This window comes from Elgaria multicarinata, chromosome 7 (genome assembly GCF_023053635.1).
Source record: "Elgaria multicarinata webbii isolate HBS135686 ecotype San Diego chromosome 7, rElgMul1.1.pri, whole genome shotgun sequence".
NCBI lineage: Eukaryota > Metazoa > Chordata > Lepidosauria > Squamata > Anguidae > Elgaria > Elgaria multicarinata.
Window position 1 is genome coordinate 48,782,541 of NC_086177.1, and position 144,179 is coordinate 48,926,719.

Here is a 144,179-nt window from a genome sequence, read left to right on the forward strand (position 1 = left end):
GCACATGGCAGCCACTGCTTGGGTGGGTGGGTTTAAGTGCAGAAGTTACACTTTAACTCAGTAGGCATGCTCACACAAGTTCTCTGAATTTCATTTTGAAGGTTGTTCTAACTTGAGACCATATCAGATTGTGGGCTTTGTGGTTGTTTGTTTTGCATGAAAATCCATGCGTATTTCTGTGCATATTTTCGAAATGTATGCATAAATTGTGCACATTTTTATTTTATTTATTTATTTATTTATTTATTTACAATATTTATGTACCGCTCTGCATTCAAGAATTTCAGAGCGGTGGACAAATCGAATAAAAGAATAAAAACAGAATAAAATCACATTAAAATACGTTTTTAAAAGAAATAAAAGTGAAATAAAACCATGGCTGGTTTTCAAGGGAAGGCTTCCTGGAACAATGATGTTTTCTGAAGGTGCCAGAAGGAATACAAAGTTGGTGCCTGCCTGGCCTCCAGAGGCAGGGAATTCCATAGAATTCTTCCCCTATGCTGAAAGCATATTTGTGCACATTTTTAAAAGGTTTTTATTTAGAAATGTATGCATTTCTAAATGAGAACTACATGCCCTCCCTGCAAAAAAAAAAGGGGGGCCGGCAGGTAAGCAGGGAGCTTTGCTTATGGCTAAGTATGATCACGGATTACTTGCAGGGTTGTAGCTCTATTCAGGCCTTCAAAGAAATGCATGAATAGGGATGTGGGTTCATGTGTACAAACCCTGCTCCGAGCCCTGAGGATGGCATCCAAAGACCTTCATGTATGGGCAGGTTAGTGCAGGAGAAGTGTTCCCTCAGGTTCCAACTCATGTTGGGCTAATACGTTCCCTCAGGTTCCAAGACATGTCAGGTTTTAATGGTAAACACAAGCACTGTAATTTTTTATTGGAAATACACCAGAAGCAGGGGAGTTCTTTCTCAATGCTCAGTCCCAGTTAGTAGCCTAGCAGCTGTGTTTTGAACTAACTGCATTTTCCTGGCAAGTCTTCAAATGCAATCCCATGTACAACAAGTTGCAGTAGTCTAAATTGTATATTGTATTCCTTTATAGGGAAAATATTAGGGGTGTGATCCGCTCCGATTAGGAGCGTAGAAGCAGTAGCGGATTGGCCTGCTCCGCCTTACCCAGAGGCGGAGTAGGAGCGGACCGCGGACCCCCTAGAAGCAAGGTGAAGAGAAGCGGCCATTTTTCGGAGCTCCTAGTTCAGGTGGAGCGCTCCGGTCGCCATCTTGAAAACATTTCGCCATAGGATTGCATTGCGGCAAATAATCGCGCATAACTAGGTTGTTTTTGAAGCTATCGTTCTAGAAATTCTTGTGCTCAGAGAGTCGTGGATGGGGGTCATTTTGAGACCACTCTCACCTCTCTGCATCGTACGGGTCACGTGCTATATTTTTGTGAAAATCGGGTCAACCGCGCGGCTCAAACGGCGTTTTCGGCTTTTCGCCCATAGGATTGCATTGAGGGAAAGAATCGGGGATAACTGGGGGGGGGGGTTTAAGCTATCGTTCTGAAAATTCTTGTGCACAGAGAGTCGTGGATGGGGGTCATTTTGAGACCACTCTCACCTCTCTGCGTTGTCTGGGTCGCGTGCTATATTTTTGTGAAAATCGGGTCAACCGCGCGGCTCAAACGGCGTTTTCGGCTTTTCGCCCATAGGATTGCATTGAGGGAAAGAATCAGGGATAACTGGGGGGGGGTTAAGCTATCATTCTGAAAATTCTTGTGCACAGAGAGTCGTGGATGGGGGTCATTTTGAGACTACTCTCAACTTTCTGCATCGTACGGGTTGCGCGCTAGAAGTTTTTAAAAAATCGGCGGGAAAAATACCTTTTTCAAAGGGCTGAGGGGCAGAGTCAGCTCCCGGTCATGATGATCCCAAAGTTGGAGGAGGGCATAGGCAAAACGGGTAACTTGGGATTCTGGGAAACTTCTCTTTCTTCATCTGAACGGGGTTTTCCCCGTGTTTTTTAACACAGTAGCCCCACCAAATGCACAAACACAACCTGAAATCATATACTAAGCCAAGAATAAGAGATAGAAACACAGCACTGCTCCCCACCCTAACCTTGGTGAACAACTGAATAGATGTGGTGCAAGGGGATGAGCTCCCCTAGGGCATCTCATCGTGGACGTGCCCCCACTCTCTCCTGCACTGGAAGGCCATTAGAGCCTTCCAAAGAGAGTAAAACGGTGGAGCAATGCCTATCATGAGTTGAAGTGAATGGTCACTTTTCAGTGGTGGAGCAATGCCTGTTATGAGTTGAAGTGAGCGTTTTACTTCTTCTCAGAGCTGTTGGTGGCTGTCTTGAACTGGCAGCTACTTCCCCCTCCCCCGGGCACGTCCCCCTATTGCTGGTAAAAGACAGATATAGCCTTTTTAAAAAAATTCTTCTTGCTGTTTATTGAGCAACACTGCTGCTTTTAATTCCACCCCTCCTTTGTTTATTTATTGATTTATTCCATTTTATATGCATTACTGGCTTATCCTTGGCTCACTTCCTTATGCCCCCAGAAATGCCAGCTGCATGCCTGCCTGCCTTCCCTCCCTCCTCCCCTGCCCACCTTGCAGGGATGTTGTGTATGGGGTGCCCGATTTTCAAAAATTCGCCAAAAATCAGGGGATGATGGGATTGCTTTGAAACTTGGCGTGCATGTGTATATCCCCATGAGGTGTCATGGTGCCAAACATGAGGTTTCTAACTTGAACAGAAAAAAAGTTGTATAATTTTTTAGCTTTCAATGCAAGCCTATGGGGGGGGGAAACGGAGCTCCGGGCAGAGCGGAGCGGAAGTGGGCGGAGCGGGGGCGGGGCGGAGCGGCCCGATCTGGAAAATGGCGGATCTGCAAGTGAAGCGGAGCGGGGGGTCCGTGCACACCCCTAGAAAATATGGAAAATTTGTACCTAACCATGATGGGCTCTTGAAGGCTCCACCCTTTCCACACTTCTCCTAGAATCAATCAGGCTGTCCTTGCTGTCCCTACTTGCTCCAAAGTTCCCTGTGGGGGGGGGAATATGTACAGAGCTGGATCTATGCCAGGAAGGATATGGCATGATCCAAACTTCATACACTCCCAGACATGTGATTCGGAGCACAACTTGAAGTGTTTAAGTGTTTGCAAGAAACTGAAATATGGGGGGAAGGACATGCACTCCTCCGAATTCTCAACCCCATCACTGAAAGCTGCTGCACACTTTACATGGGCATTGTGGTTTAACATGTGGATCAGGAAATAATTTCCATAGCACAGAAGATGATAGATAGATAGATAGATAGATAGATAGATAGATAACCACCCCTTCCATTTTTCCAGAAGGGTAGCTGTCTTAGGGCCTTGCTAGTCCTACCGGGTGTTCCGTGGTTGAGGAGCAGTGAAACCTGTTTTTCCCGTTCAGGTGTGACGCCTCATGATCCACACCTTCTTTGGATTAGCAAGGTATTGGAGAGGGCTGGTTGCAGAAGTTTGCTCCGGTTGTGCTGCTGGCGCCTCGAGCACAGGTTGCGCAGCCACACCGGGCTGATTTCCGTGGGGGGGGGGGGGGTTTCGCTCGCCGAACGGTTTGTGCAAGTGCGAAAGACCGCAATCGGCGTAGATCGCTAGCACAGCCGACAGCACTTCAGCGCTGCAGCTGAAGTGCTGCTGCTACTGCTGCATGCCACCCCCCTCAGGCTGGGCAGAGGGGAGCCAGTTGGCATTGGGGGATGGCTCACAGGGGGCGCAGCCAGCGAGTGGCATTGTTGAGCGGCAACATTGATGCTGTCACTTCCTGATGGGGGTCGTGGCAGGTGTACTGTGACCCGAGGTCAGTCGTATGCATGGGCACTCTGCGCCTACATATCCCATCATGCCTCTGAGTGTCACTGGCGATGACTGGCTCTGTGTCCTCCCCCCATCCCACGGAGCCAACCCACATCTGGGCGTAGGCATGGCAGCAGGCCAGAAACAGCTGCGCCAGCGGAAGCGCAGTGTCTGCAAGCAGCATATCAGGGAAGGAGAGGTGGCTGTGTGTGTGTGCGTCTGTGTGGGAAGCGATAGCCAAGGGAGGGGAACTATGGAGATTCGCCCTGAGTTAGCCCTTGGCGCCCTTCTCGCGGGCATAGCCATGCTGAGTACGGCTGTGGCGGAGTATCAGCGGTTCTGTGCGGCAGCGGCTGCCAGGCGGCGGCAGTGGCATGAAGAAATAGAGAGGTGGGTATGCCGCCGCGCCGAGCTACAGGTCGCCCTCTGCCGAACGAGGCTAGCCATGCTGGCCGCAAATGGCGATTACGTGCGCCAGACAAGTCACCGCTGCCGCTTCTGGGCCTGGCCGACGAGCAACGACTGGTGGGAGAACTTTGTCCTGAAGGAGTGGGACGATGAGCAATGGCTGAGCACTTCCGCATGAGCAGGGGCACCTTTTTTGAAATCATAGAGGAGTTGCGGCCGCATCTGGAGAGGAGGCTCACTGTCATGCGGAGACCTATCCCAGTGGACAAACGCCTAGGCATCACCATATGGAGGCTGGCTACCCCCTGCGTCTACAGGACCACAGCAGAGCAGTTCAGGGTAGGCTGCTCTACGGCGGCACAAATAGTCCTGGAGGTGTGCTTTGCCATGGAAATGACCCTCCTAGGACGTACAGTCAAGATTGGGAATGTGGCAGAGGTGAGTGGGGGTTGGGGGTTGGGGGAATGCGCTTGGAACAGGCGCTAACTTTTGCGGACTTCCGCAACTCCAGAAACAATGGAGCTGGCAGTAATATCCCTTCTGTGTTTTCTGCCCAACAGGTCATGAATGGTTTTGGGGCGCTGGGGTTCCCTCATTGTGTGGGGGCGGTAGATGGAACCCACATTCCTATCCAATGCCCGATACGCCAAGCCTCAGAATACATAAACAGGAAGGACGACTACTCCATGATTCTGCAGGGGACCTGCGACCACACGGGCCGGTTCATCAATGCGGAAATAAGATGGAGTGGCAAGAACCATGATGCCTACATCTTTGCCAACTCAGCCCTCTGTGAGACGATGGATGCAGGTGTCTTCGTGCCTACCCATCCAACCATCAGATTGCAGGGGCAGCAGATCCCACCCCTCATTGTTGCGGATGGCGCGTACCCTTTGCGCGAGTGGCTGATGAAACCCTATGGTGGGGCAGTCACTCCACAGGAAGCCCACTTCAACTGCTGTCTTAGGCGAGCACACCTTGTGGTGGAGCAGGCATTCGGCCACCTCAAGGGGAGGTGGCGGAGCATAGGCGTGCGCTTGGAGCTGGCGGAAGAAAACATCCCCTCGGTCATCAGTGCTTACGTCATCCTGCACAACATCTGCGAAACCAAGGGGCCCGCCATGCTCGTGGAGGCGGCAGAGCACAATGCTGTTGAGCTGGCTACTCTGGGTGAGCCCTACGTCAATGAGGCCAATCTGCACACCCAGGAAGGGCACAGGGTGCGGGATGCCGCCAGAGACTTCCTGTGGGCTAACCGCCGCTGACAGCCTGTCTCCTCAAACTGGACTGTGCTTTTTCTCCTGTGCAGTCCTTCCAGTCCTTTACCCCAGTGTAATGGCCTCAGGCCCACATGTATTTAATAAAAAACATTCAAAGTGCACCACGTCTAATCTTCCTCAGTCTGCCCCGAAGGGCAAACCCTCCTCATTGGCATCGGCCGCTTATTTGCGCATGTACGCAATTCCAAAAAACATCAACAGGGGGCGCATACATCAGGCCTACCCCGGTCAAGATGGAGCCTAGGAGGGTCACCTACTGGCAGGAGCCCGAGTTGGAGATGCTCCTTGAGCTCCTCCTGCAGTCTGGGAGGTCGGAGCGCCTCATGAGGAGCCCCAGCCTCCAGACTATCAATATTTTCAGGAGGACTGCAAGGAGCCTCTCCATCGCGGGCTACTCCTGCACTGCTGAGCAATGCAGGAGCAAGTTTAAGGGCCTAAAGGCGGCCTTCTTTGAGGCTCTAGAGTGTTACCGGGGTAGCCCTAATAGGAGAGCCCAGCCCCGCTTCTACGTGCACCTGCATGAGTTGTGGGATCAGGCTGGGCGACCCTCATGGGAGGAGCGCCGCCCAACAAGTAAGTGCACTTTGTTTCACTCTGCCCCATCCCCCAGCAGTGCAGCCATGGTGAAGCTGCCCTGCACCACCTGCTATAAGCATTGCCCCTCTGTGTGCTGGTAGCACTCAGGTTCAGCTCAGTGCCTTGGGCACCTTGTCATTTCACCATCCCAGCCCATGTATTATGCATGTTGGCAGCCAGGTGCAAAGGCCACCCCCCATCCCGGTTCCATGTAGGCAGTGGTCCCTAGAGGTGCTTACCATGCCCATCCAATGTGGCTCCCAATGTGGCATCACATTGCACAATGAATGTCCTGCCCAGTGTTGCCCACTAACTGATGCATACCTGCCTATTACCTTCACAGGGCTTCAGCGTGCCCAGCTCTGGGCAGTGGTGGCGGAGCAGCCCGTGGCAGCCGAGGAGGAGGAGCACCCAGCAGAGGAAGGCAACGGGGAGGGAGCCCCCCCTTCTGAGGTGGCCCCCCCAGAGCAACCTCCCTACAGCCCACCCACCACACCACCTGGTAAGTCCACACCCCTTCCACAAGCAGGGGTTGGTGCAGGTGCCAGGCACCTTCTGGTTGGGGGGTTGGGGTAGAGGCCACATGCATTGGAGAGGGAGTGGTGGACATCAGAATGGTGGCATCCAAATGAGCAGGTATGTGGCCTCCTCCCCACCAGGTTGTGCACCATTCCACCTGCCCATCTACTCCCACACTACTATTCTGCTTGTGCAGTCCCCACTCACATTCCTCCCCTCCTCAACACCCCTTCTTTTTTGTGACAGGTGATGGAGCTGCTGTGCCCCCCCCACCCGTCACTCCAGACCTTGTGCGGGAGTTCACCCGCTTAGAGGGGTCAGTGCGCAGAACGAGTAAGTAGTGATTCCAGTGTTTGATGTGCTCATGCGCTGGTGCTGCAGCAGACATCACTAATACCATCTTTCCTTTTGCAGTGCGCTCCTTGGAACAGAGGGTCACCCGCTTGGAGCGGGATGTCCGGGACATAAAGAGATCCTGCAGACAGGATACTCACGAGCGGCAGGACCCGTGACTGTGCCAGTTTTTTGGTTTTATTGTTAAAATGTTTCAAAAAATAATGTTTGGTAAAAAAAAAAGTCTATTCTATTTTGCTTAAAGTTGTGTGTGCGCTTCTATGCAGTGCTTGGCCAGGGGCCCTGGCAGGAGTAGGAGGAATGGTGAGCCACCCCACCCCACCCCACACTCAATACTACCATCCCCCCTTCATGGGGAGTAGGGCTGGCGCTCCTTGGGGTTACGCTTAGCCAACTCCCTGTGCTGCTGTTTGGTGGGGGGCTGTGTGGTTTCCCAGGCACTGCAGGGGGAGCTGCTGCAGGCTCCAGGCACCTGCCCTTGGCCTTTCCCTTCCCCCCACAGCCGCTGCGGCTGCTCTGCCCCTGCCCTGTGCCCCCACAGCCGCTGTGACTGCTCTGCCCCTGGCCTCTGGCCTCACAGCCGCTGTGGCTGCCCTGCCCCTGCCCTGTGCCCCCACAGCCGCTGTGGCTGCCTTGCCCCTGCCCTGTGCCCCCAAAGCCGCTGTGGCTGCCTTGCCCCTGCCCTGTGCCCCCACAGCCGCTGTGGCTGCCTTGCCCCTGACCTGTGCCCCCACAGCCGCTGTGGCTGCCTTGCCCCTGCCCTGTGCCCCCACAGCCACTGTGGCTGCCTTGCCCTTTGCCCTGCCTTCCCCCCTCCTGGGATGGGGCACAAAGAGGTTGCTCCTGGGGTGGGGTGTCCTCCCTCTGGGGTGAGGATGGGGTGTCCTCCCTCTGGGGTGGGGGTTCGGGAGCCTCCTCCCAGAGTGGCCCAGGGAATGGCTCCTCCACTGGGTGCCTGCCTCTCACTCCGCCAGCTTCTGGCCCAGTAAAATGCAGTGCTCTCACAGGGCGATCCCTATGCATAGGGGGGCCAGTCCTCATACCTGAGAACACTGGGAGGATGGCACTGACCAGCCCCTCCAGAGAGGTGGCTACCCTGTCCACAAAGCACACCATTGCTGCCCCCTGCTCAGCATCTACTTGGGCTTGCTGCTTTGCAGTGGCCACATGTTCGCTGAAGGTGTCAGAGTCACGCTCAAGGACTTGGAGGATGCGGGAGTAGTCTTCTGCTGCCTGGCACATGATTTCCAATAGGCATGTGCTCCGCTCCGATTAGAAGCGTAGAAGCAGGAGCGAATTGGCCTACTCCGCCTTGCCCAGAGGCAGAGTAGAAGCAGACCGCAGACCCCTAGAAGCAAGGTGAAGAGAAGCAGCCATTTTCGGAGCGCTCCGGTTTCCGCGGTCCGCTCCGATCACCATCTTGAAACATTTCACCCATAGGATTGCATTGCGGAAAAGAAAGGGGGATAACTGTGTTGTTTTTGATGCTATCTTTCTGAAAATTCTTGTGCTTAGAGAGCCGTGGATGGGGGTCATTTTGAGCCTACTCTCAGCTCTCTGCGTGGTGCGGTTCGCGTGCTATATTTTTTTAAAAATCGGGTAAACAAATAGGGACAGCAAGCAAAACGGCTGTTTTTTGGTTTTTTTGAAGCGATGACAGGCACATTCAACTCCCAATCCTGATGAGAATTGATCACCTCATGAAGCATCCTCCAATCCCAGCGTTCGAGGGGGGGGGGACTACGGCAGAGTCACCCTCAGAGCTTTGAGCTCGTAGTGTCTTGTGGGTTTTGGCGTTCGTGGAGAGGAGCTACTTTAGTTAGTTGCTGCTGCTGTGTTTGGAGATAGATTAGGATTTAGCTTGGCGTGTGTGTGTGTGTTTGTTTGCTTCTTTCTGGCTGTTAGCTTAGTTTGCTCTGTGTTTTTCCCTTACTTTGATTTAATATAAACTTTATTTTTAAATTTTGGAGTGTGTGTTTGTTTGTTTGTTTGTCCCCCCCCTCTCTTAAAGCCTGGCTCTGTTTCATCTTCCTTCTTCCTTCTATATACAAAAAAATACCAAAAAAAAATATTCTCGATTTCTTCTCTCTGTTACTTGGACTGTGTGTGTGACTGTGTTATTGTGTGAGTGTGCTGTGTGCACTGTTTGTGAAGTGCAACAGCCACAGATTGAGCATTTCAAATCCTGTTTGGGCAAAGCATACACACACTTCTTGTCCCATTTCCCTACATATAGTAATATTCTTATACATATTATTATATTCTTATACATATTAGTATTAGTATTATTATATTCTTATACATATTATTATTAGTATAATATTATATTCTTATACATATTATTATTAGTATTAGTATATTCTTATACATATTATTATAAGTATTAGTTATAGATGCTGAAGAAGCAGAAGTAGATCAGTTCTATGAGGATCTGCAGCACCTACTGGATAATACACCAAAAAGAGATGTTATTTTCGTTACAGGAGACTGGAACGCTAAGGTGGGCAATCAAATGACACCTGGAATTACAGGTAAGCACGGTCTAGGAGAACAAAATGAAGCGGGACATAGGCTGATAGAATTTTGCCAGGACAACTCACTGTGCATAACAAACACTCTCTTCCAACAACCGAAAAGACGGCTTTATACATGGACTTCACCAGATGGCCGACACCGAAATCAGATTGACTACATCCTTTGCAGCCAAAGGTGGCGAACATCTATACAGACAGTAAAAACAAGACCTGGAGCTGACTGTAGTTCAGATCACGAACTTCTTATTGCACAATTTAGAATCAAACTAAAGAGAATAGGGAAGACCCACAGATCAGTTAGATATGAGCTCACTAATATTCCTAATGAATATGCACTGGAAGTGAAGAACAGATTTAAGGGACTAGATTTAGTAGATAGGGTCCCGGAAGAACTATGGACAGAAGTTCGCAACATTGTCCAAGAGGTGGCAACAAAAAACGTCCCAAAGAAAAAGAAAACCAAGAAGGCAAGATGGCTGTCTGCTGAGACACTGGAAGTAGCCCAAGAAAGAAGGAAAGCAAAAGGCAACAGTGATAGGGGGAGATATGCGCAATTAAATGCAAAATTCCAGAGGTTAGCCAGAAGAGATAAGGAATTATTTTTAAACAAGCAATGTGCGGAAGTGGAAGAAGACAATAGAATAGGAAGGACAAGAGACCTCTTCCAGAAAATTAGAAACATCGGTGGCAAATTCCAGGCAAAAATGGGTATGATCAAAAACAAAGATGGCAAGGACCTAACAGAAACAGAAGAGATCAAGAAAAGGTGGCAAGAATATACGGAAGATCTGTATAGGAAGGATAATAATATCGGGGATAGCTCAGATGGTGAGGTCAGTGAGTTAGAGCCAGACATCCTGAAGAGCGAGGTTGAATGGGCCTTAAGAAGCATTGCCAATAACAAGGCAGCAGGAGACGATGGTATCCCAGCTGAACTGTTTAAAATATTGCAAGATGATGCTGTCAAGGTGATGCATGCCATATGCCAGCAAATTTGGAGAACACAAGAATGGCCATCGGACTGGAAAAAATCAACTTATATCCCCATACCAAAAAAGGGAAACACTAAAGAATGTTCAAACTATCGGACAGTGGCACTTATTTCACATGCCAGCAAGGTAATGCTCAAGATCCTGCAAGGTAGACTCCAGCAATTCATGGAGCGAGAATTGCCAGATGTACAAGCTGGGTTTAGAAAAGGCAGAGGAACTAGAGACCAAATTGCCAATATCCGCTGGATAATGGAGAAAGCCAGGGAGTTCCAGAAAAACATCTATTTCTGTTTTATTGACTATTCTAAAGCCTTTGACTGTGTGGATCATAACAAACTGTGGCAAGTTCTTGGTGGTATGGGGATACCAAGTCATCTGGTCTGCCTCCTGAGGAATCTGTATAACGAACAAGTAGCAACGGTAAGAACAGACCACGGAAAAACGGACTGGTTTAAGATTAGGAAAGGAGTACGGCAGGGTTGCATACTCTCACCTTATCTATTCAACTTGTGTGCAGAACACATCATGCGACGTGCTGGGCTTGACGAATCCAAGGCTGGAGTTAAAATTGCAGGAAGAAACATTAACAATCTCAGATATGCAGATGACACCACTTTGATGGCTGAAAGCGAGGAGGAGCTGAGGATCCTTATGACAAAGGTGAAAGAAGAAAGTGCAAAAGCCGGGTTGCAGTTAAACCTCAAAAAAACCAAGATTATGGCAACTAGCTTGATTGATAACTGGCAAATAGAGGGAGAAAACGTGGAGGCAGTGACAGACTTTGCATTTCTGGGCGCAAAGATTACTGCAGACGCTGACTGCAGCCAGGAAATCAGAAGACGTTTACTTCTTGGGAGGAGAGCAATGACAAATCTTGATAAAATAGTTAAGAGCAGAGACACCACACTGACAACAAAGGTCCGCATAGTTAAAGCAATGGTATTCCCCGTAGTAACCTATGGCTGCGAGAGCTGGACCATAAGGAAAGCTGAGCGAAGGAAGATAGACGCTTTTGAACTGTGGTGCTGGAGGAAAATTCTGAGAGTGCCTTGGACTGCAAGAAGATCAAACCAGTCCATACTCCAGGAAATAAAGCCAGACTGCTCACTTGAGGGAATGGTATTAAAGGCAAAACTGAAGTACTTTGGCCACATAATGAGAAGACAGGATACCCTGGAGAAGAGGCTGATGCTAGGGAAAGTGGAAGGCAAAAGGAAGAGGGGCCGACCAAGGGCAAGATGGATGGATGATATTCTGGAGGTGACAGACTTGACCTTGGGGGAGCTAGGGGTGGCGACAGCCGACAGAAAGCTCTGGCGTGGGCTGGTCCATGAAGTCACGAAGAGTCGGAAACGACTGAACGAATAAACAACAATTAGTATAATATCATTATGAGAAAAGGTGGTTGCGAATCTCTGCAAGGTGAGAGGCAGGTGACAGGGTGGCCCTGGTGTTTGCCACCCGTGGATCTGTGTGGATAAGGTGGGGAATTAAGCCACATGCTGCAGCACTGAACAGGGGAGGTGAGGATCAGGTGGAGTGTGCAGTGCCATACAGATACACCACCACATTGGGCAGCACAGTGCTGCACATCCAGCCGCCCAATTTCAGAAGAGGGCACAGCAGCTGAAGTGCCACTTCCTGCCTGGCAGCGAAAGGGTGGGGTTGTGGGGCTACAACTGCCCTTACAACTAAGCAGCTGGCAGTGTTGCTGGTGGGTGCCTAACTCTCAACATTGCATTCCACCGCTAGTCTCTTCTGTCCTGTTATCTGTGAGAGCCGTTCCCATGGCTGAGGAATGCTGACTCCCACAGCATCGACCTTGGTGTGTCTGCCTCCCTGGGAAATGCAGACTCCTTCCCAAGCAGTTCCACCCCCGCCCCCTCCTGTTGGTGTGATTGACTGAAGGTAGTTCAATCACACCCACCCACCACGGTAACTGCACCTTTCCCCATTCAGGGCATCCAGCACAGGGTACCTGCCAGGGTGCAGTGTAGATGCTTGCCTATCTACATGTGCCCACACACCTGTGTGTTAGTGCTGGCACATCCCCAGCATGTCTGAGTGGTTGTAGGAGCACACATGTGCACCTCAGGAGTGCGGAGTACTCACCAGGATCACTTGCTGCATCTGTGCTGTCCCTGGAGCCACCTTCAGTGGATTCTGGGGGGTCTGTCAAGGCAAAGTCAGGGCTATGTCACCAAGCACACTCACACAGCTGGTGCAGAGCTGTTTGCCAGCCCACCCTCCGCAAAGGAACAATGGCCATGGTGTGGGGATGCTGTATGCAGCACCCAGTCAGTTGTGGTGGACACATACTCACAGTTCAGTGCAGTCTGCCTGCTGGTGCCCTCGCCTGCTTCGCTGGTGGTGTCTGCAGCTGCGTTGCTCGATTGTTCATCATTTGGTGGCATGTAGGATAAAGCATTGGAGGTAGGGGGAAGGGCAGCTTCCCCTCTCCAGAGGTGCATGGGCCACAAATGCAGCCCTTCCAGCCCCCCTTCACCCAGGCATTTTGCGTGGAGAAGGCAGGATTCCCACTGGCATGGGATGCTGTGCTTCTGCCCCCACCTCCTGCCCCCTGCCAGCAATCCTGTGGGGTGCCTCTGCAGTCCCATTGCCATAGTTGGTTGGGAGGTGTAGGGGTGGGGTGGAGGAGGCAGACGGGCACACTCACCAGCTGATGTGTCTTCTTCCACATCCCTGGTCAGCGAGCTGGTTTCGCTGGCGTCCTCAAACATGTCCTGGGAGCCCACAGGAAGAGAGGGTGGTGGCTGAGTGGCTCGGGGAGTTACGCGTTTGGACTGTGTTCGAGTTATTGTCGGACTGCCTGCCACACGTTTGGGGCGCATCGTGGTATCCCCACGGAGAATGGCATGTAATTTGTCATAGTAGGGGCACGTGGTGGCATTGCTGCCTGACCTCTCATTATGGTTCCTCACACGCCGGTAGTCTGTCCGCATGCCCTTGGTTTTAGTGCGACACTCTGGGGCAGTTCAGTCATGGCCTCTCTTGGCCATCTCCCGTGCCACTTCTTCGAAGACATTAAAGTTGGGTGGCTACCCCTCAGCTGCTCTTGAATCCTCTGTTCTCCCCAAATGTCCAGCAGATCTAGGATCTCCTGGTGTCGCCAAGTCATTCTCCTACCTTTCGGCCCCATGCCTGATACCTATACAGGGGCCAAGCAGAGAGAATGGGGCTCGTCAGTTTCCACACCACCGGAGGTGCGAAACCTGCGCCAACAGCCTGCCCCCGTCACTGCCCCCCCCCAGCAAATGCAGTCGGAAGGACAGGGGAGTGTATTGAGGCAGTTTAAAGGGCCTCCAGGGCAGGTGCCCACCCCCCCCTGGGCTGATGCTACCTTGACCTTCCGGCTGCTGCCGCATGGCTGCTGGAAGATGGGCGCCCACCCTCGCTTGTTGCCCCCTTCCAGCCAGCTGCCGCATACCCACACCAACAGACACACAGCCCTTCATGCCTGTACCGTCCCCCTCAGTCCCCGCTGGCCTTTACATCTTCCATGCAGCATAAAGCACCGGCATTATTCAGTCCCTGTGGCTGCCCACCGCGAGGAGTCACCAACTTCCCTTTACTGTTGGATGCCCAGCTTCCCGAAAAGTGACCCACACAGAGGTTGGAATAAAAAAAACAGGTGCACATACCCCCCCCATCCCCCCCCCACACCCAGCAGCTCACCAGCCACTTTTCCGGTCCTCCGTTCGTGCGCAAACCGTAAACGTTGGAATAAAAAAAAAGCCGCTGCTCCGCTCCGCTGCCACAGCTGCGGACTGGGCGGAGGCAGCTTGACCGAAGGCGCTGGCCACTCCCCTTAGCACACCTTTTCCTGACTAGTGCTGACCACACCGGAAAGCGCACTGACCTCATGTCCTCCCACACCTCCACCTCCCGAAACCAAATTAGCGCACGCTGGCAGGAAAAGGCACGCTTAAACTCACTTTAAAAAACATGGTAAAACAGAGGCTTCACCACAGGATGACCACGAATCCTCGTGAACATCATCTGGATCTGTCGACACGACTACGGTATGTAATGCGCGCTACAGCCCAGTCTAGCAACGCCCTTAGTAAGTTGCAACAAAACACAAAAAGTCTTCTGGCACCCTAAAGCAGCGATGAAGAAGCTCTGGTCCACAGATCAGTCCACTCTTCTAGGTTTCCCCAATCTAGCCCATGGAGCCTCCTAGTATTCTCAAGGCAGGACATCTTGGCCTGCAGGGAATTTTCATTTTATCTCCAATCTCAGACAGTTCTTAACTGTGGGGATTCTGGCAGTGAGGGACTTGGCTGGAACTGGGAAGAGCAGTCACTATTTCCAGCACAAATCCAGTCACTTCATGTGGTTCGCTGCGGCCATGTCCTGTGCAAAGACAGGGACTTGGCCAACACTGGGAGGAGCAGTTGCTCCTCTTCAATGCCAGTCAAGTTCCTCTCTCTGTGCTGGGAAAGGCACAGAACTCTCCCAGCATGGAGAAAGGCTAAAATGCCCTAGGGATGGGGTGATGACTTCAGTGAATGTAATCATGTCCACTGATGACAGGTGAAGAGGCCAGATCCACAAATGTCATCTGAACCATTCAGGGCCTGGTGGGGAGCAATCTGCCCCTCAAAGTATTGTTCTGCACCTGTCTTAAAGAAAAACACATTTATTTTATGGGCTCTTTAAGGAGCCACAAGACTCTTCCCTGTTCCATTTTCTGATTATTTATTTATTTATTTATTTATTTATTTTTGCCTGTTCAGTTATTACTCTAGCTCTATCCAAACAATGCATTTTTGTCAATTGTTTAAACTGCCAAGAGAACATTGGCTATGGGATGGTATAAAATGAAATTATCCACATGTAATTTGTATGCATGGATTAGGGGGACCAGGATGTCACTGGGCCCACTCCTGGTATCATGTGCTCCACTGGCCTTGCCCCATAACACTGGGCAGATGTCTGCAAAAGGGTGCTCCTAAATTATGCTAAAATTAACTAGTATCTCTATATAGTACCACTACATATATAGAATGCTGTTAAAAAAATAAATGGTTTCCTGTTTTGAAACATGGCAAAAATGAAGAAAATGACAGTAACACTCCTATTTTGTTAGACGTTTAATAGAACAGTGGGGAAAAAATCTGTCTTTTAAAAATCAATCATTTTATTTTCTGATTTATTGTTCTTTGGAGAGAGAAAAAGATGAGGGCCTCCCCATTATTTTCTATGAATATTGCAGTTCGGATTTGTTGTTGGAATACAAAAACTAATCAATGCGCTGTTTATAACAGATTTGAAAGTTCCTTAAAGAAAGTATTTCTTTGCCACTAATTTCTATGATGCTAAAAGCATTTTCATCAATATAATTTCTTGAGGGTAAAACCCTTTTCTCCTATTGACTCCAATTTTAAAAAGGAACTTAGGAACGTTAACCTAGTATTAAATATTTGGACTAAGAAGAATTTAAATTCTTCCTTGGGGCTTTCAGACAAGTTTTCTGCCGCCACCAAGCCTGATAATTTTGAACAAAGCACTGCCTAACTGTTTATCAGGTTCTTTAGAGAGGAAAAGAAATGACAAGAAGATTGTAAACTGCTTCATAGGCCATGGCTAGACCAGGCCTATATCCTGATCGTCCCGGGGTCGTCCCTGACTGATCCCTGGATACCATGTGTGTCATTTACATGAACAGGGATGACCCCAGGACAATCCCAGGATATAGGCCTGGTCTAGCCATGGTCATAGTCTGGAAACTGGCATGGAAATAACCAACAGTACTAAAAGATTTGCACTCTGATCCAAAATACATTTCTTGAAATGTAAAGTGTACATCTTCAAGGTGGAATTTGGGAACCCCAACAAATTCAGATTTTGTTGATTCCTGCACACCCAGGACTCATCTACACCTGCAGCCCTTTGGGGAGTGGGGAGGGATGATCATGGAGTTTCCCACTTCTGGGTTTGTTGCTCAGGGGCCACACATCAGCGAGTTGTCACGGAAGTAAAGAGGGACGGTCAAGGATGACATTATTATTATTTTTAAAAAAGAGGAGACATTGGCACAATTGTGTGGGCGTGATTCTGCGCAAAGGCGTGTTTGTTTGTTTTCTTAAACCCAACAAACTTGGTGCTGGAAGATGCTGAGCACCATCCGAAAGATGTCAAAAATGCTCTCCCTCTCACTCCTGATACTGACAGACTCCTCCCCCACAGCTCTGTGCCCATTTCCTGAGCCCTGCTACTCGTGGGGAAGAGGGAGGACCCCAGGAGGGAGAGCCACACTGCCCACGGAGCTTGTGATGGTCCTAGATAGTGGTAAAAAACAGGGAAAAAAGCAGTCCTAGCTATTCTGGGAGAACTGAGTGCTCATCCCTGGTTCACCCCGGGATCAGCTGTGCAGGGACGTGACCATCCAGGGATAAATGGCAGGTGTAGATTAGGCCCTAGATTAGAGTTCCTGATCTCTTTTTCTCCTGGGATAAGAGCAGTTGTGGGTTGGGGGCAGAGTTTTGGAATGGGGCTACAGCACTGAAGATCACGGGAGCCGAAACATTTGCTGTGCAATTTCCCCAGTTTAAAACTCCCCAATCATCTTTTGGCTTCTATGCCAAAAGAGGAGAGTTTGATTAATTTATGGAAGTAAGATCAAATAAATATGTTAAGAATGAGATGCAAGTCAACTTGGTTTGCAAAGGGAGGTTCCAATAAGCACAAGCCATTCATAGACATGGGGCCTTACTAGACGAGGCCTTAGCGCACCTTCTGACCCGGTTTCCCTGCTGTGCATCCAGATGACGCACAGGGGAATCCGGAGGCAGGCTGCGCTGAGGCCTCCTTCAACGCGCCATAAGCTAAGTCACTTATGGCGCGCTTTTTCCCCAGCTCCGGCCTCAGGCCGGAGCTGGGGAACGTCTAGCGACTTCCACGGCTTTTCATGGCTCCTCGCTTACTTGCGAGGAGCCACGAAAAGCCGCGGACCTGGCACAGTACTCATAGGAGCGCTGTGCCCATCGGCGGGGGGGAAGAAAGGGGAGGGCGAAGGATGGGAGGTGGGTGGCACGGGGGGAGGGCGGGTGCGATCGCGTCGCTCGCCACCCGAGCAAGCAGCCGAGCGGCGCTTGCCCGGGCAATGCCGCCCCATCCCGGGCATTGCCCGGGCAAGCGCTGCTCGGCTGCTTGCTCGGGCGGCGGCGGCGCAATCGCACCCACCCTCCCCCCGTGCCACCCACCCTCCCATCCTTTGCCCCCCCATTTAAAAAAACAAACAAAAAACCCCCACTTACCTTCCCGGAGTCTTCGGGCCACCCGCGTCCCCTTTAAACAAACAAACAAACAAAAAATGGCAGATGCCGCAGTGCTTGCGTCCTCCCTGCGGCTCCGCCGTCTGGAAGCGTGGGGGAGACGCGCTAACGTTAGCGCGCTTCGGCCCCACCTCCCTGCCTGCGTAAGCCGGCAGGTCTAGGAAGGCCCTAGGAACAGGTATGATCATTTCACAGGCACGAATTATCGGGTACAACCATCACTTCAAGAGAAAAAAAGGGGGGATAATCTAAGCAAAGAGGAGTGAACCTGCAGAACCATCCCCTTGTTTCATGAAACCTTTGTAAAGTGTTCTAAATTAATCATTTGTATTCCCGAGTTATCTCTAAATGGAGGATATGTGCCTTTCACTTCCAAAATGCCTGCACTGAAGATAGATCCTGCCCTTACCACCTGGTACTTTCCAATAGGTCCCTCTTTTTTCCCCTTAAAGGGGAAATAATAGGAATGGGGGGTGGGGAGTCAGTTTGTATTTTGCTCACTGGAGCCATCTTGCTGCATTTTAATTCTGGGTTCAGCCTGCATATCAGAAGAGCATTATGATGTTTTGCACAAAAGATCCTGTGTTTTACTAGGAACACCCAAAATAGCAAGCAGTAAGCAGTGACATACTGTGAGTTTTCAGACCCAAAAGCATAAGTGCCTTTTACTGGCAGGAAATTGTTGCTTTCAAAAGCTTTCAGAAGTCTCTGAAGTCAAAAGAACTTCTCTTTCCTTTTTATCAGATGTTTAATCCATTTTTTTATTATTATTTTATTCATTTTTCTAAAGGTAGGAGGGCCTGGGGCCACACAGGTAAGTTTTCAATACCTTCTTTAAAAAAATAAATACGTATGTGCTAGTTTTAATAAAAGAATCAAATCTAAACCAGCTTTAGATGGAACTTCTTGAAAGACCCATACCCTGGTTCTAAACACATTTGCTTGGAAGTGGTATTTATTGATTTAAATAGAGACTTTACATTTCAAGAAATGTGTTTTGGATCAGAGTGCAAATCTTTTGGTATTGTTGGCTATTTCCATGCTACTTTCCAGAATATGAAGTGGTTTACAATCCTGTTGTCATTTCTTTTCCCTCCAAAGAACGTGATAAACTGTTAGGCAGTGCTTTGTTCAAAACTGTCAGGCCTGGTGTTAGGCCAGATTTATTTATTTTTAAAAAAAGTTAGAGGTAATATGGTAGAGCCATGGTTGTCCAATTATTTCTTTGCTCCACCGGCATCTTTGACCCTAAAGGCTTTGCATGTTTTGGAAGCACTAGAAAAATCTGCAAAACCTCTTTGGCCAGAGACGGTAATGTGACAGAAAGCAACAATGACAAAAATTGATAATATCATCTTCATATCAATATAAAAAAGGGGAGAAAACCTTCTGTTCAGTGCACGTTGTGGTTGAGTAGGGATTGTTAGTGGGTCTTGTCCATGGTTACTCTAGTATAAATAGGTTATTGCAGGGATAGGCAACCTGGTACCCTGTGTATGTTTTGGACTACAAATCTCATCAGACCCAGCTAGTCTGATTAGTGGACAGGGATGATGGGTGTTGTAGTCCAAAATATCTGGAAGGCACCAGGTTGCCTACTTGTGGATTATGGTGTGCAAGCTTGTTCAAAATTTCTTTAAAGTTTTTTTGTGAATGTTATGGAAATTTGGTAACTACCTCAGAAGTGAGATTCAATGAAACCATAACTTAACACAGAATTATACACTTAAGGATTGGAAACCAAGCTTTCTTCCAAGGTACTAATTTCCACTTGGATTTGTGTCAAAGGTGTACTATGGTAGTCAATCTCTGCTAATGGAAGGGACCATTATTTGAAAGAAAATGCATGGAAGCATTTGGCTTTTTGTTTGGATTGTTCAGAACATATTCATTTAATTTTGTGACTGTTGCAGATAGGACTGAACCCTGTTGTCTTTCGCAAAAAAAAAACCACCTTTCGATACCACATTTATTCTCTTATTTACCATCTTACTACAACAGTAGTCAACTCCACTAACTCATAGTTTAGAATTTCATATCAGGTTATCAAATAGTCAAATCCTCAAAAACTGATTGCTATGTTTTTAATGCATTGCAGATATGAAATTAGCTCAAAAACAAGGCAAGCCATTAATGCATCAGTGCAGTATATTATGAAAATATTTTTCTTTAAGAAAGTGCTATTAAGAAATATACCATAATTAAAGCTGCATGAATATTTCTAACTTAATTGTTATGGAAAAGCATTATATTTTTGCCTGGGGAAATACTGAACAAAAAAAGCAGGAAAAGTTTGATGGTGTATACATAGTGATTAGAACTATATAAATTAATGTAATCTGGACTGGACTGGAATATACTACTATTTTCTACTTGACATATATTAGTGAACAGAAATCAACTTTTGATCATATTCAGCAGTTCAATTGAGCATACTTCTAATTAGATATGCATAGTATTTTGTAGAGTATTCCTATCTACTGTAACATACTCCTAGCTTCTATAGTCTGTAAAACCATGGAAACTTGAAAATATTGAATTAGCTTCAGAAGGATTTCCAATATACAGGGGAAAAAATATAACCAAGAAAATGTGCATGTTGTCTTCTTCATTTTACTTCAGGCATGACAAAATGGCAATTTTGAAGTTAATCTTACTGTCAGGAATTTGCAACAAATATAGAAAGCAATATACACAAGAGTCAATCTTAAAGAACAGAAAAGTTAGTCTGATTCATCATACTTTTCAAGCACACACTTCAATACTGTGATAAACAGCCATGCATTCATTGTGTCATAGGGCATTGGTTTGTGCAAAGAAAAATCTGATCATTCAATTTTTGCTATTAAAAATTTGCAGTGAGGAAACTACATGGTCTATGTCCCTTGCTTTATTGCAATTATAGTTGCTCAGAAATCCTTTGAAGTGTATCATATTTCTCCCCAAATTATTTAACCAGAGAAGATGATGATGATGAAGATTAAAAACAGTGTCTCTTGTTTATATTGCTATTTCCTTCTTTTTTTAAAAAAAAAAAAGAAGTATGAATCTATCCAGCAGATATATAATTAAATTTATACTGAAAACAAGTATAATATTGAATCTTAAAAACAAGGGCACAATTCATCCAAAGTTAAACACCTTTTTAGAGTTCTGTTGATTTCATTGAGGGAGACAGTTAAGCAGGTGCCTGTTTTGAGTGGTTTGTGCCTGTTATAGTTAACAAAAATATCAAATTACTCAGACACCACGCAAAAGAGAAAGAGAAAGAAAACCCACAATCAAATTGTAAACGGAGTCTTAGGCCTAAAATCATCTCAGCCCTGTCCACAGAAAGCTAACATAAAACAGAATGCTTCAGCTTAAAACACTAGGTTTTTTTGTTCTCCACCCACAAGCAATGGAAGGTTTTTATTTTATCTCTTTGACACTGTGAGATTATTTCAGCTACAATATGTGTGTGTGTTTTAGGTAGGTTGAAAATGGAATTCTGTTTCCCAAGGTGTCTAAAGCAGAAGAAATGGCCATAGCTCCATTAAATAAAATGACTTTTACTTTGAGGAAGATCAAAACAACAGCAGTTAAAGAAGCAACATGTTTTCCTGTCTTTAAATTTCTTTTCTGTTTGAAAACTCTTATACAATTCAAGGCAAAGTGAATTCCTTGCTTTATTTTTTAAAGGGGATTGACAATTTATTCATCTAAACGGCTCAAGCCATTATACCATACTTGATGTTCAGTTTGAGAGAACTGACTTAGAGCTAAACTGTATCTTTGTTTTAACAATAATTCTGAAAGAGAGTACAAGAATAGAACTGGCCACATCTGTTGTGCATCGTTGTGCTCTTCGCCCTCCACCCCGGGAATGAAGGCAGGAGACAATAGCTGGGTTCAAATAGAGCATAACTTTATTCAACTTAACAAAATGTGCAGGAACACGTTAGCCTCAGGCTAACAACATTCAGTGTGCACCCCTGATCTTCAAGAGAGAGATGGGAAGTCATTCCAGCTGTCAACCTATAAAGGATTACAACACCTTGGCTCTGTGCATCAGGTGAGCCTGCTGCCTGCTCACTGCTTGTCCTGGCCAGCACAATTCAGGTGTGTTAAGGAGGCAAGATGATACCACATCTGTAGAGTTCTTAGGTGGTATTATTATTATTATTATTATTATTATTATTATTATTATTATTATTATTATTATTATCCTTACAACAATAAGTATAAAATACATAAAACTGAATTAAAAACAAAGTATATATTATAAAAACATCCTAAAATTCCACTGGATAGGCCTGCTGGAATAGATCATGACCCTGCCTTGGCCCAAGGGTAGCTGTGCGAGCATCTTCAGACATTTGGAAGATGAAGAGATGCTCAGTTGAGCTCTCACAGCTGGCCAGAATAAGAGGATAAGAAATGGCAGCTACCCTTCAGTACAGCATGAAGTACGTGGGGAAAAAAACGGTATACTCTCAAGGCCAACCTTGAGTTTGTCATAAAAATGTTCCATCAACACTGATGACTGGATGGCCTGTGCTGCAATCTTTGGAGTGCGCGGGAGGGTTGGTTGCCACTCGAAAGGTGCTCTGGAATGAGCTGGGTGTGGTCAGGCATTCAAATTGTCCACTGTGGCCAGTTTTGGTTGGGCAGTTCTTCCTGCTCTTGGGAAGATGCCTCACCCTGCCCTCCATTCACTGTATAAAGGGGGAGGGGGCAAACTTACACCTTTAACTAACTACCAGGGAGGTGAGTCATTACTGAAAGCACATGCATGAAGATAGCTTGTTTTCTCATCAGTTGATTACTCAATGTTTCAGCCAGTTTAATATATGCATGTTTTCTGTACCAATTAATTACTACAAACCAGTGGGGCTTACTTCTTAGTAAGTAGGCTTAGGATTGTGGCCTTGGTAATCTCTGACAAGGCATTTTGGCATTCTTAATTTTTATAAACCTTAAGGAGATTTAATTCAGATTCTTGTCTGATCTCATTCTTAAGCTTTCCCAAGGAGTACAATATTTACATGCATCATCACTTATCGCAGTTCAAGAGCATCTCATTTCCTGTCATTGGTATATCTGTATGTGTGCACATAGGAAACTAAGCAATCAGCACAGTTTATCTCTGCATGACATTTCCTAATGTGATTCATGCATTTCATGGGTCACTTTCTTGATGAAAATAGCCATGTATTCCAACTGTCTAGCGATGTGGCATTTGAATCCAATTCAGTTTATACGTTAACTGCGATGTAAGGAGCAAAGAAAATAGTTTAAGGATTTTTCTCTATTTAGGTTTGGTTGTCATCCTTTCATTTTCCAAACTGTATAATGGTGTGTGAATTTTATTTAAGTATCAGACTAAGTTGAAATGAACCCTACGGTAAGAACAGAAGAAAAGCATTGTTGGATCAGACCAAAGGTCTATCTAGCCCAGCATGCTGTACCCACAGGGACCAACCAGATGCCTAGGAAGCCCGCAAGCAGTACATGAGGGCAGTAGCCCTTTCTTGCCATTGTTTCCCAGCAACTGATATCCAGAGGCATGCGGCCTCTGATCTTGGAGGTGGTTTATAGCCATTTTAACTAGGGATGTCATAGAAATCCACAATGGAATCAAATGAGTTCAGATTTCTATGAATCTGACCCATGGACTCCACAGCGGACTGACTTTTCCCAAGTCACATGGAGTCCACGGACTTGTGGACCATTTTTTGTTTGTTTGTTTTTACTTTCTGGAATTTTACAGAAATTTAGTCATAAAAATACATAAAATAATAATAATAACAACAACAATTGCAGCTCACACAAAATGCAGCAACCAGAATGGTATCTACAGTCCACTTTACGGAGCATACAACTCTGTAATAATAATAATAATAATAATAATAATAATAATAATAATAATAATAATTTATTTATTTGTTACCTGCCTCTCCCTCTAGATTGAGGTGGGGTTTCACACAAATGCAAACACCATAAAATACATATAACTAATTAAAACATTTAAAACTAATATATTATTTAAAGCAGCACATTATTAAAACAATTGGCACTGCCTTCCACTCTCTAAGGTCACAGCTATTACTATGAAGCCTTAAGTGGATTGGGATATTTAATAGCACGTGGAGCATGATATTTAAAGGCACATCTTTTTCCCTTTTGAATCTTCCCACCCACTGTCTGAGTTCCTGCTCCACAAGCCATTGACTTCAGAATTACAATTAGCTGCCGGGCACAGCTTTACATGGCATTGGGAGTGTAGCTCCTAGCCTTTAAAGGTCTTCTGGAGCTTGCCTTCCATTAGCCAGGCTGCACAAGACAGGTGGGAGCAATAGCTCCTCTGCATCATCTCCTCTCTATTGTTGCATCAAGTCTAGGGTGACCATATTTGGGAAACCAAAAAAGAGGACACCTAGTGTGTGTGGGGGGGGAAGCAGCTTTCTGAGTCCTGCAGAAAGTACGTTATTCCCCCACCACCTTAAAGAACCCGATTGGAGTGGAGGAGGGGAAAGGATTTCATTCTGCACCACCACCATCCACTCCAATTGGGGCCTTTTCTATAATGTCCACGAATGACCCACTTTCCCCTTTAAGACCTCAATTGGAGCTCAGGGTGGGGGAATGATGTGCCTCAAGAAAGCATGTCATTCCCTCCTGCCATTCTAATGGCAGCCTTAAAGGGGAAGGTGTGTCATTCCAGGACATTATTGAAAATTATAGAAAATCCCCCCTGACACCATGGAAAGAACAAAAACCAGGACAAATCCGGGGAAATTGGTCACCCTAATGAAGTCCTAATCCCCTTCACCTGTGATGCCTGGGAGGAGGAAGTAATAGAACAAGAGACTTTTGTGCATCAGTATGTCTCTCCCCTCATATGGATCATGCTCCCCATGAAGAGCCTAACATATCTTATATCTGCTTAGTTGATTTAAAGCCCTGAGAAACAACAACAGCGTAGACCTGGAAAAATTAAATTGAAAGCTCATATAAAACAGAATGAACAAATTACATATGGAGCTTGTAACAATAAGTAGAACTAAATGAGACAGACAGGAAGTCAGATGGAAGAGGAAGTCGGGGACTTAGATTGAAGGAATACTCACCCAATCAGGAAGTGACACAGCACACTCCAGAGACTGCCAGGGCTGGAGAGAAGCTACATAGGAGAGTATATGTTTGTTTGAGGCAATAAAGGTTTTAGTTGGGTGCGGTCATCCGGAGTTTTGGAGTGCGCTGTCATCAGTACGCTGACGACACGCAGCTCTACTGCTCCTTTTCATCCTCATCAGGTGTGGCTTTGGATGTGCTGAACCGGTGCTTGGCTGCGACAATGGACTGGATGAGGGCTAATAAACTGAAGCTCAATCCAGACAAGACTGAGATGCTGCTGGTGGGTGGTTCCTCTGATCGGATGGGGGGTGTTCAACCGGTTCTGGATGGGGTTGCACTCCCCCTGAAGGAGCAGGTTCGTAGCTTGGGGGTTCTCCTAGAACCATCTTTGTCACTTGAGGCTCAGGTGGCCTCGGTGGCACGGAGTGCTTTCTACCAACTTCGGTTGGTGGCCCAGCTACGCCCCTATCTGGACAGGGATAACCTAGCTTCAGTTGTCCATACTCTGGTAACTTCCAAATTAGATTACTGCAATGCCCTCTACATGGGGCAGCCTTTGAAGATGGTCCGGAAGCTGCAGCTTGTGCAAAATGCGGCGGCCAGATTGATAGCTGGAACAGGGAGGTTTGAGCATCTAACACCGATTCTGGCCCGCTTGCATTGGCTGCCTATATGTTTCCGAGCCCAATTCAAGGTGCTGGTCTTAACCTATAAAGCCCTACATGGCTTGGGACCACAATACCTGATGGAATGCCTTTCCCGACATGAACCTACCCGTACACTGCGCTCAACATCTAAGGTCCTCCTCTGAGTGCCTACTCCAAGGGAAGCTCGGAGGATGGCAACAAGAGAGAGGGCCTTTTCAGTGGTTGCCCCCCGACTGTGGAATGATCTCCCCGATGAGGCTTGCCTGGCGCCAACATTGTTATCTTTTCGGCGCCAGGTCAAGACTTTTCTCTTCTCCCAGGCATTTTTAACAGCATTTTAACAGCATTTAACAACGTTAAGTTTGTTTTTAATGGACCCCACAATTGTTGTTTTTAAATGGATACTGTTGTTTTTATACTGTTTTGTGTGTGTGTGTGTTTTTAAATTGTATACTTTTAATGTTTACTATTTTAAAATGTTGTAAACCGCCCAGAGAGCTTCGGCTGTGGGGCGGTATATAAATGTAATTAAATAAATAAATAAATAAATAAATACACTGCATTCCTCATTTGCAACAAACCCATCTTTGAAACAGAGCTAATTATTATTATTTCTTTTGGAATTTTAATATTGAGTCCTTTCTCTGTGTGTGTATGTACAAAATTTCTATTTGCCTTCATATTAATAAACCAATAAAAATGATTATAATAGATAACACAACTGTAAATAAAGCATTGTTTTCTTTCATAAACCTTGAATCTAGATTGTTCCAAACTATCTTGGCATTCAGCTCAATTTAAGGTCATTCTGAGTGCAAGTATAATGTTGTTTTAATTAGTACCCACTGATAATGTTTTATTTTTGTTCTGTCATGCTTTGTCCTCTTCTATGGAAAGTATCACAAACCTATTACGATGCTATTTAAATTTGAGTCAAAATTAAAACTAAAAACAACAAAATGAAGTCTGTAAACGATGTCTTCTAAATTTCATCACGAACAAAAAAACAACAGCAAATAGTGATTCAAATATGGGCAGCAGTTTTTAGCGGTGCTGTGCCGAACTCTGCTGTCTGTTTTGGTAACATGTTTCTCTCCCTCTGAAAAAGGCATTGTATTTACTGCCTCTTTTGCAGGGAGGGAGGGGAAGAATTTCAAGTAATTTGTTCAGTGGGGATGTGGCAGCGGTTTCATTTACCTTTTTAAGTGTAGGAGGTGGATAAGGGGTCTTCTTTCTGGTTGTTGTTTTTAATTTTAAAATGCTGCATGAAGTGTTGCAGCATTGCTGGACTCTGGACAAAGGCTTTCAAGCTGGCAGATCTAACATTGTACACTCTCATAGGCATGCCTAGCTGTTGAAGCCTCTCTGCAAAGAGTGCTGCTATGCTGCAAGCAAGAACGGTTTTTTTTTAAAAAAATCACTAGTAAAACCCCCTTACCCACCTCCAACACTTAAAAAAATAATGAAAACCCTGCCCCCTCTCAAATGAGTGGTGTTGGGTGTGTTTTTTTTTTAATCATTTTGCACACACACCCTTGCTGAAAATTGAAGAATCATAATTATTTGGCATGCCACAGCATTAACTTTTGTGTAACATGTTAGGCAGTTGTTTTGGGGTAGCTCCGTTTGGGCAGTATCCAAATGTGCACTTCTAGAAGCACAAATCCAACTAAAGTTATGTTTATGCAAGCTTGGTGCCCTAACCAACTCTCTTAACCAGCTTTCCCCAAGCTGGCTCCTTACAGACATTTTGGACTATAGATCCCACTATTCACAGCCAGCATGGCCAATGATCATGTTGGCTGAGGATGATAAGAGTTGTAGTCCGACACCTGAAAGAAACCAGGTTGGAGAAGGATGCTCTTAACAAAAAACAGACTGAAATCAAAATGCTTTTAGGACCCACCTAAAAGAAAGTTGAAAAGGTACTAAATGTAACTTTTGGGGAGGAAGTTCCGTAAATATAGGGCCACCACTCAGTCATCTGAATGTACCTCCAGTTGCTTTGTTCCCAGAAAGCAAGTCCAAGGTTGGTCATTAGTCTGAACAAAGAGAATACCATTATTTTCTATTATTTAGTCTTGACACTTTCCTTCCAGATATTGCATAATATAATACAGCCTGCATCACATCATGCACATTTCAACATAAGAGAATAAAATGCATCAAAATAAATGGCACATTTCATGACACACTGATGTGATGCATCAAGTATTTTTCAAACAAATTTTCCTCTCTGTCATACCACTTTCCCATTTATTTGGTCTCCAAAAATTGTATTTGTGAACTGGAGCAGAGAGAACCAGCTGACATATCCTCATTAGCATTAAAAACTGGAAGCACCGGCATTATACTTGCTGTTATTGCCCCTTCCAAGCTTTCTTTTACTTTTCTTTTTTTGAAGAGTTTCTAAGTGAGCACATCTTCTGGGTGGAAAGCTTTGCGGGAAGGGAGGTTGCTTAATTATAAACATAAAACAATAATGAATGAAAAATGCATTATGTTTTCCAACCTGCCAGGAGGGGGAAAAATGCATGAATTGTTTTCCAGTTCATCTGTCTTGACTTCTTGATTGCCTGTCAAACACCAACCAGCTTCTGAGCCAGCACAGAGCAATCAAAATTTTAACTCTTTTAAGGAACTGAAATTTATTTAGGTTCTGAATACTATAATCTTACATAGGCAGCAGATTTATTTATTTAAAGATTATTATAGTCTTTGGGATTAAGAGTAATGGTGGAAACAAAACTCTGAAATAGCCCATAACCCTGTTGGTTATTAAGATAGCTTAATAACCAATCTCCCAATAATTGTCTAGAATCCATGAACTATGAGAGCTGGGTACAGTGAATTTACTGAAGAGTCACCTGTTTTAGGTTTATTTTGAAAACCCAAGAGATGATGTAGAGGAATTTATTTATTTATTTATTACATTTTTATACCGCCCAATAACCGAAGCTCTCTGGGCAGTTCACAAAAATTAAAACCATAATAAAACAACCAACAGGTTAAAAGCAACAGGTTAAAAGGAAAAATGGAAGAACTGATAATTTAATATTTTGTTTCGAATATTTTAGAAAGTTTACAAAGCACCTTGATGATATCAGGCTTTCAATTTCTGTCATTTAATCACTATCCAAGACCAAAGACTTTAAGACCATCCTGTATTCCTGGTAAATTAGCAAACTGGCTAATTTCTGGACCTGCTTTACCAGGCTGACAGCAGCCTGTTGTCCAGCATTAACAAAGTCTTTGCAGAGCAAAGAGAAGCAGATTAAACTTCCCAGTGATTTGCTGATCTCAAGGAGTTTACTTTCCAAATATAGAAAATAGATTCAGACATGTATCTTATATTTATTATTTATTTATTTATTTGTTCATTACATTTCTATACCACCTAATAGCTGGAGATCTCTGGGCGGTTCACAAAATATGATTATATTTATATGATTGCATATTTTATAATTTCCTCACCAAATTCTGAATCTAGATCTTTCATGGGATGATTTGGAGTGAATTAAAGCCCTGCTAAAATGATGGGAAGATGAACAACTGTTCCTCACCACACACAGCAGCACAAGGCCAACTCTAGCGCTTTATTCTTCCTGCACTTCGTAGAGTGGCTTTGGCGCAATGCAACGTGATGCCATGTTGCTCCCCGGACCTATTCCAGGAAGTGTGGCCAGCTGCTTCCTGTCAGCCACACTTCCTGGAGTGGACCAGATGCAATGCCCAGCTCTTTCAGAAAATTTTAGTAGCATCTGTTTAAGGTCTCCAATTACATTTCTATTTCCATTGCACCGACCCACCCAACCTGCCATAGATTCTTGCCAATAGGCTGAATTTGGGAAAAGATGGGAGAATCTTTCCTAGATCTAAGATAGGCCTAAATTATCTTTTGCCCCCTCTCAAGTTCTATTAACACCTCAATGCCTCTTCCTGCAGATATGGTAATCTCTTACACATAGATAATGATAAGCGGTCAGAAAATAGTCAAATTATAGCATTGTGCTCTTCTGGACAAGCCTGGCTGAATATTTTTCAAGCCATGAACCAATTCAAAATAGCTGAGAAAATAATGCATGTGTAAATAAATCTGAATAAGGATGTAAACCATATTCAGCCTCCTGATTAAATCATGAATAATGATGAGGAACTACCAAGGTACAATTGAATACTGGCATTCTTCCAGCAGCTAATAACTACATTGCCATTCAGGAGTAGTCTAAGATTGTATTATTCTAGCTTCTTAGAGTCAAAATGCCTTGACTTGAAACTAAGGAAACGATTAGCGATGTTGACAAAATTTATAATTACCAGGTTGGTATACACATTTCTCCAGCTTGAAGTGATCAAATGCATGATGAGTTGTTCCATTTTTCCAAAAAGTTCTTTTCTGTCTCAGAATGTTAAATAAGTTACCGCACATGTGTAAAAAGTGTTCAGCTGACCAGAAGCTCAAAGCCAGCTGCTAAGTTGATGCATGTACATCATTCCTTTAATATTAGCGGCTAACTCTCAATTAAGCTTTTATTGATTACTGTGAACGATATGACCTGAAGACTTGTCTGTACCTGTTTGGGAAATGAAAATGTTCGGTCATTTTGTGAATTGTTTTTAGTTATTAATGGTTGCTTTCTTTTTAGGCTGTTCTTGCCTGGAGGTTCAAAAGTTGAACCCTGGAAACTGACACTTAAGGCAAAAGAGAAAACTAGTTGCTATGGGAAGTGACACTTAAGGGGAAAAGAGAAATTTAGTTGCTATGGGAAACAGAAACCTAATGAGTCACTAATGCTCTTCTCATTGGCCAAGGTTTTGGGAGGGCAGTTAAAATGATAGTTGTATGCAAATAGTGCCTTGGGGGTCTTTGCCAGCAACATTCTTGTGCACTGGTGGAGGGGCATCTCTCCCTGCCCCCCGCATCCTAACTAAGGGGATTAGGATTACTTCAGAAATTCAACTGATATGAAGGACAACTTTTCAGGCACGGAAAAATAAGTTCCCGTCATATTTACGTTGTATTTTGAAATATACAATTGCAGAAATCTGACTCCTGAAAATGCAGATTTAGGGTGACCAGCTGTCAGAATTTCCAGGGATTTGTCCTGTTTTTTGTTCTATTTTGGGTGTTAGGGGGGGATTTTCTGTAATTTTCTATAATGTTCTGGAATGATACCCTTTCCCCTTTAAGGCCCTCATTAACGTGGTGGTGGGGAATGACACACTTTGTGGAGGCTTGTCATTTCCCTCTCTGCTCCTTTAAGGGGGAAATGTGTCATTTCCGGACACTATGCTAAAAACTCCAATTGCAGCAGTGGGGTGGAGGGAAATGACATGCTTTCCCTCTAGTCGGGGCCTTGAAGGCCCCGATTGGAGTGTAGGATTGGAAAGTGCACTTTCCGGGGCCTCCCTTACCACACTAATGGTGGTTGCCATTACTATGGCAGGAGGAAATGACACAATTTCCAGAGGCCCCAATTGGAGCAGTGGATGATGGGTAGGAATTATATGCTTTCCCTTCCTCCACTCCAATTGGCACCTGTAAGGTGGCAGGGGGATGACGCTTTCTTCCCCCCACTGGGTATTGTTTTGGGTTTCCCAAGTATGGTCACCCTAAGATTACAAGTTTACAGTGGGCTCAGCTACACCAAGCACTACTGCTTTATAGCGGTATTGAAGTGCACTGGCAACTGCTGGGGCCCATTGACACATACCATATACCACTTTCATACCACTTTCATAGCATGATATCCTGCTTGGTGTGGCTCCTGCCTTTTATACAACACTTTCACACTGCTTTCATAGTGGAATATCCTGCTTGGTGTAGATGAGCCCTCAATGACTTTGTTCTCATGGATAATCATGGGTGCAGAGGAACACAGGAAGCTAACCTATACCTAGGGCCTTGCTAGACCCAGTCGAAAATCCGGGGGAGAGGAGGGGAGAACTCACGTTACGACTAACGCGAGATCTCGCCCTTATGCACATGTGAGCCACAACAAGCTCTGGAGTAGAGCCGTCGCGGCTGCCATTTTTTATTTTTCAAGCAGCAGCACAGCACAGGAGCCAGGAAAGGTAAGTGGTGTTTTATTTTTTTAAAAAATATATTCTTCCTCACCCCCCGTCTCCGATCTGGTCGCCCTGTCCCATTCTCTTTCTCCCACCCCCGTCCCCGATCTGGTCACCCTGTTCCCGTTCTCCTTTCCCCCCATCCACCATGTCCAATGCCCCCTGCGCCCGCCCCCATTATCTCCCCACCCTGGCTCCGCTCTTCCGCCCCATCTGTCCTGCCAGGTCAGCTCTTTCCCCCCTGGCCCCCATCTCCCCCCATGATCCCCCTCAGCCTGATGGGCACAGCGCTTCTATAGAGTGCTGCGGCCCATCCACTGCTTTTCCTGGCTACTTGCGTGTAAGCGAGCAGCTGGGAAAAGCCACAGAACTAACTAGACCTTCCACAGCACTGGGCTGAGCCCGGGGCTGCGGAAAAGCCAGGCACAGGCGGATCCGGTTATCCCGGGTCAAGGGAGGGTTTAGCCCGGCCTGACCCTGGTATCTCCTGTGCGTCATCTGCACGCACAGCATGGAACCCGGGCCTCGCACCGGGCTTAACCCTCGTCTAGGAAGGCCCTGAGTCAGACCTTTGGTTCCTCTTGTCCAGTCTTGTCAACATTTACTAGCAGTGCCTTTCCAGGGTTTCAGGCAGGATTGTTTCCTAGTCCTATCTGGAGAAGCCAGGTATTGAACCTGGAACTTTCTGCATGCAAAGCATGTTCTGTAGCACTGAGCTACCCCCCACCCCAATGTAACTACATCATGCTCTTGGAACAAGTAACTGACTATTAGATAGCCTCTATCCTCCATCAGGCCAACTAAGCTTAGGGAGAAACAATTTGTATAATAGGACAGAATGACTCACAACGTTATCTCATAATCAAGAACCATTAATGGAAAAAAGCAAAGATTGGCACACACTACATTGTTCACATTTTACTGTCATTATGATTCCTTAAAGTCTTTATAGGTATGTATTAAATTGAGTTAATGGATTGAGATATTTAAATAAAACACATTTGATGCTGTTATTTAACTGTAGTTACTTCACGTTGTCTTCATTTTGCTATAATATCAAATTCTCAGGTAAGGATTACACACATATCCTAGCAATTTGAATGAAATAAGATTTTGTTGTATTCAAGCATAATCTGCATGGAAGAGTAAGTAATTATTCACAAATCAGTGTTCAGAAACAAACACTTCTTCATCAGACGCATAATCAAATACATTAAGCTTTTTTTCCAGGTTTGAATGTTTGCTGCCAAAAGCAGTGTAAACTAAGAATGATTTGGCCCTGAACATTTTCCCCCAGGTATACAGCTGCATTTATAAGGTCTGTGCATAAGCTCCTTTGTCTAGTTTTTGTGAGGCATGCATCAGTCATGGCACTGACTTGGCAAGCGAACACTTGTAAAGGTTCAGGTCTTGAAACCTATGTTTAAATGGCAGACCTAAATCTTCAACTGCCATATTTCTAATAACAATAATTATTTTGTTTTCCTTTCCCCCTGAACAGTGGAAGGCCAGAGTAAAAATTAGGTTTATTCCAAGGCAATCAGATTCCTCATCCTATGTGAACTTTATCTGTGGGAAGCGAAAAAGTTCCCACTACAAGGTGTCAGGGAACACAAATAGTTTGCTTCATTTATGGACTTATTTACTAATTTATTAAATTTAAATAATGTAAATGCAAAAACATAATCAACAAAATGCTTGATAAAGGGAAAAAAGGGTGCCTGGTGCCTAAAGGGACCACGTAGTGTGCTTCAGGAGAGTATTCTAAACTGAAATGAAAACAATGGAAATAGTTCATGTTTGGTTACCACATACTCCACATCTGGTTAAATGATCATCTTTATCCACTTGTGGTTACTGGGGACTGCATGGTCATGTGCCACAGCAGTGACACACTGCAATGGAGCTTTCGTTACCAGTGTGGTGTACAGCCAATGAACAAAATAAGTAAATATGGGAGGAACTCAAGGACTACGGCAACTATGCTGCTTACTTCGGCTAAAATGGGGGTTCAGTGTAGTGCAGCTTAACCCAACATGGGGCCCTTGGGATGTTTTGGAGTACAACTCCCAGCATTCTTGACCATTGGCCATGCTGGCTGGGGCTGATGAAGTTGAAATGCAAAAATCTGGAAGGGATCAGGTTGGTGTGGTGCAATATGGAAGATGCACCCTTACAAAACTGCTGTTGGCAAGTTTTTGGATGCTAAACTCTTACTGTACTGAGGTGCTCACTAGTCTTGTGTAATCTTCAGTTGAAATGAGGTATTCAAGGGGCCTGGATTGGGTTTACCTGGTGGAATCAGCTTCTCCTCAACGCTCTCAAAATTATTATTATAAACTGCCCCAATGGCATTTGCCAGTTGTGAAATATACAAACCGAAATAAATGCCCCATTTGCCACCCACTTTATCCTAACCTACCCCACCCCAACTGTAAACATTGTGCTCTTAGTTGTATTGACGTCTCCTTTTTGGCAACCTTTAATACGAAATCTCATAATCAAATACCAATTTTCAATGCAATGTGGATCCATAAAGAATTATTGGGGAAAATATGCCATTAACACAACAGTAGCATGCTCACTGACCATGTACCCTAAAACATGTCCAAGAATCCTCTGTGATACAAGATGGCAGATGGACAGGGGTTAAATGAAAGACAAGATCATGTGAGTTCTTTGAAGGCAGAATGTTTGAAAACAATCATGTATACCATTGAAAATGAACAATTTAATGCCAACAGATATCAAATATATAAATAAAATATGCCAGGGTCTCAAATACAGATATTAAATATTCTGACAACACTAAGCAAATATTTGAGCACATAATTAATATATTGAAAAGTGTTAATTTTAAGTAGAGCTCGTCCATGTGAAGGTTGATCCTCATAATAGCTAATTAGCACACTGCTAGCAGCGGTGAGGCCAGTGGGTGTGCAAGTGGCAGGATGAGGCTAGTCCACATGGCCCTGTGACCTGCTCTCATGCGATTTTAACATGTGAGTAGGTCCATCTGATCTGAGCCTCCCATGCGAAAGGGGCTACTGACATTAATATCCAGAAGCAAATCAACTAATTGAAATATGTCTGAGAAACAAATACAACTAATAGAAATATATTTGATGTAAAACAAAACAATTTCCAAGTCTAATAATTATAGCTCTGTCTTAATTAGCTTCCCTAAAAAACAAACAATCAAAGAACCAGTTACCAGCATGATATGGAAGAGGAATAAAAAATAATAAATAAATAAATGAATCTAATATGCATTTTTCTATCTCACTGTGCACAATACCCTTAATCTAGTCTAAGAAGCCAATGTTAGATTAGCTCTTCCTTCACACTGACTGCAAAAAATAAACACTGCATTTGAAAAGCAATCAAAAGGATAATTAATCAGCGCTATAGATGCAGTAATTGCTAGGTACTATGCTGGTGGATTTCACCATACAATATAGTGAGAATGCTTGGTACACAGTTCCAGATTTCCTAATTGATCTATTTTTTCTTCTAAGTATGTTGCAAAGAAAACCATCGTAACAAATGCATTAATGACGTGCTTTGATTTATGTTTGCGTCTACCCTTGGGTATTATTGAGATAATGAAGATGACATTTAAAGCATAAATATAAGCTTCCTAAATCATTTGCAGGTGTTGATAAATAATAGGGTTTTTTTTCTCCTCCCTGTAGTGGAACAGCTTTTTTAAAAAGGAAACCTAATGTTGTTCCAGTGAGACAAATTCTAGAAAATCTAAATCTGGGTACTGTTTCATTAGAGTACATGGGATTTCTTTCATAGGAGGCTGCCCTTTTCTACAATGGGAAATATTCTGCATATGGACAATCCTAATTTCATGTATGACATGTTTCCAAGTCAGATTTTTAGTTCACGTTCCCACCTGGTTGTCTCTGATATATTTGGCCTCAATTGAGTCCCTGGGCCTTGCTAGATGAGGCCTTAGCACGCTTTGAGACCCGGTTTCCCTGCTGTGCATCCAGATGACGCACAGGGGAATCCGGGCTCAAGGCGCACTGAAGCCTCCCTTAGCACGCCATAAGCGAAGTCGCTTATGGCACGCCTTTTCCGCAGCCCTGGCCTGAGGCCGGGGCTGCAGATCGTCTAGGAAGGTCTGTGGCTTTTTGCAGCTACTCGCTTACTCGCAAGTAGCTGGGAAAAGCCACGGACAGGGCACAGCGCTACGAGCGCTGTGCCCATCGGGCCAGAGGGATCCCGGGGGAGGGGAGATAGGGGGGCGGAGGGCGACACACGGGAGGGCGAGGGGGAGCGGAGGGCGACACACGGGAGGGCGAGGGGGCAGAGGGCGACACACGCAACTGCGACACGCAACGGCGAGGCGAGGGAGGGCGGAGGGCGACACAGGGGATGGCAGAGGGCGACGACGGGGACGGGGAGGGAGGGCGGATGGGGGGCTTAAATAAAAAAAACCCTTACCTTCTCCGGAGTCTTCGGGCCACACGTGGCCCCTTTTTTTAAAAAAAAAAAAAAAAAAATGGCCGACGCTACAGGGCTTCCGTAATTCCTGCGTGTCGGCCGTCTAGGAGGTTAGCGCACCGTCACCCCGCCTCCCTGCCGGCTTATCCGGCCGGGTCTAGCAAGGCCTCCTGTTTTCAATTCTACCCTTAAAGACCCAGGGCACATCTATACCAAGCAGGATATTCCACTATGAAAGCGGTATTTAAAAGGCAGGAGCCACACTGCTGCTTTATAGCGGTGTTGAAGTGCACTGACAACTGTTGGGGCCCTTTGACACATACCATATACCGCTTTCATACCGCTATATACTGCTTGGTGTGGCTCCTGCCTTTTATATACTGCTTTCATAGTGGAATATCCTGTTTGGTGTAGATGAGCCCCTAGTGTGGTACAGAGTGTTGGACTGAAAATACTACACAGAGAATTGGGAGACGCTGCTGAATGGGGTGAGCTGTAATATATGTTTGGGGACCTTGAGAGAAAGCTAAATTTAGCCCTTTTAGTGCTTCTGAGCACTATGCAGCAGTTTGCCACTGAATCACAGTGGCAAATCAATGATTTATTTATTTTATTTATATATTTAAAATAATAATCTTCCTCTATTCTGTGTTCATGCCCCCTAAATTCTAATTTACCAGAACCATTTCTAAAATGAATTCAGAATTGAAGGATGCACATTTCACTTCAACTTTTAGGTATTTCAACTCATTTGCATCTCTCCCCCCATCCCTATATTACTCATGCACACTGTGCATTGATAAAATACTGCAAAGAAAGAAATCTTAATGTGATTAGTGTATGACTGCACCAAAATTCTTTTTGTGTGTGTTTCACTGATGCATACATCTGTTCTTATTTAGGAAATGGTAAAACAGCATTGTAAAAGAATCTTCATACAACATATCTTACTAACAGAGTAAGGGCAGGGCTGCAAACCTAAACACACTTACTGGGGAAAGTCATTGTTGCATAGGATTCAGGATGGGGGAGGCCTTTCTCAGCCATAAAATCCTCACTCACCCATGAAGGTGCATGGTGAGATTTGTGCATATCTTTACACAAGGCAAACTTAAATAATGGAGTTTGGTACCACAAGGTGTAATGATAGCCACCACCTTGAATGGAGACACTGTGGTTTAGTGGCTATAGTGTTGGACTGGGAGTCGGGAGACCTGGGTTCTAGTCCCCATGCAACCATGGAAACCCACAGGGTGACTTTGGGCCAGTCACAGGCCTTAGCTAGACCTAAGGTTCATCCTGGAATTTCATTTTCATTTCATTTCATTTATTGCATTTTTATACCACCCAATAGCTGAAGCTCTCTGGGCGGTTTAAAAATATTAAAACTACAACAATATTTAACAACATAAAACTACAACATCACAATAATATTAAGAAATATACTAAATACAAGTGTACAGCAAAACAAACCAGATAAGATTTTTTAAAAAAGCTTTGTTAGAACAGCATTTCTCCCCCAGAAGCAGCACCTCCCAACCTTCAGCTCCAGCGTTGTTTTTAAATTCTCCAGGTTGGCGGGGGGGAGCAGGTGGAATAGCTTATCCTTGATGGTCTAGCACAGTGGTCCCCAACCTTTTTGGCTAGGGTGACCATATGACTGGATTTGTCTGGGTTTTTATGACAAATCTGGGAGTGGGAGGGGAAATCCGGATTTTTTTTTCCAAAGAGCAGCTCTAATGGGAATTAACAAAAATGCTTATAACTCCGTCATTTTTTAACATAAAAACATGAAACTTGGCATGATGGTAGCTCTTAGGATGGGCTTTAGTCATGCCAAATTTAAAACAGATCCGTTTATCCATGGATTTTTAAAGATTTTTTTAAAAATTGAGGTTTTAAAATTATTATTTTTAAAATAATAATTTTTAAAGATAAAGAGCTGAAAGTTGGCACCGTGATAGCTTATAGGTAGAGCTTTAGCCATACCAAATTTGAAACAGATCTGTTCATCCATTGATTGTTAGGAATTTTTTAAAATTTGAGGATTTTTTTAAAAAATGTTATTTTTAAAGATAAAGAAATGAAACTTGGCACTGTGATTGCTCTTAGCAAAGACTTTAGCTATGCCAAGTTTGAAACAGATCTGTTCATCCATTGAGTTTTAGGATTTTTTTTAAAGTTTGAGGTTTTAAAATTATTTTGTTTAAATGACATTTTTAAAGATAAAGGGCTGAAAGCTGGCACCATGATAGCTCTTAAGGAGAGATTTAGCCATGCCAAGTTTGAATCAGATCTGTTCATCCATTGTTTTTTTTAGGATTTTTTAAAAAGTTTAAAGTTTTAAAATTATTGTGTTTTAAAACTGCTGAAGCCATATCCTTCAAACTCAGGTTGTCAAACCTCCTCTTTGGGGTGTTGCACACTGAGCAGTTTCAGCCCTGTCATTAAGGGGATCTCTAGTCTTTAAGTAAGAAGTCTGGGCAAGCAGGGCACCTTTCCTGTTGTAGATTTGGTGTGCATTTGGGTACCTGGAGCTCAGCAGAGGCAAGGCATCCACAAATCAAAATGTGGGAAAGGAGAGATCAGTCAAAGCTGCCCACAGGGTAAAACAGAATGGTCCAGAGCCCTTTTTGTCAAATTTCTACATCATGGGCGATGAAGGGTTATCTTTTGAGAAAAACTCTCACAACCAACAGTAGGGTGCCAGTCGAGAGAGAGGCTCTCTTCTTTGCAGATGCCCTGTTGCTGCAAATGTTGGAACCTGGTATATCATTGCTTTGCTTCGCTACCACTTCCCTTCCACTTCCCTTTGTACACTTGTGAGCTAGGCTCTGACTGCACTGCTGGGATGCATACCAGAGAAAATAGATAGATTTGTGGCTTTGGTTGGCTGGCACATCTCTTAGAGACAGAGTTAGACTGAAGCCACAACTCAGAGATGGCTGTCGCTGAGCCCTGAGAGGCTGCTGTACCACACAGAGCCTTATTAAGAGTGTCTCAGAGCCTAGTTTTGGTGCAGGCAGAGGCGGCTGGTGGTGGAGTTTTTTTAAAAAACAAGAGTCACCAGATGCAACCAAGCCATAAGCTGTTGCCCTACCCCCAGCCACAGGGTACAAGTGCACAGCCTGGCTGGACCATTGGGAGACTTTGGCAGCGAAAGAGGGGGTGGGGGATTATTTGAGGCTGGAAATGTTGGCAGGCTGGCATAAGGCAGAGAGAGGCTGAAGGCAACCCAGATGCACCTGTAGCTTGGCCCTGAGGCTGGCTTGCCACGCAGAGTGTTTTAAGAGTGCATCAAAGTTGTGCAAGAGGAGAGGAGGTGGAGGTGGCTGGTGACAGAGGTTTTTAAAGTGTTGGGCAAAAGGCTGGATATGATGATGATGATGATGATGATGATGTAAGAGTCACCAGACCAAGCAATAACCTGCAATAAGCAATATCCCAAGCCACAAGTGTGCAGCCTAGCTGGACCATTGGGAGACTTCGGGGGTGGGGGGTGGGGAGAGAGAGATTGTTTGAGGCTGGAGGCTTTGGTTTGTCTGCAATGACTTAGAGTGAGAGACAACAGAGGCTGCACAGACAACCCAGAGACATCTATTATAACTTAACCCCATGGTGCTGTCATGAAACGCAGTGCATTAGGAAGAGGGTCTCAGAGTCACATGTTTGTGCAGGAAGTAGACAGGAGCTCTAAGTCTGGATGTGCAAAGTGGTTCCCACACACAAGCCTTGAGCAGCTAATATATATAAGTGAGAAGTGTGAATGGGCAAAGTAGTGTTCACTGCCACAACACCCACCCTAATGTTAGAGTAGAGAAACTTGTGACAATTATACACAAGCTTTTTTTAAAAAAATGAAATTTTAAAAAGCCAGCCATCCGGCTGGCCAGTAGCAAACCCTGTTAACAACAACAGCAGCTTGCAATGAGTGAAGATACAGTCAGAAAAGATATTTGAGGGAAGGGGAGAATGTAACACACAGAGTACAGCAAAAGCTTCAAAGTACAGCAAAACCTACAAAAGTAGGAGTGAATGAAGTTAATTTCAGATACATTGAATCTCTCACTTGTTCTTTATTTCAGTGATTTTAACATTAAGATGTTATGTAGAACAGATTTGTCTTAAATGTGTGCTGTAAAATCAGACATGTGACCAAGGCTATGTTCGGGTGGACATGCCCCCTTGGGGGGCGGCCATGTTGTCCTCCTTTTTGGTTTCCAAAATATGGTCACCCTATTTTTGGCACCAGGGACCGGTTTCGTGGAAGACAATTTTTCCACGGACCGGGGTGGGGGGGAGGTTTAAGGGGATGCCTTCATATAATCAACCCCCTTTAATATCTGGTTTTTGTATTAGAAACAGGAAGTGCAGCTAGATTCTCAATGATAATTGAAAAAAGTGTGTTTTTAAGATGAAAAATATCACAGGAAACATTTTTCATTTTGTTCAAATAAAAGAAAACAAGCAGCCAGGCCTCTGCTTGCTGTTGTTGCGCTAGCTGAGAAATGGGCAGGAACTACCTCGCGGTGGCCAGCCTGAACCTACCCCAAGATGGAGAAGAGCCGCGGAGAGAGCCACCCTTGGGGGGGTGGCACCAGGGGAGGAGGCTGGGTTTCTGTCTGCAAGCGGTGGCGGCAGCCAGGGTCGTGCCCGCCTTGTCCTCGAGAGGGAGGAGTGTAGCTGCGGCGGCAGCGTCCCCACCCCCGCACCCAGAAGCCGCTCTCCCACAGTGGCTCTAAGAGCGGCCCCAACTCCAGAGTCCTGGCTTCGCTTCGGCTGGGTGAGCGCCCAGCCGAAGCGAAGCCAGGACACAGGAGCGGGCAGGCGGCTTCGAAGTGGCACGCCAAGAAGTGGGTGGGTGAAAGCAGCTCACCTGCGCAGCCCAGTTCCTAACAGGCCACATACCGGTCTGTGGCCTGGGGGTTGGGGACCCCTGGTCTAGCATTTCTCCCCCAGAAGCAGCACTTCCCAAACTCCAGCATTGCTTTTAAAATCTCCAGGTGTGTGGGGGGAGGGGAGTAGGTGGAATAGCTCACCCTTGATGGCCTAGCATTTCTCCCCCAGAAGCAGGGGTCATCCCTTTTCATGTAAATGATGCACAGGGGATCCTGGGAGCAGGCAGGGATGACCCCGGGATGATCCCTTAGCTAAGGTCTAGCTAAGGCCACAGACTCTACGCCCAACCCACCTCACAGGGTTGTTGTTGTGAGGATAGAATGGAGAGGAGGAGAATTATGTACGCTGCCTTGGGTTCCTTGGAGGAAAAAAGGCGGGATATAAATGCAATAAAATAAATAAATAAATAAAAATAAATAAATGGTTTTAAAGGGAGAGTAGACAAATTCTTGGATAATGTCAATGACTATTTGTCATGATGGTGATATATTATCTCCTGTATCAAAGGTGCTATTGCACTCATAGCCTATAGGCATCTGGTCACTGTGGAAAAAGAATACTGGACTAGTTAAGTCTTTGGTCTGATCCAGCAGGGCCTAGGCCTAATAATTCCTTCTCAGCCTAACTGACTTCACAGGGATGTATGAGAAATTTGTTTCACTTCAATTTTTTTTTTTTACCAGGATTTACCCAGTTCCCACTTTCCAGACTGATTTGAATGCAATCTGTGCTTGAAGTCCATACATTTCTCAGCTTGCAGTATGATTTGTGGACCTGAAAAAAATAAATGCATTCAACAACATGTGTACATTTGAAAAATGTGCATGAAAATGTGTAATTTGGGGGGGGGGAGAGAGAGAGCTTTAATTAATGTTGGAAGAATGCATACATTTTAAAGCTGTGCACAACTGACATCTACACTTAGGAAAGTGCATTAAAAAAGAAGTTCAATGTCTGTTATGAACATGAGATGAAATGAACTTCATGGTGGAAACTGGAAAACTTTGATGAACTTAGGTTTTGCTGATTCACAAATCCATAGATTTTTGTCAAGATAAATTGGGGTGGGCTGTGATGGAAAATCATATCTGTATCTTGAATTCCTTGGAGGAAAGGTGGATATAATTAAAAATAGAATAGGGAATATTTCCCATACTGCTACTTACCTGTGAGGGTACATGCAGAGGCTTGCTTGCACTGTTAGATTGCTTTTATGTGTGCAGTGTTTTCTACTTGCACATCATCCATGTCGACACAGTGAAAAGGTGCAAATGAGTTGAAGGAACTGAAAGCTAAAGAAAAATGTGCATGAGCAGCACTCTGTAGAACATTTGGAAATACAAACAGAACAGTGGCAGAATTCTAATGCCTCCCATTCTAATAATGACTGGGTAATTTGGAGCTCAAAAATCAGAAGCATTCCTAACAGCCTTTGGCTGAGATTTTGGAGGCAGCACCCAGGTATCTAATTGACAATCCTGGACTAGCTCTGGCACTGGTCTGACCAAGGCCATTGCTAGACCATGGATTAACCCAGGCTGACACCGGGGCTCACCCCTGTGCATCCAGATGACGCACAGGGGATCCCGGGGTCAGCCCGGGCTAAACCTTCCCTTGGCCCGGGAAAACCGGCACCGGTTGTGGCCCGGTATTTCTGCAGCCTTGGGCTGAGCCCGGGGCTGTGGAAGGTCCAGCCGGTTCCGCAGCTTTTCCCAGCTACACGGCTTACTCATGAGTAGCCGGGAGAAGCCACGCACGGGGCACAGCACTCCATAGGAGCGCTGTGCCCATCGGGCTGGGGGGGGGAGGGATTGTTGGGGGGGAGATGGGGGCTGGGGGTGGGGAAGAGCGAACCCAGCGAGGGAGATGGGAAGGAAGTGCAGAGCCAGGGTGGGGAGATCGTGGCTGGGGATGGCGGAGGGGGCATTGGACATGGCGGGCGGGTGATCAAGCATGTGGGTGATCAGGCAGGCATGGTGGGCGGGGAGGCGATTGGGCAGGGGGGGCATTGGACATGGCAGACGGGGGGGAAGGAGAACGGGGCCAGAGCGGGGAGATCACGGATGGGGGAAGGAGAACGGGGCCAGGGTGGGGAGATCACGGACAGGGGGCAAGGAGAATTTTTTTTTAAAATAAAAACCCACTTACCTTTCCTGGCTCCTGCGCTACTGCTGCCGCTTTAAAACTAAAACAAAATGGCGGCCGTGACGGCTCTCCTCCAGAGATCGTCGCAGCTCGCATGTGAATAAGGGCAAGATCTCACGTTATTCATAATGTGAGGTCTCCTCTCCTCTCCCCCGGATTTTCCACCAGGTCTAGCAAGGCCCCAAGTTCAGCTGTTCCTTATGTTTATCACTGAGCCAACTGACTTAGGCCTAATCTACACCAAACAGGATATTGCACTATGAAAGTGGTATGAAAACACTGTATAAAAGGCAGGAGCCTCACCAAGCAGGATGTAGCAGGATGAAAGCGGTATATGGTATTTGTCAATCGTCCCCAACAGTTGTCAGTGCACTTCAATACCGCTATAAAGCAGTAGTGTGGCTCCTGCCTTTTATATACCGCTTTCATAGTGCAATATCCTGCTGGGTGTAAATCAGGCCTCATATCCTAGTTATAGCATTTATGTGTTCCAGCACTGGTAACTGTCTGCTGAGCCTTCTGGAATGCTTACATTAGAGGGTTAATGTCATGCTCTCTATGCTTATTAAGCTGATACATGTATTTATAGCATGTGTCATCCAAGTGTAGTAAGAAGCTTCCTTTCAAAATGTTCCTTCCCATGCAGTACAAGAACACACTTGAAATTGATTGTGCAAAAGAATTGTTGTCAAAAACAGATGATTAAATTTTCAGGTAATTTCTTTCTCTCCGCCTAGGGACACACAGGCTGGACACATGCCTTCTGGGCTAAGGAAATTAGTGAAGTGGCTGCAAATGATACCTTGAGTGCTGGTTATTAGTCATGTCAGATCACACTTCTTCCTTTCATAGGATGAAATTCAAATCTTCATGGATTCCGTGTCAATTTGAACCATGCAGGTGGTGTCTGATACAAATAATTCAGGACAAACTGAGAGCAAGCATGTTTACCTGCATGGGCACTAGAAATATTTCTGTAATGAATTGTGGAGCTCTAAACGTCTGCCACTGCTTGATTTAACTGTACCTCTTAATAAACTGTAATGAATGGGTGTCCAGGCATCATGAAATATTTTTTTGACCTCATTGACTATAGCAAGCATTACTTCATCATTTGAAGCTTTGCCGCAAATACAGTTTTATTAACCTTGTCTATAAAGAAAGCACTCAAAGCAAATGCTGATTGTGTACACCTTCTGAAAATGCTTGGGTCACCCAATGCGTACTTTGTACCACCAATTTATTGTGCATATGTTTTAACATGAACTTGTGGGCTGCATTTTCTTTTTGTCAGTTGAACTGACAGCAGGAAAGGTGATAAAGGCTTTTGTTTTTTTAAGTGGGGAGGCAGGAACTGGATCATTTAATAGTGAACTCTACATGCTAGTCTTTTCCTTTTAAATCATTTAGTTCCTGTACAATTTTAGAATTTTAGCAATCTGAACCAATCAGAAGTTGCCTTTGCAGGGGAATGGCCATAGATGGCACAGGAGAGGTGTGGCACAGGAGAGATGCCACTGGATGGCACAGGAGACTTTTTGCTGCTCCTGTTTCTTCATTTGCTGCACACTCCAAATACAAATGCTTCAAAATGCTGCCTATATGCTCCCTATAATTGGTTCAGATGGCTGCTACTCAAAACCTAGGGTTTAAAAGTTCTGAATTAAAATGGTGCAGCATAGGACCTGCATCTTCAGGGTCATCTGGCCAGCTGCCTGCTGTCTGCAATGCTCCCTTTCCCCGGTGGGGCTGGCTGAGTGAAGAGATGGGGAGAGGAGAAACAGTGATTGCTGCCACAGTAGCAGTAGTCTGGTCCTGGCGGCACCTGTGGCAGGAGCAGGGCTGGACCCCTTCACTGCCCCCTCGGCAGCTGCTCACTCATGCCAACCTCTGACACTGGACCTGGACACACATCTAGAGGTGCCTGTGAAAACGGGCTACTCTGTTTTCTTCATTCATGGAAATTCATGTGCAGGGTAGTTGCTAATGTCGAAGAGAATGCCGTGGTGACATTTTTATTCCTGCAGACATAGACTGAGTGTGTGTATAGCTTGGAGGAGGGTATTTGGGCTCTGCTTCAGACCTCAACATGTCTTGTGCCAGCACTTCACACACTTGGACATTAACATCATGGCTGAGTCAGGACTTCATGTGTATATTTTTAAATGTGGCTCACCCTAGTTCTGTGATACTCCCATCTCTTTGAATGAAGGTAGAGGGTCATGGAAATCAGGGGGCTGCCTTGATGGTGCTGGTTTGCCCCTGTTTTATGGGGATGGCGGTGGTTGTTATTCCTGACACAGGAGGCAGCATGAGCTTTCCAGCAGTCATTCGACTCACCAAGCCCACCCCCTCCCCCTTGCCTAGCATCCGGCGACCAATGGAAGAATGCCCTCTGCCCAGGAATGCCTCCAGCACAGCGCCAGAGTGAGAACAGATGGTCGAAAGCCATTCTGATCTCAGTCCAGCAGGAAAAGTTGGTGTAAGTCCTCAACTTTTCTGCTGTACGTCTTTGTTTCTTTGCCCTATGGTGGCAGCGAATCGGTGGCTATATCATATAACCAACACAGCGCCAATTCACAGCCACTGCAGGGCAAAGATTCCATTTAGACAGCTCCCATTTGAATCATACATATGGGCAGCCTTCTCAGGCATTTGTTTTTAGGTTATATAATTTGTGCTCACGCCACTTAGAACAAGTATCTGTTTCATAATTACTGGAATCATCAAATGTTGTTTGCTCACTCCTTAGGAACTTAGAGCTCCAAATGAATGTTGATTAATCTAAAATGAGACCATGGTTCTAGTAAAAATTATTGCTAGGCTTTCACAATAGAAATCACCAAGTTTGAGTTGTATGATGAATTAACTGAAAGATTCTGTGTTAGATGTGCCTGTGAGGGGTTTATACATTTCATATACAGTATATAGCTTGACTGTATGCCTTTTGCATTTGTAATAAAAATGTAGCTTTATTCCATTTCTTTTCTTCTAAGAACAGAAGGAATTTCTAATGGTGAAAATTGAGTCTTCAATTTGACATAGAATCAATATTTGTGCTGCTTTGTAAGAGTTACTTTTTGTCTTCCTGCAGATGCATATTGATTGAAAAGGAAATTTCAGCATGCACGCTTATAAATGGCTCTCTCTTGCTCTGACCCTGTCTCAGTTTGGGCCATCTTTTCCCTGTATGCACAACTGTAACACTGAAGACTTGAAGCAATCATTTGTAAGACCTCGGAGAATGAAACCTGGTGGCGTTCGGAGCTTGCTGTTTGTGCGGGAGGAACTCATGTTAACACATCCTTTGAAATCAGTCCAGGTACAGAAACTCTTCTGTGGGAGGTTTAGCTGTGAACTGAGGTGTTGATTAGTATCTGCCTGCTTCGCAGAGCTTTCCTTTAACCTGGCCTTGTGCGAGAACAATGTCGCTGGAGTCCAGCAACTTTCTTGAAAGGACATGTATAAGAATACATGTTGACACAAGAACATGCTGTTAGCATAAGCACTATATTTGTCCTTACTTCCTGTAATATAGGGGTGTGGGGCAAATCACAGCCTCCTATTGGTTCCAATCTGGCCTTCTGGGATTCCCCGGGTTCCAGGGCTTTAATCTACAAAGGATCATTTGGTGGGGGCTATCTGCACACAGGGAAAGCCCTGCAGTGGCTGTGGATCTGTGCCTGTAAGTTAGACGATGCAGGTGCAGCATCACAGCTACTGCAGGGCTTCCCCGCAATGCTCCTATTTGAAAAAGTCAGGGATTCACCCTGACTTTTTCAAAAGGAATGATGTCAACACAGCACTTCTGCCATGTAATGTTGCTCCATGGCAAATCCAGGGCCAACCCAGGGGCAGAGCGTGGTGGAAGTTGACCAGCAATTGGTTGCCTTCCACCAGGAAGAGGGCGGGAGCACCTCCGGGATCTGGGTGGCCACCCAGAAACACTGTGCCACCCCTCAGCATTGGTATTACCTGACGCCATGGTGGGAAAGGAAGAGTGTGGGGTTGAGGAGGGAGGCGTTGTCAACTCGGCACTGTGAAGTCAGGCCCCTGGTTTCCTGTCTTTTGTGTAGGTTTTTCCATATTCTCAAAGGTTGAAATAGCTCTCTGTGGTATCACCAACCACGGTGAAGCTATCAACAACCTCTGTTACACTGACGCCGGCCTCTTCCTTTTAAGAGGGAACTTTAAATCAGTGTGTGTGTGTGTGTGTGTGTGTGTGTGTGTGTGTCGCAAACCTTCAGCAACAAATAAGACCAAGAAAGGTGTTTTAAAATAAGAAAACAATATTGAAAATTTGATTTATAAAGAAAGAGATATTTTAATACAACATATGTTTCATGGTGTTAAAATAAATGTACCTCCCCCTGTTAAGGGACAACAACAACACCTCCCAGGGAAAACTAACCATCCCCCCAAATTCTTCCCCTCCGAAAGCCAGTTCTTATCTACCTCACAAGGAAAACCTAGTGACAGTTATACTCTCTCTCACTCTGAACTGAAAAAGAAACAGCCAATCAGACAACACCATTAAAACAGCCCAAGATTCTAACCCCTCCTTTCCATCAACTTACCATTGCCTGTACTAGAAAGGATTTGCTAAAGCAAATCAAGCCCTCAACTAAACACGCACGTGCACATGCACACACACACACACACACACACACACACACACGTGTGTGTGTGTCTATACAAACAACAAAATAAGATACCACTTCGTTACACTTTTCTAAGTGAGGAGGAGGAGGAGGAAGAATTTCATTTCTATACTGCCCAATAGCTGAAGCTGTCTGGGTGGTTTACAACAATTCATCAGATAACAAAATACAGCATAGAATACAGCATAAAAAGATAAATGTACAAAATTTAAAATAAAGTACTGCATCCCTACTAGAACATTTTTTATTCTAGCAGTTCTAGTACAAAAACAAAACAGTTCTAGCGCGACAGTGCAGATTCAGGTTTCATTTAGACCCCAGGCTTGGTCTCTACATAAAAGCATCCTTGAAGGCTGTCAGTATCTGATTGATACTAAAATAGTTGTAGAGAAGCCACTGGCCTGGTTCAGACAACACGCTAAACCATGCTGCTTAAACACAAAATGGTTAACGGAATGCATTGACAATGAATTCCCTTAACCATTTTGTGGTGAAGCAGCATGGTTTAGTGTGTTGTCTGAACCAGGCCACTCTCTGTTTAACCTCTTTCCTGTATTTTTCTGGGCCCCTGAAGGATCTTACAAAGTCTGTATTTCAGTTGCATATGGTTTGGAGTATCCGAGGCAGGATCTACACTACTTTAAAACGGTTTATAACAGTAGTGACAACTGTTGGGGTCCAGAACATGCTCCATATACAGTTTTTAAAGTCCTTTCAAAGTGTCTTATCCTGCTTGGTGTAGATCTGGTCCAAGTCACAGGGGTGGGGTAACTGCAGAATGGGAATGTAGGTATTTCTGGACCTTTATCATTGCTGCTGTGCTGGAGAACCCATCCTACAATTAAAAATAATACTAAGCAGTGTATTGCTGAAAAGCCTTTGAAAACCCTTTCTGTCTTCCAAAGTAAAAGAAAGAGCTCATTTATCAACATCTGACAATTTGGCTAGGTTTTTTGTTTTTGTTTTTTGGGCAGGAATTTTGCATCAGAGTAAACATACCAAGCAACAATGCATGAGTTTACCAACCCCATTTAGCCGGATATTCTATTACGTTAACTAGGGGCTGATTTACCCCTCATTAATTTTTAATGAAGCGGATTAATACTAAATCCCTTTACCAGTCAGAAAGCTCTGGGAACCCACACGGTTCATTACATTAATGTGGCTTTGGCACAATAAGCAATTATTTTTCACCCTGCTTAAAATATACACTGCCTGATAATTTTCTTAATGATTCTTCTCTCTTCTTTGGCATTGCTCTTATTTAGTTCCTTTAAAAAAAAAGAAAAAAAAGTAACAAAATGAAAACAAAAAAGTTAAGCCAAAGCCCTTTTTAATCTCTAGATCTTGCATCCTTTCCTGTAAGGCAACTTTTGAGTTGAACGAATGGCAAAAAGTTTAACCACTAATTAACTAGCACTAAAAATTTAATTGGGCCCAAAGGGTGAAGTGCTCAAAATTCATTAATTACTTTTCACAGCCTTTCGAAGCAACTATTCTGGAAGTATGATGTCTCATTTCAAAAGGAGCAAATAGAGGATCACTTTGTATTTTGTGTATATATTGCACACCCTTTTGAAAGATAGGTCACAATAACAGATCCAGCTTTTTTGAGGGTTTGTTTTTTTAAAACCATCAGTGTTATGGGAAAACAAGTGTGGGTTTTTAAATTGCAGAAGGCAAATAATATGATCATGAGACAGAGATCCTATCTTTCTTTATACGAGAGGTTGTTCACCCGCAGAAGAATCACTGCGCCTTCTTCTTTTATCATCATTTCTGCTTTTATAAGCTGCTTCTGAAACTCATCCCAAAACAAGAACCTAAGAAGAGCCTTACTCGATCTGGCCCATCTAGCCTGACATCCTGTGTCTCACAACTACCAACATGATGTCACTGGCAGGAAGCACACAGCTGGGTCGAAGTCCAAGCATCAATGGGGTGGGCGAGGCAAGAGAAGGATACGCTTTGCTGGCATCTAGAGCAGCTTGGCCCAGGTTGTAGCCCCACTACCATGCAGGGAAAAACAAACTAAATTGCAGATACTGTGTAAGCGTTTACAGAAACGTAATTCCCTGAATCTGTATACCCATTGTCCAGTTCCCATGTGATTTGCTGGAGTGAGTCAGAAGTGGTGTAAGAGCAGAACAAGCAGTTGCTGGCCCAGTTGCCATTAAATTTGGGCTAGATCGACACTAGTGTTGTTATTTTATCTGTACAGAAGTGGATTGATAACTGTTGGGGCATATTACACATTCTGCTTTTCTAGCTTTATTTCCCACTTTTTATTCTGTATTATGCAAAATGCCATAAGAGATCTCATTGTGTGTGTTATGAGGTATAAATGTGCCAGAGGGATAGTGTCACTATGAAGGGATCATGATGATATGACATGAGGTGTAGATCTGGCAGGACTTGTAGTTTGAGAGACAAAGAGATTTGAGCTTCCAAATTTGGCATGTACTTTTTGTAAAATTAGCATCAGAGTACCTTGTGTACAAGGACTCATGATATTGTATGCAAACCATTTGTATTTGATCTGCTCTATTATTATCATTGTTGTTGTTGTTGTTGTTGTTGTTGTTATTTGTATCCTGCCTTTTGCCCAATACTGGGTCTCATATCACTGGCTGCTGAAGTTGTCCCTTTCAATGGAGCCATGCAGAAGAGAATGATCTCCTATTGTGATCTAGAAAGTGATAACTTACAGATCCAGTACGTGTCATTCTAATCTACTGGCAAGAATTATGTGGTAATTATCAAATTCTGCAATTGCTACTTTCTGTTATGGAGAGAAAATTCTGCCCCCTAAAATATTTGTGCAGACAGCCAAAATGCCATTTCCTTTACAATTGGAATGAAATTTTATAATCTCATTTAATATAAATCTGTACCTAAAAACATTGCTAAGTATATGAGACAACATCAATCAAACACTTTGAGGTTTGCTTGTTTGAATACTATCTGGAAACCAACTTGTTACTCATAATTCCTCCAGGCAAAGACCACTGCAGAAAAGGAAGATAGCTCTCTGTCTGATAGTGCGCCACAGTTCTTGGATGGGCCTTATGAAGCCACTGTTCCCGAAATGTCTGCAGAAGGTACTGTGTGTTGTACTTTCCGCTTCTGTTGATGCTGTGTTTGTGTTTATCAAATAACTTACCACCTCCAGGGCCCACTTGAGAGAACTGAAAATGACTGAGGCCCACCAGGCATTTATGCTGAATTTGGCATAACCAGCTGGCAACTGCAGATATCATTTTATATCTAATCCCTGTTTGAAAAATGCTAAATTCTTTGCCTTAATTTCCTTGAAGCAGGGAGTTCCATAATTAAGCTTTCCTCAAGTTAAGTACAGACAAGGGCTCTGGAGGTACCATTTTTCAGCCTCCCCATTTTGGGAAGAATTTGCAAATCCCAAGGCTCAAAGTATGAGTACTTAGGCTTGTGGGTTAGTTATTTTTCTAATAGTCTCACTAGTTGCCTTCTGGGAAATGAGTGTTTTGTGAGTGGCCATACTCACCATGGAAGCCATTTTATGAATAATAAGCAGGCTCCTCCATGGCAACCATTTTTTGTGAGGGCCCATGACACTTTGTGCTCACTGACCAAAAGGTTAGGGACCCCTGTTCTAAGTAGGGAAAATGGTTTATTTTATATATTTTTCTCCCCACCCCACCCCATGCCTCTCAGCCTTCCTACTCATCTCCTGTCATTTCTTCTCTCCTTCTCCTTTCACACAATTCAACCCTAACCCTAATCCCAACTGCCAGTTTCTTTCAGCCCTTCCTCCTGCTGCTTTTACATTCACTTCCTCTGTAACAGTTTCCCTTTCTTGTCCCCTTCCTCTTTATTCACAGCTGTTGTTGTTATTGCTGAAACATTCACCTTGCTACCTAACCAACTCCTGTTACATGGTGACATGATGGCACAGCTCAGTTTACAGCACTGTCTGGGCTGGGACCCACCTGAAAGTTGGCTGAGACCCATGGGTGGGTTCTGACTCACAGTTTGAGAAAAGTAAAGCATAGCTACTAGAGTGCACTTTTTAAAATATTGAGAATTGAAAAGACTCTGGGCTTTAAACTTGTGTCCATTGAGTTCAATGGGATAGTCTTATGTCAGTGTTTCCAGAGTCACCATATTTTCCACTTCTCCTTCCTAAAACACCTGCTTCTCCGAATTGCTTTTAATACTATAGGAACACAGGAAGCTGGCATATCCTAGGTCACTCCATTTGTTGATCTAGCCCAATCATCTCTACTCTTAATGGCTCTTCAGGGACTCAGGTCTTTACCATCACTGAACCTTTAGTTGGAAATGCCAGGGTTTGACTCTGGGCTTCTTGCAAGCTAAACATGGGCTCTACCACAGCCTTCTACTACAACCAGGTGCCCTCCAGATGTCTTGGACTACAACTTTCACTATTCCCAGATAGCATACCCATTGCCCAGGCTGGCTGGAAATGATGGAAGTTGTTGTCTAACACATCCGAAAGGGAATCTATGGTCCCTCCCCAATCTTATACGCCTTTTTGTCTCTGTTCATTTTTCTTTTGACCATTCAACTTTGATTACAAATTGAAGAAGGGGGCATTTCTATGACATGGGCAGAATACTAAATACACACTGCAGAAATGACCCTGTGCAGAAATGCCCCCAGAGGGTCTTTAAAATGAAAATCTGCTTGGTTACATGCTTAAAAATTCAAAATCTTTTCAATTTTGAACTCTTTGAATTTGGTCAGAGTGGGCATGATTGAATTAGGCTGGGCAAATTATAGATCCTCATCTAAACATGTCTCGTGTCTATCCTAACATAATTTTCACAGTCTAGAGACTGACACTCAGCTGTGAAGGTTGTCGTGGCAACTAAAGCGAGCCCACTCTAAACGACTTGTTCCAGAGCAGTCCAACATGAAAAAAAAAAAAAAAGTAGTGAGAACCTGCTGGCAGGTTGGCCAAGAGTTGCAGCTGCTCTTGTTTGTGTTTCTACCTGTCTGGTTTGCTACCTCTGGCCTGCTTCAGTGGATTCAGCCTCTGGCTTGGTTTTCATTCTCTAGCTATCTACTTTAAACTGGCTTGCTTCTTAGGATCTGAACTTTGTTTGCCTATATCTTCCAAAAGCATCTGAGAAGCTCTCCCCTCCCTCCTCTTTTTTTAAAAAAAATAGTTTTAAGTTGGGAATTATTTGGGCAGTGTTCTTATTTGTTCAGATAACATGCTTAGCCATGGTGATTAAGCACCTTGAGCTAAACATTATGGCTTAGTGTGTCATGTGAACCATTCCTAACCATGGTGGTTTTAAACACACTCAATAACCATTTGCTGCAAAAGGATTAGCAGCCTAACCATGGCTTAACATGTTGTCTGAACAGGCACAACCTTGTTCTTTCTCTCCCACCTACCCTTTTGCCTTTATATCCCCCCATCCCTCAAACTCTGGCCTCAGTATTTCCATCTTAGCTCTTTAGCTCATTGTTTCTCCTACTTCTAGTCTCTATACTTGCTATTTCTCTACCCCTTTGCCTTGTTGTTTTTCCCTCCCTCTTAGCCTCTGTCTTTGCTATTTCTCTCCTTACCTCTTTATATTGCTGCTTTCCCCCCTCCCCGCCTCTAGCCTCACCATTTCTCCACACACACACACACACCTCTGTAGCTCACTTTTGACTAGCTAGGCCCCACAGCAGTGTCTTAAATTCCTAAATGTGCCCACAGGTCCAAAAAGCTTGGTAACACCTGGCCTAGATCATATCCCTCCCATGTCTTGTGGGTTCTCTGAGCCCATGAGCCCATGAGGAGCATAGATCATTTCTGTTCCTGAAAATAGCCGAATCTAGGCTGAACTACAAGAAAAACAAAGGCTTCATTCCTAGTGTGTATTTAAATTCTCACCCAGATGCTATGGCACATGCACACGGTCTCTTCCAGGCTTCTTCATATTCTATAGTCTCTTCAGTACTATATTTAGCCCCAAGTGAGGTGTAAGCATCAATATATGTATTGACATGAATACACATTAGTTAGCATGGTTTCTTAGTGTCTTCTCAACCTCCCCCTGATATTTGCTACACTAAAGGAAAACGTAACAGCAAATGGCCTCTTTAGCAAATACAAGGCTACATTCCTCCCTCCGGCATTTAGTATTTTGAATAAAGTGCAATCCATGTAGCTTAAATGTCTGCAGACACAATGGATCCCTAAAAATGGCATTAATGGAATATAGTGATCATACTCAGCATTTCAGCAGATTTGAAGCCTGATTTAAAACTTTTTCCATGTGATTGTTGTGTAAATTTCATTGTATTATTCATACAGTTTAATTCTCGCTATTTTCCAGTACTAGTCAATCCCCAAACATCTTTTATTTATTACATATTTATCCCATACTTCTTCTAAGGAGATATCTATATCTATATATCTCCACATTTATCCTTACAACTATTCTAGGAGATAAATTATGCTGAGAAATAGTGACTGTTCCAAGGTCACCCAGTGTGCGCATACTGCAATCCAGGTTAAATTATGAAGCCCAATAGACACACGTGAAAACTCTTTTACTGAGCTGCATTTTTTTTTATTTTTTTTTTACACACACACAAATAAATTCCTCAGTTCTACACATTTGAGTTTCTTTGGAAGCTATGAGAAGTAGTGTCTGGAAGCTAATGTGAGGAACACATTCTATGCCATCGTTGGCTTATCTCTGCCAACAATTTGAAATTATTCTTTTCCCATATTGCCGGGATTTTCCTGAACGACATTATGATGAGGCCTAAAGCCAAAGATGTGGTTGGTTATCATCATGCAGATTTAAGAATCCATTGTTTTCAGATTAGCTCAGGTGAGTGAAAGCATCTCTCAGGGGTGCAGAACCCCTCTCTACCCTAGGGCTGAAACCCATTTCAGAGAAGCTCTTGGTTTGGGGCTGTATTGCAGTGGATGGAAGGGCCAACACACACACACACACACACACACACACACACACACACACACACACATGACAGCATAAGTAGGAGGCATTGCAACCTTTTATAAACGGGAAAAAACTGGGAAACCGTTAAACAACCAGTGGTTGGGGAAAGGAAGGTGGTGCCAGGGGAAGGGGACATGGTCTTCTAGGGATGCTCAGGAGGGATAAATTGGGACAATTGGGGCATGGGGCATGTCTACACCAGCCATTAAATCTGGGCTGTTCTCTTGTGTGTCCTGTGCATTTCTGGGCAAGCAGGGATGGCCACAGGCTTTCCGCAGGATATTGGGAACCATGAAAAAAACCCAATGTTTCCCATAGTCCCAGGAGCATCCCACAGACTGAGGGCAGTGTGGCTGCTGCTCCTGTCTCTTCCTTTCCTCCCCACAAGTAGTGGGTCTCTGAAAAGAGGCACAAAGCTGTATGCAGAGCCCATGGGGTGTGGGGAGTGGGTTCAGGTTTTGTTTGTTTTTTAAACTCACTTTTCAGTGGAGCGCAATTGCGCTCTCTCTCCCCTGTTATTAAAAAAATGGCAGCCACAATGTCCCTCTTTCCTTCTGAGATGTCATGTGGCCATCAAGATGCTGAGGGAGGATCATGGAAGTAGGCAAATCTGTGATCCTCTCCCTCCCCCTCCCTCCCTCAGGTGTAGACATGCCCTTGGAGAGGCGAGATTCGGCTCCCAGCTCGTAAGTTCTGCATCCCTGACATATGTAAATAGCACTCCAGTTTGTGTGCCATAAGTCCAATGTGATATTTTTCAGTGTTTCATGGGCATTTCAGATAACCTACATCCCTGAATCCACTTCACTAAAGCATAGAATAGCAAGTACTACTTCAGTAGGGATATGGTCCCAGTGAACTTTCCAGAAGCATAACCAGATACATTTTTCTCCGTCTTCCATATTGCTACAACTCTGAGTCATCCCATGAAGTTGATTGGTAGGAGATTCAGGACAAATAAAAGGAAGTGCTTCTTCACAGAGCACAGATTTAAATTATGGAATTCACTAGAATCATAGAGTAGCAGAGTTGGAAGGGACCTATAAGGCCATCAAGTCCAACCCCTTGCTCAATGCAGGAATCCACCCTAAAGCATCCCTGACAGATGGTTGTCCAGCTGCCTCTTGCATGCCTCTAGTGTGGGAGAGCCCACAACCTCCCTAGGTAACTGATTCCATTGTAACTACTGAAATATGTAGTGAAATATGTACTACTGAAATATGTAGTGGTATGTACTTTTAAAGCCAATTTGGATGGCTTTAAAAAGGGGTTGGATAAATTCTGGAGGCGAAGGCTATCAATGGCTACTAGTCCTGATGGCTATGTGCTACTTCTAGTATCTGAAGCAGTAAGCCTATATATACCAGTTGCTCTGCAACTGGACAGGAGGGGATTCTTGCACCCATGTCCTGCTTGTAAGTTCTTGGTCGACAGCTAGATGGCCACTGGGTGAAAAGAACACTAGACTAGATGAACCATTGATTTTAGCCAGCATTGCTCTTCTTATGTTCTTATATTTAAGACTGTATGCTGCTATCTTAAGCATACAAATAGGATTCCATATAACTAACGCAAGCTGTTAGTTTAGGAAGTTACTTTTGATGTCTTCAAAACAGCCATCTTCCCTATCAACATATTTACAGATAATGTGATAGCTTTATATCAGCAACTAAAAGTCCGCCGGGAGCTGCTGACTAATTTATCAGTGAAACACTTACTAGCAGAATGTCTTGGGATAAGTTGAGATAATGTGATTCTATGACAGCAAGCTATGGAAAGTGGCTGTAGGTCTTGCTTCCCTCAAGAGGGAGGTCGATTTATATTTATATTTAGAAGTTAGGTAAGAAATGAGTTAGACATAAACATTGCATATATATATAAACAGTGTGCTGTAGAATTTTTGTTCTTCGTGGGTATAATCTCTCTGAAGGCCCTTGGGGATGGTGTCAGATTTAGATCTAGGACACGGCTGACTTCCAACCAGAGACAAAATTGTCTTCTGTAGATGGATTGTACTTTCTGTTCTTCAGTGGAAATGCTCATTACAGACCTCAAGGATATAAAAAGCTATCAGAATCCTGTTGTGTGTCTCGGATGCATTGCTTGTTTTGACTTTCTTTCTTTTAAGCTGCACTACAGGCATTAAATTAGGGATTGATACAGTACTCTTGCTTCGGTTTTTCATATGGAGTCCTTTATTACCACCATTTCAAGCTATAGGCAGTGAAAAATTAAGAGAGCACCTCACATGCATACATATGGTTGCAAAAACAGAAGCTGTAAAAGACTGGCAAACAACAGTGCAGGAATTTTTAAAAAAGGCAAGAAATATATTTAAAAACATACACATGACCTTAATTTGTCTAGGCAAATGAATGGAAGAATACTAACAGCATAAAACTTTACTGGAATATTTCATAAATAACAGCATCTGCTTTGTCCCTGTTTATATCAGTAATGGATTATTTCAATCTGCAAAAACATTTCTGAAGCGTACAACAAAAGTTCATTATTTTTTAAAAATGAAAGTTTGCTAGGGTTCGAGCTAGGCCTGTGCACTCGGGGCTGAACCCTGAATCTGAGCTGAAGTGGGCCAATTTGGACCACTTCAGCCCAAATCCAGAGTGGTACTGGATCATCCCAAGGCATCCAAAGTGGATCAGAATGGGTCCAAAAGCTTTGGGGTTACTCGGGATGATCTGGGGTGGTGGTGAGCCCCAGCCCCACCTGCTGTGAGGCAAACAGGAGTCCATTGGACTCCCCAATCAACCCTCTCTCTTTCTCCCCTCCCTCCTCACTCACCACTAGAATGGGGGACTTATTTTAGCCATGCATTCTTGATTAGAGCCACCATTTTAAAAGGAGATGGGGGCTCTGTAGTTTTCTTTGATCTATGATCACAAACTATGGCAGCCATAAAGAGCCATTTGCAACTTTAGATTACAGAGCCCCCCATCTTCATGTAAAATGGCAGCTCTAATTGAGGATGTGCAGCTAAGGTAAATACCATGGATGATGAAGATAATGGTTCTGGGGGCAAACAGGGAGGGGAGGAGTCCAGTGGACTCCAGGGTAGCCTCACCCAGCTTACCTCCTTGCTTCCAAACCAAATCCGAACCTGGTTGGCTCAGTCCTGAAGCACCCCAAGTCAAATTGGGACCAATTCAGAGCTCCCAAATCAACCTCCAAGGTGACTTGAGGGACAGCCCTAGTTCAAGCCCTCTACTGAAACCCAAGAAATCCTAGATGTGTGGGGACTGGCTGCAATTTTTAAAAGATCTATGGGAAAAGCATTATGTATACATTCAAATTCACTCTTCCTTGGGGGCTTGTATCCAATAGTGTCATTTTGTCAGTAGAATGGAAACCACTGGTAGAACAGACTTCCTCTCCTTCCATCAGCCACCCTGGTGTGCTCTTGCCCACTCCTAGATATTGTGAAGAGACATGAGAGGTGTAGAATAAGTAGAAGGCCCATCTGGGCCGCCGGTGAAATACTGGTGGCCCAGTTTTGGGGCCGACTGACCCATGTTCAGCTGCTGTTCACATGGAACCTTCCTCCACTTTGGCCTTCAGTATGTTCCAGAGGATTGGGGGACCCTCCAGATCAAATCTGGGATTTATGCAGGGGGATACAGAAGGGAGGAAGAAAGGGAAATCACATTGCATGTGCAGATATCTGCTTGGAGAAAATTGAATTTAAACTTTTATCATGATTTTCTATATTCTATGCCAATCCTTTACATTTAAAAAATGCCTATGGGATGAGTTCTCATTCAGATTCCATGTAAAAGTATTGCTTGTTTTTCACCATGATTAACAGATTTCTTTCTGTCGGCAAATCACTAAGCAACGTACAATAACTTTGAGAACAGTCTTCCAGAAAAATAGTGTAAATATCATGAATAAATTAAAAAGATCACAAAAAGCAAATTATAAACAATCTAAGAACCGCAGAAGAGTGTAACATTGTTTGCCCCAGAGCAACTGAGACTGCAATCTTATATCCACTTTCTTGGGAGAAAGCCCTGTTGAAATCAATGGATCTTACTTCTGAGCAGGCATGTATAAGATTGTGCTTTCAGTCAGTTCTGTATTATTTCCATGTTGGCCACAGGCCATGACAGAAATGCAAAAATACAATAATAAATTGGTTACCAGTAGAACCCATAACTTACAAATTATTACCATGTGAAGAAAGTCAACCACAAATAGCAGTCATGACAATAATCATGATAACCATTTGCAATGTGAGTTTAAGTAAAAGGCTGCATAGGATTTAACGAATGCTAAATTAACTAAATGAAATCAGAAAATCCTTTCAAATAAAAATAGTTTCTGCCTGCTTCTAGCACTCACCTCATTAATGAGATAGACATACCTCTTCAGGCAAATACTAAATGGGTTGGCATGGCACCACTGTAAAGAGAACCCTACCTCTTGCACTAACAAATTGTACTTCATTAAATAAAGGGTCAAGAAGCAGATTTAAATCTCCAGATCTAAGGAACATAGTTACTGTAATGTTTATTTATGAGAAAAGACATAGAAGCCTTCTCTGACTCTTACCCTCAAAAGAGCTTGAAAAGTAGGTATGCTTATTTCAAATATATTATATAGACTAGAAAAGTAGCAAACACTTAATTGAGGGTTTTTTTCCAACCTGGCAAGCACCCCACCCCCACCCCCTGAAAGCAAATACTCCTATAGCAACTCTGTCTTTTGCCCGACATGCTTCAGGTACTTCAGTGATTCAGGTTACAGCAACAGATCCAACTGGTGCCCGGCTGTTTTACTGCATTCCTCAAGAACATCCCTATTTTTCTGTGGAGCCAACAACAGGTATTGCTTGATATCTATATAGCTACTTGATTATTGTTAATAAGCCACTTCGGCAAGAAAAACCTGAAAAATAAATGGTCAATGAATGCAGTAGTACTGCATAATTTTCATCAGATCCTTCTTTAAGAGGGTTTCTGAAGGCAAATAAGTGATGGTATTTATCTTGGGGCAGTATCCAACTGCATCATTCTGCTAGTGCAGATAATGTGGTGTGAGGGTTCCAAACAATGCACAAGAAGAGAATGCAACTGAAGACGCATTTGCACAAACACTGTTGGGTGGCAGGTTGCACAAGTGCTTATGCAACAGAAAGAATTGGCGGAGCTCCACTAGTGCTGTTTGAGTTTGCAGGATGATTCCCTTGAGATGGAAACGGGGGTGGCCCTGGGATAAATAGCCCCCTGGCCAAGGATTGGCTTTGGTTCACTCTTCGCCCACCACATGGTCAAATATGCAGGCTTCCACAGAAGCCTGGTGCAGGTGTGAAGTTGGGGGACTGATGCTGTCCCCTATAAGGACCCATGCATACATGTACAAAGCTGGGGACCCATGCATATGTGTACGAGAATTATTGCATGCATGGACTACATCTGAGAATGCTTGCCTGCAGCTCCTACTTGCCCTGAGATCAAGCAGAATGATAGATGTGCTTCCTCTCTTTTCTTTTCGCATGGGAATAAGGGAATAGGGGTCCAGTTGTTCTTCTCTTGAGTACCTCCTCCAAATTCAAAACCCCTTCTGACTTTGTTTCTTTCTGCTTCCTGGGGCTCAGTCTCACAGGTTGTGGCCTGCTAACGGCCTTCTCTAAGGATGTTGTGAGTGCCCAACTGAATCTGGAAGTCTGGTTGACTCCCTGTGTCCACCCCCTGGACCCAATCAAGAGCCATTTGTAAACCACTACTCCTAGCACCCACAAGGCCCAATGACTGCTGGACAGCCATCAGCTCCCTCATCCAGAGCCTCCAAATTATGTAAAAAAAAACACACCCCATTACATAAATGGCAGCCCTAAAGGCCCCATTAAGGTAAGGGAGGAAATGCTTGACAGCTGGTGGGGGCAGCACAAGGAAAGGACAAGTGTTTGGGGAAGCAGCGACTCCTGCCCCTGCCAGCTCTGAGGACCTGGGCTCTTCTTCCTTGCAAGGAAGGGGACTTTAGAGCTGGCTGGGAGAGGAGAAGCACCTCCTTTCTCTCCCTCCCATCTGTGCCATGGCAAGGACAGGCTCTAGTATTTTATGTGAGTGCCTGACGCGTATGTAAAATAACCAGCAGGGAGGGAAGAAAGGAGATGCTTCTCTCTCCCCCATCCCATCCCTGCTACTGTGGTGGCAGCAAGTATAATCCAATTCTGCCAGGTTATTGAGTCACCATATAAATAAAAGCGACTTGTTCACAAACCATCACTCTCCTGAACCTATCTGCTTGAAATTTGACAGACAGCAAAGTTATAACCATTTGTTGGTTCCCAATGATCATCAGTAGGACAGCACTAAGATTTGAATTTCCCAAAGTGAGATTCTGATTTGGATTTGAGCCTAGTCAGGTGACTTCTCAAGTGATCTGAATTGAATTGGTCTGGTGTGTCAGAAATCACAGTGCTGATCTACTCTCCAACTGTGCAAGCAGAGCCCAAAGCAGCAGGGGGTACCATGCATACCATCCTTTCTGTTAGAAGTAGCCCAAACACAGGCAGAAGTGCCCCGTCTAGAGAGAGACAATATAAGTTGGCAATCCATGTTGTTACATTCAAAATACTTTAGGGCCCTGAATATTACACTGATGACACCAAATTATTTAGGTGAAAACAAAGAGCAAAGCGCTCCAAACTGTTCTTTCCAAAATGGACATTATTAAAACGGCAAATGTGATTCCAAATAAGCATGTGTAAAGTGAGACACACTGGGGCAAAAAAAAAAAACCAAACCTAACTACACAGAGACACTAATCATGATCGCTATATATTACATCTAGTAGCAGAGGCAGTTGCTGACAATAAGTGGGAAGATGCTTTTGCATTCATGTCCTTCTTGCTGGCTTCTGATAGGCATCTGGTTGGCCACTTTGGGAACAGAATGCTGGACTAGAGAGGCCTTTGATCTGATTGAGTTGGGCTCTTATGTTCTTATGATATCTGTTATAGGAGTGATAAGAACGGCTTCCCCGATGGACAGAGAAACACAAGATCAGTACTTTGTTGTCATCAAAGCCAGAATTGGCCAAACTGGAGAACTTTCAGCAACAGCAACTGTAACTATCAATCTCTCTGATGTGAATGACAATCCTCCCCGATTTCAGCTTGGTGAGTAGAATGTCTCATGGCTTTCAGATTCAAAACTGTTGTGGACAAAGTCACACTTCATCCAATTTAACAGATTTCTGGAAGAAATCTGTTATGTGCTATATAGGTTATATAGAAAAACCAGCAATTCATGAATATTGTTTTATATTACGTATATTTCCTTGATTAAGGTAGCAGTCCTCTAGACAAAAAGTCCTGCATCTCCAATTCCAAACACAGCGTGCACTAGCCAACCCTGTCTAAACATGCATAGAATTCCAACCTAAATGACTTTTCTATTTGTACCCCATTCAAGGAAACACTGCCTTCATAGTATGTTAATTGTCACTGGAAAGGAAAAATTGAATTACTTGTGTCTATATTACATGTTTAAACCAGTTTGTCTGAGCCTGCTATGATCCTACCAAGGAACCTTGAGATACCATTCTGGCAATGCATTCTTAACATAAAAATGTAAACCCTAGTGCAGTATTACAATTCCCATGGTTCTTTGCAGAAGGGTCATGACAGATATAGCCATTGGAAACTGGTATAATATAGATGTGCTTTCAGTATTTTAGAAGTGTTGAATAACACACCATAAACACATCTACATGGAGAGGGTCCCCTAAGTTTAAGTAGTGTATAAAAGGCAATGCACAGGTAACCAACCTATGAAGAGAGTCAATATTCTGAGTTCCCCTATAGTTTCATGTCCATCACAAATGTAACAATTTTAGGGGCTGATCTTCTAGACAGACAGGCTGGCTGGAAAATGCTGGGAGTTGTAAGACTTTTCTCTGTCTAAACATGCATAGAAACATGCCCTTAAGCAATTCATTTGAACTGCCCATGCATCCGTAGATTCATTTGAACCACCCATGCATCCATAGATTCATCTGAACCACCCATGCATCTGTAGATTCATCTGAACCGCCCATGCATCCGTAGATTAATTTGAACCACCCATGCATCCATAGATTCATCTGAACCACCCATGCATCCGTAGATTCATCTGAACCACCCATGCATCCATAGAGTCATCTGAACCACCCATGCATCTGTAGATTCATCTGAACCGCCCATGCATCCGTAGATTCATTTGAACCACCCATGCATCCATAGATAACAAGTTGCTAGTTGCTAGAGGCTGCATCAACCAGTCACCAGTGAAAATGTTTGGAGTGCAAAGGGATAATTTGGGATGCTCAGAAGGTTTTCTGAATACCTCTTCACTGTATATATTGGTATTTACATTGCTCTTGGCAGCAGTTGTTTTTCTTCTCTCTCTAGCGTTCCATTTCATTTCATTTATTGTATTTCTATCCCACCCCATAGCCGAAGCTCTCTTAACAGTTTGCAAAAATTAAAACCATTAAAAATACATTATATGAAGTGCAAAACCATTTACATAAAACATACAAACAGCACACAGAGAGACAACATATATCTAAAAACAATTTAGATATATTTAGAACAATTTATCAACAATTTACTGTTACTGTCATGCCCTTCTCCTCCCCCTGCAGCTTCCCTCCTTTCCTGAATCATCCTAGCCAATTAGGGATCACACAATTAATACAATGATGTAATAACACCACACAGCCACTCCAATATGCCTAGACAAAGACATCATACACCTGTCATTGGTGTATGATGTCATTGTCTAGGCATTTGGGGGATGAGAGAGAATATAATAAAACGTGCCCCTCAGTTTTTAGCTCAGTCCTATCACTGCCTGTAATTCTGAGATTTAAAGGAAAGGAAAAGAAAAGAAAACTTACATGGAGAATCTAATACATTTCCCCCCTCTCTTGGGGATAGCAGCCTAATTTTTCTTTATTACTGTTGATATACTGGCAACGATAAAATTAGGTTTCACTAAGGACCAAAATCCTCAGAGAACCAACTAATTAAGTGATAAATATAAACTGAGTAACTTGGGGAGCAATGTATCTCACTGCAATCTAGCAGGCTTTAGCTACGGATGGAAAAGTTAGGCACACCTTGGCAGCTTAACAAAAGAGAATGTATAATTTATGGCAGTGGTTTAGAGCTCTGTTCCAGGGGGGTTCCCAGAAAGCTTATCAGGAATTCCTCAATAGGAAAAAGCAATCATGGCACATAAGTTACCCTGAAAGAGAGAAAGCCCACCATTATCTGCCTTCCCCTGCAATGCACATCTGCAGGGTAGCATTGAATGTAATTTAGGGGCAAACTTTCAGTTCATGCAGTATAATGGTGAGGTTCAGCCATCCTGATTTGTACATTGTAGGACACAGTGGGGACTCCAAAGTCAGTGGGACTGTGAGTCAGCTCTGGTTTCAGGCCAAACTCTAAAGGAGCTATCCAAGGTGCTGAACCCAATTCCTAAAATAGGTTCAGCAGGTTAGATAGCTCCTTTAGACTTCTGACTGAAACCAGAGCAGATTCACAGCCTCACTGTCCTCAGAGCCACCAGTCTCCACTGCTAGGACATTTCCAGAATCCTCTGCAGAAGTTCCTCAATTCACTGGTGTGGATGGGTGAATTAGTGAGGTTCAAGCTCATTGAAGTTCTCCCAAGTTTGACCTCAAAATGCAGTCTGCCTTTTTCCCATTCACAATTGTGAGCTTTATTCTTGCTGTTCAAATGGGAAGAGTGTGCATTTGGTTAAGCTTCTTCTACTTTTTAGGCTCACATCCAAAGGCATACTTTTTCCCATTGACTAAAATGTGAAAATGTGTATTTATTTATTTTCCAAAGTGCACATTATTAAAGTGCACATTTTTCTAATGAATGCATTTTATGAACAAGATTGCAAACTCAGTAATAATGTAACTTTACCCAAAAATATGCTCACGTTCAGATGACAGGCTGATAATGGGGCACATTCTGACACTTAACACTGGTAGAAACTTTGAAAATTGCTGCTTTATGGAAAAGTTTTTCTTTCTCTGCCTGACTGTCCATATAAAAACTGTCCATATGGAAACAGGTACTAGATTACTACTGCATGATGACAGCAAGAAGAAGAAGAAATGCTTTAGAAATGTATATCTTAATACAGACTTAACATGTTCAGGAAACCATTAGGTGGTTAGGGGATCTGGAGTGTGTTGTCATCAGTGTGCAGGTGATGTGCTGCTCTATTTCTCCTTTTCCTCTGGCTTCAGGGAAGCTATTGATGATCTGCACCAATGCCTAGCATCAGTAATAATCTGAAAGAAGGGTTTATAAATAGAGGCATAATCCAGGCAAGACAGATGTGCTCCTGGTGAGGAAAGGGACATATTCTGGGACAGGGATTCAACCCATTTCAGATGGGGTAGCACTACCTTTGACATCAGAGTTCTGACCTGGGACGATGAGGGGTTGTGGTCAGGGTATATTCCTGGATCCAGTTTTGCATCTCGATGCCCAAATGGCAAACATGGCTAGGTATAGGGATGTTTGTCATTGGGAAATCCATTTCTTTTTTGGCTCGATGGAGTTTTGCAGCATGGAGTTCCACAGTACTTTGTGTCTGCGAGCCCAGCTGCGCTCTGTTCCCTGAACTCGGGGGACATTTTGTACATTTTGAGGGATCTGCAATTTGTGCACATTTTGGCCAAATGCATGCACATTGCAGAACCTTCTACCCCAAATGCTCTGAATTCTTGGAAAATCCACAAACAGGCCCAGCACAGTGCAGACTGAGTTGGGCACAACAGTAGGAACTGAAACAAATTCAGTGCAGGGGAGCAAGCCTAGGAAAACACATTGAACACCCCCCCGCTGCCCCAATCGGTTTCCCACCATTTCTAGCCAGAGGTAGCAGAGGTCAGTTTAGCCTTGTTCCAAAGTTCTGACGTGCCCATGGTGATATGAATCAATGACATCAAGGTATTGGATGTCATTCCACATGGGGCTACTTTTGAAGAGTCTCTGGAAATGTTGATCGGTCCATAACTAGTTATTGCTAATGCTAATGGGTGCTCACCAATTGAAGCCTATTATACTGGCCTTGAAACATCTGCACTGGTTACCAATTCATTTCAAGACACAGTTCAAAATGTAAGTACTTACCTTTAAAGCCCTAAATGGCTTGGGTGCAAGAAATCTAAGGGATTGCCTTCTCTCATATCAACTCACGTATCATATCAACTCAACAAGTGATTTGTTGGGGAGCCTCTTCATATCCACCTGTAGTTGAGCCATGGCTAATTGGGACGCAAGAGAGGGCCTCCCCTGTGGCTGCACTTAGTTTGTGGAACATCTTCCCCAAGGCATTTTGTCTGGTCCCCTCTCCCACAGTCTGTCAGTGCATGGATAAAGCTTTCATTTATGTATTTATGTATTTATTTATTTATTTATTTATTTATTTTTCCCATTCTGATGCATTTGACCTGTTGTGTTGAAGATTTCCCCCCCAATGCAATTCTATTTTGAATTAAAGTTAAAAAAATAAAGGCAAAGAAAAGGAAGAATGCCACATAAAAATATAACAAAATAGTGACTAATTAAGGGATAAAGAAAGCTCACTAATTACAGTCCTTAGTATGTCATGAATAAGCTGTATTAGAATAAAACTTTCACTAAGCAGAATTTCACTAACTCTTGGGAGTTTAGCTGCCAAACAGTTAAGTATGTTTATATGTTGAACCCTTATTTTAGTTGATTTTATCTTCTATACCTGTCCTTCTGTTATTTGGTGTCTGTTTTTCAAAAAAATGCTATAGATTTTTGTTTTTTATAATTATTGGTGTATTTTATGATTGCATTGGATCATTTGTTGTTAACTACCCTGAATTAGGCAGAGGCATTGGAGAGGCAGGATATTAATTTCCAAATTAAAACAAAAATTGAGGAAACAGGCAAAAGCAGGGCACTGAGCACATCCTGCTTGAGGGCTGCCCAAAATCAGGTGGAAAAACTGGAAGAACAATGCAGTACTGTGATAGAAAGAGTGGCTTGATAAGGCTTTAGAGACAAAAATAGTGAAACTAAGAGAATATATCATTCAGACAAATGATGGTAGAAGCTCAGACAATTTATACAAGAAATGCCCCCCCCCCGCTGCCCTACCAATATTTTTGAGTTAGATCCAGATTTAAGCTGGATCAAGTGCACTGATGGACATGGTCTTCTCTGCCCTCTCTTTCCCTTGGCAGCCCCTGAGATGCTACACAAAGAGTCAGGAGACTCCACTGAATGGGGTGAGCTGTGGTGTGAGTGGGGGATTCCTAAAAGTCAGGTAGTGGGGCCTTCCATGAGTGGAGCCTTTAGTTTCATGGAAAGCCCTTTCCCCTCTTGTGGAAGGCAGATCCAAGTCAAGATGTATAAACTGGGGAAATATAGATGTAGTAAAAACCAGGAGTTTGCCAACATAGACTTGATGTGACTATTGTTTTGTATTACTTAATATTTGTACATGAACATGTATATATGCCAATTAATGAATAGAAAACTTCAAAATAAAAACAATTAGCTAGGAAAGCCACAGGGCTTGCTTTTCCTCCTGGCCTCCCTTCTTGCAGGAGTTAAGCTTGAGTATGATTGTGGTATGTATGCAACAGCATGCACACTTTAATGTGTATGCCAACTTTTATTTCTATATATCCTAGTGGCAACTGGCTAAGCATGACCTATCCTATGTTGGGTGGGAATACAGTCCATTGCTGTGCCTTTAATAAGACAAACCTTAACACACTGATCCCCCACCCACCCACTCAATGAGGCTGAGGCAGTGTGGTCAACATGGATCCATGCCTCTTTCACTGTCTGGACTGGAAGCAAAATGCCTATGTTCAGTACATCATGAGTGGGAAATTCACTTATCCAAGGAAGTCTGGAGCTTGCCCAGTAGGTGAACTGCCACAACCTGCTTATTCAAAAATGGAACGTGATCCAGAAGCACTCCTAGATACTGACGTTTTTCAGATGGGGTAGTTCCACCCTACATATCAGTTAAAATAATCCCACATCTCTTCTACCTTGTCCAGATTTAGGTTTAGACTGTTTAACCTTATCCACTCAGCCCCAGTCTCCACAAGATGTTTAGGATTGGTTAATGAAATATAGTGGGATATCATATTGCAGTGCATCATAAATATTTCTAAGTCTCCCTTAAAAATGATGGTGAAGTCTCAATCTTCCATTTGAATGTTTCATTCATGATTCACTGAATTTTGAATTTTCCTCTCTTTACCCTTTAAAACTGATTGTGGGTATCAATCTGGTATTTGAACTTGAAGAGAGGATTTTGTTCCAAATGTACATTTTCATTTTTGATATCTCAGTTTCAATGGAGGCTTGTGCTACAGACAAGAAAACAAACTTATAAACAGATGGAATGTTGAATTGGCTAGTTAAATTAAAGACCTCCATTTGCAGAGAGGGAAAGAGGGAGGGCCTTTAAGAAACACACACACACACACACACACACACAGAGAGAGAGAGAGAGAGAGAGAGAGAGAGAGAGAGAGAGATTTCTTGGTAGGTACTTTTAAAACTCACAGACAGTCAAGTTAAGACTTCTAAGCTTTACAGAGAAAGATGAGCTTGTAACATGAACTAAGATCGATTTCTAAACTGTAATTCTTTACATCACTCAGCATTTTTCAGAATATATAGAGGTTTTTAGTATAGTGGATCCAACCTTTCTTGTAGTCACAATAACATTAATGTTCAAGACTTCATTGGCTATTTTGAACATTCCTAACATTAATAATGTTCAGGACTTCACTGTACTGATACTTGGCTGTTCCTTTAAGAGCGCTTTGAGATGAATGTATCTGAGGCAGCCGCTGTGGGCACCATCCTAGGCAAAATCATGGCAGACGACAATGACATAGGAGAGAATGCAGCCATGGATTATGTAATTGAAGGAGATACCCCTCACATCGTGCACATCATTACTAACAATGAGACTCACGAAGGAATTGTCATATTAAACCAGGTGAGATGTCAACTGTAAACAAAGAAATATATCCCAGAAATCATTGAAACGGACAAATACGTTTGCTTGTAATAGCACTGGATTTTGGTCATGACAACGTATCTATTGTAGGATTTATTTTTAGCCATGGTTTTTGTTTTCACAGCCAAGAACATTTGAATATATCCAGGACCTGGTTCAGATGGGTCCCTACAAGCCCTGACTCACAGAAACCCGGCTTGTGGTTTCCCTGAGTTCTTAGGATTTGAATTCCACAGACAGTTTATATTAGTGCTTTCTCTTTGTGAAAGTGCCATTGTTTTTTCTGCCTCTTTTATGGGTGGGTGGGGGGTTCTCCTTGTGGAGAGGGCCAGGGTTTCCACATACCCTTTTTAAGTGTAGCTGTTTGCTGAAGGTGTTTCTTCCTATTTTTTAGTTTTTCAAAAAAACACCCCCTTCCCTCTTGGTGAATGCCTGTTGGAGACCATGAGACCTCTCCCTCCCTCTCCACTCAGGAAGAACTCCTGGGCTCCTGAAAATGCCTGGGTGTGGTTTTTGTCTGTGTGTGTGTGTGCCAGCTCTTCATTGGCTTCCAATTCACTTCAGAATCCAATATAAACTTCTCCTGTTCACCTACAAAGCTTTTCACTGTCTAGCTCCTTCCTATCTTTCCTCTCTCATCTCACACTATTCCCCCGCTCGTGCTCTTCGCTCCTCTGATGCCATGTTTCTCACCTGCCCAAGGGTCTCTACTTCCCTTGCTCGGCTTCATCCATTTTCTTCTGCTGCCCCTTAAGCCTGGAACGCTCTTCCAGAACATTTGAGAACTACAAGTTCAATTGCAGCTTTTAAAGCTCAGCTAAAAACTTTTCTTTTTCCTAAAGCTTTTAAAACTTGATTTTGTTCTGACTTTATACTGCTAGTTTTACCCTACCCTGTGCCTGTTTGGTGCATTCTCTTCCCCTCCTTATTGTTTTATTATGATTTTATTAGAATGTAAGCCTATGCGGCAGGGTCTTGCTATTTACTGTTTTACTCTGTACAGCACCATGTACATTGATGGTGCTATATAAATAAATAATAATAATAATAAGACCCCTCAACAACTGGCTACATTTAAAAAGGTATGTGGAAACCCTGTCCCCTCCCCAAGGAGAAAAATCTCTGAAATTCTCACCTCTCCCAGCCTCTTTTACCCGAGTTTTCATCCCCCCCCCCAAAATGCCAAAAATAGAATGGTCAACATTTTCTGCCCAGAACTAGTTTATATGTAAAAGCACACCAAGTTTTTTTGCAAAGGCTTTAAGGTGAAACTAAAGAACAGATACCTTTCATGTTCTACCCCAAATCCCAAGCTTTGTTTTGCTGCCTATTTCAATCACTGTTGGTCCATATAACTGTTATGTCCCTGCCTGTCCTCCCTTATTTGTACCACTCCTCTTATGTCACTTGTTATTTCCCCGGTCTCCTAATAACATTCAACGCAATACTTCATCTTCAACATCGCCTGTTATTCTTGTATTTTTGTCCTATCTAGGAATGCCCAAATTTTGTTGAATCAATTCCGCATAATTTATACAGATTGGAAGGAATTGTCCATTCTGTCGTTTGTTCACTGATGGTATCTGCTTTTTTTCCTTCTGAAAAGTATGTTAAAAAGCCCATCTCATTGTGAAGAATGTAATTTTTATTCCACCTTTCACAAGTTCCATAACATTTAGCAGATTTGTATTTGCTACCATTCTTAGTATGTTGAATTGTTCACCATGGTTATGTAATAACGGGTCCCCTCTGGCCTGATCTCAGTCAGCATGCAATGAGCAACGCACACCATAGAAAGAGTGATACACCAGAGGCTAATTGAGGATGTAGCAGAATACATTTTTTAAAGGTTTATGTATTTTCATATTTTTTTTAGAGTAAAAGTGGTATATACATTAGCATAGGTTTTCTAACTTGCTTTTTCCAGGAAATTAATTTGTATCACTTTCAGGGGGATGTGGGGGTGGGGGGGAATCTGTAAATCTGTAGAATTTACCTGACTCACAGTTGATGGTCAGATGCAGAAAACTCAGACCGGATTTACAGAAATCTGAACTCATTTTAATCCATTTCGGATTTCTCCAACATCCCTAGTCCTAACACATTCCCTGCCTTCATGGCCTGTCTATATGTACTTATACTAACCTAAACTCCATTATTGCTATGTTGGTGTAGGCCTTTATTTGAAGGCCTTTATCCCCTTTGACCTATGCCAATGTCAACTCCATGCCACCACTTCACAATCCAATATCCATGCGTGTGTAGCATTTGCCTGCATGCAGGTGCTACATACCAACACTATGTAATAATGTACTCATGTTCTATTTGTGGGTTTCCTAGAGGCAGCTGGTTGGCCACTGTGCAAACAGAATGCTGGTCTGATGTCACATTCTTGTGTTCTTAAAAGACAGTTTTGTCCATCTCCTGAAATTCTGTCTCCCATAAGCATGATGGCGGGGCTCTTGTATGCAGAAAACGGCAGATTGATCTTAATAGTTAGGGTTTCCAGAGGCAGGGGGCAAATTTCCTTCTTCCTAAATGCACCCCTTTTTTTCTTGCATGGAAGTGAATAGTTGCTGCTCATATTCTTATGGAGGAAAAGTTAAATTCTGCACTTGGGAACATTATTGTAGAACCTGTTCTCTAACCTCGACTCTGGTCAGGGTCCTTCAGGGAGATGGAAACAGAACCATGTTGTATCTATCCCCAACATAAGGGTCCTTGCAGTACTCAAGCCCATCCCATATGCATATGCACATACAAATACATACCACCACTATTTTGCTAGAAATACAATATTATAAAGTTTATACTATTATATTACTAGTAAAGTTTACAATGTTATATTGCTAGTAAAATATTTATAATATAATATATAATATATAGTAATACATTATAATATATACATTATATATTTATAAATTACAATATAATAAAAACTATAGTACAGTGTAATGGGTCATTTGGAGGAAAGGGAGTACCACTTGCAACTTAGAATTTGCTTTAAATGTCAGCGAATAGGAATAGGGTAATAGTTGGCACACTGTGTTGCCTTCATTTGACTGTTTTGCTAGTTTGTTAGAGCTGTCAACTGGGATGCTTTTAAATGCTGACTGATAAATACATCCACTGCAGGGCTGTGGATAGCTGACTTTGGAGGAAGAGAGTCCCTTCTCCATAGCGATAAATGAACTCTACTCAGCTCGATTTGAAATAAGCCTTGAGGGGCTTTTGTACAGCTCTGTCTAAAGGGGTGATTAGTGTCCACGGTTTGGATGAAAAATAGATGAAACTTTGAGGGCCGTTTGAAAATTCACCAGTTGCAAATATGCAGAATCTAGTTTTATGTTCTAAGCTGGTGAACTTGTTCTCGGGGAAGTGAACCGCATGGGTAATGCAACTGAGCATCAGAAGCTGCAGAAATGTGTATTCTCAACCACATAACTATATATCACGACTTCTTAGGGCCCAACAAGTCCTAATGTTAGCCACATAACTAGCCCCCACATGCATGTCTTTTAAAGATAAATATCTATCATGCAGAGAGCAATCCTGATTGGGACTGTGGTATGAGGAGGTTTGGGGCTTTAACCCTTTCCTCTGCCACTGTTCTGACTGGATCTGAGGCAAAACAGGAGGTTTCCTCTCATTATGAATGGGGTGTGTGTGTGTGTGTGTGTGTTGGATTCTGATTGGGTTTATGGTGGGGACAGAGGATTAACTCCCCATTCCATGCTCCTGATCTGGGCAATCATTTGTTTGTTTTTAAATAATCCTTGCCAGAGATAAAAAATGTGTTCCATGTCACTTCTAGCTTCACCTTCAGCTATGAAGCTTCCTGGCTGGTCTTCAGCATGCCACTCTTTTTCGATATAAACTACATTGTAGGAATAAATAGAAAAGTATGTGATGAGGATTCACATTTGTCACTAGTGGCCAAAGAACAGCTAACACCTTATCCCTTACAAGTTTACCTGGATATAAATCCCCCTGCTTTAAATGAAGCTTTCTTCCAACAAGGAGGACTTAAGTTAGTCTCAAAATATATTAGCAGTCATTTTATATGTTGGCATTATAAGGTATTGTGTATTGCGTGCTTATAGACTTTTTTTCATTGTAGCTTTTTAGGGAAGAGTTAACTAACATGCACAACATAAGAAGGATAACTGTATGCATTATTTGCTATGCTACACAGTGAAGTATCCTACAGTATGTAAGATCCATGGACAGATTACTCAGATGCATGTTACTTATAATTTTAGTCTAACACCTTACTGGTAGGTAGAACCAAGTTGATTTCTTCCATTTCTTTAACCACCTGATAGTTAAGAAGAAATTCTTCCTGTTGTGACAGCGATGAGGACTTCTAAAAATGCCATGCCACACATTTTGTGGAAAAAGTAATGGGTTGGATATAGACTTAGAATAAATCCATTGAAATCAATGGAACTTAAGTTAGCCATGAGGAATATTCTAAGTATGACTAAGTTTGTTTTCAACCCATCCATTTCAGATCCCAAATAGATGACTACTGCCATCTTAAGTAAAAAAAAATCCTCTAGCAAAACTGTTGAAGGATATTAAGAGACTATGGCTGGGATATAGATTGGCATGAGTGACTGTTTCACTTATGCACAGAGACATTTAAGTTCCCCTTTTTAAATGGTGGATGCCCTTCCAAGTATTTTTTAAAAAAAGTTTTAATGGATCTGTTATGTTTCAGTTATGATGCTCTTTTTAATCTGTATTTTATTATTAAGCCATTTGAGCACCATTTTTGGCTTAAAATAGGATATACTTTAATGAATTAAATAAAATCTGAAAACAGTGGCCTTCAAGAATGGCTCCCATGCACCCTTCACCCCTCCTGTGCAAGAGAAGCTACCTGACCTGGAAAACTAATAATAATAATAATAAAAAAAGTTAGCAGACCTGTCTGCATTAAATCATCCTTAGATCAACAAAAATGGGATTGTGTCCAACATGATACTATAGAATTGAGATTATTGAATTGAGAAACCAAGGCAGTAATTTTAATAGCAGAAGCAAAGTGAAGTGAGGCAAAAGTGAATCATTATTATGTCACAGCAGAGTTGAAAAAAACTCCAGAAGTATCTACTTTCAAAACATTCTCAAAAGAAATGAGACATTCTTCCATCTTAAACTCATCATTGATTGATTATTAATTTCTCAAAGCTGAACAACGACAACAAGAACCAAAAAATAATAATAATTTAACCTTATTTTTTATTTATTTTTGTCCAGAGAGTGGATTATGAGAGTCGAAGGATATATAATATAAAAGTGAAAGGTTTCAACAGACACATAGATAAGCGCTTCCTGAAAGAAGACACTAGATTTGAAGACACAACTATGCTTAGGATCAGAGTGCAGGATGTTGATGAACCTCCAGTTTTCACATCAGAAGAATTCTTGATGGAGATTGCTGAAGAGGAGATGAATGATTCATTTGTGGGAGTTGTGACTGCCAGAGATCCAGACTATGCCAATAGTCCAATCAGGTAAAATTTAAGCTTTACAAGTTTAAAGATTTTGCCAAATAAAGTGAAGGATGGAGAAGAAAGGGGAGATATTAAATAATAAGATATTTTTGAAACAGGATTACTCAGGAGTGTTGAATTTAAGGCCTGTGGTCCTAATCCAGCCAAGCTGGAATCCCAGTCTCTCCCTCTGGGGTTCTGCAGATGGCATGGGCGCTTCTCATGACCCACCCCATTTCCACTGACCAGCAATTATTTCGTGGTTTCCTAGCCTTTGTGAGGGTTTTTTTTTTCCATTCTGAAAGGCTGAACTAAAAGGTTAGTTACTGGCAAAATATGTTTATATTTTCAGCCCCACTCCTTTTATCCCACCCACCATAAGAACATAATAAGAGCCAAGCTGGATCAGATCAAGGGTCCATCTAGTACTCTCTATGAGTACTCACATAGAATCATAGAATCATAGAATAGCAGAGTTGGAAGGGGCCTACAAGGCCATCAAGTCCAACCCCCTGCTCAATGCAGGAATCCACCCTAAAGCATCCCTGACATATGGTTGTCTCTGTTCACACAGTGGCCAACCAGCTGTCAACCAGGAACCCACAAGCAGGACATGGGTGCAAGAACACTCTCCTGCCCATTTCCATAGCAACTGGTGTTTATAGGCTTACTGCCTCAGATACTGGAGGTAGCACATAGCCATCAGGACTAGTAGCCTTCTCCTCCAGGAATTTATCCAACCCCCTTTTAAAACCATCCAAATTGGTGGCATCTTGTGGGAGTGAATTCCATAGTTTAACTATACACTGTGTGAAGAAATACTTCCTTTAATCTGTCCTGAATCTCCAACCAATTAGTTTCATAGAATGACCCTGGGTTCTAATATTATGGGGGTGGGAGAAAAAGTCTCCCCATCTACAGTCTCAACAACTGGAATGCAACCCTCCAAGACCATCTCTGAAATTGAATTTGGCCCTCAGGCTGAAAGAGTTTGGAGACTCCTGCTTCCTAGACATCTAGGAAGAATAGACATCTTACTTTCATTAAATGCACTGCCTTTGTTTGGTTGTGGTGCCAGTTAGGGAATCTCTGTTCTATAAATGAAGCTCTATTTTTGTTGTTGCAACTTTACTCCATTATTTTTGGATTAAAACAATTGAAGTATGGACAGTTGAAATAAAATTCCTGGCTTTTTTATTTTCATGAGTTCCAAAAGTATACGGTTCATTGAGCACTGAAGGGAAGAAATAACACTTTTGCAATGGGTCTTATGAATCAGTTGTATTTTAATTTCAGGGTCAAACAGTGAGGTTCAAATAATAAAATATCATTAGTGGATCCCTTCATATTACTTTTTTGTTTCTTTATTTTTATGTTGCCTATTATATTTACATTTATCGCCCGCCCTTCACCTTCTGGTTACTCAACACAATATATGAGCCAAAGCCTCAGCAACTTCAAAATGAAAGGTCCTTGATATACAGAAAGGGAAGAAGCAAAGACATATAAATTAAGAGTATGCGTAGCTTCAAGATATCATTGATGTTATGTTGTCATAGTATTTTAAATTAAGCTGAAGGGTACTTTTTATTGATTTATCTTTTAGACTAACCCATTTTAATAGATTACGCAATTAAAGCTAATTACTATCCAGGAAATATGAATTAAAACTGGCATTTTTGCTGAAACTGTGATTGGAAGCAATGTAGGTCTTTTGAAGAAATTTGTTATCAGAAAGCCACATGTTCTATTATTTGCCTCAGGAATCTTGTAAACCGTCTACAAGATTTTAAGTTGTTAAAGTTTCCAAATTGTTTTAAAGTTTTTAAAACAAAATCAAAGCTTTAAAATTGTTTTACAATTTAATTCTAAGTCACCTTGAAGGCTGAAAGGTGATTCATAAATGTATAAAATATTTCAATGAAGTTTTAGTTGGCCAAAATAAAATCATGGGGCAGGAGCAGCCTTCTCCAACTGTTGCCATCCAGACGTTTTGAGGCTCAACACGCATTGGCCCCTGCCAACATGGCTAATGCTTTGGAGGACATCAGGGGGAAAAGCCTGGGCTAAAGAGAGAAAATGTGGTGTTATTTCCTGCTCCTCAGTATATTTGGATCAAAAAGCATAAGTCCAAAATCAAAGCAGTTTGAGGGTGGGGGAGGGATGCTTTTCCTTGAGCTTTGCCTACACACACAGAAAAAGTGAACTCTCATGTTGCTTGTATACTCATGTCGAGCCTAGGGATGTTGTGGGTACCTGACTGGGTCTGGGAATCTGATGGACTCCCCTGCCTCCACCTCCCCAGACCCAGCTTGCCTGCCCACGGTGTGCGCTCTGCAGCCCAATGAACACCCAGCAGCCATCTGCCCTTGTCCAGAGCCTTTATTGTTGTGCAAAATGGAGGCTCCACAAATTGCGTATCTCCAACTTGTGTAAATTGCAACCATAAAGGCCCCATTTACACAAGGTAGGAGATTTTTTTATTATTATTATTTATTACATTTTTATAATGCCCACTAGCTGAAGCTCTCTGGGTGGTTCACAAAAATTAAAACCATAATAAAACAACCAACAGGTTAAAAGCACAAATACAAAATACAGTATAAAAAGCACAACCAGGATAAAACCACGCAGCAAAATTGATATAAGACTAAAATACAGAGTTAAGAACAGTAAAATTTAAATTTAAGTTAAAATTAAGTGTTAAAATACTGAGAGAATAAAAAGGTCTTCAGCTGGCGACGAAAGGAGTACAGTGTAGGTGCCAGGCGGACCTCTCTGGGGAGCTCATTCCACAACCGGGGTGCCACAGCAGAGAAAGCCCTCCTCCTAGTAGCCACCTGCCTCACTTCCTTTGGCAGGGGCTCACAGAGAAGGGCCCCTGTAGCTGATCTTAAGGTCCGGGCAGGTGCAACTTCCAGAGCCTCCATTGTGCACAGCAATGGAGGCTCCAGACCAGGGCTCACAGCCGTAAAGAAGCTCACGAGGTGCTGCAAGTGGTGGCGCCGGTGACTTGGCGAGAGTCTGACGGAGTCAGAGGCAGTTGATTCTGTCCATCCCTAGTCTGGCCTGAGATGAGGCAGTTCCCTGACAAAGGAAGGAAAGAAGTACAAGCCCGTTTTCCTGGATTGCCAAAATGAATAAATAAATTATCCTCTGCCAGCTTACAAAACAGCTTTATTTATTTTATTTATTATTGCATTTATATCCTGCCTTTTTTTCCTACAAGAAACCCAAGGCGGCATACTCCACTCCACTTTATCCTCACAACTACAACCCTGTGAGCTGGGTTGGGCTGAGTCTGTGACCGGCCCAAAGTCACCCAGTGGGTTTCCATGGCCAAGTGGGGACTAGAACCCGGATCTCCCGACTCCCAGTCCAACACTCTAGCCACTACGCCACATTGGCTTGTGAGAAGTGTAGCCACAGTTATTTCGCTCCCCGTCATGGCACCATGATTTTGTCACCTTTTCTTTACGCTTAATGGAAGAGGAAGGCATATTATAAAATATGTGCTCTTTTCTCTCTCCCTCCCCCTCCACATTGTGTTGCTCCTTTGACATTGTATCAAGCCAACCAAGATGAAAAAAAAAATCACTGTTCTATCCCAACTTAGTTGCCAGTGTGAGTCATTTCACAAGTGGCACTTGGCCGTTTCTTTTGAATCGAGTCATTCACCTGCTGTGAGCCCGTCTGCGAAATAAGAATGAATAATGCATTTTAGATTTGGTTCACATTAATATAGGTCTCAGGCATATTTAGTTTCATAAAAAGAAGCGCTTTGATCTTGGCAGCAGTGAATTTTAAATGTTTATCAGTGCATGATTTCTGAGTAGCTGGAGCACACATCCATATTCATGTCTACATAGTTCTCTTTTCTTGACTGACAATAGCTTATATGTCCTTGTTCCATAAGGAACATTTTTGCTCAGTGTCTAAGAAAGTCTCTCTTCGTTTCACTTTGGGGTGCAGGTATTCTATTGTTCCCAGCAACTATTTAAGGGGATTGTTCAGCATCAATGCACACAATGGAACAATTGGTATAACTGAACCTCTGGACCGAGAGACAGCAGCTTGGCACAACATAACTGTTACAGCCACAGAATCAAGTGAGTAAGACTTTAAGGAACCCTGTGTTTGAGTTACGTCAGTTAACAATATATATATCCATTGCAATTATCTTCAGAATACTCCTTCTTTCTGAATTGAGAACATATGCAGTTTTCTCATTATGTCACTATTGCTTGTTACATTGGCTAGCATTATTAAAATGGGAAGTTTGATAGAAGCTAAATAATTTTGGAGCTCCAAAGTCCTGTACACTTTCATAAAAGATTACTTTTTTAAAAAAAGATGGGGGTGTAAACGAAGAAGAAGCATAGAAGAAATGTAATATAACAGAAACTATAACTACACTGAAGCGTATAAAATTGCTCTCCTGGTATAAGATCTTATGTTAAATTAGACTCTGGTTAATTTCACAGCAGGTTTTTTGAATGGTATGAAATTAGCCAGGGTTTAATTTAACACCAGTCAGAAACCTATGCCTCAAATTAATTGTGAAAGCAGAGCCTAAATCAGCCAGACTTCCATACAGTTGCAATTAAACTTGAAAAGCATCCCTTATATAGATCTCACCTGTCAGTTTTGTCTCAAAATCAAATGCAAATTGCCTCATTTGTGCTCTCACTCACAGGTCACCTTGCCTTTGGGATGTGATTCCCCCCAAACATTGCTTAGATGTGAATCTGGAACAGTGTGTGCCAAAATCTTAGTTGCCAGCAATAAAAAGTGCAAATGAAATTCACAAGGGAACAATTTCAGATAACTTGAGATTGCTTCTTCAAAAAGATGAGCTGTGAACTTTTTTATTATAAGGATAATACACAAAAAATATTAAATCATATCAAAAGAAAAATTACGGCATGGAGAAATCACACAGCATCACTTTAAAGAATCCCAATAGTTTATAAACAGAATTCAGTTTAAATAGAAACTGTATGGTCCTTTTTTTCTTTTCTTTGATCTTGTTACAGTCCAATATAAAAGGACCTTTATAATACAATAATATTAATAGCTACCAGAAGTCAATATTATCTGACTATTTACAGAAAATAGGAATGGGCAGCCAGAGGGAGGAGAAGTGGTTCACCCCGCAGATATTTATTTATTTATTTATTTATTTATTATATTTATATTCCACCCCATAGCCAAAACTCTCTGGGTGGTTTACAAAAGTTAAAAACAGTAAAAATTAAAAACAAATATACAAAGTTTAAAAACATAAAAAGCATAAAAACAACAGTATCCTTATAAAAAAAAACAAAAAAACAGCTATTCTGGGGTCCGTTAAAAAACAAACTCAGCTCATGTTGTTAAATGCTGTTAAATACCTGGGAGAAGAGAAAGGTCTTAACCTGGCGCCGAAAAGATAACAATGTTGGCACCATGCAAGATATAGATAATAAAATTTTAAAGGGGGGAGAAACAGCCTATTCCTCTACCCCCCCCCCCCGTTTTTTTAAAACTTTTCCACAGGTGCGGGACTGCCCATGGCAACCAAACAGGGTGTGCCATGGGCTCCACTGCCCAAAAAGTTGGGGTAAGTGCCCGACTTTTTTGGAGTGGAGTTTCCAGGGTTTGCCACTGGATGGCTTTGCAGTGGCGGCTGCATCATGTAGTTAACGTGCCACTACTTCGAAGCTACCCCGGGGCAAACCCTTTGTGTAGATGTACCCACAGACACACACACAGCAGGTTAATTACAGAGACTTTAGAAGCCCCCATTGGGCACATCTCCACTCTGATGTTAATTGATTGGTTTGGAAGCAGCCAATCTCTGCTCTGGAAGATCAAATGCTTCGCAGATGCTCACAGTTACCAGATGATTCCAAGGCGGAGTGCACATCCCTAACTCAAACCTTATAAAATCCAAAGCTTCATATGGCCCCAGTGACTATAATAGGAACATCAACAAACAGCTGTAACCTTTTTACTTTTTAACAGAAATGGGTGAAATTTGGAGACATAGTAGCTCCTTCTGATTGGATGAAGGCTCAAAAATGTTGGACAAATAGGTTCAGGGGCTATGTGGTAGGTGTCTTTAAAATTTTATTTAAAAAAGGAGGTTGGCTATAACTTTTTAATTACTTTACAGCAGGAACAGGCAACTTCAGAGGGTTTTGGTGTCAATTTTGTCCCATCCCCCCAGTAAAATCACCACCGTGTCACCAAATTCTGGCAGTGCAGCACTGGTGGCAAAAAAAGCAGCATTTTCACTTTAAAACAAAGGACATGATGAAATTGCATCTTGTTTTAAAGGCAAATCTCGCTACTAATCGAATGCAATTTCCCTTTAAAACTAAGGGGGGATATTTTAAAAGAGAAATGCAGCTGTTTGACACCTCTGCAATCATGCCATCACAATTTGGCAGCAGTAGCACTTTGGGGAGGGGCAAAAAAGAGGCCAGGAGAAAGCCAGATGCAGGTCACGGGTTGCCCACCCCTGCTTTACAGAGTTGGAATAAATTTTCAGACATGGTTCCCTCTTCTGAGGGTATGAAGCCTGCCAAATTTCAGACAGATAGATGTAGGGGTGCTTCATGCAAGGGGAGACTTTAAAGCTTAGGGAGGTATTATTATTATTATTATTATTTATTTATATAGCACCATCAATGTACATGGTGCTGTACAGAGTAAAACAGTAAATAGCAAGACCCTGCCGCATAGGCTTACAATCTAATAAAAGAAGGCTTCATTTATCCCTGAGTTGTTTTGGGGCTGTTCACATGAAAATGACATGCAGCATAGCAGTGCTCCTTGGTAAATAACTTGCAAAATTTCAAAAGGATAGGGACTGGGGTTAGAGAGTTATGATGAATGAAAAACAGATTTCAGCATTCTTTTTGTTTTCTGGAGGAAATGTAACAATGGAGCTGGATGAAATATAATTCTTTTACAGAGACACATAGCTTGAGTACTCTGGGACACCTGAAGAGCCAATTTGGGATCTGCCTGATTGCTTTTGGGATGCCACAGAGGACGCCTGATTCCTATTGGGAGAGCCCCTAATCTGGCTCTTATTTGGGATCTGACAAAACCAAAAGCACTTCACTACAATTTATATACCCTTGTGTTGTTTTTCATCTTGTTGGACAGCAGGGAAATAATATGTTAAAGTGACAAACATAATTGCTATATTCATACCAAGCCCTAGATAGCTTAATAAAAACACTTTAAATAAATTGTGTAATAGAGAAATCAAGTAACAGAAAAGAAAGCATTTTTTTAAAAGAAATCCAAAAATTTTCAACAGAATATTAAAATACTTATATGAGATGGTGAATGTTGTTCTGCAGTGGTGGTAGTGTTGTTGTAAGTGAATGAATTTCTGTAATTCTATGTCAGTTTTTAAAAGCAAGCCATATTAGTTGTTTGCTTACTTTATCAACCAGTGGCAGAACTAACTGGGTTAAAAAAATATTCTTCTTTGGAATAGCAAGAGCCTAAAATACGTTGTTCAAAAACAAAACTGAATTATTTGGTGGGCATTCTTTGTCAGAAAATGATCACAAATGACTATAGAAAATTACACAAGAAAGCATCTCACCCATATTAACACCATGTGGATGCCTAAAAGGATGCATTTACCCAAGGGGTGAATTTCAATATTTACTATTGAAGATTTCCATTTACAGAATGGACCTTTTCAATATGGCCAAGGGATAAAACTACTTCCTAGAATCCCTTTCCATTTTTCACTTTAAGGGAGAATCAAACCTTCTCTGCTTTTGCAAAGTAGTGATATGTTGAACAATAACCCAAACCAGTAACTTTTAAAACCCCAGTAATAAGAAAACCAATGAAGAAAGCCAACGAAGAAAATTATAGGAGCTCATTAGTGCAATCCTATACATACTCACCTATACATACTCACTCAAATTGAACCATTGAACTCAAATCAGGCTTATGTCTGAGTGGTCATCCTTAGCATTGTGCTGTAATCCACTTGTTGTTATTTATTATATTTTTATATTGCCCAATAGCCGAGAATCTCTGGGAAGAGCACAATTATCTTATTGATAACAATGAAGAGTGTGGCTTTGCATATTTTTGTGAGCTGAAAATAAATTCTCAAACATATCTTGATAATTAAGCTGATGTAAGTGTGGAACAATTCACTGCAATATACTGTTTGTCATGCTATCTTAAGCAAGTGATCCATTTATTCAAAAGCATTTGGGTTTAGCACATTTTCCATAAATTATTTAAGAGAGGCTTTCTTTTCTTTCCATCTGGTTTTCAAGGTTTTTTCTCTCCCCACATTAATCTCTTGATTATTCTCTTCACTTGATTACTCAATACGATGACTTGCAAACTCCAAAGAAAAACACTGTGTCAGAGGTCATTTAAGGAAATCTGACAGTTTATTTGCAGTATTTAATCGATGATGACAATCATCAAATGAGGAACGTGCCTGAATGAACCAGGCCAGTGCTGTACGATCTTGTATGGAGTCATTCACATGCAATTCAGACATTTCTTGCAATTATTCCTTTTCAAGACTCTGTATAGCAGCACAATGGGTAATGCTGTACAAAATACATTATTATTATTATTATTATTATTATTATTATTATTATTATTATTATTATTGTGACATACACTGATATGTAATACAATTATGTGCATGGTACTTATTAAGATCAAAGGCATCCTACGTCCCTCTGAAGAGGTTTTCTTTTTTTGCAGGGGGAGCTATTGTAACTGAACGAAGATTTTAATGCCTAAATTATACACCAAAACACAATGTTTCAACAATTGAATATGAGCTATTGATTTTTCCTTTCATTGTACATATTTTTGTTCCCTTTGATTCAGCAAACCCAAATCAAATATCGAAAGTGAATGTTTATATCCAAGTTCTTGATATTAATGAATATGCACCAGAATTTTCTGAATCCTATGAGACGTATGTTTGTGAGAATGCAAGACCTGGACAGGTAAGAATTAAAACAAAAACACCTTTCTTCTTTTCTCCCTGCTGAGATCTGCAAGTGCTCATCTTTACTTTACTTGTAGGAAATCTTGCAAGAGCTTCAAATTTGGACAGGTATTCCAGAATGAAAGATTTCAGCTGCAACTGATATTAGTGGCCAATTTAGTTTTAGTATTTTCCTTTCCAGTCCACCCGAGGTGCTAGATTGAGAGTAAGGCCTTGTTTTGATCTCAGTGTTGTTGGGACTACCCGTCCACATTCCCTTCTGTTGACTTCCATTATCAAGAGCTCAATGAGGTTGTTTGTTGGTTACTGCTTTGGATGGACAGGGCGGAGAGGGGAAGAAGATTGTCATTAACCATAGGATATTGGGTTTTCACCTTCTGCTTAGCAGTCTTCTGTAAGAGAGTGTACTACCTTTAGCTGCTTTGTTCTTCAATGTTGTCACTGGAACCTTTATATTTGGCATGTGTGCATGATCTGAAGTAAAAATGGAACTGGGGGAACTTTAAAAAAAAATTAAAAACAACAACAACCCAGCAATTGATCTCTGCTGTCCTTTATCTCTGCTGGGTGCTATCAGTCTCATTTCCTGCCCTCTAAGTATCAAACTCCCATAATGCTTGTTCATGCTATTAATAAAAGTTGCAGCCCCTTTGTCTTTCTGTGTCTGTGTATGTCACCTCATGCATTCCTTTCTCTATTGCAGGCACAATAATAATGTTGCTTGTATTTAAATTTCCAGGGTGCAAACCTAGGCTTGACATTCATCAATGTGAAAATGAAATAAAATGTCAAAAACTTTTCATCAGTTAGAGCTGACAAGAAATGTCCATATATCCACTATCACTGCCTGCCATTAAGGATACTATAGCTGAATCAAAGAGCATCCTGACTACTCACTAGACAGGCTGCATTTAATCACTGTCATGTGTCCACCCATGTTAAGAACAAAACGTGGTCCATCTAATTGAGAATACCAGCTGTTGAGCAGAAACCCACAATCAGTACAAGAGTTCAAAGGCACCCCCCCCCCATGTACCCTAGAAACTGTTGTAAATAGGCCTCTTATACTGGAGGTAACACATAGCTATCAGGACTAGTAACCATTGATAGCCTTCTCCAAGAATATGACCAATTCTCTTTTAAAGCCATCTAAGTTGGTGGCCATCATTATGTCCTGTGGTAGTGAATTCCATTGTTTAATATGCTTTGTGTAAAATGTACTTCCTTTTATCTGTCCTGAATCTCCCACCAATCAGCTTCATGGGATGACCCCACGTTCTAGCATTATGGGAGAGGGAGAAAAATGTCTCCCTATCCACATTCTCCAAACCATGCATAATTTTGTACACCTCACCTTTCTTGCCTCTTTTCTAAGCTAAGCAATCCCAAATGTTGCAACTTTTCATCATAGCAGAGTTGTTTCAGCCCTTTTTCTGAACGTTTTCCAACCCAGGTTCTAGGGGTGGGCACTCTTCTGGGGCTTGGTCCAGCATGCACTCATCAGCCACCCACCCTCCTACCAACATTGTGTACTCCCCCACCCCTGCATCAATGATGGCAACCATTGATGCAGCAGGAAGAAGTGTGATATTTCAGCATCTCGTGGCTCCGTGAGCACTTGAGTGGAGTATGTGTTCATGCCAAGAGTGTGTGACTGGGCCCAGGGGGGCAGATGCCGGAGGGGTTCACTGGAGTCCCAGACCCAGTCAGGCACTTGTGACATCCATAAACTCAACAATATCCTTCTTAAGGTGTAGTGACTAGAACTGTACAAAGTATTCCAAGTGTGGTTGCATCAAAGATTTGTATAAGGGCAGTATGAAATTGGCAGATTTATTTTCAATTCATTTTCTAGTTATGCCTAACATGAAATTTGCCTTTTTCATGGCTGTTCCACACGGAATTGACATTTTCATGGAGCTGCCCACCTCAACCCCTGAGATCTCTTTCTTGATCAATCACCACTAGCTAAGATCCCATCGACACATACCTGAAGTTGTTCATAGTGCCTTATGTACACATATGTTCATAGTCTCTTCTGGATAGTCAGTCAAATGAATCTACATCCAGCTTCCATTGCCTTACCAATTGCATCTAGCTAGACATAGACATTGTATATCTGTGTCAAATAAAAAAAGGAATATTTGCATTAAGTATTAGCAGTATAACTAAAAACCTGTAATGGTTAATCTTAGCAACCTCATTTATATCTTGACTATGAATGAGGACAAGTTGAGATCTTTCAAATGCCTATCAACCTCTTCAGAAACATTGCTAGCATCTTCATAACCCATAGTATTGAAAGCTGATATGAACATCTATTGAAGTTTTCCCCACCCCAGTGCTCTCCAGATGTATGGGAGTGCAACTCCCAACATTCCTAGATGGCATGGCCAATGTCCCTATTGGCTGGAAACCATGGAAGTTACAATCCAACATATCTGGAGAGTGGGTTGGGGAAGGCTGCTTTATTGAATACTCATGTACAAGCATAGTATCAGTGCCATAGTACTGAAAGCAAAACTTGCAGAGTTGCAGGAAATCAAGACAGTTCCATCAAGTGCACCATAAATAGTAAGGTCATTTTTTTTTTTAATGGACCCCACAATTGTTGTTTTTAAATGGATACTGTTGTTTTTATACTGTTTTTATGTGTGTGTGTGTGTGTGTGTGTGTTTTAAATTGTATACTTTTAATGTTTACTATTTTTAAATGTTGTAAACCGCCCAGAGAGCTTCGGCTGTGGGGCGGTATATAAATGTAATTAATTAAATAAATAAATAAATAAATAAATAAGGTCAGCACACAAGATCACTTCATCACCAGTTAGGTAGTTACTGGACCAGGGAACTGTGAATTTCAGGTTGTCTAGTGCACTGCCTTTTTTTAAAAAAAGAATACATATCTCTCCAGCTACTCACTGTCTCAGCTTCTTTTTTAGCCACTAGTTCTAAATTATATGAAACTGGCCTTTATAAACAGCCAAGACAGCATCCCATTTTATACATCTTCATCCTACCCAATTTTTGAAGGGAAGAACTCATGCAAACTGGGCCTTCATATGATTCCACACTCTCCTGCCGGGTGTGATTCACACTGGAGATTAGTTCCATAGTGGAGGGAGAAGGCTCATGCCATGTTTCTGACACTATTTTGATACTGATCCTTGTCAAATATGGACCAGGGCTGAGAGTTCATATTCTTCTCTCTATAGTTACCTTAATGGTAAAAAGAAACGTACCGATATAACTTTCAGCTTTTCAGTCCAAAGTTGGAGATAGTTGATTTGTAAGAAAATGCTTCCACCTAATTTCATTCCATCAAAGTTCCATATCTAAATTTGCAAATTATTGTGTCTTCATTATACCTTTATTGTGTCTTTCTGGGTGCTGGTGAACTTTTTGATTTATCCTCTGGAAATAGCTCTCTCTCTTAGAGAAGTCCTTGGGACCATCATAGAAAAGTATAACTTGGTAATAAAAACTGAATGTAAAAGAAGATTGATTTTTTTCCTAACTCCATCCATCATGTTTATCAGTCACTTTAAACAGATTTTCATTATACATTTTATGTTCCAGCTCTGCACCTTCTACCAACCCACACATCAGCTACACAGTAGCCAGCATCCTCTTACACAAACCAAGTGCAGTGCATTAGCAGCATTAGATTTACTATTCTGTAAAACACTTTAAAACAAGTTATGCCTGAAAGAAACTCAATAAAATAAATCCACTTTCTCTGATAGCCATCTGATGTAACAGAATAGTATCAATAACTGTAAATGTTACATTGACGTGAATTTACAATATGTCTCTTCAGCTATCACAACTAGCTGTGAAAGTTGGGGGAAATTATCAAAGGTCTTTAATTAATTTAGCATTATTTATAATTTTTATAGTACTCAATATACTAAGTAATTATGTCATTCATCTCCACATCACATATGTACATTAGGTTCTCATTTTACATATTCTATAGGTTGCTAAGGTCCTCATTTTACAGATGTGGTTGAGAGAATGCCTTGCCCAAAGCCTTATGTAGCAGAGATTTGAATTCAGGCCTGGACTGAAATCTCTTTGGCAAAATCTACAGTAACTTAATTGGTGCCTCTCACCAACATATTCTAAAGGTCAAACTACATGGGATGGTGTTTTAATCTGTCTTTATCATATCAAAAGCCATAAAAAAAACCTGACAAAAATATTTGTGGAGACAATGGCCTTAGCTAGACCTACGGATTATCCCAGGCAAATGGAGGGATCATCCCTGCCTGCTCCCAGGATCCCCTGTGTGTCATTTGGATGCACAGGGATGATCCCAGGACAATCCCAGTATATAGGCCTGATCTAGCCATGGCCAATATTCTAAGGCAAGCTGAGTACCAATGTAACTTGGAGTAATAAATGGTCCCCAAATCAAAGCGGAGGAGGGGGTGATGTACGAAAATGTCTGCACGTCTGTGATTTGAAAATCACAATTTTAAAAATCCTAATGCATTAACAAAGATTGGAGCAAAAATCAATAGGGGTGTGTGTGTGTGTGAGAGAGAGAGAGAGAGAGAGAGATTCCTTTTGGTTTTCACAAGGGAGATTCTCTATGGACACTTAAATCTGCATCATTCAATCTGGTTTTTTTATGGAATTTTTGTTTACTCCAGCATGTCACATTGACTAGGACAACAACAACCACCAAAAATTGTTTGTAAAATTCAGCTCATTCCTTATCTGTTCCATCTATGTTTTATTGATTGCCAGACTCATTGACAGAATCAGATTTTTTTTATTGGATGTATGAGAATTTCATTCCTGCCTAGAAATGTGAATTTGTGCTATGCAACAGAACCCCCTCCCCAAAGTTATAATCTGGCCTGCAAGTCCACAGAATCCAAGCTAGTCTGCTGCAAAATCTGCAAGTCAGATTCATAGAAATCCAGACTCATTGAATCTGTTGTGGATTTCTCCATCATCCCAAGTCCCAGGCACTTTTTATGTACAAAAAAACACCTAAATATGAAGTGGTTGAAATTTGAAGACATTGAGCATCATCAGATGAGTGTTTTATTGCATGATCGTTACTGGGCACTCACAGATTTTTGCAGGTCCTATTCATGATGTAATTCACTTCCCGTGCATCTCCCACCCCTTCTAGCCTTCTTCCTGCCACAAAAAAGACCCCGGTTAAGTCCAAATTATTTTTAGAGATGTAACTTGCCACTATCTCCTGCTATGTGCAGGAGAAGCAGCATAATAGAAATGCCCCACTGAATGGGCCATGTGCAAGTTGTTTACTTCCTCTTTCCTCTCTCTGAGGAAGAGGAAGTACTGAGCCACAAATGTGAAAGCGGAGAACTGACGATAAGGAAGCATGATTTTGCCCCGTCTGATGGAGTTCATTCTTTACCTAATGTGCAGGTGTCAGTGTCCTAGAAGGGCTACGTTGTAGGTCTACCTCTATGTAAATACTGAAATGAGACGTGCAAGTGGGAAGTCAATTTGCCCCAAGTATCTTGACAAAACTTTTGTCACAGTTTTTAACTTTTGTAAACTGCCCAGAGAGCTTCGGCGATGGGGCGGTATATAAATTTAATAAATAAGTAAATAAATAAATAAATAAATAAATATGGCCGTATAGAATAGGATGGGATGAATCCTCCCCACATCTACTCTTTTGCTCTCTACTTTTCCTTCCCCAGTTACATTTTTCCAAGATTCAGATAGCTTCTGGTATCAGAACACAGCTGAAATAATAAAGACTTTGAAGGTTCATTAATGCATCTCTAACCTCCTCCATCCACTGCTCCTATATTTGAAGACATGAATCTGTTGCTATCACTTCTAATTTGGTCTAGAACTTTCTGCAGCAAAAGATCAATGTATCAGATAAGGCAGAATAATAGCTGCAACAGTGAAAATTTTCAACATATGGCATTTTATCAGTATCACAGAATCAGTTCAGTAACTGAATGGTGCCACGACACAGGCTCTGAACACCAGACCTCCCGTCTGCCACCACTTATTATGGGGCGACACAGGCTCTGAACATCAGACCCAGCCGAGGCTACTCCCTGCTCAAGCCAAGCACCACCACTTGGTACATCTGAGGCAAGGGATAAAGCCCACCTTCCTCCAAACTATGTGGAGAAAGGGGTTTAAAATGGGGAATGGATTTTAATATATATAATAATGCGCTGTGAGTTATATCTGCTGAGGTGAATGATTGTCAGAGTGGGTGCTGAATGTGTAAACTTAAGATGATAAATGCCGAACAGACACATGGGACTTTTGTGGTAGTTTAAAAACAAAACAATCAAAATTTATTTTTAAAAGTTCATAAGCTTTGTTTCAAATAACAACATTTAAAAACCTTTTTGAAACCTTCCATACAATCCTGTCACTCTCACATTCACGCTTTCCTTTTTCTCACACAATCACTCTTGAACTTTTTTATTATCAGTATTGATTAATATACTTCCACTACATGCACACCACACTCTAAAGACACCACTCACTACACTGACTCTCAAATTTCCCAGAACTTAAGTACCGTAAATACAGAGAGCACTACAGACTCTAAGAGTACCTAACAAGTCTCCCTGTAAAGGTTTCCTGAAAAAGAACAAGAACAAGAACTCTCAATTCCCTCAGTCATTCCCTTATATATATCACTCCTCCCCCTCCCAAGACATTCTAACTCCGCCCACTCAGGCCAACATTCTACAAACTGCAGACACATTTGAAATTGACTTGTGGGGTGTAACGCCACAATTGGCACTTCTTTTTCTCATGTTTTTCCATGTACTCAAGCAGGATGCTGCATATATTTTCCTGCAGGGAGATACAAAAGATTCCCTTTGGATGTGATAGTATGACAAACAAGAAGTACAAGTCAATTACACCTACCCTTGCTTAATGTCACATCAGAAACAGTTCAAAAGCAGACAGGTCACCAAAATGTATAGGGTGTCTTGCAGTTTGCAAGTATATTCCATTGCTTTCAGTGGAGCTTACTTCCAAACAAGTGTGCGAGAATGGCAGCAGTATATCAAACAATATAAAGGAGGACCAAATTTATCTTAGGTCCTACAGATGAATGAATCTGACACGGTCAGAATTACAACAACCTAGTGCTGTACTGAAGGAGATTGAAATGTTCTGCTTCAAATGTGTTTTTAGAAAAGTAAGTAAACTGAGCCTCTAAAATATTTTCAGATGTGTATTATATGTAGGACTGAGCTGGGCAGGGGATCCATTTCACACACACATAAATAGAATCAAAAGAGGCCATACTTTTTTGGCTTTTTTGTAGAGGAAATTGTGAATTTTCATTTTAAAAAATACCTCTGATCTTTAGTGATCCCTCTTTGTTGAGGATTGCATGTATGATTTGTATAGGAAGCATTAATCACATACTAAATACAGTTCATTTGCCCTTAGCAATATCAGTAAATAACCAAATCTGATTGGCTGCATAATATTTTGACATCCTCATCCAGTAAATCTCCAATATGTGAACCCGTTTGGCTTGGATCACTTGCATTGGGATAAAATAAATATGGGAAAAGGTGAGGAGGAATCAAAGGGAAAAAATAAGGCTTAGATGTTGTGGTGCATGGAGGCAAGAAATAATGAGATGACACATAGTATTGGGTTTAAATAGGGCCACATTTATTAAGTGATCTGTAAAGGGGAGATCCTAGTCAAAGAGGGCATCCTCAATAAGGCCACTTAGCAGGCCTGTCCCTAAATTGGGCGAGACATTCACCACCCTGAATTGGTGCCTGGGACTTTGCCATCCCACAGGCTACCCCTTTTGGGGTAGGGAGACGTTCCGGTGTCACCCCAGCACAGGCTGCGTGGCTCTGTGTGAGTGAGGAGGGTTGGCCTCAAAGGTAACCCTTATCTCTCCAGCCAGACCACGGGGCTCAAAGCTAGGAGCCTCAGGTATTACCAATCACTGCAACAGTGCCTGTGAATGCTCACTGCCCCAGAACCCCTCTCAAGATGCCCTTACCTACCACCCTAAATCAAATGTGACCAAATTATCAGACATGAACCGAATTAACCTATTTAATACTCCCAAGCTGCCTTACAGTATGGAGTAGGGGAAAAAACTCATGGCCAAATTAGGTCATGAGCAAAAAATTCCTACTCGGACCCCTATTGGCAGCCAGCCAGCTCATACGGCCTACAGGCTGGGAGGGAGGGAGCCGCGCAATGAAAGAGTAAACTGGGAGGGGTAGCAACAGTTTTGTTCACTGAAGTCACCTCCCAGCCTTGTGGCGCCACCAGTGATGAGCCAATAGCGGGCCCACACATCTCCTCTCTTGGCCCCCTCCACAACACAGACACCCCATGCCCAGGCTATGCTGGGTGTGGCAGGATGGCGTTTGTGGCGGGATTGCTCCCCAAACCACATCTTTCCAGTAGAAAAAATGGATATGGAGACTATTTGAGTGATCCCTGTTGGGATGGTAGTGTGGATACTAATCTTGCTTTACATGACACAAGACTCAATTTTTGACAGAACACAAGGCATTGAGTTTACCCGTATCTTTCTACATTAAGTCTGTCCTCTCTAATGCATATTTATTTTGGCACCAATACCTGTAATTTGAGGATCATCTATGAATGGACTTTGATGCGGCAATTTACTTATTAAATTGTGAAGTGGGTGAATGTGTATTTTGCACTTTGAGCCAGAGATGGCAACACCACATTTATTTACCCAACATTTAGAATAAAATAAACTATTCAGCAATTACAGTAAAAACTGAAGGCCACTTACTTCACATTAACTCCCTGTAAAATAGTCCTTCCACAAGCTTGAATGCATAACAACTTGAACATAATTCAAGTCAGTTTTTTAATAATAATAATAATAATAATAATAATAATAATAATGGAAAACATTTTGGATGTGAAAATAATATTTCCAAACTGTATGTAGTGAATCATAAATACAAACAAGGCAACAGAAATATTAATAGGATAAAAGAGCTGGACAACATCAGCAAGGATCAGAGGGTTTTATATGCACTTCTAGAGGATGGCAGATTTGATTTTTCTGAATTGTGGCATACACAAGAGAAGGTGATATTTTTATAGGTTCACCTTTCTCTGACATTTCACAAATCTCTTCTGAGATAGAAATAAAATAAAGATAGTTCCTGGCTTTTTTGAAAACAAGCAAGAATACTTTGCAGTTTGATCACTCTGGGCAGTGTTTGTCAATAGTGGTGAGGATGTCTTAAGATTTATTATTGGTGCATCAATGTTGTAGTGAAGAGTGCTCCTGTATATTGTTCCAACTAGTCAGACATGCCTTCTTTCAGCATATTTTATTTCACTCCCCTCTCCTTAGTTTTCCATTCCCAATCCCCCTCCAATGGTCAATCAGCATTCTGTACCCACTGAGCATGCTCAGTTCTCATTGGGCCGGTTTGGGGAGTTTTCCCTTTGCATGCTGTGTATAGATAGATAGTTTTGTATCTCTGTAAAACCTCAAATTGCCACAATCCTACTGATACATTCCTTCCTGAGTGTGGACAGTGCTGTTTCAGCTACATAAGGATCCATACTCAGACAATGGGTTTGCTATTAGTACATAGAATTAATCAGATGACATCAAGCCATTTTGGACCAACAGCCTTTTAAAGGCATCTATGATGACATTAGTGTTCATTCTCTCACAATGAATGTATGAGGAAGAAGCAGGATCGTACTTGGGGGGGGGGTCAAGCCTCTGGCTATAGCCCCCACCCCTTCATTCAGTGGCCTGTCATAAATCACCAGCATTAAACTCAATAAGCAGGAAAGAAAAGTTAACAATCAGTGGTCAAAAGCTGAAGTATCTGTCCAAAGTCAGGTCAACAATACTGGAATCAGGAAAGCATCAAAGCATAGTCAGGGTCCAGTCCAAGATCAGGATAAGGCCAGGCACGATCAATGACCTGGTATGCAAGCAACAAAGAACAATAGTTGCTTCCAGCACTGCTTCTGTGTTCTGGCTAGTCTTTTATGGGGAGTGTGGTGATTGAGGATTGTTGTCAGCTGCATGGGCCTTCAGCTAGCTTCTGCCTGTTCCCGTGAAAGGCCACTCACCAAACACTCCCAGGCTCAGCTGTTCATCCTTTCTGTTTAATCCCTTAAACTGAAGCACTACATGACCTCACTTTCGTCATTAGTGAGAAAGGGGCCATGCAAAGCTACAACCATTACATAGACTTTTTACCCTTAATACCCTTATTATCTTGAGTTTCCTAACATGTGCATCTAGGGCCCTGTTTTCACCAATTCCAAATGTACAGCTGCTGAGAAGTATGGCAGAGTTGTCATTCCCTCCCTCCCCCTCCCTCCCCCCCAAGTTGTCCAGTGTGGGGAAATCCAGCCCTCTTGGGGTTCGAGGGATTTCTCCCCTAGCACCCAGCTCAGCTTCTGTTAGTGAGCCAAACTGTGGGCTCCCCACCAGAAATCACAGGTGCAGTGAATTATTCTCAGGGCCCAAGAGGGGAAAGAACACATTTATGCACAGCAGTGGCGGCATCACTAAATGGCTCCTTTCCCCTCTCAGGTCCCAAGAGGGAAAAGGAGCCATTGGTGCACAGTGGCGGGGTCACTGTGAGGGAGTGTCTCTTTCTCCCTTCCAGGGAGGGGAAGAACCTATTTATGTACAGGGGCGGGGGTGCTCCTTCTCTGTCCTGGGGAGGGAGAAGGAGACGCCTGTGCACAGCAAGTCTGCAAGCTGGGATTGTGCAGTAGCAGCGTAAGTTCTAGCAGGAGAACTCATGTTGGACCTGAAGGCTTCCCTCAGGGCTCTTAAGAGGCAGACCTAGGCTACTTTCAACATGGGCCATGTAACATGGAGGGTGTTTTTAAGACAGGCCTGGCCCAAAACATTTTGTTGCCTGAGTAGAACAGCAATCCCCCATCCAAATCAGATTACCCCATAGTACCCAAGGCTGGTAAAGTTAGGCTGGGCATATGGAAAGGAGAACAGGGCTCCTGTATCTTTACCAGTTGTATAGAAAAGGGAATTTTTGCAGGTGTTAATTGCATGCATGCAGCACCTGGCAAAATTCCCTCTTTATCCCAACAGTTAAAGCTGTAGAAGCCCTGCCTTGTGTGACCAGATATAAAGAGGGCGGGGCTCCTGAAGCTTTAACTGTTAGGATGAAGAGGGAATTTCACAAGGTGCTACCTCCATACAAGTGACACCTGCTGAAATTCCCCTTTCAATACAACTGTTAAAGATGCAGGAGCCCTATCCTCTTTTCCATATGGTCACCCTAGTAATGTTATTTTTGCACCTGAAGAAAAACACAAAAACAAAAATCCATCTCTCCCCTAATGATTTTGAGCCCGTTCATGCCACCCAAAATTTACTGCCTGAAGCACCCATCTCTCTCTCTCCATAATGGTAGGAAAGGCCTTGCTTTAATAACTGAATTTCTATGCTAACACATTTTCTGTGTAAGCAATTAACAGGCAAGCTCCCCAGTTAGTCATCTTCCCTACTGTCTTGTAGATTATTACAGTTTTCAGATTAATGAGCCTTGATATAACACAATTCTTGACAATTAGATTTCAGCACAAACAACAAACCAACAGATGCAGGTTTTCAGAGCAATATCAAACTATGTTACCTTTGCTTTAACATAAAACATGCAGGCAATTTAGACTGTGATTCAGATATAATTAGCACACTGTTGTTATTTTTCAAATTCAGACTATGGCTTACCCAGTGTAGAGGTAGCTGAGAATTTCATTGGGTTCATCTTTTGATTAGAATTTAACACAATTCTCAATTTTTTTCATAAATGGGATGAAAAAGTGATTTAAAAAAAAATCAAATGTGGAAGAGAGCAAAATTGACACTCTAGCAGAGTAATAATAATAATAATAATAATAATAATAATAATAATAATAATGGGCTATTGCTTTTATTAGTAGTAGAAGTAGTATTAAGGATCTTGCTGTATATAAATACTAAATACACTTTTTAACTGGACAGAATTCTACAAGGTACACAGACATGTTTTGATAGATATTGAGCTTGCACCCATTCCCCCCCCCCCAACATGTCTGCAATCTCCACATTTCTGTCCCTTGCACCCCTTTGGTGCCAGGTCTCCCAGCCTATTACCACACCACATTGGCTGGAAAATATGGCCAGCATAGCCCTTCAGAGACTTGACAGGCCCAAATGACTGGCTGGAGGGACACTTCTTCAGAGCCAGGTAATTTGAAAGGGGACATTCCTGGAGATCACCCAGGTGGAGGAGGGTTAAAAGAAATGTCATGAAATAGTTGCAAAACTAAGTTTGTAATCCGAAACATAGTACTGTGTGAGTGAGCCCCATTGACCACAATAGGCCATTTGAATAAACAGAGATAGGTTTGTGTTGATGGATAGCTCAGCTTTCACACATGAAACTTACATTATTTATGATAATGTGTCATCAGTGATCTTATCTCTGCTCACAATTATTTCTCTTGCAAAAGGGAAGAGAGAGAGGCTTCTGTACTGTAAACTGGTTTTCTGATCACAATGCTTATAATGTGGCTCACTATTCAGATGTTACGGCCATGGCTAGACAAGGGGGGTAGTAGGGCGACGATCTTGCGATTTTATGTTTGCGAGATCGTTGCCCTGGTTTACACGCAGTGTACGACATTGCAGCCACAAGTTTTTGTTTTTTAAAGGAGAAGGAGCGCATGATCACTTGTGCCAAAACCATAAGTTGTTTTTTTTTTAAAAAAAAAAAAAACACGTCCCCCACCCTACCCCCAATGGGCACAGAGATCCCGAGGAGCTCTGTGCCCCGTGCCTGGCTCCTCACGGTTACTCGCGAGGAACCAGAATAACGCGCAACACCTGCCCACACATTCTGCAGTCTCGGGATCATCCTGAGTCCATGGAAAAAGCAGGCTAGAAGTGTAGGGTGAGATCTCTGTACAGCGCCATGTACATAGATGGTGCTATATAAATAAATAAATTAATAATAATAATAATAATAATAATAATAATAATAATAATAATCCCGGGGAAAGGGACAGATCATCTCTACCTGCTCCTGAGATCCCCTGAGCATCATGTGAATGCACAGGGACGATCCCGGGGCAATCCCCGGGATATCGCCCCATCTAGCTATGGCCTATGATTATGTTTGTGCTACACAATCAAACAAAAGCTAGAGACTTAGCATGAAAATATATATAGTGGTGTGAAAATGAAAATAGAGGCCAAAGTTTTGGGCAACTGGAGCATTTAGCAACTACACCCCCCACACACACACACATCTTTACATGCTAAAACCCCTTCCTTCCTATTAACAGCCCTCTGCTTTCAAACTGGAAACGAGGTTTCTCTTCATCCCACTCCCACCCCCAAAACTCATGATCGCATTCTGTTCGCACCGAGTGTTATCTGATGCAAAGTTAAGTCAGGGACAGTAACTGCTGCTTAAAAGAGACAGCTGACAACTTGTGGTAGAAAACCTGAGTCAGAGGGCCAGCTGTTGCAATCCTATTAGATTGGTGCAATAACCCAGGGCTGTCATAGATGTAATATCCACAACAGATATTTTTGTCAGGGAGTTGCAGACACTTGCACCTCATCCTGAGCGCTATAACAGCAGATGAAAGAATCAGGCTATTAGCAATGGAAATAAAAATGCATTTCCTTAAAAAGCTCCATTAGCCCGCAGCATCATTGAACTGAACTATGCTTGTGCCATAATCACAAAGAAATTCCTGTGACCGTCTGTGGGCTTCTCTGACCCTGTACTTGGCAAGACTAGATTTTTAAACCCCAAATAATTGGCCATTAAAGAGCACTTTAGAAGACTTACCCTCCTAATGAAAGAAACGAATTGGTATTGCATTGAAATGGAGAGATTATGTTTAACTGAAATAGCAAGATAAAGAACGTTGTCACTGATAACGTATGATTCGCTGAAAAGCATCAACCGATAATGGTAACAAATATTTACTCTTTGCAAGCGGAATGACTGCTCATTATAACAACTGCAGCATGGTTTGTTTCTTTCTCAGATGACAGAATCTATGATTTTTGAATGCGAAGATGCTAATTTTGACTTTTTTCTCATACAAATGACAATCTGGTTCGACATGTTTGGAAATGTGGGCTATTTTGTTTCTTTGAAAACACCACCAAGTGTTCCCATAATCAATCTGTTACAATCTCAAAGAATCAACAATTCAGCACATGAACTTGTCACAATCTTGCGGTCACGGCAACTATAATACATCACTTGAGTGATGCCTATGATGTTTGTGGGCTGGAAGGAAATAGGTTTTTGTATTGAAGGATGTGTTCAAATATAGAATGATATACTTTTCACCTTGGAGAACAAAGGAAGGGCAGAATACTTCCTACATTATTCTTTTCTTTTCTTTTTTCTTTTGCTCTCGAAAACTTTATTTAACCTTTGCATTTCAATTCTAGAAGCCATTTGCATTAGTCCAAGACTTTAGTGCTTATCTCCTTCCAATCAATAGAAAATCAAGTGGCATAATTGTAGGACATTAGAAAATCAACAAGCCCAACAGGATTGTGTTAAGTGATGCGTGTTTGTAGCAGCAGCTAATACATTTCCTGCCCTTCAGAGACAAGGAGGAAAATGGTAACCTTCTTAATTGAATAGAATGGCTTGCATGCAATCGTGGAGCATTGTAACAGGCAACCAGTAGTGTTTGGTGCTAAACATATTGTTTGTCAATGCTTTCTTTCTAGCTCATTCAGATCATCAGTGCAGTGGATAAAGATGATCCTATGGAAGGTCACAATTTTTCCTTCTATTTGCCCAAAGAACTCACAGACAACTCCAGTTTTTTAGTCGAAGATAATCAAAGTAGGTATCAGAATGCTACTTTTGAACTATTATTTTAACAAATTAATGCTTCTGTAATTGTTAGAGTTACTATCTGTTTCAAATGAAGGCTGTGCCAAAAATCTCCTCCCCGGTTTCCAAAAAGAACCCCAACCTTTCCCCAGTTTTCTGCTCTTTTCTTGAGGGACACGAAATTTCCTGATTTTGGTAGGGGGTATCACTTGCTTCATCTTACGAGATGCCTGATATTATCTTCTTGCTTAAAAAAAAAAAAGGCCCACACCATTGGTGTGAGGTTCCCTCCACAGCTTCCAACCAGCTGCACTTCCTAAAATCCCTTGGGAGTGATGGGATGGGATGTTGTCTCACTCCCAAGGCATTTGAGGATTTGCAGTCAGCAGGAAGCTATAGGGAGAGCCTCAAACTGCTTCCTGGTAGATTTGGGTGGCCACTTACAGATTACCAAAAAGGGGAGGGGAAAGCACAACAATTTGCATATAACATTTGCCTATGTAAATTGATATGTATAGGTGCAAATTTAGAAATAGCTATAATTTAAGTAGAAATTCAATATATCTCACCATAATGGAGATGGCTGACTCGGGAACCCGTTTGCCTGTCCAGGTGCTAACCAGATTCTTTGATTTTAAACCAAGATTTGGACTGCACACCTCTTCAAGTAGAGAACAGCTTCAAATGAGCAAAGTGGAGCTTGATATGTTTTCCTAGGCTTAGCTAGACTTGGTTTTGGTTCTCGCTGCTGTGACCAACTCAATCTGCAAAGTGTGGGGCCAGTTCACAGGGGAGAGGGGAGGTTGGATGTCTCTGCAATTTGAACAAATGTCTGGGCAATTTGTGCAAATTATGGCTGAATTAGAGGAAATTACGGTCGAATTTGCACAATTTACAGCGAGATTTGTGCAATTTGCACAAATTTGGCCATGAATTGCAGAACCTCTCGACCCCCCCCTACAAATTTCTCCAAGCTTTCCAGAGTTTGTGAAACATCCCGCAGCTTCATTCACAGATGCGAAGTGATTCGTTTACACTGCGAAACTCCGTTGAGCCAAAATAAACCTGGCTTTTCTAGCAACAGACACCCCTGCTTCAAATAGAAGACTGTCCTACGCCTATCTCATCAACATGGAGGACTCTTTCTGCTTGCCTTTTTTCTTGTTACTATTTTTCTGTCAGCGCTAAATTTGGCAGTGGTGAGGAGGGCTGCACGACTGCCGTGGGCGGGTTGCATTTCAGCAGGTGTTATTTGTATGTATGCAGCACCTAGTGAAATCCCCTCTTCATCACAACAGTCAAAGCTTCACGAGCTCTGCCAGCTTTTGTATCTGGTTGGCTCCTGCAGCTTTAACTGTTGTGATGAAGAGGGAAATTCACCAGGTGCTGCATGCCTACAAACAACACCTGCTGAAATTCCCTTTTCTATACAATTGTTAAATGTACCCTATGCTATTGCCATGCATCCTTGTTCACACGCTCATATGAACTTGCATGTATACACATGTAACAACAAATGCAGGGTTTACCAAACAAAATGGGGAATGCATTATATGCAGATGCATTATAAAAGAGAAGGGAGAAAAAACCCTCCTTAGTATACTAATTCTAATAAGTCTGAGGCCTTAGCTAGACCTAAGGATTATCCCGTGATCATCCCGGGGTCATCCCTGTTCATGTAAATGACATATAGGGGATCCCGGGACGATCCCAGGATAAACCTTAGGTCGAGCTAAGGCCTCAGTTAGATAAAGATAAAAAATTGGGGAAATTGCTCTGTTCCCACCCATTGCTGGCATGAGGCCCTTTACATAGTACCCCAAGGGGATACAAAACTCAATAGGAAAAAATGTTCCACACCCCTTCTTCTTCTTTTTCTTTTTTTTAAAAAAAGACTTATGGTGGATAGTTTTGTCAACAGCTGTTAGCTGTGATAGCTAACTAGAACTAGCTACAAACTAAAACTTCTGAATACCAAATGCTGAGGAAACATGGGTGGCCTGTTGCATTCATTCTCTATGTGTAGCTTTTCTGGATACATGTGTGAATGGCTATTGTTCAAAGCAGGAGACTGATCTTGGTGGAACACCTCACAGGGCACTAAGTTCTTAAGCATAATTGGCAGATTCTTGTTTCACCATTCTTTTATGGATCTACAGTAATAGTAGTCTATTTTTAAAAAACAAACAAACCCTCAGAACATAATCACAAAAGCCTATTTTATCTCTTAGTAATTGCTTTCTAAATATGGCAGATTGTAGTAGTAATAACTTTCCCATTATCTGTTAAACTGCCAAAAGCTGTGTAATATTAGAAAAGAGAACGGAAGGGCAGGTTTTTAAATGAAACCAAGATTTAATATTAATAAAAGCGCATACTTTTATTGAGTTCTGCTAAAACAAAGTTAAAGACAACGGCATAGTTCACAATTATTTAACTTTGTTTTGTGTGCCCCATTACACTGTTTGCATCGATATGCTGATGACATCATATGAATGACTTTTCTGTGCTGCAGTGTTATGCAGCATTCGTATTGATCCCAGAGGCTGAGAAAGAATCGTATAGGGGGACACCAATCGAAAGTAATCTGAAGGGAAAACCTAAGTTCAACAGCTGATGAAATTGCAGGAAAGAAGACCACTTAAAGGCAGCCTTCTGAGACTTAGAAGAAGAGCTGTTTCAAATTCAACTAAAGTATACATCGCTCATATTGACTTTGCTAATTATATGAATGTTCTGGCTAGGTGAATAAATCAATACAGCTAACTTTTGGAAAGTTCACTGTATTCTGAATAGAAAGTTTCTTGGTTCAGACTTCAAATGTACATAGCATGGCCCATAATAATGCATGACCCTAAGCTAGCCACTCTCCCTCAGCCTCATACCCAACTCAACCAATTATGAAGATATTACTGAGCTATCTTACAGAGTTATTGTTAGAACTGGCTTCACCTGGCACCACAGATAGACAGGTTCACTTCCTGGGAGTCGGAACCTGCTGTGTGGAGCAGATTGTTCCCCCTAAACTTTTGGAAGGAGAGGAATGTGCAGTGTTTAATAAATAAAAGCCTGCTAGTGCTAGAGACCAACTAAGTGGGAGCTAAGTAGCAGAGGGAAGCAAATGAATCCTCACTGGGCTCATCTACACCAAGCAGGATATTCCACTATGAAAGCAGATTACAAAAGGCAAGAGCCACACTACTGCTTTATAGCAGTATTGAAGTGTACTGACAACTGTTGGGGCCCATTGGCACATGCCATATACCGCTTTCATACCACTTTCATGGTGTCATATCCTGTTTGGTGTAGATGTGTCATGGGACCCGACAGTTGTCAGTGCACTTCAGTACCACTATAAAGCAGTAGTGTAGATCCTGTAGTGCACTTCAATACTGCTATAAAGCAGTAGTGTGGCTCCTGCCTTTTATATACTGCTTTCATACCACTTTCATAGTGGAATATCCTCCTTGGTGTAGGTGAGCCCACTATCTTCTCCACCCATGCAATCTTGCCACAGCTTTGCAAGAAAAGCTTTGCTTTTCTGGGACTTAGATCCACATGTGTGGATCAATTCTGCCCCCTTCCATTTGGAAGAGGACCGTTGTTTGGCATTTTAGGAGTAAAAGACAATGGGTGCCTTGAGGGACACAGCTTGAGGAGCTTGCTACCTGCTCTATCTGCTTTGGCAAGATGCAAGACTAAGGACAGAAATTATTGCAGTTAAAAGATCAATTGTAGGCAACAGGAAATGTGTTTACAGACTGAGGCCATAGCTAGACCTAAGGTTTATCCCTGGATCGTCCAGGGGTCAAACCTGTTCATCTAGGTGACACACAGGGGATCCAGTGCTCAGGCAGGGGCGAACCCTGGATGATCCCAGGATAAACCTTAGGTCTAGCTGTGGCCCAAGATGACTTTGTCATTAACGATGCAGCCCTATGCCTGTCCACTCCGAAGTGAGCCCTTTTAAAATTAATGACACTAACTCCCAAGTAGTGCATATAAGACTGCAGCCTAAGAGACTGGTTTCTTTTGGAAATAAGCAGCTGGAGCAAGAATGGATTTAATCTTGTATCTCATTGTTGGTTTTAAACTCAGTGTTAAGTATCATTATTTGAAACTTCTTTTGGAGACTAAGTGATAAATTAATGAATGAAGTCTACTAATAATCTAATAGATAGAGGGAAATGTTAAATAGGGTAGAGAAGATAGATATATATATATATATATCAATCAATCACCAGGAATAAACTATATATTGTTGCTTATTAAGAAAAAGATTAATATTTGTATATCAAAAAAGCTATCAAGGTCCTTCAATTAGTTAGTTCATTTTAGACTAGCAGAAGTACCTGGCTTCTCACAGGTTGGAATTGTATTTAGGTTGATACAGAAAAGCCTTCCAGCAACCTTAGTCCTAATCTACACCAAGCAAAATATAGCATTATGAAAGCAGTATGAAAGTGGTATATGGCATATGTCAATGAGCCCCAACAGTTGTCAGTGCACTTCAATACTGCTATAAAGCAATAGTGTGGCTCCTGCCTTTTATATACTGCTTTCATACTACTTTCATAGCTGTCAGAGTTGGACACATTGTGTCTGGCTCAGCTAAGTGAAGACATGTCTACTAGCACCTCTAGGCATGGCCTCTGCCATGGTCTACCCCATAGCCCCCTGAGGAAGTGGTTTGTCCACTCCATCCCCCTTTAGATGACTTGCCCCATAGCATAGGGGAGGGGGCAGGCCTGTAACTCAGCCTGGCTTCAAACAGTACTTGTATTTCAACATTTTTTTTCAATATTAGCTAACTAATATCTCACTAAATACCATCCCTGGCAGCTCCCACCTCCAGTTCAACTAATCCTCCCTCTCCCTCTCCCTCTCCCTCTCCCTCTCCCTCTCCCTCTCCCTCTCTGGCTGGGTTTGGACAACATGATAATTGTGTCATGGGGGGGACACAACACACGCACTACTGAGAGTATGCTCCCGCCCTCCATCGAGTGCACTATTCCATTGGCCATAGAGTTCTCTGGCAGGAGTGGCTGAAAACAGCCTGGCTGCTCCTAGACAGCTGGCAGAATTCACAATGGCTGATTGGATGCGGCCAGGAAGACTGAGGGAGGAGGGAGGTTGGAACATGGGCAGCCCGGAAGGACGCTGGGACTTTCAGCCGCATGACAGGGGACAACATGTCGTGTGGGGGGGACCCCCCATTAATGCATGGTGAGTGTGCTATTTTATACCCTCCTGTGCCTAATGTGTCATCCGAACTCAGCCTCTCTCTCTCCCATCCAAAACTCTAACTGCCTCAGCAGCTACTAACTAACTAACACTAACTCCACCCATTATTGTATTCTGCTCACCACCATTGGTATGTTTCATCCTTTTCCCTCAGTCTCTTTCCCTTTCTTGATTGAGTTGTTCCATTTAGTACTTTCTATACAGCAACCCCTTAGTCTGCATGGCAAGTTTCAGGTGTCTAGGTTTCATGGTCTTGCACAACATATAAACAAACAGTTCCATTGAAGCAGTAACCTTTTAAAAAATTAATTGGCTACCATTTTGTTTCAAGATGGGAGACAAAATGTTCATGATGCCTAAAAACCATCCCGGATAGTAGAACAAAACCTGAAAGTTTTGTAACAATTGGATGTACAGTTTTCGAGTCCATTAAGGACATACAGACAAACATTTCCTTTTATTTATACAAATTTATTGAATTTATTGATTATACGGTTTAATAATTTATTGATTTATACTGTTTATATTGATATCTATCCCTTATGAATTTGAGTAAAAGTTAAACTATACTGCATTTTATTGAAAAAATGGAATGGGACAGGATGGGCTCTAAAGATCCTGATCTTCAGGAGAGAGAAGAATCTGGAGGAGCTTATCTGCCTATAGACGCAATTTATTTTGTTTTTATTTTTATTTATTAAAACATTTTATCCTGCCCTATATCACTAGGATCTCACGGCAGCATACAAATAAAATTATATAATAATATAAAACAATACATATACACAGCTAAAAACAAATTAAACCATTAATCCAGCTAAACCCAGTATAGACTTTCAAAGCAGTAAAACCAATTAAAACAGTTAAAACACTGTGCAAGCTTGGTGAATTCAGCCCTCATAGGCTTTGTTAAAAAAAGCAATGTCTTTACATGGTGCTGGAATAAAGTCAGCATTGGCACCAGTCCGGCCTCCAAGGGGAAGGCATTCCACAGTCGGGGCGCCACAACAGAGAAAGCCCTCTCCCACCATAGCGATGAAACAATTTTAACTAGGGAATTATCTTCTTTTCAAAGAAATTTGCAGCTAAACCCAGAAAAAAGGCAAGCTAGACATGTGGTACTAGTAAAATAAAATGCCAGAGAGGTGAAAAGAGAAGTCAGGAAGGATATAAGAATGGAAGAAACTATGGACACCATCTCAGAGAAAGTCACAAAAGCAGAGAATCAAAATATCAGTACAAGAAGCTGTGTTAAAGCTTCAACAGAAAAGAAAATGATTAGGGATTTAAAGGCGAATGAGGAGGAATTAGAAATAAATTTTGATTACAACAAAGAAACTATGGAAATACTGTCTAATGATCCTAGAAAACATAATCTTAGATTTAAAGGTATTGATTAGTTGATTAGTAGTTTCATTCGAAGACAATTTTGGCTGCAATCCTATATCCACTTACTTGAGAATAAGCATCACTGAACTCAATGAGACTTATTTCTGAGTAGATTTGTATAAGTTGGCACTGTCAGTGACTTATTTACAACTGGATTTGTGATCACTGCTGGACTAGAAACTACAAGATTCTTACAGCTCAATTTCTGGTTATAAAGTAAACAAACATAAGTCTCAAATATTCAGATGTGTTGTGAAGTATATTCTGACAGTGGGTTTACTTGGCTTAAAAAGGGTAAGTTCAGATATATGACAGGTTGAATCTCTGCTGGTTTATATCAGGTTAGGAAATTGAGCAATTAATAAAAATAAAGAACTTGAATGATGATTCAGTAAAAACTAATGTGGCATGCTAAAATCCCATCTGTTAAAATGGCAATTCTCTCTAAATTCTTGTTTTTATTTATGGATTTATCTTCATTTGTGGATTATAAAGTGATATTAGGGATAAGTGAATCTGTCAATTTTGCCTTCCTCCACATTCCATTTTCTAAAATCTCAAGTTCTTTCTCTCCCAATCCTTCACTGAGCTGCATTTGCGTAAAAATAGCAGCTTGAGCTTTTTCCTAAAAGGTGATTTGTGCAAATGGTGGCTGTAAAGCAATCATTTATGCAAGATTAAAGTTGTAGGTCCATTTACAACTGTAATCTTGCATAAATGCCCCTTTATGACCACCATTTGTGCAAATGAGCCTTTATGAAAAAGGACAAGCTGCCATTTTTACACCAATGGCAGCTCAGTGAGGGATCAGGCAACTGTGCCCTTGCCCAACTCAGCACGTGCTGAGTTGGGCAAGCACAAGGATCTGAGAACTGGCACCCAGGGGGCTGAGCCAGCGATTTTTCACCGGGCCTCGAGCCCCAAATGGATGCCCGGAACATCCCTAGGCTTGCAACTAGATGTCTGGGAAATTGGAACTTATTAAAATTTAGCTGCTGCAAACAAGAATTTCTGCTTCTGCAAACAAGAAGTAACATACAAAGCACATCATGAGGGCCTTCTGCTATATATATTCACCTTTTCAAGGACTAACCAGCCTTCTTACTGCATTAATGTGCACTGATGCTAAGGGCCATAGATGATACTAAGGGCCATCGATTGTCCTTTCTTTTCTTTCAGTGCTCTTCCTTGCCTTTCAGAAGCCATTTCTGCCATACACCTATGCCATAGGTCCTTTTGGGGTTGAGAATGCCAATGTCTGCAGCTAAGCCAGTACAGATAGTGTGGGAACTTGCATTTTTAGCTCATAGGTAATGTTGTCCACTTGCACGGCATTGAGATCTGTATTGTGAAACACAGTAACAGTATAAAACAGACTGAAGATGAATGAGTAGATTATTTAGTTGAAGAATCCCATAGATGGTGAATGCAACAGATTTGTTTTGTTTTTTGTCTTTAGATAACACAGCCAGAATTGTTACCACAAGAAATGGCTTCCACCATCGAGACCAGTTTCTTTTTGCCTTGCCAATCCTCATTGCAGACGATGGAGTCCCACCCCTCACCAGCACAAGCACCCTAACGGTCACCGTGTGTGACTGTGATGAAGAAGTTAACCTGGTGTCATGCAGATATGGAGCCATCCTGTTTTCAATGGGCATCAGTCTACAAGCTTTAGTTGCTGTGGTGGCTTGTATACTAATAATATTGGGTAAGAAGAAAGGTGTTGTTGTCGCTTTTCATTTCATGCAACATATATTAGAGGGTGTGCAAAGTGGATCTTCTCTGCCTCAAAACTCAAGCCAGAGCTCCACTGAGGCGATTCTCTGCCCTGATTTTGGAGTGGCTCCCCTTATTCTGCCCCATCAGATTACCCGTTGGAGAACAGCCGGTTTTCAGAGAACTGCTCTAGTCAATTTAAACTAATCAAATGCTTACAGCTCCCTCATTTTTAAAGATAAAGAGATGCAACTTGGCATGGTGATAGCTTTTAAAGAGGGCTTTAGCCATGCCAAGACTGAATCAGATCCATTCATGCTTTGAGTTTTAGGAGTTTTTAAAATGGAAATTAACACCTGAAAAACAGTCAGAGAATTTCAGAGATGTTAGAAGCTCCGATTGGGCAGGTCTCTGCTCTGATATTAATCGATGGGATTGGAAGTAGCCAATCTCCACTCTGGAGGATCAAATCCTCTGCAGATGTTCATGGTTACCATATAATTCCGGGGCAGAGAGTACACCCCTAACATATATCACCATAGCCTTTTTGTTGCACTCATGCCATGTTCACATTTCTATTTTAACTATAAGATAACACGTCACTATACTGTCTGGCATAGTCTGATCATAAGGCCAATCTTTCTTTATCTCTGGTTGTTCACTGACTTAATGTACCCAGGCCTGGTCCAAGGCAGGTTGATGCCTGAAGCAAGCACCTTCCGCCTCTGCAACCACTACTACTGCTACCGCTGCCTACCCTCCCACCAGATTTGCTGGCAGATAACTCAGCCGGCTGCTCCCACCTGTTCCTTCACTACATTTTTTTTTTTTTTGGTACACATATGCATGACCCGCCTTTCCACATCTCCCAGAACTCTCAAGTATCACAAAATACAAAATATTATGTATTTTATATTTGCTGTTGTTCCCCACCTCGATCAGAATGGAGAGGCGGGTAAGAAATAAATTTATTATTATTATTAAAACATATGAGACGAGGTGTGAGAGACTCTCCTGCCTCATCCCAGAAGTATCACAACACTTCAGCCAGCCTCATGCAGGTGCCCCATGTCTGTTGCACAAGCAGGCAGGGAAGTGAGCAGTCAGCTGGCAGCTACTTAGTCTTGCTGGTGACCTACATGGTCAGCTCGCTATCCAGCCATGCAGGTGGCCAGCTGGAATACGAAGCAGGCCCTAGGAGGGGAAGAGCAATTCGCCGCTCTTCCCACATTCTGCTGCCTGACGTGCCTGCATCAGGCTGCTTCATGGTAGGACTGGCTTTAACTTTAGTTTCCCTTTTCCTGTGTTTCTTGTCTCCAGAGTCACTTCTTCCTCTTTTTTATATACTTGCACTTTCTAAAGGCTTCAAACCTTGGTCAAGCGTTCTAATTGTATTTCATGGATATTAATTTGCAGCAGCATTAGTATCTGCAAATTTGACACTTTGGGAAGTTCTAAATCTATTCCCTTTTTCATTCATTTGCTGACCAGTGTTCGTTCTGGCTATCGTGGCCTTGAAGCATGAGACGAAGCCACCTCTGTTTCATGAGAAAGGAGAAGCATTCAGAGAAAATGTTGTGAAGTATGACGATGAAGGAGGTGGAGAGCAGGACACTGAGGCATTCGATATTTCAGCACTGAGGAACCAAACTGTCCTAAGAGAGCACAAGCCTCGAAGAAACATCACAACACAGATCCAGAGCCTTTACAGGCAATCTCTGCAGGTCGGTCCTGAGAGTGCCGTGTTCCGGGAATTCATTTCACAAAAGCTAGAAGAAGCCAACTGTGATCCAGATGTTCCCCCATATGATTCCCTTCAGATGTATGCTTTTGAAGGAACTGGGTCAACTGCTGGCTCTCTTAGCTCTCTGGGATCAAGTTCACCCGATCCGGATGAAAAATTTGATTACCTTCTTGAACTGGGGTCCCACTTTAAGCAAGCAGGAAGTTTTCATGGCACTGCAAAAAAGGTCTAAATTTTAGGAAAAGCTTGTGCTCACATGATGGGAAAGATCCAGTACCCATTACTGAGGCAATAGCTAGCTTCCAAAGAGAATGTAGCTCTCAGTGTATGAAAGTAGAAAATCTGAACACAGTGAAACAGAGGACAAGGACAAGCAATTTTGAAATACGGCACACATTCTATTATTTAAACTGTATGGTTTGCCGGAAATGCAGTGGTTTAACTGCAACAAGTTACACAACTCATGTTGGAATAAGAGGTCATTCACCCATGCTGCTGGAAGTAAATGTTGAGATAAGAATGTAGTGGGTTTGTGTACCTGTTGCTAAGGCATCATTTTCTGTGTCTTACCACGGATGGGGATATTGAATTTAAAAATTATGTCCTTAGTAAAATGCAGATCTCAGATCACTGGCAGAGGCAATTTTTAGAAAAAGAAAATCTGTATTATAAGATGCATCAAAAAACCAAGATTCCTGTAAATATTATGCACAGTGTAAGCTTTCATATTATTTATACATCCGTGTTGATTACAAATCAATAATCACAGTTATATTCTAATATATATTGCTTGCAGAAATTCAGTTGTATGAAATTCACGTATATATTTTGGGTGTTTGGGTGAATGGAGATTCACCATGCATTTGTCTAATCCCATTGTAAAGCCATTTTAAAGGCTCCTGACCAGCCCAAGCTGAAAGTAAACCTCTTCAGAAAAGGGGTGTGTGGGATCCCCAGCCTTCGAACAGAAGACATGGGGCATCCTGGGGACTCCCATTGCAGCAATGCCTTGCCCAAGAACCTCTTTTTGGCCCCATCATGGTTCTTGACTCTCCACTCCCTCATCACAAATTTCTCTGGAACACTGGAGGCAAAGGACCAAGTGAGACCTATCTCTTATTTGAATGAAATGAAAAAAACTGTGCAAATGAATGTGGGAAATAAGCCAAGATAGATTTATAATTTGTTTTCAGGGAACCTGGGAAATTGCAAAAAAAAAAAAGTTTATTCTATCCTAGTTTATTCAGTAGGAAGGGTCTACTTGGAAGCAAAGATCTACTCTTGAGAATGAATCATAGAATCAAAGAATAGTAGAGTTGGAAGGGGCCTATAAGGCCATCGAGTCCAACCCCCTGCTCAATGCAGGAAGACCTGATAATAACCTACGAAGAAGCAGATCCAGCTGCAACTTGTAAAACAGCCTTCAGTCTTCTCCCAAACCTTTGTTGAGTTAACATCTCGCATTAAGCTCTGTTCTCAGGTCAGCTGTCGAAATTGGGGGCCATCAGTACATCTTACGGTAGTGAATTACACAATTTAACTATGTGCTGTATGAAGTACTTCCTTTTGTCGGTCCTGAATTTTCAACCATTTAACTTCATTGGATGTTCTCAGGAACTTGTATTATGACATAATTTTAAACACATTCATCATGTCCCCCATTACTCATCTATTTTTCTAAGCTAAAAAGCCCCAAACATCGTAGTCTTTTATCATAGAGGAGCTGCTCCTGCCCTTGATTATTTTGGTTGTCCTTTTCTGAATATTTTCCAGATTTACAATATCTTTTTAAGATGTGGTGACCAGAACTGTATACTGCATTTCAACGATGGTTGCATCATAGATTTGTATAAAGCAATATGATACTGGCGGTTTTATTTTTTTATTCCTTTCCTAATGAACGTTGAATTTGGTTTTTTCATAGCAGCTCCACATTTGGTCAACATTTCCATTGAGCTATCCACCACAATCCCAAGATCACTTTCCTGGTCAGTCACTGCCAACTCAAATCCCATCAGAGTATAGATGAAGTTAGCATTTTTTGCCCCAGTATGGATCATTTATCGCTTACACTGAACCACGTTGCCATTTCCCCCCCCCTCAGTTTGGAGAGATCCTTTAGGAGCTCTTCACAAACTGTTTGGCCACCTCACTGCTCACCCCAATCCCACATCATTTATGAACAGGCTAAAATGCACTAATCCCAATACAGATCATTGGGACACCTTGAGGTTTACATCCCTTCGCTGGAAGAACTGTCCAGTTATTCCTACCCTCTGTTTCCTATTCTTTAACCAGTTACTGATCCATAAGAAAACCTTTCCTGTTATTCCATGATGGCTAAGTTTGCTCTGGAGTCATTGGTTAGATATTCTGTCAAAAGTATTACTTGGACAAAAGTCCAAATAAACAGTGTTTAATAGATCATCCCTATCCACATGTTTGCTTATACTCTCAAAGAGCTCTAAAAGATTAATGAGATAGGGCATGCCTTTACAGAAGTCATGTTGATTCTTCTTCAGCAGGACTTGTCCTTCTATATGACAAATCCCTGAATCACTCATGATAGCCATTTTCTTTTCCACAGTTGTCCAGGGCTTTTTTTCTATATTTGAATATTTGCTCAAATCCAGATGTGTACATCATTTGAGATTTGACTGTTGTTTATGTGCTACATATAGTTTAAAATTGAAATGAAAGTATTTATTTTCAAAAAAATCTTATTCAAATTAATGTAATTCATTAATGTTAAAACATGGATTTCTGTAATAGCCAACACTTACTCACAGTCAAGTGTGACTTTTTATTAAACTATTTAGAAATGTGTTAAACTCCCAATTAATTTTCTCATTGACAAAATCTGAGAAAGAATAAAACTTGATCAGATTCAAGTATGAATCAATACTCAAGTTAAATATGATAATCAACCATTTTACATAAACCCAAATACCATTCACATCTGGGCATTTTCCCTTTTATTAAGAGCTTAAAAGATGACTGATTTCCCAGCACAGATTTTTTTTTATTATGGATTATAAAATTAGCTGCTGCACTCAATTTTATTGTCACTGTATTAAAGATCTTTAAAGTGCTAAGCTGGTGGACATAAAACTTTATGTATAACATTAGATAATATGATAATAAAACACTTTAATGTTAATCCAGCTCTTCAGAAAATGATCCCATTCCATTTCATCTCTTAGGAATTGTGTTGCGCTTCCAAATTAAATTTCCCTACTGTATTTTTGTTTGCACAATCTGCAGCCTGTATAAAATTGGCTCTGAATGATTATTCTCTGTCACTTTATCTGTATGGTTGATCTGCACAAAACATTGTGATATAAAAATCATCAAACGCATTCAAATGCCATCCGGTGAACAGAGAGTCCTGCCTCTTATTTATTTACCATGCTTCTATTAGGTGTTTATTTTATAGTGCCAGCATCATGTAATCTACTGAAACATTTCAATACCTGAAAACTGGCACTTGAGATAAGGAAAATCAGTCAATTAGCTCCTCTTCTTTTCCCACCAGCCAAGAAATCTCAAGTGAAGCAAAAGAGAAAAAGCAAAATGAATTGCAAACACCAATTACTTTGCAAGATTAAAGAAAGAAAAAGAAAGAAAGAATATAGGCTAAGTGAAAAGGTGCAGTAGAGGGACACTTTGCCTGTCATTTCAACTTCAGTATATTAGAATTGGAAGGGGGGCTGTACTGGTAATCTAATTCAATCTATTGCCTTGAAACAAAATAACCTGTGCCAAAAGCATCTCTGGTACCCAGATTTTTCTTGAAAACCTTCATAGATGGGAATCCATAGAACTTCTAAGCCAGCTTTCTCTATTACTGAAGTTCTTATGGCCAAACTAGACATTCTATGATTGGAATTTAACACATGGTTTTCTAGGGCTGTTCCAAAGTCCATTAAGGGACCCTTTGAGGGGGGTTGCTTTTGCAGGGGAGGGTGATAAATGGTAACAGTAAAATACTCCTATAATTTTGTTCTGCTTTAAGGATCTAAAGGAAGCAAGAGAAGGCACTTTTGAACCTATATATTTGGTTCTCTGTGGCTAATAGCAATCCTGGAGGAGGCAGTTTGGTTTGAGGGCTGTGAGAAAGTGCTAGATCTCCCTTTCTTGTAGCACTAATCTAAGTCCAACCTCAGACCCTGTGACTATTTCAGGAAAAGAAAATTATAGGGAGAGATGCAATCATGGATCTCCTAAGTAATATCTCACTTTGCCCTTAGACAGGAAGTTTGCAATGCACCAAACCCACCACTGCTTGGTGCTAGTAGTGTAGTAGTTAGAGCACTGGATTCAGCCATAGACACAATCTTTCTTCAATCCTGGAAGTTACCCAAAGCCTTTTGGATGCATCACACTCTCTCAGCTTAACCTACCTCTTTGGGTTGTTATGAGGATGAAATTAAATGAAGATATATTATCTTTTCAGCTTGCAAACATTTTTCTAGGTTCTTTTAAAACCAGAATATAGGATATGAGGGCATGTGCATACCTTTCACCTTTTAGAGCTCTGACAAATCAAACCAGTGCATTTGATTTTTGAAAGCACGGGCTGTGTTGCCCAACCTGTAGCCAGAGGAAATCAAAGGAATGGCCCACAAAGTCCTATGCAGCATGGTACATTGAGTTGTACTGCTTCCTGTACTTTCTGTTCGATGTGGAAGTGCCAAGAGAAAAGCAGTGGACACTACAGTTTGCAACTCCCCCCAGCATCCTTTATTAAAATTTATATAGCATGATGTCTAGCAATTCCTGGAGCTTTTATGTATAGTTGAAGAATAAAACTTTGTATCAGTGATACATACCTGATACCCAAGTATCAACAATTACACTTACAGTCATACCATATTTCTTCGATTCTAAGACGCCATCGATTCTAAGGCGCACCCCATTTTTAGAGCTGTTTATTTAGGGAAAAAAGTGTGTCTTAGAATCGAAGAAATACGGTACTTTCAAGTGAGAATTGGCAAGGAGACCCAAGAATACCTTAGACAACAGACACTAAATTCACTGCCCTTTATTTATTTATTTATTTATTTATTTATTGCATTTCTATACTGCCCAATAGCCGAAGCTCTCTGGGCAGTTTACAAAATTAAGACAATTCAAAGTATAAAACAAGAGGCAGCCTTTATTTCAGCTTCTATCAAATAATAAACAAAAAGCAGTGGAAGAGTTTAGACACCACAATAATTTCACTAAGAACTTGTCAGGTAAAGTTATCATGCCCTGCACTCTCTGCCACCCAATGCCCACACACATCCAGCAGGCTATTTGAAAAGGGTGCCTATGTTCATACGGCTCTACACATGTAGGAACTCCATAGGATTGGGAATCCTGCAGGATAAGGAATCACAATCTCTTGGATTGTCTGTTCGCTTACATTTCAATGCACCTGTGCATGTATTTTCAGATTACCAGACTAGGCATGGATGAAGCAGTCTATTTTGGGTCTGTGTTCATCCATGATTTTGTTCTGTGTTAATCTGCAACCTTAAAAAAACCAGGGTGTTTTTTGTTTGTTTGTTTGTTTTTGCAATACATTGGAATCATATGTATTGGAATATATTGCAATACATCTGATTCCAATTTTATTTGTGCACTAGTATCATCTATAGGGAGAATTGGCCCTATTATTCGTAGGGGTTGTTTGGTCATAGCTCAGTAGAAGAGCTCATACTTGGCATCTATAAAGAACCCCAGAAGAGCCCCTAATTGCACAAGCAGAAGAGGACTGCTTGAGTGGGATATCATTGCCCAAGTTCCACCTTAAGAATTCCAGCAACTGCCAGAGGCCCTAATGAATCTGTGCTTGCTGTGAAAGCTTGATCACCTGACACTGTCCGGGATACCTATTCAAATATTGTGACACTCACCTGTCCTCTTGCTCCAAATCTCATTTCTTTTCATGGTCTTCTTACTTCCCTGATTCCCTTCTTTTCCCTCTAGAATGGCCTCTCTTTGAATTGATCACAGTCCATTTCCCCTCCTCTACCATGAAAGACATCTCACTGTTCATCTGATGGGACAGGTGAGCTAGTAACCACAACTGAGTACTGGTTATGGAATTTAGGAGTAAGCAGGGCAGGATCAACTTAAATTTAGTTATCCTCTATATTGATGAAGGTGCAGGTGGTTACAGACATCATAAGAACAGCCAGAGCAGCACCAAATTGAACAATGGAGGAACCCATACTTTTGGTGGCATTCAAAAGAACTAGCGAATTTACCAGCTAATTAGTTCTTTATCTGTAGTTAATGAAAATCTAGCATTGAACACCAGGGAAAGGAAAACAAAACAAATAACAAATCCTCAAGATAAATAAGGCAGCAGTAGGATATTCTAAATTCTTGAGGATTATACCTACCCAGTTTGTTGAGGAATTGAAAAGTAGCTGAAGGATCATAAATAAAGATGATAAACTTTGATATATCAAATGGAGGAAAATGCTCCCTGGGGCAAAACAGGATTCACGTTGTTTATAACACCTACAGTAATGATCTGGAAGAGGAGATAAACAGTGTTTTAATGGCATTTGCCAATGTTAAAAATGGGATGCGTTGCAACACCAGGGAGCGCATAGATAAGATACAAAGTTAAATAAAGAATATAGGCTGGAAATATTGGCAGGGGTGGGGGAAAATGATTCACTAATAAGCATGTCAGTAGCTATGTATAATATATATAATATAGAAAGAGGAAAGCTTGATATCCAATACGAAAAGAAAAAATAAATTTGGTGAAAGGTCCATTTTGATTTTTGACCTTTTTAAAGATAATTTGAACTCAATGCCATGGCATTGATCTTTCTTCTGGATTATGCATCAGAGAGACATCATGTCACAGGAAGAATAAATTAGCTAACCTCACTTATCTGTGTATTATTATTGGACATTTCATTTGCTACATGAAACATTCAGGATGTAAGGAGGGAATGAAATTACACCAACATGAAGCTTTTCATGCAAAGAAATTAGGTTTTTAAATGTATAATGAGAACTTCAGCATTAACTGGGCTTGCACATCCATTCTGGAGTACATGAAATGATTATAAAGCAAGAATGCCAACTACCATGCCATTTTCTCATTTAGTGTTTTCTAGAATACCAACAGGAAGCCTGTGATATTATAGCCACAAATCATTGTCATGAAGCAAGGTATATTGTTATGAAAGTTGGCTTGCCATCTTCTTTGTCAGGCAATAAATAACCATTAACATATTTATTTATTTAGCTGACTATTTATTAACATGCACACACACATACACACACACATGTGTTTGGGGTGAAGCAGAGAGGCATTTTACTAGCCCAAGCCATTTCCCAATGTATCTGGCATGGGTGGGTAGTATGGCCTACAACCAGAAATGTGCCCGTGGGAGTATGTTTTAAACTTAAAATATTAGAAAAGTATCGTAAACATCAAGGCAAAACTTTAAGTAAAATGTTATTATGATTAAGAATTAACCTTTTTTGGTTGTGTAGGATAATTACTCTAACCAAACAAGAAATCTCTCTGTGGTGAGTTAAGAGTTCCCAAATGAAATCCCATTGTTTGTGGCAACCTGCTACTGACACCCAGTCAGGAAGTTAAGCCTGCTTCCATAGACCAGTTTTCTTTGGAAAAAACCATGGGGACATTTTGGACCTCGGGCCTTGCTAGACCTACCTTAAAATCCGGGCATGTGGAGGGACCAGCCCACGCTAGAAATAATGCGGGCTGTCGCGCCTATCCACATGTCAACACGACGGGGTAAAGGAAAGCCCCACCACATTGGCCATTTTGTTTCTTCCTTAAAGGGGCCATGTGCACAGGAGCACACCAACAATAAAGGTAGGTTGTTTGTTTGTTTTTTAAAAAGGGGGTTCCCTGCTCCTCCCTGCCCCCGATTTCCCCCTGACTACGATAACCCCCACCCGCCAGCCCACGATCCCCCATCCCCTGCAATCTCCGATCCCCGATCCCCCCATCCCCCGCGATCTCCGATCCCCCCATCCCCCGCAATCTCCGATCCTTCCCATCACCCTGGCTCCGGTTTTCCCCAATCGCCCTGGCCCCAGTTTCCCCCCCCCAACCTCCCCTGGCTCCGGTTTCCCCCCCCCATCTCCCCACCCTGCCCTGATGGCCGCAGCACTCCTATGGAGCGCTGTGTGCCACCCGCCAGTTTTCCTGGCTACTCACGAGTAAAAGTGGTAGCTGGGAAAAGTGGTGGAACGGGCTACATGGCCGCGGTCTCGGGCTAAGCCTGAACCAGGGATCCCCTGTGCGTCATCTTGTCGCACAGGGCTGGTCCAGGGCTCGCACCAGGCTACTCCGTCATCTAGCAAGGCCCCTCCAAAACACTGGTTTTTTTGGTGACATAAAGGCACCCCAATGGCAAAATCAACAGATTCTGGGGATACTTTATTCCCTATGTTGTTGTTTTTCCCTCAGAAAAGTAGTGGTAAATGATAAAAGAATAAAATCTGAGGACATTATGCAGGTGAGAGTAGACAACTATGTCATGGGAGGACCATGGCAGGATCTCCACTACTGCTTTAAAGCACATAACAGTTTGGACAACTGTTGGGGCCCAGAACACACTCCATATACAGTTGTGAAAACTGATATAAAGTGCTTTAAAGCAATAGTGTAGATCCAGCCTACGTTGCAGGTCTACTTCTGTGTAGGTTCTTCAATGTAAGGTGTGCTTAGGGAACATTTGTTAGAATAGACTTAGAAAGTAGTGTTCAAAGTAGAGAAACCAATCAGATCCCAGAGAAGGTGACTCATCCATCCATCAAAGTACATCTCAAAATGTGTATTTTGAGTGTAAATATGTTTAGAAGTGTGTGTTCTGAGCAAAAACGTGTTTTGAAATGGTATTTTGGGCAAAAACGGTTTTACAATAACACTTGGTTTAAAAAGATTTTTTTATTATTACAGATCAGTGTAGAAGTGGGATGGCATAGATGTATGTGCATGCACATGGAAATGTGACCCAAAGCAGCATTAGATGGATTCACCCATCTAAAGACTGCATGTACCTATTAGGGTGCAGGTATTTCTCTCTGGGGATGTGGATTTGATTTGTTTAGTAGTCCTTTAAGTTGTTTGTCTCCATCTACGTTTTGATGTACATTTGTAAATATTACAAAACATCATATGTCTCTGGGGGGGGGGGGTAATAGAGGGTTAACCCCAACCCTCAAACTAGGGTCCTAACCCAGATCAGGACCCTGATACTTACCCTCAAGTAAAATAAAAAAGCCATAGCTGCTAGCTACATCTTTAAAGCAATGTCTGCTTTCGACCTTAAGGAAATGGGGGAACACATAACAATATCAAACAGTTTCTCCTTTTGCTGCATTTCTGTGCATTTCATTTCCAGTTCACATTATGATATGGATTGGAAATCCACTCCTTTTACTGCTTTTTAACATTTAAAATAAAAGTAGCAGAAAACTATGTCAATAAAAAGGAAAGTGTGCCAGAAAAGACAGTGTTCATTATTATGCATTAACTTCATTTATGATACACTCTTTTTATGGGAAACCTTTGCTCTGGAAACAGAAGTAAAATGGCTTCTATGACATTAAACATTGACAAAGGAAGAATTTTACTGCTCTACAAAGCAAATGGTGAAAATACAATAGGTTGAGCCAATGAGACATTTAAAGACAGGAAAGGGCATTAGAAAAGATGTTCTGCAGACATTTTGGTTCCTTTTGCATCACACCACATTCACAGGTTAAAAAAAACACCATAATTTACACAAGGAGATGATGTTGACTCTTTAATTCAATATGCAGGTTAGTAGGGACCCCTTTGTTATTATCTAAAGCAGTGCATTTTCAGACTTTCCATATCAATGTTTCCTTATGGAAAAAGAAGTCCTATCCCCAAAACTTAATTAATAAAGCTTTAAGGTACTGCCTAATCCAAGCCAGTATGATTGTTATTGTATGATATGCTGGTGTTCCCTCTAGGGCAGGGTAGGAGACCTGGGCTAGATTTTCACTACTGCTTTATAGTGGTATTGAAGTGCACTGATAACTATTGGTGCACATTACACACTATATATACTGCTTTCATAGGCCTCAGCTAGGCTAGGGGGTTGGAGGGAGGTGATCTCATCACCCTGGTTTACACGCGGCACACGACATCATGTCTGCCATTTTTGTTTGTTAAAAGAGAAGGAGCACAAATGGTGAGGTGTTAGGTTTTTTTTAAAAAAACACACCTCGCCCTCCCCCCACCTCACCTCCCTGTGACCGGGTCCTCGTGGTTACTCATGAGGAGCCAGGACAAACCGTGACACCCGCCCACACTTTCCACAGATTCAGGTCATCCTGAGACCATGGAAAAAGAGGGCTAGAAGTGTAGAGGAATATCCTGGGGAAAGGGGGAAATCATCTCTCCCTGCTCTCGGGATCCCCTGTGTATCATGTGAATGTACAGGGATGTAGTAATGTCTGCTTTTGACCTTAAGGAAATGGGGGAACACATAACAATATCAAACAGTCTACCTAACTCTCAAATCATTTCTCCTTTTGCTGCATTTCTGTGCATTTCATTTCCAGTTCACATTATGATATGGATTGGAAATCCACTCCTTTTACTGCTTTTTAACATTTAAAATAAAAGTAGCAGAAAACTATGTCAATAAAAAGGAAAGTGTGCCAGAAAAGACAGTGTTCATTATTATGCATTAACTTCATCCTGAGACCACGGAAAAAGAGAGCTAGAAGTGTAGAGGGATATCCTGGGGAAAGGGGGAAATCATCCCTCCCTGCTCTCGGGATCCCCTGTGTATCGTGTGAATGTACAGGGATGATACCAGGGCAATAGCCAGGATATCACCCCATCTAGTCATGCCCAATGTGTGACCTATGAGGTACAAATGCGCAAGAGGGATATAGTGTTACCCTGATGGGATAATAATGATTTGACACAAGATGTAGCTCTGAGCTCCATCAGATGAGTGTTTTACTGCATGCTCATTACTGGGCACTCATGGATTTTCACACGTCCCTCTCACAACATTGTCTGCCTCCTGTGCACCTTCTAGCCTTCTTTGCACCATAAAAAAATCACCCCAGTAAGTCCGACTTAAAGATGGAAGTTGCCACTTTCTCCTACCGTATGCAGGAGAAGCAGTGCGATCAAAATGGCCCACTGAATGGGCCAAGTGCACTTTGTTCACTTCCTCTTTCAAAAGAGGAAGTAATGAGGGACAAACACATGGGCAGAGAAGATACAGTAGGCAAGCGTGATTTCCCACCTGTGTGACGACACTCTCTGTCCCTGGTGCCCTCCAGATATGTTGGATTACAACCCCCCTATACCCTCATAATTAATAATAAAGTGGCTAAATTAGTGCTTGGATAAAATCCAAAAAATGATAGAATGATCTCAATTCGAATTCAGGGTAAGCCATTTAACATCACAGTGATCCAAATATATGCCCCAACCACAGATGCTGAAGAAGCAGAAGTAGATCAGTTCTATGAGGATCTGCAGCACTTACTGGATAATAAACCAAAAAGAGATGTTATTTTCGTTACAGGAGACTGGAACACCAAGGTGGGTAGTCAAATGACATCTGGAATTGCAGGTAAGCATGGTCTAGGAGAACAAAATGAAGCGGGACATAGGCTGATAGAATTTTGCCAGGACAACTCACTGTGCATAACAAACACTCTCTTCCAACAACTTAAAAGACAGCTTTATACCTGGACTTCACCAGATGGCCGACACTGAAATAAAATTGACTACATCCTTTGCAGCCAAAGGTGGCGGACATCTATACAGATGGTAAAAACAAGACCTGGAGCTGACTGTAGTTCAGATCACAAACTTCTTATTGCACAATTTAGAATCAAACTAAAGAGAATAGGGAAGACCCACAGATCAGTTAGATATGAGCTCACTAATATTCCTAATGAATATGCAGTGGAAGTGAAGAATAGATTTAAGGGACTAGATTTAGTAGATAGGGTCCCGGAAGAACTATGGACAGAAGTTCACAACATCGTCCAAAAGGTGGCAACAAAAAACGTCCCAAAGAAAAAGAAAACCAAGAAGGCAAGATGGCTGTCTGTTGAGACACTAGAAGTAGCCCAAGAAAGAAGGAAAGCAAAAGGCAACAGTGATAGGGGGAGATATGCCCAATTAAATGCAAAATTCCAGAGGTTAGCCAGAAGAGATAAGGAATTATTTTTAAACAAGCAATGTGCGGAAGTGGAAGAAGACAATAGAATAGGAAGGACAAGAGACCTCTTCCAAAAAATTAGAAACATTGGAGGTAAATTCCAGGCAAAAATGGGTATGATTAAAAACAAAGATGGCAAGGACCTAACAGAAACAGAAGAGATCAAGAAAAGGTGGCAAGAATATACGGAAGATCTGTATAGAAAGGATAATAATATCAGGGATAGCTCAGACGTTGTGGTCAGCGAGTTAGAGCCAGACATCCTGAAGAGTGAGGTTGAATGGGCCTTAAGAAGCATTGCTAATAACAAGGCAGCAGGAGACGACGGTATCCCAGCTGAACTGTTTAAAATATTGCAAGATGATGCTGTCAAGGTGATGCATGTCATATGCCAGCAAATTTGGAAAACACAAGAATGGCCATCAGACTGGAAAAATCAACTTATATCCCCATACCAAAAACGGGAAACACTAAGGAATGTTCAAACTATCGGACAGTGGCACTTATTTCACATGCCAGCAAGGTAATTCTCAAGATCCTGCAAGGTAGACTCCAGCAATTCATGGAGCGAGAATTGCCAGATGTACAAGCTGGGTTTAGAAAAGGCAGAGGAACTAGAGACCAAATTCCAATATCCACTGGATAATGGAGAAAGCCAGGGAGTTCCAGAAAAACATCTATTTCTGTTTTATTGACTATTCTAAAGCCTTTGACTGTGTGGATCATAACAAACTGTGGCAAGTTCTTGGTGGTATGGGGATACCAAGTCATCTTGTCTGCCTCCTGAGGAATCTGTATAATGAACAAGTAGCAACAGTAAGAACAGACCACGGAACAACGGACTGGTTTAAGATTGGGAAAGGAGTTCGGCAGGGTTGTATACTCTCACCTTACCTATTCAACTTGTATGCAGAACACATCATGCAACGTGCTGGGCTTGACGAATCCAAGGCTGGAGTTAAAATCGCAGGAAGAAACGTTAACTATTTCAGATATGCAGATGACACCACTTCGATGGCTGAAAGTGAGGAGGAGCTGAGGAGCCTTATGACAAAGGTGAAAGAAGAAAGTGCAAAAGCTGGGTTGCAGTTAAACCTCAAAAAAACCAAGATTATTTCAGCAAATTGTTGGAGAGGTTGTGGGGAAAAATGAATGTATTTACATATGTGGTGGCAATGCCAATATGTACAGAGATTATGAAAGATGGTGTTTTCAGAAATTGAAGAAATAGTGGGAATGAAAATAGAACAAACACCAAAGATTGCATTGCTGTCACTATTTGAAGATATAAAGTGTGGAAAAGAAACTATAGAGCTGATATCGAGTTTGCTGGTTGCAGCACGATTTATGGTAGCTAGGAACTGGAAGATTCAAGGGGAATATTCTATTGAAGAATGGTACAAAGAAGTATGGGATATAGCCATTAATGATAAACTGACATGTAATATTAAGTGGAGAAAAGGCGTAACTAAAATAAATGAGTTTGAAGGAATCTGGAAACATTTCCTAATATTCGTGTTTACTAAGGGAAGTGGGAAACCGCCAGCAGAAGAAACGATCAGATTTTGGACTCAGGAATAGATCCCGAGGTGGGGGGTGCACTTTTATGTTAAGAATGATTATGTTGTAGTATGATAATGTATAGGTAATACTTATTCAACATATATGTACTCAACATTTATTCAATATGTATGTAGCAGTTGTTTGATGTTTCTTTTTTTATTATTATTACTATTGTAATGTTGTATGTTTATATAGTATAGAAAACAAATAAAAATTATATAACCCCCCCCCCCCCCCCCCCAAGATTATGGCAACCAGCTTGATTGATAACTGGCAAATAGAGGGAGAAAACGTGGAGGCAGTGACAGACTTTGTATTTCTGGGCGCAAAGATTACTGCAGACGCTGACTGCAGCCAGGAAATCAGAAGACGTTTACTTCTTGGGAGGAGAGCAATGACAAATCTTGATAAAATAGTTAAGAGCAGAGACACCACACTGACAACAAAGGTCTGCATAGTTAAAGCAATGGTATTCCCCGTAGTAACCTATGGCTGCGAGAGCTGGACCATAAGGAAAGCTGAGCGAAGGAAGATAGATGCTTTTGAACTGCGGTGTTGGAGGAAAATTCTGAGAGTGCCTTGGACTGCAAGAAGATCAAAGTAGTCCATACTCCAGGAAATAAAGCCGGACTGCTCACTTGAGGGAATGGCATTAAAGGCAAAACTGAAGTACTTTGGCCACATAATGAGAAGACAGGATACCTTGGAGAAGAGGCTGATGCCAGGGAAAGTGGAAGGCAAAAGGAAGAGGGGCCGACCAAGGGCAAGATGGATGGATGATATTCTGGAGGTGACAGACTTGACCTTGGGGGAGCTAGGGGTGGCGACAACCGACAGAAAGCTCTGGCGTGGGCTGGTCCATGAAGTCACGAAGAGTCAGAAGCAACTGAACGAATAAACAACAACAATACCCCAGCTAGTATAACCAATAATCAGGGATTATGGGAGTTGTAGTCTAAAATATATGGAGGACATCAAGAGCTCTAGCATATGTTTTAAAAACCTCCATAATTTATAGTGAGTCTTTGAGTTACTACTTCTTCCCATTGCTGATTCTTTCCTCTGCCACACCTTGGTAGCAGAGGAGATGGAGGTAGAAGTGGTTAGGCAGATGAGGAGGCAGGGTTAATACATGGTGAAGGCAAGAATGAAGGGTTTCAGCCAACATTCAAGTTGCTGGTATGCTTGATTGTACATGCTTGAAGGTGGGCTTAGAGTGCCTTTGAAGAACTGAATGCTTTTTCCATGCTTTCCATCTTCAGCCTGGGTTCTGTGGAACCTGTAGGCTTCCTGGAAGCTAAGCACTGTGGCTTCTTCAAGGAGATGATCAGTAATGGTGGCAAGTGCTGTACAATAAGTAGAGCTATGCACACACACACCCATTTGCCTCAGAGTTCATTTTGGAGCCCCTGATTCGACTCAAGGTGATTCAGGGTTGGGCCACCTCTTTTTGGAAATGAATCCAAAGTGAGCTTTGCCACACACCCACCCCAAGCAAGTCAGTCCTTGTGAGTTCCTGGGCCCTCACCCCCATCCTTCCCTCCCTCCCCGCTCACCCCTCAAACCCGGAGCCACTGGTGCTGCTCGTGAGACTTACCTTTGTTGTCTGTCCTCCTCCATTAGAGCAGCAATTTTAAAGTAAGATGGGGGGCTCTCTCATTTTCGTAGGCCTATCCAGTGGAATTTTAAGATGTTTTTAAAATGTTTTTAGGATTTTATTTTAGGATGTTTTTAACAAAGTATATTATGTTTTAATTGAGTATTATGTATTTTATCATTTATTGTTGTTCCCCACCTCAATCAAAATGGATAGGCGGGCAAGAAATACTATTTATTATTATTATTATTATTATTATTATTATTATTATTATTATTATTATTATATCTATATTTGCTAGCTACGGAAATGCCTCTGGGTTTGGGGGATGAGCATGTCTCCTAGAATTGTGGCAACCTGTGATTAAGAAAACAGAGATTGCCACCTAGAAGCAACTTTATGATGTAGAACTATGAAGGTTAAAGATAGGGCTGTGCACAGCCCCTGCCGACTCACCTCACAGGTTGGCCTTGTGGGTTCCTAGGTGCCAGCCACATGGCCAGCACCCAGGAAAGCCATAAGCAAGGCTGACTGGGAGCCCATTGGACTCCCAACTCCCCGCTCCCCCCTTACCACCCCCTCATTGCTTCTACACCTTCCCAAACCAAGAGCACTGCCAATGGGATTTACCTGCAAATGCATCCTCCTCCTGAGAGTCAGGCTGTGATTTAAAGTAATTGCAGGGGCTCTTTACTTTTAGTATATCTATGGCTGTAAGCTATGGCAGCCATAAAGGGCCATTTCCCCTGGCTTTCAGAAGGACGCAGCAGTGTGCGAGCAGCGGCGGGAGGTGAGGGAGGGTGGGGAGGGGGAGGGGGAGGGAAGTGAGTCATGTAATTTACTGTGGTCAACACAACTCAAGATATGGTCTGACAGATAGGAAGAAAAAAAGTTAATCAGCCATGACATTAAATGTGGAATCCCTCTATCTTCATTCTAGTACAGTGTTCCCCAACCACTAGATTAGTGTAAAGCAACTGCACCAAGCTTTAAAAATATTTTAAAAATATATATTTTAAGAATTGCTGTGCTTGCAGTAATTTTAGTTGCTGACAAGAATAGTTTTGCCGTCTATTTAAGCCTTGCTTTCCTAAGGACATTAGGAACGAGTGCTTATTGAGAATTACCGCACAAGCAGCTTTCACTAAGTACGTGATTATATAGACCCTTTCATGCTCCTGTATTAGGTTAAATTCTGATTACTGTGTTTCTTTCCTTTCTTCTCAGCTTAAAATGGTTTTTGTGGGTCCAGGTCTTAGCATGTAAAGCAGAGAAGTGCTACAGCGGAGCCGTCTTTACAGATCACAGAGCTTATTGGCAGAAATCCTGATACCCAGTCACCGCTTCATATTGTGATTAATTTTTCAGTGGCAGTCAGATAGGCCGTTTCATAAAGGGCTTTAATAAACTTATGTCTGTTAGACGTACACTTCAGCTGAAAAGATTTTGATTTCTGGATTTGTTCTCATCATGCATTCATGTTTCTCTGAACTTGCTAGTTTGCTATCTAAAAATACAGTGCAGTGGCTATTGTCTCCATTTTAGGCACCTTAATGTTATAGTTACTGAAATTCACCATTATTCTGCTGCTGCTACATATGCCCCTACATATGATACAGGTTTTCCCTGTTTTCCAAGAAAAGTCCTTGCTTTTGGGTACCATGCTGTTGTCACTGTTTTACTTCTTTTATTTTTTTACAGTCCTTTAAAAATAATTTAGAATTTACTGATCTTATAGTGCATGCAATCATTAGTTTGGCATTTACCTGGAAGAAAACCCTATTGAACCCAATAGGGCATATTGCTGAATAAAAATGCATAGGATTGCATTAAATCTTCTTAGGCTACAATCCCATATCCACTTACCTGGAAGTATGTTTCATTCTATTCCGTGAGACGTGCTTGTGAGTAGATATGTACAGGATTACACTGTTAATGTATGTGTGTGTGCTTTAAGGAAAATTTTAAGACCCATTTACTAATATATCAGGTTCAGAAAGCAACTGAGAAGGACAAGCCATTGCAGAGTAAATGAATGTAGAGAAGAGCCATTAGTGCTGTGTAATTAGACACTTCCTCCTGTGAAACATAAGTAACTTAACACAGGACACTGAGGCCATAGCAAGACGGGGCAAAATCCCGGGGCGATCCCCAGGGTCATCCCTGTGCGTTCACATGATGCACAGGGGATCCCAGGATCAGAGAGAGATGATCCCTTCCTTGCCCCAGGAACTCACCCTACCTTTTGAGACCACTTTTTCTGTGATCCCGGGCTGATCCCGAGACCACAGAATGTGTGGCCAGACATCACGGTTTGTCCCAGTTCCTCACTGTTACTTGTGAAGAGCCAGGACCTTCGGGGGTGCAGTGGGAGGAGCGGGACTTTTTTAAAAAAAAAACACCCCACAAGTACCTTTTGCGCAAGAGCACTCGTGTGCATCTTCTTCTTTAAGAAAAAAACAAAATGGCGGGCATGACGGCTCTCTCTCTGAGGTTGTTGCACGCCGCATGTGAATAGAGGGGAGATCTTGTGTTAAAAATATTGTGAGATCTTCACCCCTCTGTCCTGCTATACCAATAGGTCTAGTTAAGGCCTGAGTGATGCTGCAGGTGCCTTGGGTGCTGCAGGTGCTGCAGCAATCCAAGGATGCTTCTGTCATGCCAAGCTTAACATAAGAAAAAAAAACTTTAAAAAAGAAAAGAAACAAAAGACAGATGTTGTGAGAAAAGTAAACAACCTGCTGTCCTCCAGATGTTGAGGACTACAACTCCCATACACCTGACCACTGGTCATGATAGCTGGGACTTATAGAAATGGTAGTTCCAAACATATGGAGGAGGATGTTGTCTAGCCCTGTACCATGGCAGACGTTGAAAGGCAGGTCACCCAAGCTAGACATCCATTCATTGCTTTTTGTCAATATAGGTGGTTAAGGGATAGCCTCAAGGTATGAGTGACTTCAGGGATCAAAGTACTGTGTAAGGCCATGTGATCCTATAACCATTTTCTACAGATGTGCTTTTCTAGTTTCCCTCAGTGCAATCTACCACTAATTGTCCCATAACTCTATAGTAAGGGCCAGTTCACATGAATGTCATAGCCCACCGGGGCTTATTTAATCCACAGTGCTTTGCAGCGTGTGCCAGTGGAAACTGTGAATATTCAAGCCACTGCAGGCAGTCACCATTGCTTTTCATAACATGTGAACCTGGCACAGGGTAGGTTGTTGCCCTGGTTAAACTATCCACTGTAAAGGAAGCACGCACCAGCCAAGCTGGCCCTTAGACTGGATTTAGCACAGATCCCCAGAACGGACACACACAGCTCACAAATCTGGAGGTTTAAGACCTTTATTTCAAGATAAGGGTAGGTTACATGGGATTAGCATACTAAAAACTATTAAAACATGCATATATATAAGAACCCAGAAAAAGCAAGCCAAAAAACTAAAACTACAGTTCATACATCACCCAGCCATGGAGTCAGCCAGCCGCGCTGAACTCCCCCCACAAAGTACACTTTATAGTTTCTTTTCTCCAACTCCTTCCCCCCTCCCCTTGGCTTTTCATATGTAGATCTTTCACACCTCCGCCTGAGATGTTAATGTCAGCAGGGTAATTACCATATGCAAGGCTATTTATAAGACACATATCTTATTTGTGTAGTAGCTAGTGGCCACTGTTAACATTTCCCAAGGGAAAAGGTATGTAAACCTGCTTGGTCTTCTTAGCATGCTTAATATTTGTAATGTTCTGTTAAAGAAATGGGTCCCAAATGGCATGAAAGAGTTGCTTTTTTTCATGCTCTTTCTGGCTTCACGTATACAAAATTCTAAGTACAGAAGGGGTGTAGAAGACTAACGGGCTAACCTTTTCACTACTGTTCCATGAATACTGAAATTCCATTTGATCGATATATATTATCAGATTTATGATGAGTCGATTGTTTTTGTCAATAGGCAACGTTCTTTTTAGGATATTCAGAGGCAATAAGCACACCAATGGGTGAAGGAAAGATTGTGTTAAAGAGAAAACAAGTTAATCAGTAAAACAGTAAAGGACTCCTGCGGCAGCAAGAAGAAAATAGAAAGCAAGTTTATAATCCATATGCCCTTCCTGTTAATTACATTAAGTGATTTACAGCAGCAAGTGTGATTCCAAGGGACAGCCTGCTTTTACACAGTACTTTCATGATCAACCTGTGTTGAGATTCTGCCCCTTGGGAGGGTCCCAGGGAATCATATACTATCCCACTGATCCTTCCTATTCTTGACGTAGGCCAGATCTACACCTTGTGTCAAATCAGTATGAATGTGGAATAAAAAGCAGGATATAACACTATGAAAGTGGTATATGGAATACAGATTGTGCCCCAACAGTTATCAGTGCACTTCATTACTGCTATAAAGAAGTAATGTACATCTAGCCTTAGTTTCAGACTGGGAAAATACTGGCCCTAACCATTCCAGTCCAAAAGATAATGGTCACCTTCACTATCCTGGATGACAACAAGTAGTCTTAACCTTGAGATGATGTCATAGGCTTATCTACCAGCCTCGAGCTCTTACAGTATCAGCAGAATTCATCCTAGGAACCAGCATAGCTATCCTACACAATACACATGCCAAAACGGCACTCTAGACATAGGCAACAGAACTGGTGCACCACAACCTTAAGATCATCCACAGGGGTGCTTCTCCGTGAGCCCCTGCTGAAGGAAGTGAGGCAGGTGGCTACTAGGAGGAGGGCTTTCTCTGCTGTGGCACCCCAGCTGTGGAACGAGCTCCCCAGAGAGGTTCGCTTGGTGCCTACATTGTTTACATTTCGTCGCCAGCTGAAGACCTTTTTATTTTCTCAGTATTTTAACACCTAATTTAACTTAAATTTAAACTCTGCTGTTTTAATCACATATTTTAACCTATATCAATTTTTGCTGTGTGGTTTTATCCTGGTCCTGCTATTTATATTGTATTTTGTATTTGTGTTTTTAAATTGTTGGTTGTTTAATTATGCTCTTCATGGTTTTAATTTTTGTGAACCGCCCTGACAGCTTCGGCTATTGGGCGGTATAGAAATTAAATTAATAAATAAATAAATACTCCTCCAGATAACAATGGCCTTCTATGGCCGTTTCTACACCTGCCTCTCCCCCCCCCCCCCCGGATCATCCCTGTGCATCCAAATGACACACAGGTGATCCCAGGAACAGGCAGGGATGATCCCTCCATTTCCCTGGGATAATCCTTAGGTGTAGAAAGGGCCTATGTTTACACTAGAGCAAGGAAGGATGGAAGAGGTAACAAAGAGGGATAACTAGGCAATGTGGTGCTATGTACAGTACACACTGCAGCAGCACCTGTTGCCCCATTCATTGACATTATTAAGAATCTCATTTATTCCATTAGTAATTTGTAGAAATCACATTTGTTTCTGTATTCATTTCCTCCTTTTTATTATATTACATTACCTCCCTTCCTATCTTCCATCCATCCTTCCTTCAGTTTTGTTTTGTTTTTGCTTCTGCCTGTGGTGTTGCCAATAGAGCAGATTTTAGTGGCTACTCCTAGCGGCTGCCATTTTATATTCATAGAAAGTCCTACAACAGTACGCTAGTAGCTGCCATTTACCCCATCCCACTCTACTGAAACAACACGATATCTGGTGCATTGTGAGGAAATAATATGGTGATTGCTGGGAGCGACTACCAAAATTAGTCTCCCCCAACACAGAGACACATACACAGCCAGGGCAAATTAGTGAGGAAAATGTTGGTTGCACAAAACTGTAGTTCTTTCTCTGAGTCACTTCTAGGCAATGCTGAAAACATTTCTAGACTATCCTTGAAGGCTGATGATAGTGGCAGACTAGACAGTGCAGCAAGGTGAGTAGATCAAGGAAGGTGGAATGTGTGTCATTTTTTTTCCTATCCTGCTTAGCCATCCAGTCTATAAATCTGCATAAAGTCCATTAACAGCCTTTTATTGCAACATAAAAGGAAAAGTGAGTGAAGTGTGGGACCAGGAAGGAAAGGGAAATAAATGAAGAGAATGGTAGTTGGAAGATAACTGCAGATGTTTTGATATTTTATATACAAAAAACATGTAAGATGAAAAATAGCTTCTCCTCAGATATCTTTGAAAGCTACTGGTAATGTTGAAGTGTGTGTGCATGTGTGTGTGTATGCACGCGCTCATACACGATAATCATAGATTATGACTTTCAAATCCTAGGTAGTGACCTTGCATTTAAGAAAAGAGTTTTATAATCTGAGTACAATTATAAATTATAAGGACCGAGGGGACAGGAGCAGGCAGAAGTAACATCGGGGCCTGCTCCTCTTGGACTCTCTCTCTCTCTCTCTCTCTCTCTCTCTCTCTCTCTCTCTCTCTCTCTCTCTCTTTCTCTCTGCTCCCTCCCTCCCTCCCTCCTGGACTCCTTTTCCTTGTGTGTCATGTCTTTATTAGACTGTAAGCCTGAGGGCAGGGACTGTCTTTTTTGCTAAGTTGTTGTTTTTATACTGTTTTTATGTTTTTTAAAATTTTTGTGTACTTTTAATGTTTACTATTTTTAATTGTTGTAAACCGCCCAGAGAGCTTCGGCTGGGGGGCGGTATATAAATGTAATAAAATAAATAAATAAATAAATAAGTGTAAGCCGCTCCGAGAGCCTTTTTTGGCTGAGGAGCGGGGTATAAGTATGATAAATAAATAATAAATAAATACAATTGAATTTTTGGATGAGATTTTATTCTGGGCTAGACAGTTTCTGTATGGTGGATACACTGAGTTATTAAAAAACAAAACAAAATAAAAACACCTCCTTTGCCCAAATAATTCTGGAATGAATATACCTAAAACAAATAGCCTGCCATATCATTTGTAGTATCTGAAGAATACTCTTTGGACACCATCTCCAACAGTATCGCCATTAGTCTGGATCCAGATTTAGTCATACTTAGAGCCGACTATTGAAATCAATAGGGCTTAAGTTAGTCATAGTTATCTTAAATCCCATTATTTCAGTGGTTCAGCTATGACTAAATCTGGATTCAAACCAGTGTGCTGCTAACAGTGCTGCCTTACAAAGCTTTCTGGTGTATTATTATTATTATTATTATTTATTTATATAGCACCATCAATGTACATGGTGCTGTACAGAGTAAAACAGTAAATAGCAAGACTCTGCCGCATAGGCTTACAATCTAATAGGATAAAACTTGTTTACAATTTATTTCCCTTGTTTGCTTCTCACTTTGTAGGTATGTCTGGGTCCATGGCTGTGTTTCTCCCTCTGGTTAGTGTACAATGTCTGCGCTGTGATCTTATAAGCTCTTTATTATTAGGCAATAGAGCCCAGTGTCTCCCTTCCAGTTCTCAGCTGCTAACCTGGCAGGCCTCCCCAAAGGATAGGGCTGATGCAGAGCACAAGTACACAGCAGCTGTTTGTTACCTTTATTTCTTGAATTGCTGTCCTCAGTAATTGTTACATTTTTATTGTAATGTACAGTAATGTTTTAATTGATTTAAAATTGTTTTGTAAGCCACCTTGGGCATGGCTAGATGGGGCAATATCCTGGGGATTGCCCCAGGATCATCCCTGTGCAACCACGTGATGTGCAGGGGATCCTGGGAGCAGGGAGAGATGATCCCTCCGTTTCCCCGGGATATCGCCCTATCCTTCTATCTCGACTTTTCCCGAAGTCACTGGATGATCCCAAGACTGCAGGACATGTAGCCGGGCATGCCATTTTCATCCCGGCTCCTCGTAAGTAAACATGAGGAGCTGGGAACCGGGCATGGGGCACGGAGCTCTGCAAGCGCTCCGTGCCCATCAGGGTTGGGGGGAGTGGGGTCAGTTTTTATTTTTATTTTTATTTTGTTTTTAAAAGACTTACCTTTGTGCTGGAGCGCTGGTGCGCTCCAGCTCCTGTTTCTAAAAATAAAAAAGGTGGTCGCAACATTCTCTTCCACCTGGGACATCGTGCGCCATGTGTAGATGAGGGGTATGATCTCGTGACCATCATATCGCGAGATCATCCCCCTCCATCCCCATCATCTAGCCATACCCCTTGAGTGCCGTGTTCTGGTAGAAAAACAGTATAAATTGAATAAATAAAGAAATAACACAAATAAATTCCTTGCTCAAGTGCATGCTGCTTCTTAAACTCAGGGATAAATTTTTAAAAAAATCACCTTGCAGCCATCAGTGACTAAAGTTTCTGAATCAGTTCACTGGAAGGACAAGATTGAGGGGAGACATGATAGCACTCTTCAAATTCTTGAAAGGTTGTCACACAGAGGAGGGCCAGGATCTGTTCTCGATCCTCCCAGAGTGCAGGACACGGAATAATGGGTTCAAGTTACAGGAAGCCAGATTCCAGCTGGACATCAGGAAAAGCTTCCTGACTGTTAGCAGTAAGACAATGGAACCAATTCCCTAGGATGGCCGTGGGCTCTTCCACACTAGAGGCATTCAAGAAGCAGCTGTACAATCATCTGTCAGGTATGCTTTAAGGTAGATTCCTGCAGTGAGCAGGGGGTTGGACTCAATGGCCTTGTAGGCCCCTTCCAACTCTACTATTCTATGATTCTAAGGTAATAGGCTTTTGCCAATGACCCTGTTCAGATGACACACTAAGCCATGGTGGTTAAGCACTTTGAGCTAAACATCATGGCTTAGCAGTTTGTGCGAACCATTCCTAACAATGGTGGCTACATAACCATGGTTTAAACATGCTTGCTAACTATTTGCTGCAAAAGGGTTAGTGGCCTAACCATGGCTTAGCATGTTGTCTGAACAGGCCCAGTGAGTGGCAAGGGAGGGAAAAAAAGAGCCTAATATCTTTTGTGAGACTGCTGCAGTGCAGAGGTGAGGGCTTAGGGCAGCCTTCTCATGTTTTAGACTTCAGCTTCCATCAGCTCCAGCCAGCACGGCCAGTGGTGAGGAATATTGGGAGCTGTAGGTCAAAACACTTGAAATCCCATGGTCTTAGGATAGAGATGGATCCTTCTCTTGTCACTAATGTAGTGCTGTGCTCACACAGCGCACATATGCAGTAATGGCCACCAGTTGAGATGGCTTTAAAAGGGCTTAAGCAGATTCCTGGAGGAGAAGGCTATCAATAGCTGCTAGTCCTGATGGTTATCTGCTGTCTTCATTAGCAGAGGCATTATGCCTATGTACACCACTTAGGAACATAGGATGCTGTTGTACTCCTGTCCTGCTTGTGGACTTCCCACGAGCAGCTGGTTGGCCACTGTGTGAATAGAACGCTGGACTAGATGGACCTTTGGTAAGATCAGACCTATTAGTCTCCACCAAAGCACCACACAAGTTGCTGTTGCTCGCAGTAGGTCACAGGCACAGCGGGGGAGGATCTGACATTAAAGTATAAATGAAGAAAGCCCCACTAGGCATTGCTGCATGAGCTGTGAGTCTTGCTTCGGAGCCTGTGTGTTTCTGCCTGCCTATGCAGAGGAGGTGGTGGTTTTGAGTAAGTCAGAAATGCTATCCTAAGACTATATTGCTATTGAATTCAACAGCTGTATATTTCAATTTCTGACTGTAGCTTAAATATTCAAGACATCTAACTGTGCTGAATGGAGGGGTGTTTTATTCATGATAGAAATAGAATGGTGATTTTTCTGGACCTTTTGACAAATTCCAGACAATTGGCACATCCCTATTTTTAACTTGGCTTCCATAATGACTGAAGCAAAATTTGACTTGTTTCCCAGTGCTTGACCCTTAAAGGGCTTCCGTACAAAAAATGTATTTATAATAGGAAACTGAGGGGCTGAATTATGACAGCTATGCAGTCAGAACAGGGCTAGTAAAAATACAAAAGAAAGGTATTTGTATCCCACCGCTCAAAACAGTGACTTGACCTCATTTAGGCTGCAACCTAATGATGCATACTTACCTGTGAGTAAGTCCCACTGAACTTTTTAGGACTTACTTCTGAGTAGATGATACGATGGATTGCACTGTGAGCTGATCAAAAGCAAAGTCTTTTTTAACTGAACAGGTTGCATACAAATGCAATATTCAAAATTTATTCCATCATTTTGATTTATGAACTGAGTATTAAAAGGGGGGATTCTTCAAGTTTTCAGTTAGTGGAGATTGGGAAAGATATCTATTGGCTAGAGAGACCATATGGAAAGGAGGTCAGGGCTCCTGTATCTAACAGTTGTATTGACAGTGGAATTTCAGCAGGTGTCATTTGTATGCCTGCAGCACCTGGTGAAATTCCCTCTTCATCACAACAGTTAAAGCTGCAGGAACCCTGCCCTCTTTTGAGTGACTGGATACAAAAGAGGGCAGGGTTCTTGCAGCTTTGACTGTTGTCATAAAGAGGGAATTTCACCAGGTGCTGCAGGCTTACAAATGACACTTGCTGAAATTCCACTGTCAATACAACTGTTAAAGATACAGGAGCCATATGGTCACCCTATTATTGACTGGCAGCTCTGATAATAAGAACTCTTCCAATTCCCAGATCAATTTTTGGAACTGAGCTGAAAATAATTAATTTAGGACTTTCAGTTTTAAAATGGGTCTGTAGTAGGGTGACCATATGAAAAGGAGGACAAGGCTCCTGTATCTTTAACAGTTGTATGGAAAAGGAAATTTCAGCAGGTGTCATTTGTATATATGGGGAACCTGGTGAAATTCCCTTTTTATCACAAAAGGAGCAGGAGCTAAACTAGAGTGACCAGATTTAAAAGAGGACAGGGCACCTGCAGCTTTAACTGTTGTGATGAAGAGGAAATTTCACCAGGTTCCCCATATATACAAATGACACCTGCAGAAATTCCCTTTTTTATGCAACTGTTAAAGATACAGGAGCCCTGTCCTCCTTTTCATATGGTCACCCTAGTCTGTAGTGAATTGAAAGCTCAAAACGAGCAGGAGCTGATGGGGGTGGGGTGTTTAAAAGACCAAAACAAGTTCAAAGGGATTACCATTAGTGAGCAGCAGCAATTATTGCAGGTTTGTTGTTTTAATACTGGCAGCAGAACTCCTTAAGATGGCTTGCCAGTCAACTTTTCATTTTCCACCAAACGGCCCAAGAATGGTCATTCTGGGGAGTGGGGCAGGGGTGCGCAGCAATGGCCAAAAATAGAATGGTGATCATCAGTGGGAAGGAACACAGATTAAGCCATCAGTGAGTGTCCTACATTTTGAAATTTTGAATGGATTTTGAAATTCCCCAACTTTTCAGCTCTACATTTTATGTTGGGATGCTCCTGGAGACTTCACTTGGTTACAGGTATGGTTTCTTGCTTTTGTGTACATGGTGAAGCTGTTCACACACATTGGCTTTTATTTGCTCACTGTCTTTTAACATGAACTCTTGTTTAAACTTCAAGTTGCTTGGTGGGGAGCTATTCCAAGGGAAATAGCCCAACGAATGTCATTGTGTGGCTTGAACATATTGCTGGATTGGGGCTATGTCTTCTGTGGCATTATTCACATGTATATGCTGGTATTAGATTTTCAGTTCTAGAAAGGCACACAATAAAGAACAGGTGTGGCTTGCTTTGAACAGAGTTCTCAGTAGTAAGTAGTTGCTACTTAGACAACGTCCATATTTCCACAAAGGCTAAATGATGGGGAAATGTCTGAAGGCAATAGTACATGTTACTTTAATAATGTAGCAAATACCTATGTCTTCTTTCCCCCTCTATTTTTATTTTAGGAGGCCCAATCTAGACCATAGTGTGGTAGGTGGCGGAAGCTGTAATTCAACCCCTCTCCACCATTGTGGTCTGGATCAGGTCTCATGTGCCTGTAATTTATGTTGCCACATAGTGATGCATCTGACCACAGCAGAGGGGCAAGATTTAAAGCCCACCCCCTACTTCTCTGCAATTACTCTAGAATATTTCATTCATTCATTCCACTATATTACTATACTATCCAATAGCCAAGGGAGTTCGCAACAAGTAAGGATTTTAATTGACAAAGTAATATGTGCCTTGGGTCTGCATAGACACAGACTCACATTTAAGGCCATGCTCAGATGTAAGAGAAAGAGCTACCTAAACCTCCAAACATTTTCTTCCCTATTTAGTAAATGCTCCATGGCAATTTGTACCCAGGAAAGGAAAGTGCATTTTGTAAGCCCAGTCTCCAAGAATGGCGAAGTAATAACTATTTTCAAACACTGATAAAGTGGCTATTTTATTTGTGTGTGCCTGCCAAGTGACCTCAAAACATTGAAGTATAATCATTCAAGTTTTCATCCTGATCTATAATCATTCTTATATGGTGGGTGACACCCCCCCCCTTATCCCATTGCATAACCTACTGTCAAACACTTGCAAAACTCTTGCTTACTACTAGTCTAGGGGAAAAGAAGAAAAATTATAGGGTTTATGTCCACATAAAGGTGGTTGAAAAGACTGCTGGAAATCCATTATTTCGAAAATACTGTAATCATCACAGCTCATCATAGTTCATATTAATCTTGAATGTCTTCCCATTTAGTACACTTGCTTTATGAGTTTGTGCTTCACATTTTTATTATTAGTTTAAAAATCCAGATAATCAATCTCTTCTCTATCATTCCTTATTGATGTCTAATTTCATGTCTTTATACTTGCCTTTATCAAAAGCAGAACTGTGTCAATTCTTCTCTGTAGCCCCTCTCTCTTGCCCCGATTCTTGCACCTGCATGTTTCTCCCAGAGTAAAGAAGTAATGGAAGACACAATCCTGTCCATCTTTAGACAGGGAAAAATTTCATGTTCCAGAATTCCCCAGTCAGCCATGCTGGGACTTATAAGCCTTCTCCCTCTCCCTGCATAGGATTGTGCCCTAAATTGCTGAAGCATTTATATCACGAGTGTAACTCAAAAACACATTACGATACATTTCTCTCAGTTCACCTGGGCTATGTCTTAATTGCCACTTATGTCTGCGGGGGTGTGGGTGGGGGGATTGATTTCTTAGAACTTCATTTTCCTTGCTCCCCTTACAAGTCAGCAAGAAATATGGGCACAGCCTTCAAAATAATACTTTTTTTCTCATGCTAGCTTGTATTATAGCAAAAAATATATATGACATTTTGGGCAAGGTAGGGTGACCATATGAAAAGGAGGACAGGGCTCCTGTATCTTTAACAGTTGCATATAAAAGGGAATTTCAGCAGGAGCTATACTAGAATGACCAGATTTAAAAGAGGGCAGGGCACCTGCAGCTTTAACTGTTGTGATGAAGAGGATTTTTCCCCAGGTTCTCCACATATACAAATGATACCTGCTGAAATTCCCTTTTCTATGCAACTGTTAAAGACACAGGAGCCCTGTCCTCCTTTTCATGAAAAATCATGGAGAAGTCATGTGCAATCCATATAGGTAGTCCTGCATGCAAAATTTCAGACCTTGCTGGACCCCGGTTGTGTCACAATAATATTTTCAAAAATGAGATTGTACAGGAAATCCAGTCAGAATTCAAAGTAACCTAAGTTTCTCATTTTTCCAGAGACACACATGTCACTTGGGCAACGTACAGATGCCATATAGGTAGCCCCTGTTTGCAAAATTTCAGACCTTGCTGGGCCCTGGTTGTGTCGCTCAAACTCCTTTCCCCCTCCTTTTTTTAACCTTTTTTAAAAAAAATTATTCCGAGGCAACCGCTTAACAGATATAACTGAAAATTTACACACAGGACATACATGATGCCATCTGTAACATGAACAAGTTTGAGGTTTGTATCTTTAAAAATAACCATGTTATAGATGTTTTTTAAGACCAATGAAACCCTATAGGAAACAAATGTGGTTTGAGCTAAAATGGTGTCCGAAGCTCTGAATACTTCTGAAGCATTTTGGATCAATCCAAACTGCTTCAGATCATTTTGGACCTCTGCCAAACCATTTCGGATCCATTTCGGAATGATCTGAAACACCCGTATCCATTTCGGATTTGGGGTTCGGATCCAAAATGTTGCACAGCACTACTACTTACAATACAAACAGACAGTTTAGTTGAACATGAATCAAGAATTTCATCAAGAAAGTTGCTCCTGATATCGAGCAGATGCTCAGCTGTCACATTCACATTCATACATTACCATTTGTTCCAAATGAGTTCCCAGGGAAGCTACTTGGAAGTAGGGCTGTGCACAGACCCCCCCTCCCCATCCACTCCAGATCCAGATCCGCACCTTTCAGATTGGGTCTGCTCTGCTTCAGGTCGATCCACCTCCACTCCACTGCAGTTCCAGAGCTCCGTTCCCCCCCCCCCCATAGACTTACATTGCAAATGTAAAACGCCTATAACATTTTTAGGTTTCAAGTTGGAAACATGAAAATGGGCACCATGATAGCTTCTAAATACATCCTTAGTCATGGCCACTTCGAAGGAATTGGGATCATCCTCTGATTTGGGGGGAAATTTTAAAAGATTTCCCCCCCCATTTACAGAAATGCAGTGATCTCCGTTATTTTGTAAGCTACATACATGTAACTGGGTACCATGATAGCATCCACATAGGACCTTAGGCATGGCCACTTTGAAGGAAATCAGATCATGCTCTGATTTTGGGGGAAAATTTTAAAAAAACATTTCCAACGAACTCCTCCAAACACAGCTCCAGAAAATTTCACTCCTCACTGACTGAAGTCCTTTTTATACATTTTTATACTGCCCAATAGCCAAAGCTCTCTGGGCAGTTCACAAAAATTAAAACCATAATAAAACAACCAACAGGTTAAAAGAACAAATAAAAAATACAGTATAAAAAGCACAACCAGGATAAAACCACGCAGCAAAATTGATATAAGATTAAAATACAGAGTTAGAACAGTAAAATTTAAATTTAAGTTAAAACCTCCTCCTCCTCTCCATTTTATCCTCACATCAACAGCCCTGTGAGGTAGGCTGGGCTGAGAGCATGTGACTGGCCCAAAGTCACCCAGTGGGTTTCCATGGCTGAGTGGGGGCTAGAACCCAGATCTCCCGATTCCCCGTCCAACACTTTAGCTATACACCACACTGGCTTTTAAGAAGAAAAACTGGTTGAGGAGAAAACATTCAGATTCACACTGCAAAGGAGGGGTGTAAGGGAAAAAGAAGAATGGTGATGATTTCAAACTGATCGTAAACCGAGAAGAGAGCTTCAGCTAATGGGCAGGATAGAAATGAATGCAAGACAGACATTATTGGAAGGAGGAGGTAAAGCAGGAGCAAAGGAAGTAATGAAGGGGAGTTCATAGGACCTAATACCGTGTAATAGATGTACCGTGTAATAAGTGTATGTTGCTTCCCCATTAGCAGATTACTGTGGAATTTGCTATCCTTTGATTGCTTACTTTTTACAGAGAATCAAGTTGCCAACCCCATACTTTTCAGTGATTTTTGTGTCATCCTGCTGTCATCTTTCTTCAGACCTTATTTGTGGCATAAAAGAAAACCTAATACAATTGCAATGCTACCCATCCAGGATGGACAGGAAAAGAACTACGGAAGCTTTTCAGGGCTACTGCATTCTAAACCCCTTTCCAGGTCCTGCCTTGTGCATTGCTTCCAGTTGAGTGTGCCATGGCATTACTAATGAATAATCTCTTAATGTCCTCTAACTAGCTTCTTAGTTGTTGTTTAATGTCAGTTCCTGTTCCCACATTGGCCGGGGGGACGTTTTGATTACTGGTGTCTTCCTTGTGTCCCGTCCCCACCACTGCCACGTTTACTGTGAAATGAGACTATTTGCAATAAAACAAAAGGAAGGGTGACAAAAAGGGAAAACATTATTAAAGTTCTGTGTCCAACAACTTTTAAAATTTCACTTCTGGCTGATTGTGGGAAAACAATTCCTTAGAAGTGCTAAAGGGCTCTACTGTGGAAGAAATTGTTGTAAAAACAATATTCTTAACATGGTGACTGTCTGTTCTTCTAATAACAGGAACTAGGATTCATCTTGGTGAAATACTAGCTTACTTCAGTGGCATAGGGGCAGAATCCAGGGATTTACCTTGAGTCAGTTCTAAAGGCAAGGTCAATAGGTTGCTCCAACACAGAGAGGTCCTAGTGGAAGAACAATCTGGAAGCTGGTCCATGGGCAATGTTCCAACACTCTGTGCCTAGAAGTGAAGACTTTTAAGCCTGAGCCTTCAGAGCCCTACACAGAGCACAGCTGCAGGATACCAGTGCCACTTTAGGGATGGTCTACTTGCAAGTAGAGTTTTCCTCACAAGTATATCTTTACTCATGAGGAGACCGTATTCCTCAGGTGGGAAGTTCTGCATTTTGTACTCAGCTGAGATTGCACCTTTAAGTGCTGGTGTTTCCTGGGGCTAAGTGACTGCTCAGTATATGCCTCCAATTCAGAGAGAAAGCTATCAGTATCTTGAGGAAAGGTTTGACTACCTTTTCCACTGAGGATCCAAGATCCCCTGATCTGCCTTAAAGTCTGTCAGCGCAGGCAGTTCTGCTGTGATATTTATTCCAGGTCATCCTCCAAGGACAAGTCCTCCAGACAATAAAGTCACACCTTGGGACTAAGAACATAAGAAGAACTATGCTGGCTTAGACCAAAGCTCATTGGTTCACACAGTACCCAATGGAAAACTCACAAGCAGGACACAAGTGCAATAGCACCTTCGTACCCAAGTACCCCAGAAACTGGTGCACATAGGCTTACTGCTTCTGCTACTGGAGGTAGCACATAGCCATCAGAACTAGTAGCCACTGATAGCCATATCCTACATCTTGTGGTAGTTAATTCCATAGTTTAACTGTGTGCTATGTAAAGAAACACTTCCTCTTATCTGTCCTAAAGCTCCCACCAATCAGCTTCATGGGATAACCCTGGGTCCTAGTATTATGAGACGGGGTTAAGAATATCTCCCTATCCACTTCCTCCACACCATGCATGATTTTGTACACTTCTACCATTCCCCCCTCACTTGCCATTGTCTAAACTAAACAGTCCCAGATGTTGTAACCTTTCCACACAGGGAGTTGCTCCAGCTCCTTCACCATCCGAATTGCCCTTTTCTGTACTTTTTCCAACTATGCAATATCCTGTACAAAGTATTCTAAGTGTGGATGCACCACAGATTTGTATAATGTCAATATTTATTTATTTATTTATTATTTATTTAAAACATTTATATCATACCCTATATCAATAAGATCTCAGGGCGGCGTACAGATAAAAGCATACAGTATAAAACAGTAAATATACACAGCTAAAAACAAATTAAACCATAAGCCAAATTAAAACAATATATAATTTAAAAGCAGTAAAACTATTAAAACAGTTAAAACAATGTGTCAACTTAGTGAATTCAACCATTAAAAGCTTTGTTAAAAAGCCATGTTTTCATGATATTGACAGTTTTACTTTTGATGCCTTTCCTAATTATGCCTATGTGAAATTTGCCTTTTTCACAGCAGCTCCACAGTGGGCTTACATTTTCATCAGGCTATCCACCACAACCCCAAGATCTCTTTCTTGATCAGTCTCTACTAGCTCAGATCCCATTAGCTTATATATGAAGTTGGTACTTTTTTGCCCCAATGTGTTTCAGTCTACACTTGCTTACATTAAATCACATTTGCCATTTTGATGCCCATATTTGCAGTTTGGGGAGATCCTTTTGAAGTTCTCCAAAATCCTTTTCGGTTTTAACCATGATCCTAAATAGTTAGGTGTCATCGGTAAACTTGAACAACTTGCTACTTACTCCTAATTCCAGATCATTTATGAACAAGTGGAAAAGCAATACAACTGGTCCCTGTGGGACCCCACAGTTTACATACCTCCATTGGGAGAATTTACCATGTATTCCAAGTCTCTGCTTTCTGTTCTTTAACCAGTTAACCATCTATAAGTGTTTTGTTCAAGAGTCTTTGATGTCTAGGTTCTTTTTAAAAACCAGGTACTCCAACTCTCCCATTTTGCCTTGGAGCCCTCTACATGATGTCCCTCCCCAGATGTCTTTGGAATGTGCATAATCCACTAGGCCCTTAGGCCTCTTTGAGTGGCTATCATGTTTCACCATACACTCCTGGCCTCTTCTCTCCCTTTTTGGCATTTGGGCAATCAGAAATATTTTCATCTTCATCCCCTAGAGATGATTCAACCTGAATTACATGATTCCCAGCTTTCGCCTAGTGCCATTTTGGTTCATGTGGAGCCCTTACCTCTTGTACAGGACCACCTTGTCCCACAATGTTCCCTCCTCCCTGCACCACTGTCTCATCCATGCATTGAGTCTCCTCAGCTTCGCCTGTCTAGCTGGCCCTGTGTATGGACCAGGTAGTATGTCAGTGAAAGCTATCTTGGTGGTCCTAGATTTCTATCTCCTACCTAGCAAACTAAATTTGGCTTCCAGGACCTCATGACTATGGCCTTATCTACACCAAGCTGGATATTGTACTTTGAAAGCAGTATATAAAAGGCAGGAGCCACACCAAGCAGAATATAGCAGTATGAAAGCGGTATATGGTATGTGTCAAAAGACCCCAATAGTGGTCAGTGCACTTCAATACCGCTATAAAGCAGTAGTGTGGCTCTTGCCTTTTATATACCACTTTCATAGTGGAATATCCTGCTTGGTATAAATGAGCCCTTTATTTTCCTATATCAATAGTATCATCATTGACCATGACCACTGACTCCACCCCAGCACTATCTACAAAGCTATTTAGATGGCATGTGATACCTCCAACCTTTGCACCAGGTAGGCAATTAACCATGTGGTCTACAAGCCCATCACAAAACCAGCTGTCTGTATGTCCAATGACCGAATCTCCCACTATCACAAGCCCCTAGCCAACCAGAGGTACGTCCTCAGCATGAGAAGATAATTATTCATCTTATGAAACCTTTCCCTAGATCTCCAGGAAGGCTCCAAGCTAGGATATTAAAAACAAAACACAAATAAAGCATGAAATAATAGAAATGAGGGTGCAGAGCCACATTCAGAAGCCCTGCTTCCAATATCCTGGGCCCTAACAACTTTGCTCCTGGCATTCATGTTGCTCTATGGAGTTTCTAACTGAGGGCATGTCTACACCAGGGGAGGGGAGGGGAGGGGGAGGATCTCATGATATGCTGATCGCAAAATCCTCCCCCTCAGTCCACATGGGCTACATGACATCCTGGGCATCGCGCCCGTCATGACGGCCTTTTTTTTTTTTTTTTTTTTTACATACAGAAGAGCTTGAGTGCACAAGCACTCCAGTGAAAATTACAAGGTAATAATATTTTTAAAAAACCATGTTCCTGCTCTCCTCCCCACCGCAGATGGGCACAGAGTGCCTGAAGAGCTTCGTGCCCCATGCCCAGTTCCCGGCTCCTTGTGTTTGCTCGTGAGGAGCCAGGATGAAACTGGGATGGCTGCCCACAATTCCTGCGGTCTTGGGATGTTCCTGAGACCATGGGAAAAAATCAGGCTAAAAGCCATCCCGGCTATCCCGGGAAATGGAGGGATCATCCCTCCCTGCCCCTGGGATCCCCTGTGCATCATGCGGATGCACAAGGATGATCCCAGGGTGATCCCTGGGATAAGGCATTGTCTAGACATGCCCTGAATCTCCCTTCAGACTTTCCTGCTCAATATGTTACAGTTAGGTTGGAGCAGGTAGGGCTGGTGGGCATGGAACATTGGGGAAAGTGCTAGTGTGCATGAATCATAGAATCATAGAATAGTAGAGTTGGAAGGGCCCTACAAGGCCATCTAGTCCAACCCCCTGCTCAATGCAGGAATCCACCCTAAAGCATCCCTGACAGATGGTTGTCCAGCTGCCTCTTGAATGCCTCTAGTGTGGGAGAGCCCACAACCTCCCTAGGTAACTGCTTCCATTGTCGCACTGCTCTAACAGTCAGGAAGTTTTTCCTGATGTCAAACCGGAATCTGGCTTCCTTTAACTTGAGCCCGTTATTCCGTGTCCTGCACTCTGGGAGGATCGAGAAGAGATCCTAGCCCTCCTCTGTGTGACAACCTTTTAAGTATTTGAAGAGTGCTATCATGTCTCCCCTCAATCTTCTCTTCTCCAGGCTAAACATGCCCAGTTCTTTCAGTCTCTCTTCAAAGGGCTTTGTTTCTAGACGCCTGATCATCCTGGTTGCCCTCTTCTGAACATGCTTCAGCTTGTCTGCATCCTTCTTGAATTGTGGAGCCCAGAACTGGACGCAATACTCTAGATGAGGCCTAACCAGAGCCGAATAGAGAGGAACCAGTACCTCACATGATTTGGAAGCTATACTTCTATTAATGCAGCCCAAAATAACATTTGCCTTTCTTGCAGCCATATTGCACTGTTGGCTCATATTCAGCTTGCGATCTACAACAATTCCAAGATCTTTCTCATTTGTAGTATTGCTGAGCCAAGTGTCCCCCATCTTGTAACTGTGCCTTTGGTTTCTATTTCCTAAATGTAGAACTTGGCATTTATCCCTATTAAATTTCATCCTGTTCTTTTCAGCCCAGCACTCCAGCCTATCAAGATCACTTTGAAGTTTGTTTCTGTCTTCCAGGGTATTAGCTATCCCACCCAATTTGATGTCACCTGCA

The 144,179-nt window shown here is 42.3% G+C and overlaps 1 protein-coding gene across 1 annotated transcript; it reads left to right on the top strand.

Annotated features, from left to right (window-relative positions):
• The first annotated feature begins 18,554 nt into the window (after nt 1-18,554).
• On the top strand, nt 18,555-108,507 carry LOC134401088 (cadherin-19-like). The gene is made up of 12 exons (XM_063129805.1): nt 18,555-18,584; nt 46,202-46,429; nt 50,767-50,869; nt 59,483-59,584; nt 61,725-61,883; nt 68,597-68,781; nt 74,068-74,324; nt 78,276-78,412; nt 83,184-83,305; nt 98,062-98,179; nt 106,263-106,514; nt 108,014-108,507. Exons 2-12 carry the CDS (start codon nt 46,232-46,234, stop codon nt 108,496-108,498), a joined length of 2,118 nt encoding a protein of 705 aa, XP_062985875.1. The 5' UTR covers nt 18,555-18,584; nt 46,202-46,231; the 3' UTR covers nt 108,499-108,507.
• Nucleotides 108,508-144,179: the final 35,672 nt, after the last annotated feature.

What these genes read in the sequence shown, in the direction of transcription:
- LOC134401088 (XM_063129805.1), top strand. Translation starts at nt 46,232, where the DNA reads ATGCACGCTTATAAATGGCTCTCTCTTGCTCTGACCCTGTCTCAGTTT. An exon ending in TCCCGAAATGTCTGCAGAAG is followed by an intron (nt 50,870 to 59,482) that starts GTACTGTGTGTT and finishes GACATGCTTCAG; the next exon opens with GTACTTCAGTGATTCAGGTT. An exon ending in TTTAGTCGAAGATAATCAAA is followed by an intron (nt 98,180 to 106,262) that starts GTAGGTATCAGA and finishes TTTTGTCTTTAG; the next exon opens with ATAACACAGCCAGAATTGTT.